We start from the raw sequence: 138105 nt of genomic DNA on the forward strand, positions 1-138105 counted from the left end.
CAGAGCTAACGTGAGGGAAGAGCTGTGTGGAGGGAACCTTGATGTTCTGGGCAGTGTGGGATCCCTAGGCATACACGTGCACCCAGCGGCCATTGCCCCTGACAACAGTCTTCCCAAATAGTACTTCCAAGCCCGATGTGACTTTCAGCCAGAAGGTGGCCGGGTAGGCTCTCTTCCTTGGAGGGAGGAAAAGCAGCCCCAGAGAGAGCATTTTCCTGCCTCCCGCGCGCAGGCAACGTGGGGCTCTTGAGAGGCCTGACCCATAGTGCTGCGAGCAGCTCCTCGCTTCCCGAGACAAGAAAGGCCTAGTCTCGCGAGCTCTCTCTTGCAGAGCAAACGTGACGGAGGAGCTGTGTGGAGGGAGCCTTGATGTTCCCAGGCAGTGTGGGAGGCCTAGCTGTAAACGTAGAGCCAGCGGCCATGGCCCCTGAAAACTGACTTCGCAACTAGCACTTCCCAGCCCAAGGTGACTGTCAGCTTGAAGGCGGCCAAGCAGGCGGTCTTCCTTGGAGGGAGGAAAGGCAGCCCCAGAGATTGGATTTATAGGCCTCGCTCGCACAGCAAGTGTGGGGCTCTGCAGACGCCCATACAAGAGGCCTGCAAACAGGTCCTCACTTCCCGAGCCAGGAAAGGCCTACTTTCGCGAGCTCTCTCCTGCTGAGCAAACGAGACGGAATGGCTGTGTGGAGGGAGCCTTGAAGTTCCCGGGCAGTGTGGGAGGCCTAGCTGTAAACGTGCAGCCAGCGGCACTGGCCCCTGAAAACTGACTTCGCAACTAGCACTTCCCAACCCAAGGTGACTGTCAGCTGGAAGGCGGCCAAGCAGGCGGTCTTCCTTGGACGGAGAAAAGGCAGCCTCAGAGATTGGGTTTTTAGGCCTCCCTCCCACAGCAAGTGTGGGGCTCTGCGGACGCCAGTTCAAGAGGCCTGCAAACAGGTCCTAATTTCCCGAGGCAAGAAAAGCCTAGTTTCGCGATCTCTCTCCTGCAAGGCTAACGTGACGGCAGAGCTGTGTGGAGGGAACCTTGATGTTCTGGGCAGTGTGGGAGCCCTAGGCATACACGTGCACCCAGAGGTCATCGCCCCTGCAAACTGACTTCCCAGGTAGCACTTCCCAGCACAATGTGACTGTCAGCTTGAAGGCGGTAAAGCATGTGGTTTTCCTTGGAGGGAGGAAAGGCAGACCCACAGACAGTGTTTTTAGGCCTCCCTCGCACAGCAAGTGTTGGGCTCTGCAGATGCCAGTACAAGAGGACTGCCAACAGGTCCTCACTTCCCGAGCCAAGAAAGGCCTAGTTTCGTGAGTTCTTTCCTGCAGAGCTAACGTGAGGGAAGAGCCGTGTGGAGAGAACCTTGATGTTCCTGGGCAGTGTGGGAAGCCTAGGTGTAAACGTGCAGCCAGCGGCACTGGCCCCTGAAAACTGACTTCCCAGGTAGCACTTCCCAGCACCATGTGACTGTCAGCTTGAAGGCGGCCGAGCAGGCCGTCTTCCTTGGAGGGAGGAAAGGCACCCCCAAAGACTGGGTTTTTAGGCCTCTCTCACACAGCATGTGTGGGGCTCTGCAGACGCCAGTACAAGAGGCCTGCAAACAGGTCCTCACTTCCCGAGACAAGAAAGGCCTAGTTTCGTGAGTTCTTTCCTGCACAGCTAACATGAGAGAAGAGATGTGTGGAGGGAACCTTGATGTTCTGGGCAGTGTGGGAGCCCTAGGCATACACGTGCACCCTGCGGCCATCGCCCCTGCAAACTGACTTCCCAGGTAGCACTTCCCAGCACAATGTGACTTTCAGCTTGAAGGGGGCCGAGCAGGCTGTCTTCCTTGGAGGGAGGAAAGGCAGCCCCAGAGACTGTGTTTTTAGGCCTCCCTCGCACAGCAAGTGTTGCGCTCTGCAGACGCCAGTTCAAGAGGCCTGCAAACAGGTCCTCACTTCCCGAGACAAGAAAGGCCTAGTTTCGTGAGTTCTTTCCTGCACAGCTAACATGAGAGAAGAGATGTGTGGAGGGAACCTTGATGTTCTGGGCAGTGTGGGAGCCCTAGGCATACACGTGCACCCTGCGGCCATCGCCCCTGCAAACTGACTTCCCAGGTAGCACTTCCCAGCACAATGTGACTGTCAGCTTGAAGGCGGCCGAGCAGGCGGTCTTCCTTGGACGGAGAAAAGGCAGCTCCAGAGATTGGGTTTTTAGGCCTCCCTCGCACAGCAAGTGTTGCGCTCTGCAGACGCCAGTTCAAGAGGCCTGCAAACAGGTCCTCACTTCCCGAGCCAGGAAAGGCCTAGTCTCGCGAGCTTTCTCCTGCAGAGCTAACCTGACGGAAGAGCAGAGTGGAGGGAACCTTGATGTTCTCGGCAGTGTGGGAGCACTAGGCATACACGTGCACCCAGCGGCCATTGCCCCTGAAAACAGTCTTCCCAAATAGCACTTCCAAGCCTGATGTGACTTTTAGCCAGAAGGCGGCCGGGTAGGCTCTCTTCCTTGGAGGGAGGAAAGGCAGCCCCAGAGAGAGCGTTTTCATGCCTCCCGCGCGAAGGAAACGAGGGGCTCTTGAGAGGCCCGACCCATAGTGCTGCGAGCAGGTCCTCGCTTCCCGAGTCAAGAAAGGCGTAGTCTCGCGAGCTCTCTCCTGCAAGGCTAACGTGATGGAAGAGCTGTGTGGAGGGAACCTTGATGTTCTGGGCAGTGTGGGAGCCCTAGGCATACACGTGCACCCAGCGTTCATCGCCCCTGCAAACTGACTTCCCAGGTAGCACTTCCCAGCACAACGTGACTTTCAGCTTGAAGGCGGTAAAGCTGGCGGTTTTCCTTGGAGGGAGGAAAGGCAGACCCACAGACGGTGTTTTTATGCCTCCCTCGCACAGCAAGTGTTGGGCTCTGCAGATGCCAGTACAAGAGGACGGCCAACAGGTCCTCACTTTCCGAGCCAAGAAAGGCCTAGTTTCGTGAGTTCTTTACTGCAGAGCTAACGTGAGGGAAGAGCTGTGTGGAGGGAACCTTGATGTTCTGGGTAGTGTGGCAGCCCTAGGCATACACGTGCATCCAGCGGCCATGGCCCCTGAAAACTGACTTCCCAGGTAGCACTTCCCAGCACAATGTGACTGTCAGCTTGAAGGCGGCCGAGCAGGCTGTCTTCTTTGGAGGAAGGAAAGGCAGCCCCAGAGACTGTGTTTTTATGCATCCCTCGCTCAGCAAGTGTGGGGCTCTGCAGACGCCAGTAGAAGAGGCCCGCAAACAGGTCCTCACTCCCTGAGCCAGGAAAGGCCTAGTCTCGCGAGCTCTCTCCTGCAGAGCTAACGTGAGGGAAGAGCTGTGTGGAGGGAACCTTGATGTTCTGGGCAGTGTGGGATCCCTAGGCATACACGTGCACCCAGCGGCCATTGCCCCTGACAACAGTCTTCCCAAATAGTACTTCCAAGCCCGATGTGACTTTCAGCCAGAAGGTGGCCGGGTAGGCTCTCTTCCTTGGAGGGAGGAAAAGCAGCCCCAGAGAGAGCATTTTCCTGCCTCCCGCGCGCAGGCAACGTGGGGCTCTTGAGAGGCCTGACCCATAGTGCTGCGAGCAGCTCCTCGCTTCCCGAGACAAGAAAGGCCTAGTCTCGCGAGCTCTCTCTTGCAGAGCAAACGTGACGGAGGAGCTGTGTGGAGGGAGCCTTGATGTTCCCAGGCAGTGTGGGAGGCCTAGCTGTAAACGTAGAGCCAGCGGCCATGGCCCCTGAAAACTGACTTCGCAACTAGCACTTCCCAGCCCAAGGTGACTGTCAGCTTGAAGGCGGCCAAGCAGGCGGTCTTCCTTGGAGGGAGGAAAGGCAGCCCCAGAGATTGGATTTATAGGCCTCGCTCGCACAGCAAGTGTGGGGCTCTGCAGACGCCCATACAAGAGGCCTGCAAACAGGTCCTCACTTCCCGAGCCAGGAAAGGCCTACTTTCGCGAGCTCTCTCCTGCTGAGCAAACGAGACGGAATGGCTGTGTGGAGGGAGCCTTGAAGTTCCCGGGCAGTGTGGGAGGCCTAGCTGTAAACGTGCAGCCAGCGGCACTGGCCCCTGAAAACTGACTTCGCAACTAGCACTTCCCAACCCAAGGTGACTGTCAGCTGGAAGGCGGCCAAGCAGGCGGTCTTCCTTGGACGGAGAAAAGGCAGCCTCAGAGATTGGGTTTTTAGGCCTCCCTCCCACAGCAAGTGTGGGGCTCTGCGGACGCCAGTTCAAGAGGCCTGCAAACAGGTCCTAATTTCCCGAGGCAAGAAAAGCCTAGTTTCGCGATCTCTCTCCTGCAAGGCTAACGTGACGGCAGAGCTGTGTGGAGGGAACCTTGATGTTCTGGGCAGTGTGGGAGCCCTAGGCATACACGTGCACCCAGAGGTCATCGCCCCTGCAAACTGACTTCCCAGGTAGCACTTCCCAGCACAATGTGACTGTCAGCTTGAAGGCGGTAAAGCATGTGGTTTTCCTTGGAGGGAGGAAAGGCAGACCCACAGACAGTGTTTTTAGGCCTCCCTCGCACAGCAAGTGTTGGGCTCTGCAGAGGCCAGTACAAGAGGACGGCCAACAGGTCCTCACTTCCCGAGCCAAGAAAGGCCTAGTTTCGTGAGTTCTTTCCTGCAGAGCTAACGTGAGGGAAGAGCCGTGTGGAGAGAACCTTGATGTTCCTGGGCAGTGTGGGAAGCCTAGGTGTAAACGTGCAGCCAGCGGCACTGGCCCCTGAAAACTGACTTCCCAGGTAGCACTTCCCAGCACCATGTGACTGTCAGCTTGAAGGCGGCCGAGCAGGCCGTCTTCCTTGGAGGGAGGAAAGGCACCCCCAAAGACTGGGTTTTTAGGCCTCTCTCACACAGCATGTGTGGGGCTCTGCAGACGCCAGTACAAGAGGCCTGCAAACAGGTCCTCACTTCCCGAGACAAGAAAGGCCTAGTTTCGTGAGTTCTTTCCTGCACAGCTAACATGAGAGAAGAGATGTGTGGAGGGAACCTTGATGTTCTGGGCAGTGTGGGAGCCCTAGGCATACACGTGCACCCTGCGGCCATCGCCCCTGCAAACTGACTTCCCAGGTAGCACTTCCCAGCACAATGTGACTGTCAGCTTGAAGGGGGCCGAGCAGGCGGTCTTCCTTGGAGGGAGGAAAGGCAGCCCCAGAGACTGTGTTTTTAGGCCTCCCTCGCACAGCAAGTGTTGCGCTCTGCAGACGCCAGTTCAAGAGGCCTGCAAACAGGTCCTCACTTCCCGAGCCAGGAAAGGCCTAGTTTCGTGAGTTCTTTCCTGCACAGCTAACATGAGAGAAGAGATGTGTGGAGGGAACCTTGATGTTCTGGGCAGTGTGGGAGCCCTAGGCATACACGTGCACCCTGCGGCCATCGCCCCTGCAAACTGACTTCCCAGGTAGCACTTCCCAGCACAATGTGACTGTCAGCTTGAAGGCGGCCGAGCAGGCGGTCTTCCTTGGACGGAGAAAAGGCAGCTCCAGAGATTGGGTTTTTAGGCCTCCCTCGCACAGCAAGTGTGCGGCTCTGCAGACGCCAGTTCAAGAGGCCTGCAAACAGGTCCTCACTTCCCGAGCCAGGAAAGGCCTAGTCTCGCGAGCTTTCTCCTGCAGAGCTAACCTGACGGAAGAGCAGAGTGGAGGGAACCTTGATGTTCTCGGCAGTGTGGGAGCACTAGGCATACACGTGCACCCAGCGGCCATTGCCCCTGAAAACAGTCTTCCCAAATAGCACTTCCAAGCCTGATGTGACTTTTAGCCAGAAGGCGGCCGGGTAGGCTCTCTTCCTTGGAGGGAGGAAAGGCAGCCCCAGAGAGAGCGTTTTCATGCCTCCCGCGCGAAGGAAACGAGGGGCTCTTGAGAGGCCCGACCCATAGTGCTGCGAGCAGGTCCTCGCTTCCCGAGTCAAGAAAGGCGTAGTCTCGCGAGCTCTCTCCTGCAAGGCTAACGTGATGGAAGAGCTGTGTGGAGGGAACCTTGATGTTCTGGGCAGTGTGGGAGCCCTAGGCATACACGTGCACCCAGCGTTCATCGCCCCTGCAAACTGACTTCCCAGGTAGCACTTCCCAGCACAACGTGACTTTCAGCTTGAAGGCGGTAAAGCTGGCGGTTTTCCTTGGAGGGAGGAAAGGCAGACCCACAGACGGTGTTTTTATGCCTCCCTCGCACAGCAAGTGTTGGGCTCTGCAGATGCCAGTACAAGAGGACGGCCAACAGGTCCTCACTTTCCGAGCCAAGAAAGGCCTAGTTTCGTGAGTTCTTTACTGCAGAGCTAACGTGAGGGAAGAGCTGTGTGGAGGGAACCTTGATGTTCTGGGTAGTGTGGCAGCCCTAGGCATACACGTGCATCCAGCGGCCATGGCCCCTGAAAACTGACTTCCCAGGTAGCACTTCCCAGCACAATGTGACTGTCAGCTTGAAGGCGGCCGAGCAGGCTGTCTTCTTTGGAGGAAGGAAAGGCAGCCCCAGAGACTGTGTTTTTATGCATCCCTCGCTCAGCAAGTGTGGGGCTCTGCAGACGCCAGTAGAAGAGGCCCGCAAACAGGTCCTCACTCCCTGAGCCAGGAAAGGCCTAGTCTCGCGAGCTCTCTCCTGCAGAGCTAACGTGAGGGAAGAGCTGTGTGGAGGGAACCTTGATGTTCTGGGCAGTGTGGGATCCCTAGGCATACACGTGCACCCAGCGGCCATTGCCCCTGACAACAGTCTTCCCAAATAGTACTTCCAAGCCCGATGTGACTTTCAGCCAGAAGGTGGCCGGGTAGGCTCTCTTCCTTGGAGGGAGGAAAAGCAGCCCCAGAGAGAGCATTTTCCTGCCTCCCGCGCGCAGGCAACGTGGGGCTCTTGAGAGGCCTGACCCATAGTGCTGCGAGCAGCTCCTCGCTTCCCGAGACAAGAAAGGCCTAGTCTCGCGAGCTCTCTCTTGCAGAGCAAACGTGACGGAGGAGCTGTGTGGAGGGAGCCTTGATGTTCCCAGGCAGTGTGGGAGGCCTAGCTGTAAACGTAGAGCCAGCGGCCATGGCCCCTGAAAACTGACTTCGCAACTAGCACTTCCCAGCCCAAGGTGACTGTCAGCTTGAAGGCGGCCAAGCAGGCGGTCTTCCTTGGAGGGAGGAAAGGCAGCCCCAGAGATTGGATTTATAGGCCTCGCTCGCACAGCAAGTGTGGGGCTCTGCAGACGCCCATACAAGAGGCCTGCAAACAGGTCCTCACTTCCCGAGCCAGGAAAGGCCTACTTTCGCGAGCTCTCTCCTGCTGAGCAAACGAGACGGAATGGCTGTGTGGAGGGAGCCTTGAAGTTCCCGGGCAGTGTGGGAGGCCTAGCTGTAAATGTGCAGCCAGCGGCACTGGCCCCTGAAAACTGACTTCGCAACTAGCACTTCCCAACCCAAGGTGACTGTCAGCTGGAAGGCGGCCAAGCAGGCGGTCTTCCTTGGACGGAGAAAAGGCAGCCTCAGAGATTGGGTTTTTAGGCCTCCCTCCCACAGCAAGTGTGGGGCTCTGCGGACGCCAGTTCAAGAGGCCTGCAAACAGGTCCTAATTTCCCGAGGCAAGAAAAGCCTAGTTTCGCGATCTCTCTCCTGCAAGGCTAACGTGACGGCAGAGCTGTGTGGAGGGAACCTTGATGTTCTGGGCAGTGTGGGAGCCCTAGGCATACACGTGCACCCAGAGGTCATCGCCCCTGCAAACTGACTTCCCAGGTAGCACTTCCCAGCACAATGTGACTGTCAGCTTGAAGGCGGTAAAGCATGTGGTTTTCCTTGGAGGGAGGAAAGGCAGACCCACAGACAGTGTTTTTAGGCCTCCCTCGCACAGCAAGTGTTGGGCTCTGCAGATGCCAGTACAAGAGGACTGCCAACAGGTCCTCACTTCCCGAGCCAAGAAAGGCCTAGTTTCGTGAGTTCTTTCCTGCAGAGCTAACGTGAGGGAAGAGCCGTGTGGAGAGAACCTTGATGTTCCTGGGCAGTGTGGGAAGCCTAGGTGTAAACGTGCAGCCAGCGGCACTGGCCCCTGAAAACTGACTTCCCAGGTAGCACTTCCCAGCACCATGTGACTGTCAGCTTGAAGGCGGCCGAGCAGGCCGTCTTCCTTGGAGGGAGGAAAGGCACCCCCAAAGACTGGGTTTTTAGGCCTCTCTCACACAGCATGTGTGGGGCTCTGCAGACGCCAGTACAAGAGGCCTGCAAACAGGTCCTCACTTCCCGAGACAAGAAAGGCCTAGTTTCGTGAGTTCTTTCCTGCACAGCTAACATGAGAGAAGAGATGTGTGGAGGGAACCTTGATGTTCTGGGCAGTGTGGGAGCCCTAGGCATACACGTGCACCCTGCGGCCATCGCCCCTGCAAACTGACTTCCCAGGTAGCACTTCCCAGCACAATGTGACTTTCAGCTTGAAGGGGGCCGAGCAGGCTGTCTTCCTTGGAGGGAGGAAAGGCAGCCCCAGAGACTGTGTTTTTAGGCCTCCCTCGCACAGCAAGTGTTGCGCTCTGCAGACGCCAGTTCAAGAGGCCTGCAAACAGGTCCTCACTTCCCGAGACAAGAAAGGCCTAGTTTCGTGAGTTCTTTCCTGCACAGCTAACATGAGAGAAGAGATGTGTGGAGGGAACCTTGATATTCTGGGCAGTGTGGGAGCCCTAGGCATACACGTGCACCCTGCGGCCATCGCCCCTGCAAACTGACTTCCCAGGTAGCACTTCCCAGCACAATGTGACTGTCAGCTTGAAGGCGGCCGAGCAGGCGGTCTTCCTTGGACGGAGAAAAGGCAGCTCCAGAGATTGGGTTTTTAGGCCTCCCTCGCACAGCAAGTGTGCGGCTCTGCAGACTCCAGTTCAAGAGGCCTGCAAACAGGTCCTCACTTCCCGAGCCAGGAAAGGCCTAGTCTCGCGAGCTTTCTCCTGCAGAGCTAACCTGACGGAAGAGCAGAGTGGAGGGAACCTTGATGTTCTCGGCAGTGTGGGAGCACTAGGCATACACGTGCACCCAGCGGCCATTGCCCCTGAAAACAGTCTTCCCAAATAGCACTTCCAAGCCTGATGTGACTTTTAGCCAGAAGGCGGCCGGGTAGGCTCTCTTCCTTGGAGGGAGGAAAGGCAGCCCCAGAGAGAGCGTTTTCATGCCTCCCGCGCGAAGGAAACGAGGGGCTCTTGAGAGGCCCGACCCATAGTGCTGCGAGCAGGTCCTCGCTTCCCGAGTCAAGAAAGGCGTAGTCTCGCGAGCTCTCTCCTGCAAGGCTAACGTGATGGAAGAGCTGTGTGGAGGGAACCTTGATGTTCTGGGCAGTGTGGGAGCCCTAGGCATACACGTGCACCCAGCGTTCATCGCCCCTGCAAACTGACTTCCCAGGTAGCACTTCCCAGCACAACGTGACTTTCAGCTTGAAGGCGGTAAAGCTGGCGGTTTTCCTTGGAGGGAGGAAAGGCAGACCCACAGACGGTGTTTTTATGCCTCCCTCGCACAGCAAGTGTTGGGCTCTGCAGATGCCAGTACAAGAGGACGGCCAACAGGTCCTCACTTTCCGAGCCAAGAAAGGCCTAGTTTCGTGAGTTCTTTACTGCAGAGCTAACGTGAGGGAAGAGCTGTGTGGAGGGAACCTTGATGTTCTGGGTAGTGTGGCAGCCCTAGGCATACACGTGCATCCAGCGGCCATGGCCCCTGAAAACTGACTTCCCAGGTAGCACTTCCCAGCACAATGTGACTGTCAGCTTGAAGGCGGCCGAGCAGGCTGTCTTCTTTGGAGGAAGGAAAGGCAGCCCCAGAGACTGTGTTTTTATGCATCCCTCGCTCAGCAAGTGTGGGGCTCTGCAGACGCCAGTAGAAGAGGCCCGCAAACAGGTCCTCACTCCCTGAGCCAGGAAAGGCCTAGTCTCGCGAGCTCTCTCCTGCAGAGCTAACGTGAGGGAAGAGCTGTGTGGAGGGAACCTTGATGTTCTGGGCAGTGTGGGATCCCTAGGCATACACGTGCACCCAGCGGCCATTGCCCCTGACAACAGTCTTCCCAAATAGTACTTCCAAGCCCGATGTGACTTTCAGCCAGAAGGTGGCCGGGTAGGCTCTCTTCCTTGGAGGGAGGAAAAGCAGCCCCAGAGAGAGCATTTTCCTGCCTCCCGCGCGCAGGCAACGTGGGGCTCTTGAGAGGCCTGACCCATAGTGCTGCGAGCAGCTCCTCGCTTCCCGAGACAAGAAAGGCCTAGTCTCGCGAGCTCTCTCTTGCAGAGCAAACGTGACGGAGGAGCTGTGTGGAGGGAGCCTTGATGTTCCCAGGCAGTGTGGGAGGCCTAGCTGTAAACGTAGAGCCAGCGGCCATGGCCCCTGAAAACTGACTTCGCAACTAGCACTTCCCAGCCCAAGGTGACTGTCAGCTTGAAGGCGGCCAAGCAGGCGGTCTTCCTTGGAGGGAGGAAAGGCAGCCCCAGAGATTGGATTTATAGGCCTCGCTCGCACAGCAAGTGTGGGGCTCTGCAGACGCCCATACAAGAGGCCTGCAAACAGGTCCTCACTTCCCGAGCCAGGAAAGGCCTACTTTCGCGAGCTCTCTCCTGCTGAGCAAACGAGACGGAATGGCTGTGTGGAGGGAGCCTTGATGTTCCCAGGCAGTGTGGGAGGCCTAGCTGTAAACGTAGAGCCAGCGGCCATGGCCCCTGAAAACTGACTTCGCAACTAGCACTTCCCAGCCCAAGGTGACTGTCAGCTTGAAGGCGGCCAAGCAGGCGGTCTTCCTTGGAGGGAGGAAAGGCAGCCCCAGAGATTGGATTTATAGGCCTCGCTCGCACAGCAAGTGTGGGGCTCTGCAGACGCCCATACAAGAGGCCTGCAAACAGGTCCTCACTTCCCGAGCCAGGAAAGGCCTACTTTCGCGAGCTCTCTCCTGCTGAGCAAACGAGACGGAATGGCTGTGTGGAGGGAGCCTTGAAGTTCCCGGGCAGTGTGGGAGGCCTAGCTGTAAACGTGCAGCCAGCGGCACTGGCCCCTGAAAACTGACTTCGCAACTAGCACTTCCCAACCCAAGGTGACTGTCAGCTGGAAGGCGGCCAAGCAGGCGGTCTTCCTTGGACGGAGAAAAGGCAGCCTCAGAGATTGGGTTTTTAGGCCTCCCTCCCACAGCAAGTGTGGGGCTCTGCGGACGCCAGTTCAAGAGGCCTGCAAACAGGTCCTAATTTCCCGAGGCAAGAAAAGCCTAGTTTCGCGATCTCTCTCCTGCAAGGCTAACGTGACGGCAGAGCTGTGTGGAGGGAACCTTGATGTTCTGGGCAGTGTGGGAGCCCTAGGCATACACGTGCACCCAGAGGTCATCGCCCCTGCAAACTGACTTCCCAGGTAGCACTTCCCAGCACAATGTGACTGTCAGCTTGAAGGCGGTAAAGCATGTGGTTTTCCTTGGAGGGAGGAAAGGCAGACCCACAGACAGTGTTTTTAGGTCTCCCTCGCACAGCAAGTGTTGGGCTCTGCAGATGCCAGTACAAGAGGACGGCCAACAGGTCCTCACTTTCCGAGCCAAGAAAGGCCTAGTTTCGTGAGTTCTTTACTGCAGAGCTAACGTGAGGGAAGAGCTGTGTGGAGGGAACCTTGATGTTCTGGGTAGTGTGGCAGCCCTAGGCATACACGTGCATCCAGCGGCCATGGCCCCTGAAAACTGACTTCCCAGGTAGCACTTCCCAGCACAATGTGACTGTCAGCTTGAAGGCGGCCAAGCAGGCGGTCTTCCTTGGAGGGAGGAAAGGCAGCCCCAGAGATTGGATTTATAGGCCTCGCTCGCACAGCAAGTGTGTGGCTCTGCAGACGCCCATACAAGAGGCCTGCAAACAGGTCCTCACTTCCCGAGCCAGGAAAGGCCTACTTTCGCGAGCTCTCTCCTGCTGAGCAAACGAGACGGAATGGCTGTGTGGAGGGAGCCTTGAAGTTCCCGGGCAGTGTGGGAGGCCTAGCTGTAAACGTGCAGCCAGGGGCACTGGCCTCTGAAAACTGACTTCGCAACTAGCACTTCCCAACCCAAGGTGACTGTCAGCTGGAAGGCGGCCAAGCAGGCGGTCTTCCTTGGACGGAGAAAAGGCAGCCTCAGAGATTGGGTTTTTAGGCCTCCCTCCCACAGCAAGTGTGGGGCTCTGCGGACGCCAGTTCAAGAGGCCTGCAAACAGGTCCTAATTTCCCGAGGCAAGAAAAGCCTAGTTTCGCGATCTCTCTCCTGCAAGGCTAACGTGACGGCAGAGCTGTGTGGAGGGAACCTTGATGTTCTGGGCAGTGTGGGAGCCCTAGGCATACACGTGCACCCAGAGGTCATCGCCCTGCAAACTGACTTCCCAGGTAGCACTTCCCAGCACAATGTGACTGTCAGCTTGAAGGCGGTAAAGCATGTGGTTTTCCTTGGAGGGAGGAAAGGCAGACCCACAGACAGTGTTTTTAGGCCTCCCTCGCACAGCAAGTGTTGGGCTCTGCAGATGCCAGTACAAGAGGACTGCCAACAGGTCCTCACTTCCCGAGCCAAGAAAGGCCTAGTTTCGTGAGTTCTTTCCTGCAGAGCTAACGTGAGGGAAGAGCCGTGTGGAGAGAACCTTGATGTTCCTGGGCAGTGTGGGAAGCCTAGGTGTAAACGTGCAGCCAGCGGCACTGGCCCCTGAAAACTGACTTCCCAGGTAGCACTTCCCAGCACCATGTGACTGTCAGCTTGAAGGCGGCCGAGCAGGCCGTCTTCCTTGGAGGGAGGAAAGGCACCCCCAAAGACTGGGTTTTTAGGCCTCTCTCACACAGCATGTGTGGGGCTCTGCAGACGCCAGTACAAGAGGCCTGCAAACAGGTCCTCACTTCCCGAGACAAGAAAGGCCTAGTTTCGTGAGTTCTTTCCTGCACAGCTAACATGAGAGAAGAGATGTGTGGAGGGAACCTTGATGTTCTGGGCAGTGTGGGAGCCCTAGGCATACACGTGCACCCTGCGGCCATCGCCCCTGCAAACTGACTTCCCAGGTAGCACTTCCCAGCACAATGTGACTGTCAGCTTGAAGGGGGCCGAGCAGGCGGTCTTCCTTGGAGGGAGGAAAGGCAGCCCCAGAGACTGTGTTTTTAGGCCTCCCTCGCACAGCAAGTGTTGCGCTCTGCAGACGCCAGTTCAAGAGGCCTGCAAACAGGTCCTCACTTCCCGAGCCAGGAAAGGCCTAGTTTCGTGAGTTCTTTCCTGCACAGCTAACATGAGAGAAGAGATGTGTGGAGGGAACCTTGATGTTCTGGGCAGTGTGGGAGCCCTAGGCATACACGTGCACCCTGCGGCCATCGCCCCTGCAAACTGACTTCCCAGGTAGCACTTCCCAGCACAATGTGACTGTCAGCTTGAAGGCGGCCGAGCAGGCGGTCTTCCTTGGACGGAGAAAAGGCAGCTCCAGAGATTGGGTTTTTAGGCCTCCCTCGCACAGCAAGTGTGCGGCTCTGCAGACGCCAGTTCAAGAGGCCTGCAAACAGGTCCTCACTTCCCGAGCCAGGAAAGGCCTAGTCTCGCGAGCTTTCTCCTGCAGAGCTAACCTGACGGAAGAGCAGAGTGGAGGGAACCTTGATGTTCTCGGCAGTGTGGGAGCACTAGGCATACACGTGCACCCAGCGGCCATTGCCCCTGAAAACAGTCTTCCCAAATAGCACTTCCAAGCCTGATGTGACTTTTAGCCAGAAGGCGGCCGGGTAGGCTCTCTTCCTTGGAGGGAGGAAAGGCAGCCCCAGAGAGAGCGTTTTCATGCCTCCCGCGCGAAGGAAACGAGGGGCTCTTGAGAGGCCCGACCCATAGTGCTGCGAGCAGGTCCTCGCTTCCCGAGTCAAGAAAGGCGTAGTCTCGCGAGCTCTCTCCTGCAAGGCTAACGTGATGGAAGAGCTGTGTGGAGGGAACCTTGATGTTCTGGGCAGTGTGGGAGCCCTAGGCATACACGTGCACCCAGCGTTCATCGCCCCTGCAAACTGACTTCCCAGGTAGCACTTCCCAGCACAACGTGACTTTCAGCTTGAAGGCGGTAAAGCTGGCGGTTTTCCTTGGAGGGAGGAAAGGCAGACCCACAGACGGTGTTTTTATGCCTCCCTCGCACAGCAAGTGTTGGGCTCTGCAGATGCCAGTACAAGAGGACGGCCAACAGGTCCTCACTTTCCGAGCCAAGAAAGGCCTAGTTTCGTGAGTTCTTTACTGCAGAGCTAACGTGAGGGAAGAGCTGTGTGGAGGGAACCTTGATGTTCTGGGTAGTGTGGCAGCCCTAGGCATACACGTGCATCCAGCGGCCATGGCCCCTGAAAACTGACTTCCCAGGTAGCACTTCCCAGCACAATGTGACTGTCAGCTTGAAGGCGGCCGAGCAGGCTGTCTTCTTTGGAGGAAGGAAAGGCAGCCCCAGAGACTGTGTTTTTATGCATCCCTCGCTCAGCAAGTGTGGGGCTCTGCAGACGCCAGTAGAAGAGGCCCGCAAACAGGTCCTCACTCCCTGAGCCAGGAAAGGCCTAGTCTCGCGAGCTCTCTCCTGCAGAGCTAACGTGAGGGAAGAGCTGTGTGGAGGGAACCTTGATGTTCTGGGCAGTGTGGGATCCCTAGGCATACACGTGCACCCAGCGGCCATTGCCCCTGACAACAGTCTTCCCAAATAGTACTTCCAAGCCCGATGTGACTTTCAGCCAGAAGGTGGCCGGGTAGGCTCTCTTCCTTGGAGGGAGGAAAAGCAGCCCCAGAGAGAGCATTTTCCTGCCTCCCGCGCGCAGGCAACGTGGGGCTCTTGAGAGGCCTGACCCATAGTGCTGCGAGCAGCTCCTCGCTTCCCGAGACAAGAAAGGCCTAGTCTCGCGAGCTCTCTCTTGCAGAGCAAACGTGACGGAGGAGCTGTGTGGAGGGAGCCTTGATGTTCCCAGGCAGTGTGGGAGGCCTAGCTGTAAACGTAGAGCCAGCGGCCATGGCCCCTGAAAACTGACTTCGCAACTAGCACTTCCCAGCCCAAGGTGACTGTCAGCTTGAAGGCGGCCAAGCAGGCGGTCTTCCTTGGAGGGAGGAAAGGCAGCCCCAGAGATTGGATTTATAGGCCTCGCTCGCACAGCAAGTGTGGGGCTCTGCAGACGCCCATACAAGAGGCCTGCAAACAGGTCCTCACTTCCCGAGCCAGGAAAGGCCTACTTTCGCGAGCTCTCTCCTGCTGAGCAAACGAGACGGAATGGCTGTGTGGAGGGAGCCATGAAGTTCCCGGGCAGTGTGGGAGGCCTAGCTGTAAACGTGCAGCCAGCGGCACTGGCCCCTGAAAACTGACTTCGCAACTAGCACTTCCCAACCCAAGGTGACTGTCAGCTGGAAGGCGGCCAAGCAGGCGGTCTTCCTTGGACGGAGAAAAGGCAGCCTCAGAGATTGGGTTTTTAGGCCTCCCTCCCACAGCAAGTGTGGGGCTCTGCGGACGCCAGTTCAAGAGGCCTGCAAACAGGTCCTAATTTCCCGAGGCAAGAAAAGCCTAGTTTCGCGATCTCTCTCCTGCAAGGCTAACGTGACGGCAGAGCTGTGTGGAGGGAACCTTGATGTTCTGGGCAGTGTGGGAGCCCTAGGCATACACGTGCACCCAGAGGTCATCGCCCCTGCAAACTGACTTCCCAGGTAGCACTTCCCAGCACAATGTGACTGTCAGCTTGAAGGCGGTAAAGCATGTGGTTTTCCTTGGAGGGAGGAAAGGCAGACCCACAGACAGTGTTTTTAGGCCTCCCTCGCACAGCAAGTGTTGGGCTCTGCAGATGCCAGTACAAGAGGACTGCCAACAGGTCCTCACTTCCCGAGCCAAGAAAGGCCTAGTTTCGTGAGTTCTTTCCTGCAGAGCTAACGTGAGGGAAGAGCCGTGTGGAGAGAACCTTGATGTTCCTGGGCAGTGTGGGAAGCCTAGGTGTAAACGTGCAGCCAGCGGCACTGGCCCCTGAAAACTGACTTCCCAGGTAGCACTTCCCAGCACCATGTGACTGTCAGCTTGAAGGCGGCCGAGCAGGCCGTCTTCCTTGGAGGGAGGAAAGGCACCCCCAAAGACTGGGTTTTTAGGCCTCTCTCACACAGCATGTGTGGGGCTCTGCAGACGCCAGTACAAGAGGCCTGCAAACAGGTCCTCACTTCCCGAGACAAGAAAGGCCTAGTTTCGTGAGTTCTTTCCTGCACAGCTAACATGAGAGAAGAGATGTGTGGAGGGAACCTTGATGTTCTGGGCAGTGTGGGAGCCCTAGGCATACACGTGCACCCTGCGGCCATCGCCCCTGCAAACTGACTTCCCAGGTAGCACTTCCCAGCACAATGTGACTTTCAGCTTGAAGGGGGCCGAGCAGGCTGTCTTCCTTGGAGGGAGGAAAGGCAGCCCCAGAGACTGTGTTTTTAGGCCTCCCTCGCACAGCAAGTGTTGCGCTCTGCAGACGCCAGTTCAAGAGGCCTGCAAACAGGTCCTCACTTCCCGAGACAAGAAAGGCCTAGTTTCGTGAGTTCTTTCCTGCACAGCTAACATGAGAGAAGAGATGTGTGGAGGGAACCTTGATATTCTGGGCAGTGTGGGAGCCCTAGGCATACACGTGCACCCTGCGGCCATCGCCCCTGCAAACTGACTTCCCAGGTAGCACTTCCCAGCACAATGTGACTGTCAGCTTGAAGGCGGCCGAGCAGGCGGTCTTCCTTGGACGGAGAAAAGGCAGCTCCAGAGATTGGGTTTTTAGGCCTCCCTCGCACAGCAAGTGTGCGGCTCTGCAGACTCCAGTTCAAGAGGCCTGCAAACAGGTCCTCACTTCCCGAGCCAGGAAAGGCCTAGTCTCGCGAGCTTTCTCCTGCAGAGCTAACCTGACGGAAGAGCAGAGTGGAGGGAACCTTGATGTTCTCGGCAGTGTGGGAGCACTAGGCATACACGTGCACCCAGCGGCCATTGCCCCTGAAAACAGTCTTCCCAAATAGCACTTCCAAGCCTGATGTGACTTTTAGCCAGAAGGCGGCCGGGTAGGCTCTCTTCCTTGGAGGGAGGAAAGGCAGCCCCAGAGAGAGCGTTTTCATGCCTCCCGCGCGAAGGAAACGAGGGGCTCTTGAGAGGCCCGACCCATAGTGCTGCGAGCAGGTCCTCGCTTCCCGAGTCAAGAAAGGCGTAGTCTCGCGAGCTCTCTCCTGCAAGGCTAACGTGATGGAAGAGCTGTGTGGAGGGAACCTTGATGTTCTGGGCAGTGTGGGAGCCCTAGGCATACACGTGCACCCAGCGTTCATCGCCCCTGCAAACTGACTTCCCAGGTAGCACTTCCCAGCACAACGTGACTTTCAGCTTGAAGGCGGTAAAGCTGGCGGTTTTCCTTGGAGGGAGGAAAGGCAGACCCACAGACGGTGTTTTTATGCCTCCCTCGCACAGCAAGTGTTGGGCTCTGCAGATGCCAGTACAAGAGGACGGCCAACAGGTCCTCACTTTCCGAGCCAAGAAAGGCCTAGTTTCGTGAGTTCTTTACTGCAGAGCTAACGTGAGGGAAGAGCTGTGTGGAGGGAACCTTGATGTTCTGGGTAGTGTGGCAGCCCTAGGCATACACGTGCATCCAGCGGCCATGGCCCCTGAAAACTGACTTCCCAGGTAGCACTTCCCAGCACAATGTGACTGTCAGCTTGAAGGCGGCCGAGCAGGCTGTCTTCTTTGGAGGAAGGAAAGGCAGCCCCAGAGACTGTGTTTTTATGCATCCCTCGCTCAGCAAGTGTGGGGCTCTGCAGACGCCAGTAGAAGAGGCCCGCAAACAGGTCCTCACTCCCTGAGCCAGGAAAGGCCTAGTCTCGCGAGCTCTCTCCTGCAGAGCTAACGTGAGGGAAGAGCTGTGTGGAGGGAACCTTGATGTTCTGGGCAGTGTGGGATCCCTAGGCATACACGTGCACCCAGCGGCCATTGCCCCTGACAACAGTCTTCCCAAATAGTACTTCCAAGCCCGATGTGACTTTCAGCCAGAAGGTGGCCGGGTAGGCTCTCTTCCTTGGAGGGAGGAAAAGCAGCCCCAGAGAGAGCATTTTCCTGCCTCCCGCGCGCAGGCAACGTGGGGCTCTTGAGAGGCCTGACCCATAGTGCTGCGAGCAGCTCCTCGCTTCCCGAGACAAGAAAGGCCTAGTCTCGCGAGCTCTCTCTTGCAGAGCAAACGTGACGGAGGAGCTGTGTGGAGGGAGCCTTGATGTTCCCAGGCAGTGTGGGAGGCCTAGCTGTAAACGTAGAGCCAGCGGCCATGGCCCCTGAAAACTGACTTCGCAACTAGCACTTCCCAGCCCAAGGTGACTGTCAGCTTGAAGGCGGCCAAGCAGGCGGTCTTCCTTGGAGGGAGGAAAGGCAGCCCCAGAGATTGGATTTATAGGCCTCGCTCGCACAGCAAGTGTGGGGCTCTGCAGACGCCCATACAAGAGGCCTGCAAACAGGTCCTCACTTCCCGAGCCAGGAAAGGCCTACTTTCGCGAGCTCTCTCCTGCTGAGCAAACGAGACGGAATGGCTGTGTGGAGGGAGCCTTGAAGTTCCCGGGCAGTGTGGGAGGCCTAGCTGTAAACGTGCAGCCAGCGGCACTGGCCCCTGAAAACTGACTTCGCAACTAGCACTTCCCAACCCAAGGTGACTGTCAGCTGGAAGGCGGCCAAGCAGGCGGTCTTCCTTGGACGGAGAAAAGGCAGCCTCAGAGATTGGGTTTTTAGGCCTCCCTCCCACAGCAAGTGTGGGGCTCTGCGGACGCCAGTTCAAGAGGCCTGCAAACAGGTCCTAATTTCCCGAGGCAAGAAAAGCCTAGTTTCGCGATCTCTCTCCTGCAAGGCTAACGTGACGGCAGAGCTGTGTGGAGGGAACCTTGATGTTCTGGGCAGTGTGGGAGCCCTAGGCATACACGTGCACCCAGAGGTCATCGCCCCTGCAAACTGACTTCCCAGGTAGCACTTCCCAGCACAATGTGACTGTCAGCTTGAAGGCGGTAAAGCATGTGGTTTTCCTTGGAGGGAGGAAAGGCAGACCCACAGACAGTGTTTTTAGGCCTCCCTCGCACAGCAAGTGTTGGGCTCTGCAGAGGCCAGTACAAGAGGACGGCCAACAGGTCCTCACTTCCCGAGCCAAGAAAGGCCTAGTTTCGTGAGTTCTTTCCTGCAGAGCTAACGTGAGGGAAGAGCCGTGTGGAGAGAACCTTGATGTTCCTGGGCAGTGTGGGAAGCCTAGGTGTAAACGTGCAGCCAGCGGCACTGGCCCCTGAAAACTGACTTCCCAGGTAGCACTTCCCAGCACCATGTGACTGTCAGCTTGAAGGCGGCCGAGCAGGCCGTCTTCCTTGGAGGGAGGAAAGGCACCCCCAAAGACTGGGTTTTTAGGCCTCTCTCACACAGCATGTGTGGGGCTCTGCAGACGCCAGTACAAGAGGCCTGCAAACAGGTCCTCACTTCCCGAGACAAGAAAGGCCTAGTTTCGTGAGTTCTTTCCTGCACAGCTAACATGAGAGAAGAGATGTGTGGAGGGAACCTTGATGTTCTGGGCAGTGTGGGAGCCCTAGGCATACACGTGCACCCTGCGGCCATCGCCCCTGCAAACTGACTTCCCAGGTAGCACTTCCCAGCACAATGTGACTGTCAGCTTGAAGGGGGCCGAGCAGGCGGTCTTCCTTGGAGGGAGGAAAGGCAGCCCCAGAGACTGTGTTTTTAGGCCTCCCTCGCACAGCAAGTGTTGCGCTCTGCAGACGCCAGTTCAAGAGGCCTGCAAACAGGTCCTCACTTCCCGAGCCAGGAAAGGCCTAGTTTCGTGAGTTCTTTCCTGCACAGCTAACATGAGAGAAGAGATGTGTGGAGGGAACCTTGATGTTCTGGGCAGTGTGGGAGCCCTAGGCATACACGTGCACCCTGCGGCCATCGCCCCTGCAAACTGACTTCCCAGGTAGCACTTCCCAGCACAATGTGACTGTCAGCTTGAAGGCGGCCGAGCAGGCGGTCTTCCTTGGACGGAGAAAAGGCAGCTCCAGAGATTGGGTTTTTAGGCCTCCCTCGCACAGCAAGTGTGCGGCTCTGCAGACGCCAGTTCAAGAGGCCTGCAAACAGGTCCTCACTTCCCGAGCCAGGAAAGGCCTAGTCTCGCGAGCTTTCTCCTGCAGAGCTAACCTGACGGAAGAGCAGAGTGGAGGGAACCTTGATGTTCTCGGCAGTGTGGGAGCACTAGGCATACACGTGCACCCAGCGGCCATTGCCCCTGAAAACAGTCTTCCCAAATAGCACTTCCAAGCCTGATGTGACTTTTAGCCAGAAGGCGGCCGGGTAGGCTCTCTTCCTTGGAGGGAGGAAAGGCAGCCCCAGAGAGAGCGTTTTCATGCCTCCCGCGCGAAGGAAACGAGGGGCTCTTGAGAGGCCCGACCCATAGTGCTGCGAGCAGGTCCTCGCTTCCCGAGTCAAGAAAGGCGTAGTCTCGCGAGCTCTCTCCTGCAAGGCTAACGTGATGGAAGAGCTGTGTGGAGGGAACCTTGATGTTCTGGGCAGTGTGGGAGCCCTAGGCATACACGTGCACCCAGCGTTCATCGCCCCTGCAAACTGACTTCCCAGGTAGCACTTCCCAGCACAACGTGACTTTCAGCTTGAAGGCGGTAAAGCTGGCGGTTTTCCTTGGAGGGAGGAAAGGCAGACCCACAGACGGTGTTTTTATGCCTCCCTCGCACAGCAAGTGTTGGGCTCTGCAGATGCCAGTACAAGAGGACGGCCAACAGGTCCTCACTTTCCGAGCCAAGAAAGGCCTAGTTTCGTGAGTTCTTTACTGCAGAGCTAACGTGAGGGAAGAGCTGTGTGGAGGGAACCTTGATGTTCTGGGTAGTGTGGCAGCCCTAGGCATACACGTGCATCCAGCGGCCATGGCCCCTGAAAACTGACTTCCCAGGTAGCACTTCCCAGCACAATGTGACTGTCAGCTTGAAGGCGGCCGAGCAGGCTGTCTTCTTTGGAGGAAGGAAAGGCAGCCCCAGAGACTGTGTTTTTATGCATCCCTCGCTCAGCAAGTGTGGGGCTCTGCAGACGCCAGTAGAAGAGGCCCGCAAACAGGTCCTCACTCCCTGAGCCAGGAAAGGCCTAGTCTCGCGAGCTCTCTCCTGCAGAGCTAACGTGAGGGAAGAGCTGTGTGGAGGGAACCTTGATGTTCTGGGCAGTGTGGGATCCCTAGGCATACACGTGCACCCAGCGGCCATTGCCCCTGACAACAGTCTTCCCAAATAGTACTTCCAAGCCCGATGTGACTTTCAGCCAGAAGGTGGCCGGGTAGGCTCTCTTCCTTGGAGGGAGGAAAAGCAGCCCCAGAGAGAGCATTTTCCTGCCTCCCGCGCGCAGGCAACGTGGGGCTCTTGAGAGGCCTGACCCATAGTGCTGCGAGCAGCTCCTCGCTTCCCGAGACAAGAAAGGCCTAGTCTCGCGAGCTCTCTCTTGCAGAGCAAACGTGACGGAGGAGCTGTGTGGAGGGAGCCTTGATGTTCCCAGGCAGTGTGGGAGGCCTAGCTGTAAACGTAGAGCCAGCGGCCATGGCCCCTGAAAACTGACTTCGCAACTAGCACTTCCCAGCCCAAGGTGACTGTCAGCTTGAAGGCGGCCAAGCAGGCGGTCTTCCTTGGAGGGAGGAAAGGCAGCCCCAGAGATTGGATTTATAGGCCTCGCTCGCACAGCAAGTGTGGGGCTCTGCAGACGCCCATACAAGAGGCCTGCAAACAGGTCCTCACTTCCCGAGCCAGGAAAGGCCTACTTTCGCGAGCTCTCTCCTGCTGAGCAAACGAGACGGAATGGCTGTGTGGAGGGAGCCTTGAAGTTCCCGGGCAGTGTGGGAGGCCTAGCTGTAAACGTGCAGCCAGCGGCACTGGCCCCTGAAAACTGACTTCGCAACTAGCACTTCCCAACCCAAGGTGACTGTCAGCTGGAAGGCGGCCAAGCAGGCGGTCTTCCTTGGACGGAGAAAAGGCAGCCTCAGAGATTGGGTTTTTAGGCCTCCCTCCCACAGCAAGTGTGGGGCTCTGCGGACGCCAGTTCAAGAGGCCTGCAAACAGGTCCTAATTTCCCGAGGCAAGAAAAGCCTAGTTTCGCGATCTCTCTCCTGCAAGGCTAACGTGACGGCAGAGCTGTGTGGAGGGAACCTTGATGTTCTGGGCAGTGTGGGAGCCCTAGGCATACACGTGCACCCAGAGGTCATCGCCCCTGCAAACTGACTTCCCAGGTAGCACTTCCCAGCACAATGTGACTGTCAGCTTGAAGGCGGTAAAGCATGTGGTTTTCCTTGGAGGGAGGAAAGGCAGACCCACAGACAGTGTTTTTAGGCCTCCCTCGCACAGCAAGTGTTGGGCTCTGCAGATGCCAGTACAAGAGGACTGCCAACAGGTCCTCACTTCCCGAGCCAAGAAAGGCCTAGTTTCGTGAGTTCTTTCCTGCAGAGCTAACGTGAGGGAAGAGCCGTGTGGAGAGAACCTTGATGTTCCTGGGCAGTGTGGGAAGCCTAGGTGTAAACGTGCAGCCAGCGGCACTGGCCCCTGAAAACTGACTTCCCAGGTAGCACTTCCCAGCACCATGTGACTGTCAGCTTGAAGGCGGCCGAGCAGGCCGTCTTCCTTGGAGGGAGGAAAGGCACCCCCAAAGACTGGGTTTTTAGGCCTCTCTCACACAGCATGTGTGGGGCTCTGCAGACGCCAGTACAAGAGGCCTGCAAACAGGTCCTCACTTCCCGAGACAAGAAAGGCCTAGTTTCGTGAGTTCTTTCCTGCACAGCTAACATGAGAGAAGAGATGTGTGGAGGGAACCTTGATGTTCTGGGCAGTGTGGGAGCCCTAGGCATACACGTGCACCCTGCGGCCATCGCCCCTGCAAACTGACTTCCCAGGTAGCACTTCCCAGCACAATGTGACTTTCAGCTTGAAGGGGGCCGAGCAGGCTGTCTTCCTTGGAGGGAGGAAAGGCAGCCCCAGAGACTGTGTTTTTAGGCCTCCCTCGCACAGCAAGTGTTGCGCTCTGCAGACGCCAGTTCAAGAGGCCTGCAAACAGGTCCTCACTTCCCGAGACAAGAAAGGCCTAGTTTCGTGAGTTCTTTCCTGCACAGCTAACATGAGAGAAGAGATGTGTGGAGGGAACCTTGATATTCTGGGCAGTGTGGGAGCCCTAGGCATACACGTGCACCCTGCGGCCATCGCCCCTGCAAACTGACTTCCCAGGTAGCACTTCCCAGCACAATGTGACTGTCAGCTTGAAGGCGGCCGAGCAGGCGGTCTTCCTTGGACGGAGAAAAGGCAGCTCCAGAGATTGGGTTTTTAGGCCTCCCTCGCACAGCAAGTGTGCGGCTCTGCAGACGCCAGTTCAAGAGGCCTGCAAACAGGTCCTCACTTCCCGAGCCAGGAAAGGCCTAGTCTCGCGAGCTTTCTCCTGCAGAGCTAACCTGACGGAAGAGCAGAGTGGAGGGAACCTTGATGTTCTCGGCAGTGTGGGAGCACTAGGCATACACGTGCACCCAGCGGCCATTGCCCCTGAAAACAGTCTTCCCAAATAGCACTTCCAAGCCTGATGTGACTTTTAGCCAGAAGGCGGCCGGGTAGGCTCTCTTCCTTGGAGGGAGGAAAGGCAGCCCCAGAGAGAGCGTTTTCATGCCTCCCGCGCGAAGGAAACGAGGGGCTCTTGAGAGGCCCGACCCATAGTGCTGCGAGCAGGTCCTCGCTTCCCGAGTCAAGAAAGGCGTAGTCTCGCGAGCTCTCTCCTGCAAGGCTAACGTGATGGAAGAGCTGTGTGGAGGGAACCTTGATGTTCTGGGCAGTGTGGGAGCCCTAGGCATACACGTGCACCCAGCGTTCATCGCCCCTGCAAACTGACTTCCCAGGTAGCACTTCCCAGCACAACGTGACTTTCAGCTTGAAGGCGGTAAAGCTGGCGGTTTTCCTTGGAGGGAGGAAAGGCAGACCCACAGACGGTGTTTTTATGCCTCCCTCGCACAGCAAGTGTTGGGCTCTGCAGATGCCAGTACAAGAGGACGGCCAACAGGTCCTCACTTTCCGAGCCAAGAAAGGCCTAGTTTCGTGAGTTCTTTACTGCAGAGCTAACGTGAGGGAAGAGCTGTGTGGAGGGAACCTTGATGTTCTGGGTAGTGTGGCAGCCCTAGGCATACACGTGCATCCAGCGGCCATGGCCCCTGAAAACTGACTTCCCAGGTAGCACTTCCCAGCACAATGTGACTGTCAGCTTGAAGGCGGCCGAGCAGGCTGTCTTCTTTGGAGGAAGGAAAGGCAGCCCCAGAGACTGTGTTTTTATGCATCCCTCGCTCAGCAAGTGTGGGGCTCTGCAGACGCCAGTAGAAGAGGCCCGCAAACAGGTCCTCACTCCCTGAGCCAGGAAAGGCCTAGTCTCGCGAGCTCTCTCCTGCAGAGCTAACGTGAGGGAAGAGCTGTGTGGAGGGAACCTTGATGTTCTGGGCAGTGTGGGATCCCTAGGCATACACGTGCACCCAGCGGCCATTGCCCCTGACAACAGTCTTCCCAAATAGTACTTCCAAGCCCGATGTGACTTTCAGCCAGAAGGTGGCCAGGTAGGCTCTCTTCCTTGGAGGGAGGAAAAGCAGCCCCAGAGAGAGCATTTTCCTGCCTCCCGCGCGCAGGCAACGTGGGGCTCTTGAGAGGCCTGACCCATAGTGCTGCGAGCAGCTCCTCGCTTCCCGAGACAAGAAAGGCCTAGTCTCGCGAGCTCTCTCTTGCAGAGCAAACGTGACGGAGGAGCTGTGTGGAGGGAGCCTTGATGTTCCCAGGCAGTGTGGGAGGCCTAGCTGTAAACGTAGAGCCAGCGGCCATGGCCCCTGAAAACTGACTTCGCAACTAGCACTTCCCAGCCCAAGGTGACTGTCAGCTTGAAGGCGGCCAAGCAGGCGGTCTTCCTTGGAGGGAGGAAAGGCAGCCCCAGAGATTGGATTTATAGGCCTCGCTCGCACAGCAAGTGTGGGGCTCTGCAGACGCCCATACAAGAGGCCTGCAAACAGGTCCTCACTTCCCGAGCCAGGAAAGGCCTACTTTCGCGAGCTCTCTCCTGCTGAGCAAACGAGACGGAATGGCTGTGTGGAGGGAGCCTTGAAGTTCCCGGGCAGTGTGGGAGGCCTAGCTGTAAACGTGCAGCCAGCGGCACTGGCCCCTGAAAACTGACTTCGCAACTAGCACTTCCCAACCCAAGGTGACTGTCAGCTGGAAGGCGGCCAAGCAGGCGGTCTTCCTTGGACGGAGAAAAGGCAGCCTCAGAGATTGGGTTTTTAGGCCTCCCTCCCACAGCAAGTGTGGGGCTCTGCGGACGCCAGTTCAAGAGGCCTGCAAACAGGTCCTAATTTCCCGAGGCAAGAAAAGCCTAGTTTCGCGATCTCTCTCCTGCAAGGCTAACGTGACGGCAGAGCTGTGTGGAGGGAACCTTGATGTTCTGGGCAGTGTGGGAGCCCTAGGCATACACGTGCACCCAGAGGTCATCGCCCCTGCAAACTGACTTCCCAGGTAGCACTTCCCAGCACAATGTGACTGTCAGCTTGAAGGCGGTAAAGCATGTGGTTTTCCTTGGAGGGAGGAAAGGCAGACCCACAGACAGTGTTTTTAGGCCTCCCTCGCACAGCAAGTGTTGGGCTCTGCAGAGGCCAGTACAAGAGGACTGCCAACAGGTCCTCACTTCCCGAGCCAAGAAAGGCCTAGTTTCGTGAGTTCTTTCCTGCAGAGCTAACGTGAGGGAAGAGCCGTGTGGAGAGAACCTTGATGTTCCTGGGCAGTGTGGGAAGCCTAGGTGTAAACGTGCAGCCAGCGGCACTGGCCCCTGAAAACTGACTTCCCAGGTAGCACTTCCCAGCACAATGTGACTGTCAGCTTGAAGGCGGCCGAGCAGGCTGTCTTCCTTGGAGGGAGGAAAGGCACCCCCAAAGACTGGGTTTTTAGGCCTCTCTCACACAGCATGTGTGGGGCTCTGCAGACGCCAGTACAAGAGGCCTGCAAACAGGTCCTCACTTCCCGAGACAAGAAAGGCCTAGTTTCGTGAGTTCTTTCCTGCACAGCTAACATGAGAGAAGAGATGTGTGGAGGGAACCTTGATGTTCTGGGCAGTGTGGGAGCCCTAGGCATACACGTGCACCCTGCGGCCATCGCCCCTGCAAACTGACTTCCCAGGTAGCACTTCCCAGCACAATGTGACTGTCAGCTTGAAGGGGGCCGAGCAGGCGGTCTTCCTTGGAGGGAGGAAAGGCAGCCCCAGAGACTGTGTTTTTAGGCCTCCCTCGCACAGCAAGTGTTGCGCTCTGCAGACGCCAGTTCAAGAGGCCTGCAAACAGGTCCTCACTTCCCGAGCCAGGAAAGGCCTAGTTTCGTGAGTTCTTTCCTGCACAGCTAACATGAGAGAAGAGATGTGTGGAGGGAACCTTGATGTTCTGGGCAGTGTGGGAGCCCTAGGCATACACGTGCACCCTGCGGCCATCGCCCCTGCAAACTGACTTCCCAGGTAGCACTTCCCAGCACAATGTGACTTTCAGCTTGAAGGGGGCCGAGCAGGCTGTCTTCCTTGGAGGGAGGAAAGGCAGCCCCAGAGACTGTGTTTTTAGGCCTCCCTCGCACAGCAAGTGTTGCGCTCTGCAGACGCCAGTTCAAGAGGCCTGCAAACAGGTCCTCACTTCCCGAGCCAGGAAAGGCCTAGTTTCGTGAGTTCTTTCCTGCACAGCTAACATGAGAGAAGAGATGTGTGGAGGGAACCTTGATGTTCTGGGCAGTGTGGGAGCCCTAGGCATACACGTGCACCCTGCGGCCATCGCCCCTGCAAACTGACTTCCCAGGTAGCACTTCCCAGCACAATGTGACTGTCAGCTTGAAGGCGGCCGAGCAGGCGGTCTTCCTTGGACGGAGAAAAGGCAGCTCCAGAGATTGGGTTTTTAGGCCTCCCTCGCACAGCAAGTGTGCGGCTCTGCAGACGCCAGTTCAAGAGGCCTGCAAACAGGTCCTCACTTCCCGAGCCAGGAAAGGCCTAGTCTCGCGAGCTTTCTCCTGCAGAGCTAACCTGACGGAAGAGCAGAGTGGAGGGAACCTTGATGTTCTCGGCAGTGTGGGAGCACTAGGCATACACGTGCACCCAGCGGCCATTGCCCCTGAAAACAGTCTTCCCAAATAGCACTTCCAAGCCTGATGTGACTTTTAGCCAGAAGGCGGCCGGGTAGGCTCTCTTCCTTGGAGGGAGGAAAGGCAGCCCCAGAGAGAGCGTTTTCATGCCTCCCGCGCGAAGGAAACGAGGGGCTCTTGAGAGGCCCGACCCATAGTGCTGCGAGCAGGTCCTCGCTTCCCGAGTCAAGAAAGGCGTAGTCTCGCGAGCTCTCTCCTGCAAGGCTAACGTGATGGAAGAGCTGTGTGGAGGGAACCTTGATGTTCTGGGCAGTGTGGGAGCCCTAGGCATACACGTGCACCCAGCGTTCATCGCCCCTGCAAACTGACTTCCCAGGTAGCACTTCCCAGCACAACGTGACTTTCAGCTTGAAGGCGGTAAAGCTGGCGGTTTTCCTTGGAGGGAGGAAAGGCAGACCCACAGACGGTGTTTTTATGCCTCCCTCGCACAGCAAGTGTTGGGCTCTGCAGATGCCAGTACAAGAGGACGGCCAACAGGTCCTCACTTTCCGAGCCAAGAAAGGCCTAGTTTCGTGAGTTCTTTACTGCAGAGCTAACGTGAGGGAAGAGCTGTGTGGAGGGAACCTTGATGTTCTGGGTAGTGTGGCAGCCCTAGGCATACACGTGCATCCAGCGGCCATGGCCCCTGAAAACTGACTTCCCAGGTAGCACTTCCCAGCACAATGTGACTGTCAGCTTGAAGGCGGCCGAGCAGGCTGTCTTCTTTGGAGGAAGGAAAGGCAGCCCCAGAGACTGTGTTTTTATGCATCCCTCGCTCAGCAAGTGTGGGGCTCTGCAGACGCCAGTACAAGAGGCCCGCAAACAGGTCCTCACTCCCTGAGCCAGGAAAGGCCTAGTCTCGCGAGCTCTCTCCTGCAGAGCTAACGTGAGGGAAGAGCTGTGTGGAGGGAACCTTGATGTTCTGGGCAGTGTGGGATCCCTAGGCATACACGTGCACCCAGCGGCCATTGCCCCTGACAACAGTCTTCCCAAATAGTACTTCCAAGCCCGATGTGACTTTCAGCCAGAAGGTGGCCGGGTAGGCTCTCTTCCTTGGAGGGAGGAAAAGCAGCCCCAGAGAGAGCATTTTCCTGCCTCCCGCGCGCAGGCAACGTGGGGCTCTTGAGAGGCCTGACCCATAGTGCTGCGAGCAGCTCCTCGCTTCCCGAGACAAGAAAGGCCTAGTCTCGCGAGCTCTCTCTTGCAGAGCAAACGTGACGGAGGAGCTGTGTGGAGGGAGCCTTGATGTTCCCAGGCAGTGTGGGAGGCCTAGCTGTAAACGTAGAGCCAGCGGCCATGGCCCCTGAAAACTGACTTCGCAACTAGCACTTCCCAGCCCAAGGTGACTGTCAGCTTGAAGGCGGCCAAGCAGGCGGTCTTCCTTGGAGGGAGGAAAGGCAGCCCCAGAGATTGGATTTATAGGCCTCGCTCGCACAGCAAGTGTGGGGCTCTGCAGACGCCCATACAAGAGGCCTGCAAACAGGTCCTCACTTCCCGAGCCAGGAAAGGCCTACTTTCGCGAGCTCTCTCCTGCTGAGCAAACGAGACGGAATGGCTGTGTGGAGGGAGCCTTGAAGTTCCCGGGCAGTGTGGGAGGCCTAGCTGTAAACGTGCAGCCAGCGGCACTGGCCCCTGAAAACTGACTTCGCAACTAGCACTTCCCAACCCAAGGTGACTGTCAGCTGGAAGGCGGCCAAGCAGGCGGTCTTCCTTGGACGGAGAAAAGGCAGCCTCAGAGATTGGGTTTTTAGGCCTCCCTCCCACAGCAAGTGTGGGGCTCTGCGGACGCCAGTTCAAGAGGCCTGCAAACAGGTCCTAATTTCCCGAGGCAAGAAAAGCCTAGTTTCGCGATCTCTCTCCTGCAAGGCTAACGTGACGGCAGAGCTGTGTGGAGGGAACCTTGATGTTCTGGGCAGTGTGGAGCCCTAGGCATACACGTGCACCCAGAGGTCATCGCCCCTGCAAACTGACTTCCCAGGTAGCACTTCCCAGCACAATGTGACTGTCAGCTTGAAGGCGGTAAAGCATGTGGTTTTCCTTGGAGGGAGGAAAGGCAGACCCACAGACAGTGTTTTTAGGCCTCCCTCGCACAGCAAGTGTTGGGCTCTGCAGATGCCAGTACAAGAGGACTGCCAACAGGTCCTCACTTCCCGAGCCAAGAAAGGCCTAGTTTCGTGAGTTCTTTCCTGCAGAGCTAACGTGAGGGAAGAGCCGTGTGGAGAGAACCTTGATGTTCCTGGGCAGTGTGGGAAGCCTAGGTGTAAACGTGCAGCCAGCGGCACTGGCCCCTGAAAACTGACTTCCCAGGTAGCACTTCCCAGCACCATGTGACTGTCAGCTTGAAGGCGGCCGAGCAGGCCGTCTTCCTTGGAGGGAGGAAAGGCACCCCCAAAGATTGGGTTTTTAGGCCTCTCTCACACAGCATGTGTGGGGCTCTGCAGACGCCAGTACAAGAGGCCTGCAAACAGGTCCTCACTTCCCGAGACAAGAAAGGCCTAGTTTCGTGAGTTCTTTCCTGCACAGCTAACATGAGAGAAGAGATGTGTGGAGGGAACCTTGATGTTCTGGGCAGTGTGGGAGCCCTAGGCATACACGTGCACCCTGCGGCCATCGCCCCTGCAAACTGACTTCCCAGGTAGCACTTCCCAGCACAATGTGACTTTCAGCTTGAAGGGGGCCGAGCAGGCTGTCTTCCTTGGAGGGAGGAAAGGCAGCCCCAGAGACTGTGTTTTTAGGCCTCCCTCGCACAGCAAGTGTTGCGCTCTGCAGACGCCAGTTCAAGAGGCCTGCAAACAGGTCCTCACTTCCCGAGACAAGAAAGGCCTAGTTTCGTGAGTTCTTTCCTGCACAGCTAACATGAGAGAAGAGATGTGTGGAGGGAACCTTGATGTTCTGGGCAGTGTGGGAGCCCTAGGCATACACGTGCACCCTGCGGCCATCGCCCCTGCAAACTGACTTCCCAGGTAGCACTTCCCAGCACAATGTGACTGTCAGCTTGAAGGCGGCCGAGCAGGCGGTCTTCCTTGGATGGAGAAAAGGCAGCTCCAGAGATTGGGTTTTTAGGCCTCCCTCGCACAGCAAGTGTGCGGCTCTGCAGACGCCAGTTCAAGAGGCCTGCAAACAGGTCCTCACTTCCCGAGCCAGGAAAGGCCTAGTCTCGCGAGCTTTCTCCTGCAGAGCTAACCTGACGGAAGAGCAGAGTGGAGGGAACCTTGATGTTCTCGGCAGTGTGGGAGCACTAGGCATACACGTGCACCCAGCGGCCATTGCCCCTGAAAACAGTCTTCCCAAATAGCACTTCCAAGCCTGATGTGACTTTTAGCCAGAAGGCGGCCGGGTAGGCTCTCTTCCTTGGAGGGAGGAAAGGCAGCCCCAGAGAGAGCGTTTTCATGCCTCCCGCGCGAAGGAAACGAGGGGCTCTTGAGAGGCCCGACCCATAGTGCTGCGAGCAGGTCCTCGCTTCCCGAGTCAAGAAAGGCGTAGTCTCGCGAGCTCTCTCCTGCAAGGCTAACGTGATGGAAGAGCTGTGTGGAGGGAACCTTGATGTTCTGGGCAGTGTGGGAGCCCTAGGCATACACGTGCACCCAGCGTTCATCGCCCCTGCAAACTGACTTCCCAGGTAGCACTTCCCAGCACAACGTGACTTTCAGCTTGAAGGCGGTAAAGCTGGCGGTTTTCCTTGGAGGGAGGAAAGGCAGACCCACAGACGGTGTTTTTATGCCTCCCTCGCACAGCAAGTGTTGGGCTCTGCAGATGCCAGTACAAGAGGACGGCCAACAGGTCCTCACTTTCCGAGCCAAGAAAGGCCTAGTTTCGTGAGTTCTTTACTGCAGAGCTAACGTGAGGGAAGAGCTGTGTGGAGGGAACCTTGATGTTCTGGGTAGTGTGGCAGCCCTAGGCATACACGTGCATCCAGCGGCCATGGCCCCTGAAAACTGACTTCCCAGGTAGCACTTCCCAGCACAATGTGACTGTCAGCTTGAAGGCGGCCGAGCAGGCTGTCTTCTTTGGAGGAAGGAAAGGCAGCCCCAGAGACTGTGTTTTTATGCATCCCTCGCTCAGCAAGTGTGGGGCTCTGCAGACGCCAGTAGAAGAGGCCCGCAAACAGGTCCTCACTCCCTGAGCCAGGAAAGGCCTAGTCTCGCGAGCTCTCTCCTGCAGAGCTAACGTGAGGGAAGAGCTGTGTGGAGGGAACCTTGATGTTCTGGGCAGTGTGGGATCCCTAGGCATACACGTGCACCCAGCGGCCATTGCCCCTGACAACAGTCTTCCCAAATAGTACTTCCAAGCCCGATGTGACTTTCAGCCAGAAGGTGGCCGGGTAGGCTCTCTTCCTTGGAGGGAGGAAAAGCAGCCCCAGAGAGAGCATTTTCCTGCCTCCCGCGCGCAGGCAACGTGGGGCTCTTGAGAGGCCTGACCCATAGTGCTGCGAGCAGCTCCTCGCTTCCCGAGACAAGAAAGGCCTAGTCTCGCGAGCTCTCTCCTGCTGAGCAAACGAGACGGAATGGCTGTGTGGAGGGAGCCTTGAAGTTCCCGGGCAGTGTGGGAGGCCTAGCTGTAAACGTGCAGCCAGCGGCACTGGCCCCTGAAAACTGACTTCGCAACTAGCACTTCCCAACCCAAGGTTACTGTCAGCTGGAAGGCGGCCAAGCAGGCGGTCTTCCTTGGACGGAGAAAAGGCAGCCTCAGAGATTGGGTTTTTAGGCCTCCCTCCCACAGCAAGTGTGGGGCTCTGCGGACGCCAGTTCAAGAGGCCTGCAAACAGGTCCTAATTTCCCGAGGCAAGAAAAGCCTAGTTTCGCGATCTCTCTCCTGCAAGGCTAACGTGACGGCAGAGCTGTGTGGAGGGAACCTTGATGTTCTGGGCAGTGTGGGAGCCCTAGGCATACACGTGCACCCAGAGGTCATCGCCCCTGCAAACTGACTTCCCAGGTAGCACTTCCCAGCACAATGTGACTGTCAGCTTGAAGGCGGTAAAGCATGTGGTTTTCCTTGGAGGGAGGAAAGGCAGACCCACAGACAGTGTTTTTAGGCCTCCCTCGCACAGCAAGTGTTGGGCTCTGCAGAGGCCAGTACAAGAGGACTGCCAACAGGTCCTCACTTCCCGAGCCAAGAAAGGCCTAGTTTCGTGAGTTCTTTCCTGCAGAGCTAACGTGAGGGAAGAGCCGTGTGGAGAGAACCTTGATGTTCCTGGGCAGTGTGGGAAGCCTAGGTGTAAACGTGCAGCCAGCGGCACTGGCCCCTGAAAACTGACTTCCCAGGTAGCACTTCCCAGCACAATGTGACTGTCAGCTTGAAGGCGGCCGAGCAGGCTGTCTTCCTTGGAGGGAGGAAAGGCACCCCCAAAGACTGGGTTTTTAGGCCTCTCTCACACAGCATGTGTGGGGCTCTGCAGACGCCAGTACAAGAGGCCTGCAAACAGGTCCTCACTTCCCGAGACAAGAAAGGCCTAGTTTCGTGAGTTCTTTCCTGCACAGCTAACATGAGAGAAGAGATGTGTGGAGGGAACCTTGATGTTCTGGGCAGTGTGGGAGCCCTAGGCATACACGTGCACCCTGCGGCCATCGCCCCTGCAAACTGACTTCCCAGGTAGCACTTCCCAGCACAATGTGACTGTCAGCTTGAAGGGGGCCGAGCAGGCGGTCTTCCTTGGAGGGAGGAAAGGCAGCCCCAGAGACTGTGTTTTTAGGCCTCCCTCGCACAGCAAGTGTTGCGCTCTGCAGACGCCAGTTCAAGAGGCCTGCAAACAGGTCCTCACTTCCCGAGCCAGGAAAGGCCTAGTTTTGTGAGTTCTTTCCTGCACAGCTAACATGAGAGAAGAGATGTGTGGAGGGAACCTTGATGTTCTGGGCAGTGTGGGAGCCCTAGGCATACACGTGCACCCTGCGGCCATCGCCCCTGCAAACTGACTTCCCAGGTAGCACTTCCCAGCACAATGTGACTTTCAGCTTGAAGGGGGCCGAGCAGGCTGTCTTCCTTGGAGGGAGGAAAGGCAGCCCCAGAGACTGTGTTTTTAGGCCTCCCTCGCACAGCAAGTGTTGCGCTCTGCAGACGCCAGTTCAAGAGGCCTGCAAACAGGTCCTCACTTCCCGAGCCAGGAAAGGCCTAGTTTCGTGAGTTCTTTCCTGCACAGCTAACATGAGAGAAGAGATGTGTGGAGGGAACCTTGATGTTCTGGGCAGTGTGGGAGCCCTAGGCATACACGTGCACCCTGCGGCCATCGCCCCTGCAAACTGACTTCCCAGGTAGCACTTCCCAGCACAATGTGACTGTCAGCTTGAAGGCGGCCGAGCAGGCGGTCTTCCTTGGACGGAGAAAAGGCAGCTCCAGAGATTGGGTTTTTAGGCCTCCCTCGCACAGCAAGTGTGCGGCTCTGCAGACGCCAGTTCAAGAGGCCTGCAAACAGGTCCTCACTTCCCGAGCCAGGAAAGGCCTAGTCTCGCGAGCTTTCTCCTGCAGAGCTAACCTGACGGAAGAGCAGAGTGGAGGGAACCTTGATGTTCTCGGCAGTGTGGGAGCACTAGGCATACACGTGCACCCAGCGGCCATTGCCCCTGAAAACAGTCTTCCCAAATAGCACTTCCAAGCCTGATGTGACTTTTAGCCAGAAGGCGGCCGGGTAGGCTCTCTTCCTTGGAGGGAGGAAAGGCAGCCCCAGAGAGAGCGTTTTCATGCCTCCCGCGCGAAGGAAACGAGGGGCTCTTGAGAGGCCCGACCCATAGTGCTGCGAGCAGGTCCTCGCTTCCCGAGTCAAGAAAGGCGTAGTCTCGCGAGCTCTCTCCTGCAAGGCTAACGTGATGGAAGAGCTGTGTGGAGGGAACCTTGATGTTCTGGGCAGTGTGGGAGCCCTAGGCATACACGTGCACCCAGCGTTCATCGCCCCTGCAAACTGACTTCCCAGGTAGCACTTCCCAGCACAACGTGACTTTCAGCTTGAAGGCGGTAAAGCTGGCGGTTTTCCTTGGAGGGAGGAAAGGCAGACCCACAGACGGTGTTTTTATGCCTCCCTCGCACAGCAAGTGTTGGGCTCTGCAGATGCCAGTACAAGAGGACGGCCAACAGGTCCTCACTTTCCGAGCCAAGAAAGGCCTAGTTTCGTGAGTTCTTTACTGCAGAGCTAACGTGAGGGAAGAGCTGTGTGGAGGGAACCTTGATGTTCTGGGCAGTGTGGGATCCCTAGGCATACACGTGCACCCAGCGGCCATTGCCCCTGACAACAGTCTTCCCAAATAGTACTTCCAAGCCCGATGTGACTTTCAGCCAGAAGGTGGCCGGGTAGGCTCTCTTCCTTGGAGGGAGGAAAAGCAGCCCCAGAGAGAGCATTTTCCTGCCTCCCGCGCGCAGGCAACGTGGGGCTCTTGAGAGGCCTGACCCATAGTGCTGCGAGCAGCTCCTCGCTTCCCGAGACAAGAAAGGCCTAGTCTCGCGAGCTCTCTCTTGCAGAGCAAACGTGACGGAGGAGCTGTGTGGAGGGAGCCTTGATGTTCCCAGGCAGTGTGGGAGGCCTAGCTGTAAACGTAGAGCCAGCGGCCATGGCCCCTGAAAACTGACTTCGCAACTAGCACTTCCCAGCCCAAGGTGACTGTCAGCTTGAAGGCGGCCAAGCAGGCGGTCTTCCTTGGAGGGAGGAAAGGCAGCCCCAGAGATTGGATTTATAGGCCTCGCTCGCACAGCAAGTGTGGGGCTCTGCAGACGCCCATACAAGAGGCCTGCAAACAGGTCCTCACTTCCCGAGCCAGGAAAGGCCTACTTTCGCGAGCTCTCTCCTGCTGAGCAAACGAGACGGAATGGCTGTGTGGAGGGAGCCATGAAGTTCCCGGGCAGTGTGGGAGGCCTAGCTGTAAACGTGCAGCCAGCGGCACTGGCCCCTGAAAACTGACTTCGCAACTAGCACTTCCCAACCCAAGGTGACTGTCAGCTGGAAGGCGGCCAAGCAGGCGGTCTTCCTTGGACGGAGAAAAGGCAGCCTCAGAGATTGGGTTTTTAGGCCTCCCTCCCACAGCAAGTGTGGGGCTCTGCGGACGCCAGTTCAAGAGGCCTGCAAACAGGTCCTAATTTCCCGAGGCAAGAAAAGCCTAGTTTCGCGATCTCTCTCCTGCAAGGCTAACGTGACGGCAGAGCTGTGTGGAGGGAACCTTGATGTTCTGGGCAGTGTGGGAGCCCTAGGCATACACGTGCACCCAGAGGTCATCGCCCCTGCAAACTGACTTCCCAGGTAGCACTTCCCAGCACAATGTGACTGTCAGCTTGAAGGCGGTAAAGCATGTGGTTTTCCTTGGAGGGAGGAAAGGCAGACCCACAGACAGTGTTTTTAGGCCTCCCTCGCACAGCAAGTGTTGGGCTCTGCAGATGCCAGTACAAGAGGACTGCCAACAGGTCCTCACTTCCCGAGCCAAGAAAGGCCTAGTTTCGTGAGTTCTTTCCTGCAGAGCTAACGTGAGGGAAGAGCCGTGTGGAGAGAACCTTGATATTCCTGGGCAGTGTGGGAAGCCTAGGTGTAAACGTGCAGCCAGCGGCACTGGCCCCTGAAAACTGACTTCCCAGGTAGCACTTCCCAGCACCATGTGACTGTCAGCTTGAAGGCGGCCGAGCAGGCCGTCTTCCTTGGAGGGAGGAAAGGCACCCCCAAAGACTGGGTTTTTAGGCCTCTCTCACACAGCATGTGTGGGGCTCTGCAGACGCCAGTACAAGAGGCCTGCAAACAGGTCCTCACTTCCCGAGACAAGAAAGGCCTAGTTTCGTGAGTTCTTTCCTGCACAGCTAACATGAGAGAAGAGATGTGTGGAGGGAACCTTGATGTTCTGGGCAGTGTGGGAGCCCTAGGCATACACGTGCACCCTGCGGCCATCGCCCCTGCAAACTGACTTCCCAGGTAGCACTTCCCAGCACAATGTGACTTTCAGCTTGAAGGGGGCCGAGCAGGCTGTCTTCCTTGGAGGGAGGAAAGGCAGCCCCAGAGACTGTGTTTTTAGGCCTCCCTCGCACAGCAAGTGTTGCGCTCTGCAGACGCCAGTTCAAGAGGCCTGCAAACAGGTCCTCACTTCCCGAGACAAGAAAGGCCTACTTTCGCGAGCTCTCTCCTGCTGAGCAAACGAGACGGAATGGCTGTGTGGAGGGAGCCTTGAAGTTCCCGGGCAGTGTGGGAGGCCTAGCTGTAAACGTGCAGCCAGGGGCACTGGCCTCTGAAAACTGACTTCGCAACTAGCACTTCCCAACCCAAGGTGACTGTCAGCTGGAAGGCGGCCAAGCAGGCGGTCTTCCTTGGACGGAGAAAAGGCAGCCTCAGAGATTGGGTTTTTAGGCCTCCCTCCCACAGCAAGTGTGGGGCTCTGCGGACGCCAGTTCAAGAGGCCTGCAAACAGGTCCTAATTTCCCGAGGCAAGAAAAGCCTAGTTTCGCGATCTCTCTCCTGCAAGGCTAACGTGACGGCAGAGCTGTGTGGAGGGAACCTTGATGTTCTGGGCAGTGTGGGAGCTCTAGGCATACACGTGCACCCAGAGGTCATCGCCCTGCAAACTGACTTCCCAGGTAGCACTTCCCAGCACAATGTGACTGTCAGCTTGAAGGCGGTAAAGCATGTGGTTTTCCTTGGAGGGAGGAAAGGCAGACCCACAGACAGTGTTTTTAGGCCTCCCTCGCACAGCAAGTGTTGGGCTCTGCAGATGCCAGTACAAGAGGACTGCCAACAGGTCCTCACTTCCCGAGCCAAGAAAGGCCTAGTTTCGTGAGTTCTTTCCTGCAGAGCTAACATGAGAGAAGAGATGTGTGGAGGGAACCTTGATGTTCTGGGCAGTGTGGGAGCCCTAGGCATACACGTGCACCCTGCGGCCATCGCCCCTGCAAACTGACTTCCCAGGTAGCACTTCCCAGCATAATGTGACTGTCAGCTTGAAGGCGGCCGAGCAGGCTGTCTTACTTGGAGGGAGGAAAGGCAGCCACAGCGACTGTGTGTTTGAGCATCCCTCGCTCAGCAAGTGTGGGGCTCTGCAGACGCCAGTACAAGAGGCCTGCAAACAGGTCCTCACTTCCCGAGCCTGGAAAGGCCTAGTATCGCGAGCTCTCTCCTGCAGAGCTAACGTGACGCAAGAGCTGTGTGCAGGGAGCCTTGATGTTTCCGGGCAGTGCTGGAAGCCTAGCTGTAAACGTGCAGCCATCGACAATGGCCCCTGCAAACTGACTTCCCAGGTAGCACTTCCCAGCACAATGTGACTTTCAGCTGGAAGGCGGCCGTGCAGGCGGTCTTCCTTGGACGGAGAAAAGGCAGCCCCAGAGATTGGGTTTTTACGCCTCCCTCGCACAGAAAGTGTGGGTCTCTGCAGACGCCAGTTCAAAGGGCTGCAAACAGGTCCTCACTTCCCGAGACAGGAAAGGCCTAGTCTCGCGAGCTCTCTCTTGCAGAGCAAAAGTGACAGAAGAGATGTGTGGAGGGAGCCTTGATGTTCCCAGGCAGTGTGGGAGCACTAGGCATACACGTGCACCCTGCGGCCATTGCCCCTGAAAACAGTCTTCCCAAATAGCACTTCCAAGCCCGATGTGACTTTCAGCCAGAAGGCGGCCGGGTATGCTCTCTTCCTTGGAGGGAGGAAAGGCAGCCCCAGAGAGAGCGTTTTCATGCCTCCCAAGCGCAGGCCACGTGGGGCTCTTGAGAGGCCCCACCCATAGTGCTGCGAGCAGGTCCTTGCTTCCCGAGTCAAGAAAGGCCTAGTCTCGCGAGCTCTCTATTGCAGAGCAAACGTGACGCAAGAGCTGTGTTTAGGGAGCCTTGATGTTCCCTGGCAGTGTGGCAGGCCTAGCTGTAAACGTGCAGCCAGCGGCCATAGCCCCTGAAAACTGACTTCCCAGGTAGCACTTCCCAGCACAATGTGACTGTCAGCTTGAAGGCGGCCGAGCAGGCTGTCTTCCTTGGAGGGAGGAAAGGCAGCCCTAGAGACTGTGTTTTTATGCCTCCCTGGCACAGCAAGCGTGGGGCTCTGCAGACGCCAGTACAAGGGGCCTGCAAACAGGTCCTCACTTCCCGAGCCTGGAAAGGCCTAGTCTCGCGAGCTCTCTCCTGCAGAGCTAACGTGACGGAAGAGCTGTGTGGAGGGAGCCTTGATGTTCCTGGGCAGTGTGGGAAGCCTAGGTGTAAACGTGCAGCCAGCGGCACTGGCCCCTGAAAAGTGACTTCCCAGGTAGCACTTCCCAGCACAATGTGACTGTCAGCTTGAAGGCGGCCGAGCAGGCTGTCTTCCTTGGAGGGAGGAAAGGCACCCCCAAAGACTGGGTTTTTAGGCCTCTCTCGCACAGCAAGTGTGGGGCTCTGCAGACGCCAGTACAAGAGGCCTGCAAACAGGTCCTCACTTCCCGAGCCTGGAAAGGCCTAGTCTCGCGAGCTCTCTCCTGCAGAGCTAACGTGACGGAAGAGCTGTGTGCAGGGAGCCTTGTTGTTTCCGGGCAGTGTTGGAAGCCTAGCTGTAAACGTGCAGCCAGCGGCAATGGCCCCTGCAAACTGACTTCCCAGGTAGCACTTCCCAACACAATGTGACTTTCAGCTTGAAGGGGGCCGAGCAGGCTGTCTTCCTTGGAGGGAGGAAAGGCAGCCCCAGAGACTGTGTTTTTAGGCCTCCCTCGCACAGCAAGTGTGGCGCTCTGCAGACGCCAGTTCAAGAGGCCTGCAAACAGGTCCTCACTTCCCGAGCCAGGAAAGGCCTAGTTTCGTGAGTTCTTTCCTGCACAGCTAACGTGAGAGAAGAGCTGTGTGGAGGGAACCTTGATGTTCTGGGCAGTGTGGGAGCCCTAGGCATACACGTGCACCCTGCGGCCATCGCCCCTGCAAACTGACTTCCCAGGTAGCACTTCCCAGCACAATGTGACTGTCAGCTTGAAGGCGGCCGAGCAGGCGGTCTTCCTTGGACGGAGAAAAGGCAGCTCCAGAGATTGGGTTTTTAGGCCTCCCTCGCACAGCAAGTGTTGCGCTCTGCAGACGCCAGTTCAAGAGGCCTGCAAACAGGTCCTCACTTCCCGAGCCAGGAAAGGCCTAGTCTCGCGAGCTTTCTCCTGCAGAGCTAACCTGACGGAAGAGCAGAGTGGAGGGAACCTTGATGTTCTCGGCAGTGTGGGAGCACTAGGCATACACGTGCACCCAGCGGCCATTGCCCCTGAAAACAGTCTTCCCAAATAGCACTTCCAAGCCTGATGTGACTTTTAGCCAGAAGGCGGCCGGGTAGGCTCTCTTCCTTGGAGGGAGGAAAGGCAGCCCCAGAGAGAGCGTTTTCATGCCTCCCGCGCGAAGGAAACGAGGGGCTCTTGAGAGGCCCGACCCATAGTGCTGCGAGCAGGTCCTCGCTTCCCGAGTCAAGAAAGGCGTAGTCTCGCGAGCTCTCTCCTGCAAGGCTAACGTGATGGAAGAGCTGTGTGGAGGGAACCTTGATGTTCTGGGCAGTGTGGGAGCCCTAGGCATACACGTGCACCCAGCGTTCATCGCCCCTGCAAACTGACTTCCCAGGTAGCACTTCCCAGCACAACGTGACTTTCAGCTTGAAGGCGGTAAAGCTGGCGGTTTTCCTTGGAGGGAGGAAAGGCAGACCCACAGACGGTGTTTTTATGCCTCCCTCGCACAGCAAGTGTTGGGCTCTGCAGATGCCAGTACAAGAGGACGGCCAACAGGTCCTCACTTTCCGAGCCAAGAAAGGCCTAGTTTCGTGAGTTCTTTACTGCAGAGCTAACGTGAGGGAAGAGCTGTGTGGAGGGAACCTTGATGTTCTGGGTAGTGTGGCAGCCCTAGGCATACACGTGCATCCAGCGGCCATGGCCCCTGAAAACTGACTTCCCAGGTAGCACTTCCCAGCACAATGTGACTGTCAGCTTGAAGGCGGCCGAGCAGGCTGTCTTCTTTGGAGGAAGGAAAGGCAGCCCCAGAGACTGTGTTTTTATGCATCCCTCGCTCAGCAAGTGTGGGGCTCTGCAGACGCCAGTAGAAGAGGCCCGCAAACAGGTCCTCACTCCCTGAGCCAGGAAAGGCCTAGTCTCGCGAGCTCTCTCCTGCAGAGCTAACGTGAGGGAAGAGCTGTGTGGAGGGAACCTTGATGTTCTGGGCAGTGTGGGATCCCTAGGCATACACGTGCACCCAGCGGCCATTGCCCCTGACAACAGTCTTCCCAAATAGTACTTCCAAGCCCGATGTGACTTTCAGCCAGAAGGTGGCCGGGTAGGCTCTCTTCCTTGGAGGGAGGAAAAGCAGCCCCAGAGAGAGCATTTTCCTGCCTCCCGCGCGCAGGCAACGTGGGGCTCTTGAGAGGCCTGACCCATAGTGCTGCGAGCAGCTCCTCGCTTCCCGAGACAAGAAAGGCCTAGTCTCGCGAGCTCTCTCTTGCAGAGCAAACGTGACGGAGGAGCTGTGTGGAGGGAGCCTTGATGTTCCCAGGCAGTGTGGGAGGCCTAGCTGTAAACGTAGAGCCAGCGGCCATGGCCCCTGAAAACTGACTTCGCAACTAGCACTTCCCAGCCCAAGGTGACTGTCAGCTTGAAGGCGGCCAAGCAGGCGGTCTTCCTTGGAGGGAGGAAAGGCAGCCCCAGAGATTGGATTTATAGGCCTCGCTCGCACAGCAAGTGTGGGGCTCTGCAGACGCCCATACAAGAGGCCTGCAAACAGGTCCTCACTTCCCGAGCCAGGAAAGGCCTACTTTCGCGAGCTCTCTCCTGCTGAGCAAACGAGACGGAATGGCTGTGTGGAGGGAGCCTTGAAGTTCCCGGGCAGTGTGGGAGGCCTAGCTGTAAACGTGCAGCCAGCGGCACTGGCCCCTGAAAACTGACTTCGCAACTAGCACTTCCCAACCCAAGGTGACTGTCAGCTGGAAGGCGGCCAAGCAGGCGGTCTTCCTTGGACGGAGAAAAGGCAGCCTCAGAGATTGGGTTTTTAGGCCTCCCTCCCACAGCAAGTGTGGGGCTCTGCGGACGCCAGTTCAAGAGGCCTGCAAACAGGTCCTAATTTCCCGAGGCAAGAAAAGCCTAGTTTCGCGATCTCTCTCCTGCAAGGCTAACGTGACGGCAGAGCTGTGTGGAGGGAACCTTGATGTTCTGGGCAGTGTGGGAGCCCTAGGCATACACGTGCACCCAGAGGTCATCGCCCCTGCAAACTGACTTCCCAGGTAGCACTTCCCAGCACAATGTGACTGTCAGCTTGAAGGCGGTAAAGCATGTGGTTTTCCTTGGAGGGAGGAAAGGCAGACCCACAGACAGTGTTTTTAGGCCTCCCTCGCACAGCAAGTGTTGGGCTCTGCAGATGCCAGTACAAGAGGACTGCCAACAGGTCCTCACTTCCCGAGCCAAGAAAGGCCTAGTTTCGTGAGTTCTTTCCTGCAGAGCTAACGTGAGGGAAGAGCCGTGTGGAGAGAACCTTGATGTTCCTGGGCAGTGTGGGAAGCCTAGGTGTAAACGTGCAGCCAGCGGCACTGGCCCCTGAAAACTGACTTCCCAGGTAGCACTTCCCAGCACCATGTGACTGTCAGCTTGAAGGCGGCCGAGCAGGCCGTCTTCCTTGGAGGGAGGAAAGGCACCCCCAAAGACTGGGTTTTTAGGCCTCTCTCACACAGCATGTGTGGGGCTCTGCAGACGCCAGTACAAGAGGCCTGCAAACAGGTCCTCACTTCCCGAGACAAGAAAGGCCTAGTTTCGTGAGTTCTTTCCTGCACAGCTAACATGAGAGAAGAGATGTGTGGAGGGAACCTTGATGTTCTGGGCAGTGTGGGAGCCCTAGGCATACACGTGCACCCTGCGGCCATCGCCCCTGCAAACTGACTTCCCAGGTAGCACTTCCCAGCACAATGTGACTTTCAGCTTGAAGGGGGCCGAGCAGGCTGTCTTCCTTGGAGGGAGGAAAGGCAGCCCCAGAGACTGTGTTTTTAGGCCTCCCTCGCACAGCAAGTGTTGCGCTCTGCAGACGCCAGTTCAAGAGGCCTGCAAACAGGTCCTCACTTCCCGAGACAAGAAAGGCCTAGTTTCGTGAGTTCTTTCCTGCACAGCTAACATGAGAGAAGAGATGTGTGGAGGGAACCTTGATGTTCTGGGCAGTGTGGGAGCCCTAGGCATACACGTGCACCCTGCGGCCATCGCCCCTGCAAACTGACTTCCCAGGTAGCACTTCCCAGCACAATGTGACTGTCGTCTTGAAGGCGGCCGAGCAGGCGGTCTTCCTTGGACGGAGAAAAGGCAGCTCCAGAGATTGGGTTTTTAGGCCTCCCTCGCACAGCAAGTGTTGCGCTCTGCAGACGCCAGTTCAAGAGGCCTGCAAACAGGTCCTCACTTCCCGAGCCAGGAAAGGCCTAGTCTCGCGAGCTTTCTCCTGCAGAGCTAACCTGACGGAAGAGCAGAGTGGAGGGAACCTTGATGTTCTCGGCAGTGTGGGAGCACTAGGCATACACGTGCACCCAGCGGCCATTGCCCCTGAAAACAGTCTTCCCAAATAGCACTTCCAAGCCTGATGTGACTTTTAGCCAGAAGGCGGCCGGGTAGGCTCTCTTCCTTGGAGGGAGGAAAGGCAGCCCCAGAGAGAGCGTTTTCATGCCTCCCGCGCGAAGGAAACGAGGGGCTCTTGAGAGGCCCGACCCATAGTGCTGCGAGCAGGTCCTCGCTTCCCGAGTCAAGAAAGGCGTAGTCTCGCGAGCTCTCTCCTGCAAGGCTAACGTGATGGAAGAGCTGTGTGGAGGGAACCTTGATGTTCTGGGCAGTGTGGGAGCCCTAGGCATACACGTGCACCCAGCGTTCATCGCCCCTGCAAACTGACTTCCCAGGTAGCACTTCCCAGCACAACGTGACTTTCAGCTTGAAGGCGGTAAAGCTGGCGGTTTTCCTTGGAGGGAGGAAAGGCAGACCCACAGACGGTGTTTTTATGCCTCCCTCGCACAGCAAGTGTTGGGCTCTGCAGATGCCAGTACAAGAGGACGGCCAACAGGTCCTCACTTTCCGAGCCAAGAAAGGCCTAGTTTCGTGAGTTCTTTACTGCAGAGCTAACGTGAGGGAAGAGCTGTGTGGAGGGAACCTTGATGTTCTGGGTAGTGTGGCAGCCCTAGGCATACACGTGCATCCAGCGGCCATGGCCCCTGAAAACTGACTTCCCAGGTAGCACTTCCCAGCACAATGTGACTGTCAGCTTGAAGGCGGCCGAGCAGGCTGTCTTCTTTGGAGGAAGGAAAGGCAGCCCCAGAGACTGTGTTTTTATGCATCCCTCGCTCAGCAAGTGTGGGGCTCTGCAGACGCCAGTAGAAGAGGCCCGCAAACAGGTCCTCACTCCCTGAGCCAGGAAAGGCCTAGTCTCGCGAGCTCTCTCCTGCAGAGCTAACGTGAGGGAAGAGCTGTGTGGAGGGAACCTTGATGTTCTGGGCAGTGTGGGATCCCTAGGCATACACGTGCACCCAGCGGCCATTGCCCCTGACAACAGTCTTCCCAAATAGTACTTCCAAGCCCGATGTGACTTTCAGCCAGAAGGTGGCCGGGTAGGCTCTCTTCCTTGGAGGGAGGAAAAGCAGCCCCAGAGAGAGCATTTTCCTGCCTCCCGCGCGCAGGCAACGTGGGGCTCTTGAGAGGCCTGACCCATAGTGCTGCGAGCAGCTCCTCGCTTCCCGAGACAAGAAAGGCCTAGTCTCGCGAGCTCTCTCCTGCTGAGCAAACGAGACGGAATGGCTGTGTGGAGGGAGCCTTGAAGTTCCCGGGCAGTGTGGGAGGCCTAGCTGTAAACGTGCAGCCAGCGGCACTGGCCCCTGAAAACTGACTTCGCAACTAGCACTTCCCAACCCAAGGTTACTGTCAGCTGGAAGGCGGCCAAGCAGGCGGTCTTCCTTGGACGGAGAAAAGGCAGCCTCAGAGATTGGGTTTTTAGGCCTCCCTCCCACAGCAAGTGTGGGGCTCTGCGGACGCCAGTTCAAGAGGCCTGCAAACAGGTCCTAATTTCCCGAGGCAAGAAAAGCCTAGTTTCGCGATCTCTCTCCTGCAAGGCTAACGTGACGGCAGAGCTGTGTGGAGGGAACCTTGATGTTCTGGGCAGTGTGGGAGCCCTAGGCATACACGTGCACCCAGAGGTCATCGCCCCTGCAAACTGACTTCCCAGGTAGCACTTCCCAGCACAATGTGACTGTCAGCTTGAAGGCGGTAAAGCATGTGGTTTTCCTTGGAGGGAGGAAAGGCAGACCCACAGACAGTGTTTTTAGGCCTCCCTCGCACAGCAAGTGTTGGGCTCTGCAGAGGCCAGTACAAGAGGACTGCCAACAGGTCCTCACTTCCCGAGCCAAGAAAGGCCTAGTTTCGTGAGTTCTTTCCTGCAGAGCTAACGTGAGGGAAGAGCCGTGTGGAGAGAACCTTGATGTTCCTGGGCAGTGTGGGAAGCCTAGGTGTAAACGTGCAGCCAGCGGCACTGGCCCCTGAAAACTGACTTCCCAGGTAGCACTTCCCAGCACAATGTGACTGTCAGCTTGAAGGCGGCCGAGCAGGCTGTCTTCCTTGGAGGGAGGAAAGGCACCCCCAAAGACTGGGTTTTTAGGCCTCTCTCACACAGCATGTGTGGGGCTCTGCAGACGCCAGTACAAGAGGCCTGCAAACAGGTCCTCACTTCCCGAGACAAGAAAGGCCTAGTTTCGTGAGTTCTTTCCTGCACAGCTAACATGAGAGAAGAGATGTGTGGAGGGAACCTTGATGTTCTGGGCAGTGTGGGAGCCCTAGGCATACACGTGCACCCTGCGGCCATCGCCCCTGCAAACTGACTTCCCAGGTAGCACTTCCCAGCACAATGTGACTGTCAGCTTGAAGGGGGCCGAGCAGGCGGTCTTCCTTGGAGGGAGGAAAGGCAGCCCCAGAGACTGTGTTTTTAGGCCTCCCTCGCACAGCAAGTGTTGCGCTCTGCAGACGCCAGTTCAAGAGGCCTGCAAACAGGTCCTCACTTCCCGAGCCAGGAAAGGCCTAGTTTTGTGAGTTCTTTCCTGCACAGCTAACATGAGAGAAGAGATGTGTGGAGGGAACCTTGATGTTCTGGGCAGTGTGGGAGCCCTAGGCATACACGTGCACCCTGCGGCCATCGCCCCTGCAAACTGACTTCCCAGGTAGCACTTCCCAGCACAATGTGACTTTCAGCTTGAAGGGGGCCGAGCAGGCTGTCTTCCTTGGAGGGAGGAAAGGCAGCCCCAGAGACTGTGTTTTTAGGCCTCCCTCGCACAGCAAGTGTTGCGCTCTGCAGACGCCAGTTCAAGAGGCCTGCAAACAGGTCCTCACTTCCCGAGCCAGGAAAGGCCTAGTTTCGTGAGTTCTTTCCTGCACAGCTAACATGAGAGAAGAGATGTGTGGAGGGAACCTTGATGTTCTGGGCAGTGTGGGAGCCCTAGGCATACACGTGCACCCTGCGGCCATCGCCCCTGCAAACTGACTTCCCAGGTAGCACTTCCCAGCACAATGTGACTGTCAGCTTGAAGGCGGCCGAGCAGGCGGTCTTCCTTGGACGGAGAAAAGGCAGCTCCAGAGATTGGGTTTTTAGGCCTCCCTCGCACAGCAAGTGTGCGGCTCTGCAGACGCCAGTTCAAGAGGCCTGCAAACAGGTCCTCACTTCCCGAGCCAGGAAAGGCCTAGTCTCGCGAGCTTTCTCCTGCAGAGCTAACCTGACGGAAGAGCAGAGTGGAGGGAACCTTGATGTTCTCGGCAGTGTGGGAGCACTAGGCATACACGTGCACCCAGCGGCCATTGCCCCTGAAAACAGTCTTCCCAAATAGCACTTCCAAGCCTGATGTGACTTTTAGCCAGAAGGCGGCCGGGTAGGCTCTCTTCCTTGGAGGGAGGAAAGGCAGCCCCAGAGAGAGCGTTTTCATGCCTCCCGCGCGAAGGAAACGAGGGGCTCTTGAGAGGCCCGACCCATAGTGCTGCGAGCAGGTCCTCGCTTCCCGAGTCAAGAAAGGCGTAGTCTCGCGAGCTCTCTCCTGCAAGGCTAACGTGATGGAAGAGCTGTGTGGAGGGAACCTTGATGTTCTGGGCAGTGTGGGAGCCCTAGGCATACACGTGCACCCAGCGTTCATCGCCCCTGCAAACTGACTTCCCAGGTAGCACTTCCCAGCACAACGTGACTTTCAGCTTGAAGGCGGTAAAGCTGGCGGTTTTCCTTGGAGGGAGGAAAGGCAGACCCACAGACGGTGTTTTTATGCCTCCCTCGCACAGCAAGTGTTGGGCTCTGCAGATGCCAGTACAAGAGGACGGCCAACAGGTCCTCACTTTCCGAGCCAAGAAAGGCCTAGTTTCGTGAGTTCTTTACTGCAGAGCTAACGTGAGGGAAGAGCTGTGTGGAGGGAACCTTGATGTTCTGGGCAGTGTGGGATCCCTAGGCATACACGTGCACCCAGCGGCCATTGCCCCTGACAACAGTCTTCCCAAATAGTACTTCCAAGCCCGATGTGACTTTCAGCCAGAAGGTGGCCGGGTAGGCTCTCTTCCTTGGAGGGAGGAAAAGCAGCCCCAGAGAGAGCATTTTCCTGCCTCCCGCGCGCAGGCAACGTGGGGCTCTTGAGAGGCCTGACCCATAGTGCTGCGAGCAGCTCCTCGCTTCCCGAGACAAGAAAGGCCTAGTCTCGCGAGCTCTCTCTTGCAGAGCAAACGTGACGGAGGAGCTGTGTGGAGGGAGCCTTGATGTTCCCAGGCAGTGTGGGAGGCCTAGCTGTAAACGTAGAGCCAGCGGCCATGGCCCCTGAAAACTGACTTCGCAACTAGCACTTCCCAGCCCAAGGTGACTGTCAGCTTGAAGGCGGCCAAGCAGGCGGTCTTCCTTGGAGGGAGGAAAGGCAGCCCCAGAGATTGGATTTATAGGCCTCGCTCGCACAGCAAGTGTGGGGCTCTGCAGACGCCCATACAAGAGGCCTGCAAACAGGTCCTCACTTCCCGAGCCAGGAAAGGCCTACTTTCGCGAGCTCTCTCCTGCTGAGCAAACGAGACGGAATGGCTGTGTGGAGGGAGCCATGAAGTTCCCGGGCAGTGTGGGAGGCCTAGCTGTAAACGTGCAGCCAGCGGCACTGGCCCCTGAAAACTGACTTCGCAACTAGCACTTCCCAACCCAAGGTGACTGTCAGCTGGAAGGCGGCCAAGCAGGCGGTCTTCCTTGGACGGAGAAAAGGCAGCCTCAGAGATTGGGTTTTTAGGCCTCCCTCCCACAGCAAGTGTGGGGCTCTGCGGACGCCAGTTCAAGAGGCCTGCAAACAGGTCCTAATTTCCCGAGGCAAGAAAAGCCTAGTTTCGCGATCTCTCTCCTGCAAGGCTAACGTGACGGCAGAGCTGTGTGGAGGGAACCTTGATGTTCTGGGCAGTGTGGGAGCCCTAGGCATACACGTGCACCCAGAGGTCATCGCCCCTGCAAACTGACTTCCCAGGTAGCACTTCCCAGCACAATGTGACTGTCAGCTTGAAGGCGGTAAAGCATGTGGTTTTCCTTGGAGGGAGGAAAGGCAGACCCACAGACAGTGTTTTTAGGCCTCCCTCGCACAGCAAGTGTTGGGCTCTGCAGATGCCAGTACAAGAGGACTGCCAACAGGTCCTCACTTCCCGAGCCAAGAAAGGCCTAGTTTCGTGAGTTCTTTCCTGCAGAGCTAACGTGAGGGAAGAGCCGTGTGGAGAGAACCTTGATATTCCTGGGCAGTGTGGGAAGCCTAGGTGTAAACGTGCAGCCAGCGGCACTGGCCCCTGAAAACTGACTTCCCAGGTAGCACTTCCCAGCACCATGTGACTGTCAGCTTGAAGGCGGCCGAGCAGGCCGTCTTCCTTGGAGGGAGGAAAGGCACCCCCAAAGACTGGGTTTTTAGGCCTCTCTCACACAGCATGTGTGGGGCTCTGCAGACGCCAGTACAAGAGGCCTGCAAACAGGTCCTCACTTCCCGAGACAAGAAAGGCCTAGTTTCGTGAGTTCTTTCCTGCACAGCTAACATGAGAGAAGAGATGTGTGGAGGGAACCTTGATGTTCTGGGCAGTGTGGGAGCCCTAGGCATACACGTGCACCCTGCGGCCATCGCCCCTGCAAACTGACTTCCCAGGTAGCACTTCCCAGCACAATGTGACTTTCAGCTTGAAGGGGGCCGAGCAGGCTGTCTTCCTTGGAGGGAGGAAAGGCAGCCCCAGAGACTGTGTTTTTAGGCCTCCCTCGCACAGCAAGTGTTGCGCTCTGCAGACGCCAGTTCAAGAGGCCTGCAAACAGGTCCTCACTTCCCGAGACAAGAAAGGCCTACTTTCGCGAGCTCTCTCCTGCTGAGCAAACGAGACGGAATGGCTGTGTGGAGGGAGCCTTGAAGTTCCCGGGCAGTGTGGGAGGCCTAGCTGTAAACGTGCAGCCAGGGGCACTGGCCTCTGAAAACTGACTTCGCAACTAGCACTTCCCAACCCAAGGTGACTGTCAGCTGGAAGGCGGCCAAGCAGGCGGTCTTCCTTGGACGGAGAAAAGGCAGCCTCAGAGATTGGGTTTTTAGGCCTCCCTCCCACAGCAAGTGTGGGGCTCTGCGGACGCCAGTTCAAGAGGCCTGCAAACAGGTCCTAATTTCCCGAGGCAAGAAAAGCCTAGTTTCGCGATCTCTCTCCTGCAAGGCTAACGTGACGGCAGAGCTGTGTGGAGGGAACCTTGATGTTCTGGGCAGTGTGGGAGCTCTAGGCATACACGTGCACCCAGAGGTCATCGCCCTGCAAACTGACTTCCCAGGTAGCACTTCCCAGCACAATGTGACTGTCAGCTTGAAGGCGGTAAAGCATGTGGTTTTCCTTGGAGGGAGGAAAGGCAGACCCACAGACAGTGTTTTTAGGCCTCCCTCGCACAGCAAGTGTTGGGCTCTGCAGATGCCAGTACAAGAGGACTGCCAACAGGTCCTCACTTCCCGAGCCAAGAAAGGCCTAGTTTCGTGAGTTCTTTCCTGCAGAGCTAACATGAGAGAAGAGATGTGTGGAGGGAACCTTGATGTTCTGGGCAGTGTGGGAGCCCTAGGCATACACGTGCACCCTGCGGCCATCGCCCCTGCAAACTGACTTCCCAGGTAGCACTTCCCAGCATAATGTGACTGTCAGCTTGAAGGCGGCCGAGCAGGCTGTCTTACTTGGAGGGAGGAAAGGCAGCCACAGCGACTGTGTGTTTGAGCATCCCTCGCTCAGCAAGTGTGGGGCTCTGCAGACGCCAGTACAAGAGGCCTGCAAACAGGTCCTCACTTCCCGAGCCTGGAAAGGCCTAGTATCGCGAGCTCTCTCCTGCAGAGCTAACGTGACGCAAGAGCTGTGTGCAGGGAGCCTTGATGTTTCCGGGCAGTGCTGGAAGCCTAGCTGTAAACGTGCAGCCATCGACAATGGCCCCTGCAAACTGACTTCCCAGGTAGCACTTCCCAGCACAATGTGACTTTCAGCTGGAAGGCGGCCGTGCAGGCGGTCTTCCTTGGACGGAGAAAAGGCAGCCCCAGAGATTGGGTTTTTACGCCTCCCTCGCACAGAAAGTGTGGGTCTCTGCAGACGCCAGTTCAAAGGGCTGCAAACAGGTCCTCACTTCCCGAGACAGGAAAGGCCTAGTCTCGCGAGCTCTCTCTTGCAGAGCAAAAGTGACAGAAGAGATGTGTGGAGGGAGCCTTGATGTTCCCAGGCAGTGTGGGAGCACTAGGCATACACGTGCACCCTGCGGCCATTGCCCCTGAAAACAGTCTTCCCAAATAGCACTTCCAAGCCCGATGTGACTTTCAGCCAGAAGGCGGCCGGGTATGCTCTCTTCCTTGGAGGGAGGAAAGGCAGCCCCAGAGAGAGCGTTTTCATGCCTCCCAAGCGCAGGCCACGTGGGGCTCTTGAGAGGCCCCACCCATAGTGCTGCGAGCAGGTCCTTGCTTCCCGAGTCAAGAAAGGCCTAGTCTCGCGAGCTCTCTATTGCAGAGCAAACGTGACGCAAGAGCTGTGTTTAGGGAGCCTTGATGTTCCCTGGCAGTGTGGCAGGCCTAGCTGTAAACGTGCAGCCAGCGGCCATAGCCCCTGAAAACTGACTTCCCAGGTAGCACTTCCCAGCACAATGTGACTGTCAGCTTGAAGGCGGCCGAGCAGGCTGTCTTCCTTGGAGGGAGGAAAGGCAGCCCTAGAGACTGTGTTTTTATGCCTCCCTGGCACAGCAAGCGTGGGGCTCTGCAGACGCCAGTACAAGGGGCCTGCAAACAGGTCCTCACTTCCCGAGCCTGGAAAGGCCTAGTCTCGCGAGCTCTCTCCTGCAGAGCTAACGTGACGGAAGAGCTGTGTGGAGGGAGCCTTGATGTTCCTGGGCAGTGTGGGAAGCCTAGGTGTAAACGTGCAGCCAGCGGCACTGGCCCCTGAAAAGTGACTTCCCAGGTAGCACTTCCCAGCACAATGTGACTGTCAGCTTGAAGGCGGCCGAGCAGGCTGTCTTCCTTGGAGGGAGGAAAGGCACCCCCAAAGACTGGGTTTTTAGGCCTCTCTCGCACAGCAAGTGTGGGGCTCTGCAGACGCCAGTACAAGAGGCCTGCAAACAGGTCCTCACTTCCCGAGCCTGGAAAGGCCTAGTCTCGCGAGCTCTCTCCTGCAGAGCTAACGTGACGGAAGAGCTGTGTGCAGGGAGCCTTGTTGTTTCCGGGCAGTGTTGGAAGCCTAGCTGTAAACGTGCAGCCAGCGGCAATGGCCCCTGCAAACTGACTTCCCAGGTAGCACTTCCCAACACAATGTGACTTTCAGCTTGAAGGGGGCCGAGCAGGCTGTCTTCCTTGGAGGGAGGAAAGGCAGCCCCAGAGACTGTGTTTTTAGGCCTCCCTCGCACAGCAAGTGTGGCGCTCTGCAGACGCCAGTTCAAGAGGCCTGCAAACAGGTCCTCACTTCCCGAGCCAGGAAAGGCCTAGTTTCGTGAGTTCTTTCCTGCACAGCTAACGTGAGAGAAGAGCTGTGTGGAGGGAACCTTGATGTTCTGGGCAGTGTGGGAGCCCTAGGCATACACGTGCACCCTGCGGCCATCGCCCCTGCAAACTGACTTCCCAGGTAGCACTTCCCAGCACAATGTGACTGTCAGCTTGAAGGCGGCCGAGCAGGCGGTCTTCCTTGGACGGAGAAAAGGCAGCTCCAGAGATTGGGTTTTTAGGCCTCCCTCGCACAGCAAGTGTTGCGCTCTGCAGACGCCAGTTCAAGAGGCCTGCAAACAGGTCCTCACTTCCCGAGCCAGGAAAGGCCTAGTCTCGCGAGCTTTCTCCTGCAGAGCTAACCTGACGGAAGAGCAGAGTGGAGGGAACCTTGATGTTCTCGGCAGTGTGGGAGCACTAGGCATACACGTGCACCCAGCGGCCATTGCCCCTGAAAACAGTCTTCCCAAATAGCACTTCCAAGCCTGATGTGACTTTTAGCCAGAAGGCGGCCGGGTAGGCTCTCTTCCTTGGAGGGAGGAAAGGCAGCCCCAGAGAGAGCGTTTTCATGCCTCCCGCGCGAAGGAAACGAGGGGCTCTTGAGAGGCCCGACCCATAGTGCTGCGAGCAGGTCCTCGCTTCCCGAGTCAAGAAAGGCGTAGTCTCGCGAGCTCTCTCCTGCAAGGCTAACGTGATGGAAGAGCTGTGTGGAGGGAACCTTGATGTTCTGGGCAGTGTGGGAGCCCTAGGCATACACGTGCACCCAGCGTTCATCGCCCCTGCAAACTGACTTCCCAGGTAGCACTTCCCAGCACAACGTGACTTTCAGCTTGAAGGCGGTAAAGCTGGCGGTTTTCCTTGGAGGGAGGAAAGGCAGACCCACAGACGGTGTTTTTATGCCTCCCTCGCACAGCAAGTGTTGGGCTCTGCAGATGCCAGTACAAGAGGACGGCCAACAGGTCCTCACTTTCCGAGCCAAGAAAGGCCTAGTTTCGTGAGTTCTTTACTGCAGAGCTAACGTGAGGGAAGAGCTGTGTGGAGGGAACCTTGATGTTCTGGGTAGTGTGGCAGCCCTAGGCATACACGTGCATCCAGCGGCCATGGCCCCTGAAAACTGACTTCCCAGGTAGCACTTCCCAGCACAATGTGACTGTCAGCTTGAAGGCGGCCGAGCAGGCTGTCTTCTTTGGAGGAAGGAAAGGCAGCCCCAGAGACTGTGTTTTTATGCATCCCTCGCTCAGCAAGTGTGGGGCTCTGCAGACGCCAGTAGAAGAGGCCCGCAAACAGGTCCTCACTCCCTGAGCCAGGAAAGGCCTAGTCTCGCGAGCTCTCTCCTGCAGAGCTAACGTGAGGGAAGAGCTGTGTGGAGGGAACCTTGATGTTCTGGGCAGTGTGGGATCCCTAGGCATACACGTGCACCCAGCGGCCATTGCCCCTGACAACAGTCTTCCCAAATAGTACTTCCAAGCCCGATGTGACTTTCAGCCAGAAGGTGGCCGGGTAGGCTCTCTTCCTTGGAGGGAGGAAAAGCAGCCCCAGAGAGAGCATTTTCCTGCCTCCCGCGCGCAGGCAACGTGGGGCTCTTGAGAGGCCTGACCCATAGTGCTGCGAGCAGCTCCTCGCTTCCCGAGACAAGAAAGGCCTAGTCTCGCGAGCTCTCTCTTGCAGAGCAAACGTGACGGAGGAGCTGTGTGGAGGGAGCCTTGATGTTCCCAGGCAGTGTGGGAGGCCTAGCTGTAAACGTAGAGCCAGCGGCCATGGCCCCTGAAAACTGACTTCGCAACTAGCACTTCCCAGCCCAAGGTGACTGTCAGCTTGAAGGCGGCCAAGCAGGCGGTCTTCCTTGGAGGGAGGAAAGGCAGCCCCAGAGATTGGATTTATAGGCCTCGCTCGCACAGCAAGTGTGGGGCTCTGCAGACGCCCATACAAGAGGCCTGCAAACAGGTCCTCACTTCCCGAGCCAGGAAAGGCCTACTTTCGCGAGCTCTCTCCTGCTGAGCAAACGAGACGGAATGGCTGTGTGGAGGGAGCCTTGAAGTTCCCGGGCAGTGTGGGAGGCCTAGCTGTAAACGTGCAGCCAGCGGCACTGGCCCCTGAAAACTGACTTCGCAACTAGCACTTCCCAACCCAAGGTGACTGTCAGCTGGAAGGCGGCCAAGCAGGCGGTCTTCCTTGGACGGAGAAAAGGCAGCCTCAGAGATTGGGTTTTTAGGCCTCCCTCCCACAGCAAGTGTGGGGCTCTGCGGACGCCAGTTCAAGAGGCCTGCAAACAGGTCCTAATTTCCCGAGGCAAGAAAAGCCTAGTTTCGCGATCTCTCTCCTGCAAGGCTAACGTGACGGCAGAGCTGTGTGGAGGGAACCTTGATGTTCTGGGCAGTGTGGGAGCCCTAGGCATACACGTGCACCCAGAGGTCATCGCCCCTGCAAACTGACTTCCCAGGTAGCACTTCCCAGCACAATGTGACTGTCAGCTTGAAGGCGGTAAAGCATGTGGTTTTCCTTGGAGGGAGGAAAGGCAGACCCACAGACAGTGTTTTTAGGCCTCCCTCGCACAGCAAGTGTTGGGCTCTGCAGATGCCAGTACAAGAGGACTGCCAACAGGTCCTCACTTCCCGAGCCAAGAAAGGCCTAGTTTCGTGAGTTCTTTCCTGCAGAGCTAACGTGAGGGAAGAGCCGTGTGGAGAGAACCTTGATGTTCCTGGGCAGTGTGGGAAGCCTAGGTGTAAACGTGCAGCCAGCGGCACTGGCCCCTGAAAACTGACTTCCCAGGTAGCACTTCCCAGCACCATGTGACTGTCAGCTTGAAGGCGGCCGAGCAGGCCGTCTTCCTTGGAGGGAGGAAAGGCACCCCCAAAGACTGGGTTTTTAGGCCTCTCTCACACAGCATGTGTGGGGCTCTGCAGACGCCAGTACAAGAGGCCTGCAAACAGGTCCTCACTTCCCGAGACAAGAAAGGCCTAGTTTCGTGAGTTCTTTCCTGCACAGCTAACATGAGAGAAGAGATGTGTGGAGGGAACCTTGATGTTCTGGGCAGTGTGGGAGCCCTAGGCATACACGTGCACCCTGCGGCCATCGCCCCTGCAAACTGACTTCCCAGGTAGCACTTCCCAGCACAATGTGACTTTCAGCTTGAAGGGGGCCGAGCAGGCTGTCTTCCTTGGAGGGAGGAAAGGCAGCCCCAGAGACTGTGTTTTTAGGCCTCCCTCGCACAGCAAGTGTTGCGCTCTGCAGACGCCAGTTCAAGAGGCCTGCAAACAGGTCCTCACTTCCCGAGACAAGAAAGGCCTAGTTTCGTGAGTTCTTTCCTGCACAGCTAACATGAGAGAAGAGATGTGTGGAGGGAACCTTGATGTTCTGGGCAGTGTGGGAGCCCTAGGCATACACGTGCACCCTGCGGCCATCGCCCCTGCAAACTGACTTCCCAGGTAGCACTTCCCAGCACAATGTGACTGTCGTCTTGAAGGCGGCCGAGCAGGCGGTCTTCCTTGGACGGAGAAAAGGCAGCTCCAGAGATTGGGTTTTTAGGCCTCCCTCGCACAGCAAGTGTTGCGCTCTGCAGACGCCAGTTCAAGAGGCCTGCAAACAGGTCCTCACTTCCCGAGCCAGGAAAGGCCTAGTCTCGCGAGCTTTCTCCTGCAGAGCTAACCTGACGGAAGAGCAGAGTGGAGGGAACCTTGATGTTCTCGGCAGTGTGGGAGCACTAGGCATACACGTGCACCCAGCGGCCATTGCCCCTGAAAACAGTCTTCCCAAATAGCACTTCCAAGCCTGATGTGACTTTTAGCCAGAAGGCGGCCGGGTAGGCTCTCTTCCTTGGAGGGAGGAAAGGCAGCCCCAGAGAGAGCGTTTTCATGCCTCCCGCGCGAAGGAAACGAGGGGCTCTTGAGAGGCCCGACCCATAGTGCTGCGAGCAGGTCCTCGCTTCCCGAGTCAAGAAAGGCGTAGTCTCGCGAGCTCTCTCCTGCAAGGCTAACGTGATGGAAGAGCTGTGTGGAGGGAACCTTGATGTTCTGGGCAGTGTGGGAGCCCTAGGCATACACGTGCACCCAGCGTTCATCGCCCCTGCAAACTGACTTCCCAGGTAGCACTTCCCAGCACAACGTGACTTTCAGCTTGAAGGCGGTAAAGCTGGCGGTTTTCCTTGGAGGGAGGAAAGGCAGACCCACAGACGGTGTTTTTATGCCTCCCTCGCACAGCAAGTGTTGGGCTCTGCAGATGCCAGTACAAGAGGACGGCCAACAGGTCCTCACTTTCCGAGCCAAGAAAGGCCTAGTTTCGTGAGTTCTTTACTGCAGAGCTAACGTGAGGGAAGAGCTGTGTGGAGGGAACCTTGATGTTCTGGGTAGTGTGGCAGCCCTAGGCATACACGTGCATCCAGCGGCCATGGCCCCTGAAAACTGACTTCCCAGGTAGCACTTCCCAGCACAATGTGACTGTCAGCTTGAAGGCGGCCGAGCAGGCTGTCTTCTTTGGAGGAAGGAAAGGCAGCCCCAGAGACTGTGTTTTTATGCATCCCTCGCTCAGCAAGTGTGGGGCTCTGCAGACGCCAGTAGAAGAGGCCCGCAAACAGGTCCTCACTCCCTGAGCCAGGAAAGGCCTAGTCTCGCGAGCTCTCTCCTGCAGAGCTAACGTGAGGGAAGAGCTGTGTGGAGGGAACCTTGATGTTCTGGGCAGTGTGGGATCCCTAGGCATACACGTGCACCCAGCGGCCATTGCCCCTGACAACAGTCTTCCCAAATAGTACTTCCAAGCCCGATGTGACTTTCAGCCAGAAGGTGGCCGGGTAGGCTCTCTTCCTTGGAGGGAGGAAAAGCAGCCCCAGAGAGAGCATTTTCCTGCCTCCCGCGCGCAGGCAACGTGGGGCTCTTGAGAGGCCTGACCCATAGTGCTGCGAGCAGCTCCTCGCTTCCCGAGACAAGAAAGGCCTAGTCTCGCGAGCTCTCTCTTGCAGAGCAAACGTGACGGAGGAGCTGTGTGGAGGGAGCCTTGATGTTCCCAGGCAGTGTGGGAGGCCTAGCTGTAAACGTAGAGCCAGCGGCCATGGCCCCTGAAAACTGACTTCGCAACTAGCACTTCCCAGCCCAAGGTGACTGTCAGCTTGAAGGCGGCCAAGCAGGCGGTCTTCCTTGGAGGGAGGAAAGGCAGCCCCAGAGATTGGATTTATAGGCCTCGCTCGCACAGCAAGTGTGGGGCTCTGCAGACGCCCATACAAGAGGCCTGCAAACAGGTCCTCACTTCCCGAGCCAGGAAAGGCCTACTTTCGCGAGCTCTCTCCTGCTGAGCAAACGAGACGGAATGGCTGTGTGGAGGGAGCCTTGAAGTTCCCGGGCAGTGTGGGAGGCCTAGCTGTAAACGTGCAGCCAGCGGCACTGGCCCCTGAAAACTGACTTCGCAACTAGCACTTCCCAACCCAAGGTGACTGTCAGCTGGAAGGCGGCCAAGCAGGCGGTCTTCCTTGGACGGAGAAAAGGCAGCCTCAGAGATTGGGTTTTTAGGCCTCCCTCCCACAGCAAGTGTGGGGCTCTGCGGACGCCAGTTCAAGAGGCCTGCAAACAGGTCCTAATTTCCCGAGGCAAGAAAAGCCTAGTTTCGCGATCTCTCTCCTGCAAGGCTAACGTGACGGCAGAGCTGTGTGGAGGGAACCTTGATGTTCTGGGCAGTGTGGGAGCCCTAGGCATACACGTGCACCCAGAGGTCATCGCCCCTGCAAACTGACTTCCCAGGTAGCACTTCCCAGCACAATGTGACTGTCAGCTTGAAGGCGGTAAAGCATGTGGTTTTCCTTGGAGGGAGGAAAGGCAGACCCACAGACAGTGTTTTTAGGCCTCCCTCGCACAGCAAGTGTTGGGCTCTGCAGAGGCCAGTACAAGAGGACGGCCAACAGGTCCTCACTTCCCGAGCCAAGAAAGGCCTAGTTTCGTGAGTTCTTTCCTGCAGAGCTAACGTGAGGGAAGAGCCGTGTGGAGAGAACCTTGATGTTCCTGGGCAGTGTGGGAAGCCTAGGTGTAAACGTGCAGCCAGCGGCACTGGCCCCTGAAAACTGACTTCCCAGGTAGCACTTCCCAGCACCATGTGACTGTCAGCTTGAAGGCGGCCGAGCAGGCCGTCTTCCTTGGAGGGAGGAAAGGCACCCCCAAAGACTGGGTTTTTAGGCCTCTCTCACACAGCATGTGTGGGGCTCTGCAGACGCCAGTACAAGAGGCCTGCAAACAGGTCCTCACTTCCCGAGACAAGAAAGGCCTAGTTTCGTGAGTTCTTTCCTGCACAGCTAACATGAGAGAAGAGATGTGTGGAGGGAACCTTGATGTTCTGGGCAGTGTGGGAGCCCTAGGCATACACGTGCACCCTGCGGCCATCGCCCCTGCAAACTGACTTCCCAGGTAGCACTTCCCAGCACAATGTGACTGTCAGCTTGAAGGGGGCCGAGCAGGCGGTCTTCCTTGGAGGGAGGAAAGGCAGCCCCAGAGACTGTGTTTTTAGGCCTCCCTCGCACAGCAAGTGTTGCGCTCTGCAGACGCCAGTTCAAGAGGCCTGCAAACAGGTCCTCACTTCCCGAGCCAGGAAAGGCCTAGTTTCGTGAGTTCTTTCCTGCACAGCTAACATGAGAGAAGAGATGTGTGGAGGGAACCTTGATGTTCTGGGCAGTGTGGGAGCCCTAGGCATACACGTGCACCCTGCGGCCATCGCCCCTGCAAACTGACTTCCCAGGTAGCACTTCCCAGCACAATGTGACTGTCAGCTTGAAGGCGGCCGAGCAGGCGGTCTTCCTTGGACGGAGAAAAGGCAGCTCCAGAGATTGGGTTTTTAGGCCTCCCTCGCACAGCAAGTGTGCGGCTCTGCAGACGCCAGTTCAAGAGGCCTGCAAACAGGTCCTCACTTCCCGAGCCAGGAAAGGCCTAGTCTCGCGAGCTTTCTCCTGCAGAGCTAACCTGACGGAAGAGCAGAGTGGAGGGAACCTTGATGTTCTCGGCAGTGTGGGAGCACTAGGCATACACGTGCACCCAGCGGCCATTGCCCCTGAAAACAGTCTTCCCAAATAGCACTTCCAAGCCTGATGTGACTTTTAGCCAGAAGGCGGCCGGGTAGGCTCTCTTCCTTGGAGGGAGGAAAGGCAGCCCCAGAGAGAGCGTTTTCATGCCTCCCGCGCGAAGGAAACGAGGGGCTCTTGAGAGGCCCGACCCATAGTGCTGCGAGCAGGTCCTCGCTTCCCGAGTCAAGAAAGGCGTAGTCTCGCGAGCTCTCTCCTGCAAGGCTAACGTGATGGAAGAGCTGTGTGGAGGGAACCTTGATGTTCTGGGCAGTGTGGGAGCCCTAGGCATACACGTGCACCCAGCGTTCATCGCCCCTGCAAACTGACTTCCCAGGTAGCACTTCCCAGCACAACGTGACTTTCAGCTTGAAGGCGGTAAAGCTGGCGGTTTTCCTTGGAGGGAGGAAAGGCAGACCCACAGACGGTGTTTTTATGCCTCCCTCGCACAGCAAGTGTTGGGCTCTGCAGATGCCAGTACAAGAGGACGGCCAACAGGTCCTCACTTTCCGAGCCAAGAAAGGCCTAGTTTCGTGAGTTCTTTACTGCAGAGCTAACGTGAGGGAAGAGCTGTGTGGAGGGAACCTTGATGTTCTGGGTAGTGTGGCAGCCCTAGGCATACACGTGCATCCAGCGGCCATGGCCCCTGAAAACTGACTTCCCAGGTAGCACTTCCCAGCACAATGTGACTGTCAGCTTGAAGGCGGCCGAGCAGGCTGTCTTCTTTGGAGGAAGGAAAGGCAGCCCCAGAGACTGTGTTTTTATGCATCCCTCGCTCAGCAAGTGTGGGGCTCTGCAGACGCCAGTAGAAGAGGCCCGCAAACAGGTCCTCACTCCCTGAGCCAGGAAAGGCCTAGTCTCGCGAGCTCTCTCCTGCAGAGCTAACGTGAGGGAAGAGCTGTGTGGAGGGAACCTTGATGTTCTGGGCAGTGTGGGATCCCTAGGCATACACGTGCACCCAGCGGCCATTGCCCCTGACAACAGTCTTCCCAAATAGTACTTCCAAGCCCGATGTGACTTTCAGCCAGAAGGTGGCCGGGTAGGCTCTCTTCCTTGGAGGGAGGAAAAGCAGCCCCAGAGAGAGCATTTTCCTGCCTCCCGCGCGCAGGCAACGTGGGGCTCTTGAGAGGCCTGACCCATAGTGCTGCGAGCAGCTCCTCGCTTCCCGAGACAAGAAAGGCCTAGTCTCGCGAGCTCTCTCTTGCAGAGCAAACGTGACGGAGGAGCTGTGTGGAGGGAGCCTTGATGTTCCCAGGCAGTGTGGGAGGCCTAGCTGTAAACGTAGAGCCAGCGGCCATGGCCCCTGAAAACTGACTTCGCAACTAGCACTTCCCAGCCCAAGGTGACTGTCAGCTTGAAGGCGGCCAAGCAGGCGGTCTTCCTTGGAGGGAGGAAAGGCAGCCCCAGAGATTGGATTTATAGGCCTCGCTCGCACAGCAAGTGTGGGGCTCTGCAGACGCCCATACAAGAGGCCTGCAAACAGGTCCTCACTTCCCGAGCCAGGAAAGGCCTACTTTCGCGAGCTCTCTCCTGCTGAGCAAACGAGACGGAATGGCTGTGTGGAGGGAGCCATGAAGTTCCCGGGCAGTGTGGGAGGCCTAGCTGTAAACGTGCAGCCAGCGGCACTGGCCCCTGAAAACTGACTTCGCAACTAGCACTTCCCAACCCAAGGTGACTGTCAGCTGGAAGGCGGCCAAGCAGGCGGTCTTCCTTGGACGGAGAAAAGGCAGCCTCAGAGATTGGGTTTTTAGGCCTCCCTCCCACAGCAAGTGTGGGGCTCTGCGGACGCCAGTTCAAGAGGCCTGCAAACAGGTCCTAATTTCCCGAGGCAAGAAAAGCCTAGTTTCGCGATCTCTCTCCTGCAAGGCTAACGTGACGGCAGAGCTGTGTGGAGGGAACCTTGATGTTCTGGGCAGTGTGGGAGCCCTAGGCATACACGTGCACCCAGAGGTCATCGCCCCTGCAAACTGACTTCCCAGGTAGCACTTCCCAGCACAATGTGACTGTCAGCTTGAAGGCGGTAAAGCATGTGGTTTTCCTTGGAGGGAGGAAAGGCAGACCCACAGACAGTGTTTTTAGGCCTCCCTCGCACAGCAAGTGTTGGGCTCTGCAGATGCCAGTACAAGAGGACTGCCAACAGGTCCTCACTTCCCGAGCCAAGAAAGGCCTAGATTCGTGAGTTCTTTCCTGCAGAGCTAACGTGAGGGAAGAGCCGTGTGGAGAGAACCTTGATGTTCCTGGGCAGTGTGGGAAGCCTAGGTGTAAACGTGCAGCCAGCGGCACTGGCCCCTGAAAACTGACTTCCCAGGTAGCACTTCCCAGCACCATGTGACTGTCAGCTTGAAGGCGGCCGAGCAGGCCGTCTTCCTTGGAGGGAGGAAAGGCACCCCCAAAGACTGGGTTTTTAGGCCTCTCTCACACAGCATGTGTGGGGCTCTGCAGACGCCAGTACAAGAGGCCTGCAAACAGGTCCTCACTTCCCGAGACAAGAAAGGCCTAGTTTCGTGAGTTCTTTCCTGCACAGCTAACATGAGAGAAGAGATGTGTGGAGGGAACCTTGATGTTCTGGGCAGTGTGGGAGCCCTAGGCATACACGTGCACCCTGCGGCCATCGCCCCTGCAAACTGACTTCCCAGGTAGCACTTCCCAGCACAATGTGACTTTCAGCTTGAAGGGGGCCGAGCAGGCTGTCTTCCTTGGAGGGAGGAAAGGCAGCCCCAGAGACTGTGTTTTTAGGCCTCCCTCGCACAGCAAGTGTTGCGCTCTGCAGACGCCAGTTCAAGAGGCCTGCAAACAGGTCCTCACTTCCCGAGACAAGAAAGGCCTAGTTTCGTGAGTTCTTTCCTGCACAGCTAACATGAGAGAAGAGATGTGTGGAGGGAACCTTGATATTCTGGGCAGTGTGGGAGCCCTAGGCATACACGTGCACCCTGCGGCCATCGCCCCTGCAAACTGACTTCCCAGGTAGCACTTCCCAGCACAATGTGACTGTCAGCTTGAAGGCGGCCGAGCAGGCGGTCTTCCTTGGACGGAGAAAAGGCAGCTCCAGAGATTGGGTTTTTAGGCCTCCCTCGCACAGCAAGTGTGCGGCTCTGCAGACTCCAGTTCAAGAGGCCTGCAAACAGGTCCTCACTTCCCGAGCCAGGAAAGGCCTAGTCTCGCGAGCTTTCTCCTGCAGAGCTAACCTGACGGAAGAGCAGAGTGGAGGGAACCTTGATGTTCTCGGCAGTGTGGGAGCACTAGGCATACACGTGCACCCAGCGGCCATTGCCCCTGAAAACAGTCTTCCCAAATAGCACTTCCAAGCCTGATGTGACTTTTAGCCAGAAGGCGGCCGGGTAGGCTCTCTTCCTTGGAGGGAGGAAAGGCAGCCCCAGAGAGAGCGTTTTCATGCCTCCCGCGCGAAGGAAACGAGGGGCTCTTGAGAGGCCCGACCCATAGTGCTGCGAGCAGGTCCTCGCTTCCCGAGTCAAGAAAGGCGTAGTCTCGCGAGCTCTCTCCTGCAAGGCTAACGTGATGGAAGAGCTGTGTGGAGGGAACCTTGATGTTCTGGGCAGTGTGGGAGCCCTAGGCATACACGTGCACCCAGCGTTCATCGCCCCTGCAAACTGACTTCCCAGGTAGCACTTCCCAGCACAACGTGACTTTCAGCTTGAAGGCGGTAAAGCTGGCGGTTTTCCTTGGAGGGAGGAAAGGCAGACCCACAGACGGTGTTTTTATGCCTCCCTCGCACAGCAAGTGTTGGGCTCTGCAGATGCCAGTACAAGAGGACGGCCAACAGGTCCTCACTTTCCGAGCCAAGAAAGGCCTAGTTTCGTGAGTTCTTTACTGCAGAGCTAACGTGAGGGAAGAGCTGTGTGGAGGGAACCTTGATGTTCTGGGTAGTGTGGCAGCCCTAGGCATACACGTGCATCCAGCGGCCATGGCCCCTGAAAACTGACTTCCCAGGTAGCACTTCCCAGCACAATGTGACTGTCAGCTTGAAGGCGGCCGAGCAGGCTGTCTTCTTTGGAGGAAGGAAAGGCAGCCCCAGAGACTGTGTTTTTATGCATCCCTCGCTCAGCAAGTGTGGGGCTCTGCAGACGCCAGTAGAAGAGGCCCGCAAACAGGTCCTCACTCCCTGAGCCAGGAAAGGCCTAGTCTCGCGAGCTCTCTCCTGCAGAGCTAACGTGAGGGAAGAGCTGTGTGGAGGGAACCTTGATGTTCTGGGCAGTGTGGGATCCCTAGGCATACACGTGCACCCAGCGGCCATTGCCCCTGACAACAGTCTTCCCAAATAGTACTTCCAAGCCCGATGTGACTTTCAGCCAGAAGGTGGCCGGGTAGGCTCTCTTCCTTGGAGGGAGGAAAAGCAGCCCCAGAGAGAGCATTTTCCTGCCTCCCGCGCGCAGGCAACGTGGGGCTCTTGAGAGGCCTGACCCATAGTGCTGCGAGCAGCTCCTCGCTTCCCGAGACAAGAAAGGCCTAGTCTCGCGAGCTCTCTCTTGCAGAGCAAACGTGACGGAGGAGCTGTGTGGAGGGAGCCTTGATGTTCCCAGGCAGTGTGGGAGGCCTAGCTGTAAACGTAGAGCCAGCGGCCATGGCCCCTGAAAACTGACTTCGCAACTAGCACTTCCCAGCCCAAGGTGACTGTCAGCTTGAAGGCGGCCAAGCAGGCGGTCTTCCTTGGAGGGAGGAAAGGCAGCCCCAGAGATTGGATTTATAGGCCTCGCTCGCACAGCAAGTGTGGGGCTCTGCAGACGCCCATACAAGAGGCCTGCAAACAGGTCCTCACTTCCCGAGCCAGGAAAGGCCTACTTTCGCGAGCTCTCTCCTGCTGAGCAAACGAGACGGAATGGCTGTGTGGAGGGAGCCTTGAAGTTCCCGGGCAGTGTGGGAGGCCTAGCTGTAAACGTGCAGCCAGCGGCACTGGCCCCTGAAAACTGACTTCGCAACTAGCACTTCCCAACCCAAGGTGACTGTCAGCTGGAAGGCGGCCAAGCAGGCGGTCTTCCTTGGACGGAGAAAAGGCAGCCTCAGAGATTGGGTTTTTAGGCCTCCCTCCCACAGCAAGTGTGGGGCTCTGCGGACGCCAGTTCAAGAGGCCTGCAAACAGGTCCTAATTTCCCGAGGCAAGAAAAGCCTAGTTTCGCGATCTCTCTCCTGCAAGGCTAACGTGACGGCAGAGCTGTGTGGAGGGAACCTTGATGTTCTGGGCAGTGTGGGAGCCCTAGGCATACACGTGCACCCAGAGGTCATCGCCCCTGCAAACTGACTTCCCAGGTAGCACTTCCCAGCACAATGTGACTGTCAGCTTGAAGGCGGTAAAGCATGTGGTTTTCCTTGGAGGGAGGAAAGGCAGACCCACAGACAGTGTTTTTAGGCCTCCCTCGCACAGCAAGTGTTGGGCTCTGCAGAGGCCAGTACAAGAGGACTGCCAACAGGTCCTCACTTCCCGAGCCAAGAAAGGCCTAGTTTCGTGAGTTCTTTCCTGCAGAGCTAACGTGAGGGAAGAGCCGTGTGGAGAGAACCTTGATGTTCCTGGGCAGTGTGGGAAGCCTAGGTGTAAACGTGCAGCCAGCGGCACTGGCCCCTGAAAACTGACTTCCCAGGTAGCACTTCCCAGCACAATGTGACTGTCAGCTTGAAGGCGGCCGAGCAGGCTGTCTTCCTTGGAGGGAGGAAAGGCACCCCCAAAGACTGGGTTTTTAGGCCTCTCTCACACAGCATGTGTGGGGCTCTGCAGACGCCAGTACAAGAGGCCTGCAAACAGGTCCTCACTTCCCGAGACAAGAAAGGCCTAGTTTCGTGAGTTCTTTCCTGCACAGCTAACATGAGAGAAGAGATGTGTGGAGGGAACCTTGATGTTCTGGGCAGTGTGGGAGCCCTAGGCATACACGTGCACCCTGCGGCCATCGCCCCTGCAAACTGACTTCCCAGGTAGCACTTCCCAGCACAATGTGACTGTCAGCTTGAAGGGGGCCGAGCAGGCGGTCTTCCTTGGAGGGAGGAAAGGCAGCCCCAGAGACTGTGTTTTTAGGCCTCCCTCGCACAGCAAGTGTTGCGCTCTGCAGACGCCAGTTCAAGAGGCCTGCAAACAGGTCCTCACTTCCCGAGCCAGGAAAGGCCTAGTTTCGTGAGTTCTTTCCTGCACAGCTAACATGAGAGAAGAGATGTGTGGAGGGAACCTTGATGTTCTGGGCAGTGTGGGAGCCCTAGGCATACACGTGCACCCTGCGGCCATCGCCCCTGCAAACTGACTTCCCAGGTAGCACTTCCCAGCACAATGTGACTTTCAGCTTGAAGGGGGCCGAGCAGGCTGTCTTCCTTGGAGGGAGGAAAGGCAGCCCCAGAGACTGTGTTTTTAGGCCTCCCTCGCACAGCAAGTGTTGCGCTCTGCAGACGCCAGTTCAAGAGGCCTGCAAACAGGTCCTCACTTCCCGAGCCAGGAAAGGCCTAGTTTCGTGAGTTCTTTCCTGCACAGCTAACATGAGAGAAGAGATGTGTGGAGGGAACCTTGATGTTCTGGGCAGTGTGGGAGCCCTAGGCATACACGTGCACCCTGCGGCCATCGCCCCTGCAAACTGACTTCCCAGGTAGCACTTCCCAGCACAATGTGACTGTCAGCTTGAAGGCGGCCGAGCAGGCGGTCTTCCTTGGACGGAGAAAAGGCAGCTCCAGAGATTGGGTTTTTAGGCCTCCCTCGCACAGCAAGTGTGCGGCTCTGCAGACGCCAGTTCAAGAGGCCTGCAAACAGGTCCTCACTTCCCGAGCCAGGAAAGGCCTAGTCTCGCGAGCTTTCTCCTGCAGAGCTAACCTGACGGAAGAGCAGAGTGGAGGGAACCTTGATGTTCTCGGCAGTGTGGGAGCACTAGGCATACACGTGCACCCAGCGGCCATTGCCCCTGAAAACAGTCTTCCCAAATAGCACTTCCAAGCCTGATGTGACTTTTAGCCAGAAGGCGGCCGGGTAGGCTCTCTTCCTTGGAGGGAGGAAAGGCAGCCCCAGAGAGAGCGTTTTCATGCCTCCCGCGCGAAGGAAACGAGGGGCTCTTGAGAGGCCCGACCCATAGTGCTGCGAGCAGGTCCTCGCTTCCCGAGTCAAGAAAGGCGTAGTCTCGCGAGCTCTCTCCTGCAAGGCTAACGTGATGGAAGAGCTGTGTGGAGGGAACCTTGATGTTCTGGGCAGTGTGGGAGCCCTAGGCATACACGTGCACCCAGCGTTCATCGCCCCTGCAAACTGACTTCCCAGGTAGCACTTCCCAGCACAACGTGACTTTCAGCTTGAAGGCGGTAAAGCTGGCGGTTTTCCTTGGAGGGAGGAAAGGCAGACCCACAGACGGTGTTTTTATGCCTCCCTCGCACAGCAAGTGTTGGGCTCTGCAGATGCCAGTACAAGAGGACGGCCAACAGGTCCTCACTTTCCGAGCCAAGAAAGGCCTAGTTTCGTGAGTTCTTTACTGCAGAGCTAACGTGAGGGAAGAGCTGTGTGGAGGGAACCTTGATGTTCTGGGTAGTGTGGCAGCCCTAGGCATACACGTGCATCCAGCGGCCATGGCCCCTGAAAACTGACTTCCCAGGTAGCACTTCCCAGCACAATGTGACTGTCAGCTTGAAGGCGGCCGAGCAGGCTGTCTTCTTTGGAGGAAGGAAAGGCAGCCCCAGAGACTGTGTTTTTATGCATCCCTCGCTCAGCAAGTGTGGGGCTCTGCAGACGCCAGTACAAGAGGCCCGCAAACAGGTCCTCACTCCCTGAGCCAGGAAAGGCCTAGTCTCGCGAGCTCTCTCCTGCAGAGCTAACGTGAGGGAAGAGCTGTGTGGAGGGAACCTTGATGTTCTGGGCAGTGTGGGATCCCTAGGCATACACGTGCACCCAGCGGCCATTGCCCCTGACAACAGTCTTCCCAAATAGTACTTCCAAGCCCGATGTGACTTTCAGCCAGAAGGTGGCCGGGTAGGCTCTCTTCCTTGGAGGGAGGAAAAGCAGCCCCAGAGAGAGCATTTTCCTGCCTCCCGCGCGCAGGCAACGTGGGGCTCTTGAGAGGCCTGACCCATAGTGCTGCGAGCAGCTCCTCGCTTCCCGAGACAAGAAAGGCCTAGTCTCGCGAGCTCTCTCTTGCAGAGCAAACGTGACGGAGGAGCTGTGTGGAGGGAGCCTTGATGTTCCCAGGCAGTGTGGGAGGCCTAGCTGTAAACGTAGAGCCAGCGGCCATGGCCCCTGAAAACTGACTTCGCAACTAGCACTTCCCAGCCCAAGGTGACTGTCAGCTTGAAGGCGGCCAAGCAGGCGGTCTTCCTTGGAGGGAGGAAAGGCAGCCCCAGAGATTGGATTTATAGGCCTCGCTCGCACAGCAAGTGTGGGGCTCTGCAGACGCCCATACAAGAGGCCTGCAAACAGGTCCTCACTTCCCGAGCCAGGAAAGGCCTACTTTCGCGAGCTCTCTCCTGCTGAGCAAACGAGACGGAATGGCTGTGTGGAGGGAGCCTTGAAGTTCCCGGGCAGTGTGGGAGGCCTAGCTGTAAACGTGCAGCCAGCGGCACTGGCCCCTGAAAACTGACTTCGCAACTAGCACTTCCCAACCCAAGGTGACTGTCAGCTGGAAGGCGGCCAAGCAGGCGGTCTTCCTTGGACGGAGAAAAGGCAGCCTCAGAGATTGGGTTTTTAGGCCTCCCTCCCACAGCAAGTGTGGGGCTCTGCGGACGCCAGTTCAAGAGGCCTGCAAACAGGTCCTAATTTCCCGAGGCAAGAAAAGCCTAGTTTCGCGATCTCTCTCCTGCAAGGCTAACGTGACGGCAGAGCTGTGTGGAGGGAACCTTGATGTTCTGGGCAGTGTGGGAGCCCTAGGCATACACGTGCACCCAGAGGTCATCGCCCCTGCAAACTGACTTCCCAGGTAGCACTTCCCAGCACAATGTGACTGTCAGCTTGAAGGCGGTAAAGCATGTGGTTTTCCTTGGAGGGAGGAAAGGCAGACCCACAGACAGTGTTTTTAGGCCTCCCTCGCACAGCAAGTGTTGGGCTCTGCAGATGCCAGTACAAGAGGACTGCCAACAGGTCCTCACTTCCCGAGCCAAGAAAGGCCTAGTTTCGTGAGTTCTTTCCTGCAGAGCTAACGTGAGGGAAGAGCCGTGTGGAGAGAACCTTGATGTTCCTGGGCAGTGTGGGAAGCCTAGGTGTAAACGTGCAGCCAGCGGCACTGGCCCCTGAAAACTGACTTCCCAGGTAGCACTTCCCAGCACCATGTGACTGTCAGCTTGAAGGCGGCCGAGCAGGCCGTCTTCCTTGGAGGGAGGAAAGGCACCCCCAAAGACTGGGTTTTTAGGCCTCTCTCACACAGCATGTGTGGGGCTCTGCAGACGCCAGTACAAGAGGCCTGCAAACAGGTCCTCACTTCCCGAGACAAGAAAGGCCTAGTTTCGTGAGTTCTTTCCTGCACAGCTAACATGAGAGAAGAGATGTGTGGAGGGAACCTTGATGTTCTGGGCAGTGTGGGAGCCCTAGGCATACACGTGCACCCTGCGGCCATCGCCCCTGCAAACTGACTTCCCAGGTAGCACTTCCCAGCACAATGTGACTTTCAGCTTGAAGGGGGCCGAGCAGGCTGTCTTCCTTGGAGGGAGGAAAGGCAGCCCCAGAGACTGTGTTTTTAGGCCTCCCTCGCACAGCAAGTGTTGCGCTCTGCAGACGCCAGTTCAAGAGGCCTGCAAACAGGTCCTCACTTCCCGAGACAAGAAAGGCCTAGTTTCGTGAGTTCTTTCCTGCACAGCTAACATGAGAGAAGAGATGTGTGGAGGGAACCTTGATATTCTGGGCAGTGTGGGAGCCCTAGGCATACACGTGCACCCTGCGGCCATCGCCCCTGCAAACTGACTTCCCAGGTAGCACTTCCCAGCACAATGTGACTGTCAGCTTGAAGGCGGCCGAGCAGGCGGTCTTCCTTGGACGGAGAAAAGGCAGCTCCAGAGATTGGGTTTTTAGGCCTCCCTCGCACAGCAAGTGTGCGGCTCTGCAGACTCCAGTTCAAGAGGCCTGCAAACAGGTCCTCACTTCCCGAGCCAGGAAAGGCCTAGTCTCGCGAGCTTTCTCCTGCAGAGCTAACCTGACGGAAGAGCAGAGTGGAGGGAACCTTGATGTTCTCGGCAGTGTGGGAGCACTAGGCATACACGTGCACCCAGCGGCCATTGCCCCTGAAAACAGTCTTCCCAAATAGCACTTCCAAGCCTGATGTGACTTTTAGCCAGAAGGCGGCCGGGTAGGCTCTCTTCCTTGGAGGGAGGAAAGGCAGCCCCAGAGAGAGCGTTTTCATTCCTCCCGCGCGAAGGAAACGAGGGGCTCTTGAGAGGCCCGACCCATAGTGCTGCGAGCAGGTCCTCGCTTCCCGAGTCAAGAAAGGCGTAGTCTCGCGAGCTCTCTCCTGCAAGGCTAACGTGATGGAAGAGCTGTGTGGAGGGAACCTTGATGTTCTGGGCAGTGTGGGAGCCCTAGGCATACACGTGCACCCAGCGTTCATCGCCCCTGCAAACTGACTTCCCAGGTAGCACTTCCCAGCACAACGTGACTTTCAGCTTGAAGGCGGTAAAGCTGGCGGTTTTCCTTGGAGGGAGGAAAGGCAGACCCACAGACGGTGTTTTTATGCCTCCCTCGCACAGCAAGTGTTGGGCTCTGCAGATGCCAGTACAAGAGGACGGCCAACAGGTCCTCACTTTCCGAGCCAAGAAAGGCCTAGTTTCGTGAGTTCTTTACTGCAGAGCTAACGTGAGGGAAGAGCTGTGTGGAGGGAACCTTGATGTTCTGGGTAGTGTGGCAGCCCTAGGCATACACGTGCATCCAGCGGCCATGGCCCCTGAAAACTGACTTCCCAGGTAGCACTTCCCAGCACAATGTGACTGTCAGCTTGAAGGCGGCCGAGCAGGCTGTCTTCTTTGGAGGAAGGAAAGGCAGCCCCAGAGACTGTGTTTTTATGCATCCCTCGCTCAGCAAGTGTGGGGCTCTGCAGACGCCAGTAGAAGAGGCCCGCAAACAGGTCCTCACTCCCTGAGCCAGGAAAGGCCTAGTCTCGCGAGCTCTCTCCTGCAGAGCTAACGTGAGGGAAGAGCTGTGTGGAGGGAACCTTGATGTTCTGGGCAGTGTGGGATCCCTAGGCATACACGTGCACCCAGCGGCCATTGCCCCTGACAACAGTCTTCCCAAATAGTACTTCCAAGCCCGATGTGACTTTCAGCCAGAAGGTGGCCGGGTAGGCTCTCTTCCTTGGAGGGAGGAAAAGCAGCCCCAGAGAGAGCATTTTCCTGCCTCCCGCGCGCAGGCAACGTGGGGCTCTTGAGAGGCCTGACCCATAGTGCTGCGAGCAGCTCCTCGCTTCCCGAGACAAGAAAGGCCTAGTCTCGCGAGCTCTCTCTTGCAGAGCAAACGTGACGGAGGAGCTGTGTGGAGGGAGCCTTGATGTTCCCAGGCAGTGTGGGAGGCCTAGCTGTAAACGTAGAGCCAGCGGCCATGGCCCCTGAAAACTGACTTCGCAACTAGCACTTCCCAGCCCAAGGTGACTGTCAGCTTGAAGGCGGCCAAGCAGGCGGTCTTCCTTGGAGGGAGGAAAGGCAGCCCCAGAGATTGGATTTATAGGCCTCGCTCGCACAGCAAGTGTGGGGCTCTGCAGACGCCCATACAAGAGGCCTGCAAACAGGTCCTCACTTCCCGAGCCAGGAAAGGCCTACTTTCGCGAGCTCTCTCCTGCTGAGCAAACGAGACGGAATGGCTGTGTGGAGGGAGCCATGAAGTTCCCGGGCAGTGTGGGAGGCCTAGCTGTAAACGTGCAGCCAGCGGCACTGGCCCCTGAAAACTGACTTCGCAACTAGCACTTCCCAACCCAAGGTGACTGTCAGCTGGAAGGCGGCCAAGCAGGCGGTCTTCCTTGGACGGAGAAAAGGCAGCCTCAGAGATTGGGTTTTTAGGCCTCCCTCCCACAGCAAGTGTGGGGCTCTGCGGACGCCAGTTCAAGAGGCCTGCAAACAGGTCCTAATTTCCCGAGGCAAGAAAAGCCTAGTTTCGCGATCTCTCTCCTGCAAGGCTAACGTGACGGCAGAGCTGTGTGGAGGGAACCTTGATGTTCTGGGCAGTGTGGGAGCCCTAGGCATACACGTGCACCCAGAGGTCATCGCCCCTGCAAACTGACTTCCCAGGTAGCACTTCCCAGCACAATGTGACTGTCAGCTTGAAGGCGGTAAAGCATGTGGTTTTCCTTGGAGGGAGGAAAGGCAGACCCACAGACAGTGTTTTTAGGCCTCCCTCGCACAGCAAGTGTTGGGCTCTGCAGAGGCCAGTACAAGAGGACTGCCAACAGGTCCTCACTTCCCGAGCCAAGAAAGGCCTAGTTTCGTGAGTTCTTTCCTGCAGAGCTAACGTGAGGGAAGAGCCGTGTGGAGAGAACCTTGATGTTCCTGGGCAGTGTGGGAAGCCTAGGTGTAAACGTGCAGCCAGCGGCACTGGCCCCTGAAAACTGACTTCCCAGGTAGCACTTCCCAGCACAATGTGACTGTCAGCTTGAAGGCGGCCGAGCAGGCTGTCTTCCTTGGAGGGAGGAAAGGCACCCCCAAAGACTGGGTTTTTAGGCCTCTCTCACACAGCATGTGTGGGGCTCTGCAGACGCCAGTACAAGAGGCCTGCAAACAGGTCCTCACTTCCCGAGACAAGAAAGGCCTAGTTTCGTGAGTTCTTTCCTGCACAGCTAACATGAGAGAAGAGATGTGTGGAGGGAACCTTGATGTTCTGGGCAGTGTGGGAGCCCTAGGCATACACGTGCACCCTGCGGCCATCGCCCCTGCAAACTGACTTCCCAGGTAGCACTTCCCAGCACAATGTGACTGTCAGCTTGAAGGGGGCCGAGCAGGCGGTCTTCCTTGGAGGGAGGAAAGGCAGCCCCAGAGACTGTGTTTTTAGGCCTCCCTCGCACAGCAAGTGTTGCGCTCTGCAGACGCCAGTTCAAGAGGCCTGCAAACAGGTCCTCACTTCCCGAGCCAGGAAAGGCCTAGTTTTGTGAGTTCTTTCCTGCACAGCTAACATGAGAGAAGAGATGTGTGGAGGGAACCTTGATGTTCTGGGCAGTGTGGGAGCCCTAGGCATACACGTGCACCCTGCGGCCATCGCCCCTGCAAACTGACTTCCCAGGTAGCACTTCCCAGCACAATGTGACTTTCAGCTTGAAGGGGGCCGAGCAGGCTGTCTTCCTTGGAGGGAGGAAAGGCAGCCCCAGAGACTGTGTTTTTAGGCCTCCCTCGCACAGCAAGTGTTGCGCTCTGCAGACGCCAGTTCAAGAGGCCTGCAAACAGGTCCTCACTTCCCGAGCCAGGAAAGGCCTAGTTTCGTGAGTTCTTTCCTGCACAGCTAACATGAGAGAAGAGATGTGTGGAGGGAACCTTGATGTTCTGGGCAGTGTGGGAGCCCTAGGCATACACGTGCACCCTGCGGCCATCGCCCCTGCAAACTGACTTCCCAGGTAGCACTTCCCAGCACAATGTGACTGTCAGCTTGAAGGCGGCCGAGCAGGCGGTCTTCCTTGGACGGAGAAAAGGCAGCTCCAGAGATTGGGTTTTTAGGCCTCCCTCGCACAGCAAGTGTGCGGCTCTGCAGACGCCAGTTCAAGAGGCCTGCAAACAGGTCCTCACTTCCCGAGCCAGGAAAGGCCTAGTCTCGCGAGCTTTCTCCTGCAGAGCTAACCTGACGGAAGAGCAGAGTGGAGGGAACCTTGATGTTCTCGGCAGTGTGGGAGCACTAGGCATACACGTGCACCCAGCGGCCATTGCCCCTGAAAACAGTCTTCCCAAATAGCACTTCCAAGCCTGATGTGACTTTTAGCCAGAAGGCGGCCGGGTAGGCTCTCTTCCTTGGAGGGAGGAAAGGCAGCCCCAGAGAGAGCGTTTTCATGCCTCCCGCGCGAAGGAAACGAGGGGCTCTTGAGAGGCCCGACCCATAGTGCTGCGAGCAGGTCCTCGCTTCCCGAGTCAAGAAAGGCGTAGTCTCGCGAGCTCTCTCCTGCAAGGCTAACGTGATGGAAGAGCTGTGTGGAGGGAACCTTGATGTTCTGGGCAGTGTGGGAGCCCTAGGCATACACGTGCACCCAGCGTTCATCGCCCCTGCAAACTGACTTCCCAGGTAGCACTTCCCAGCACAACGTGACTTTCAGCTTGAAGGCGGTAAAGCTGGCGGTTTTCCTTGGAGGGAGGAAAGGCAGACCCACAGACGGTGTTTTTATGCCTCCCTCGCACAGCAAGTGTTGGGCTCTGCAGATGCCAGTACAAGAGGACGGCCAACAGGTCCTCACTTTCCGAGCCAAGAAAGGCCTAGTTTCGTGAGTTCTTTACTGCAGAGCTAACGTGAGGGAAGAGCTGTGTGGAGGGAACCTTGATGTTCTGGGTAGTGTGGCAGCCCTAGGCATACACGTGCATCCAGCGGCCATGGCCCCTGAAAACTGACTTCCCAGGTAGCACTTCCCAGCACAATGTGACTGTCAGCTTGAAGGCGGCCGAGCAGGCTGTCTTCTTTGGAGGAAGGAAAGGCAGCCCCAGAGACTGTGTTTTTATGCATCCCTCGCTCAGCAAGTGTGGGGCTCTGCAGACGCCAGTAGAAGAGGCCCGCAAACAGGTCCTCACTCCCTGAGCCAGGAAAGGCCTAGTCTCGCGAGCTCTCTCCTGCAGAGCTAACGTGAGGGAAGAGCTGTGTGGAGGGAACCTTGATGTTCTGGGCAGTGTGGGATCCCTAGGCATACACGTGCACCCAGCGGCCATTGCCCCTGACAACAGTCTTCCCAAATAGTACTTCCAAGCCCGATGTGACTTTCAGCCAGAAGGTGGCCGGGTAGGCTCTCTTCCTTGGAGGGAGGAAAAGCAGCCCCAGAGAGAGCATTTTCCTGCCTCCCGCGCGCAGGCAACGTGGGGCTCTTGAGAGGCCTGACCCATAGTGCTGCGAGCAGCTCCTCGCTTCCCGAGACAAGAAAGGCCTAGTCTCGCGAGCTCTCTCTTGCAGAGCAAACGTGACGGAGGAGCTGTGTGGAGGGAGCCTTGATGTTCCCAGGCAGTGTGGGAGGCCTAGCTGTAAACGTAGAGCCAGCGGCCATGGCCCCTGAAAACTGACTTCGCAACTAGCACTTCCCAGCCCAAGGTGACTGTCAGCTTGAAGGCGGCCAAGCAGGCGGTCTTCCTTGGAGGGAGGAAAGGCAGCCCCAGAGATTGGATTTATAGGCCTCGCTCGCACAGCAAGTGTGGGGCTCTGCAGACGCCCATACAAGAGGCCTGCAAACAGGTCCTCACTTCCCGAGCCAGGAAAGGCCTACTTTCGCGAGCTCTCTCCTGCTGAGCAAACGAGACGGAATGGCTGTGTGGAGGGAGCCATGAAGTTCCCGGGCAGTGTGGGAGGCCTAGCTGTAAACGTGCAGCCAGCGGCACTGGCCCCTGAAAACTGACTTCGCAACTAGCACTTCCCAACCCAAGGTGACTGTCAGCTGGAAGGCGGCCAAGCAGGCGGTCTTCCTTGGACGGAGAAAAGGCAGCCTCAGAGATTGGGTTTTTAGGCCTCCCTCCCACAGCAAGTGTGGGGCTCTGCGGACGCCAGTTCAAGAGGCCTGCAAACAGGTCCTAATTTCCCGAGGCAAGAAAAGCCTAGTTTCGCGATCTCTCTCCTGCAAGGCTAACGTGACGGCAGAGCTGTGTGGAGGGAACCTTGATGTTCTGGGCAGTGTGGGAGCCCTAGGCATACACGTGCACCCAGAGGTCATCGCCCCTGCAAACTGACTTCCCAGGTAGCACTTCCCAGCACAATGTGACTGTCAGCTTGAAGGCGGTAAAGCATGTGGTTTTCCTTGGAGGGAGGAAAGGCAGACCCACAGACAGTGTTTTTAGGCCTCCCTCGCACAGCAAGTGTTGGGCTCTGCAGATGCCAGTACAAGAGGACTGCCAACAGGTCCTCACTTCCCGAGCCAAGAAAGGCCTAGTTTCGTGAGTTCTTTCCTGCAGAGCTAACGTGAGGGAAGAGCCGTGTGGAGAGAACCTTGATGTTCCTGGGCAGTGTGGGAAGCCTAGGTGTAAACGTGCAGCCAGCGGCACTGGCCCCTGAAAACTGACTTCCCAGGTAGCACTTCCCAGCACCATGTGACTGTCAGCTTGAAGGCGGCCGAGCAGGCCGTCTTCCTTGGAGGGAGGAAAGGCACCCCCAAAGACTGGGTTTTTAGGCCTCTCTCACACAGCATGTGTGGGGCTCTGCAGACGCCAGTACAAGAGGCCTGCAAACAGGTCCTCACTTCCCGAGACAAGAAAGGCCTAGTTTCGTGAGTTCTTTCCTGCACAGCTAACATGAGAGAAGAGATGTGTGGAGGGAACCTTGATGTTCTGGGCAGTGTGGGAGCCCTAGGCATACACGTGCACCCTGCGGCCATCGCCCCTGCAAACTGACTTCCCAGGTAGCACTTCCCAGCACAATGTGACTTTCAGCTTGAAGGGGGCCGAGCAGGCTGTCTTCCTTGGAGGGAGGAAAGGCAGCCCCAGAGACTGTGTTTTTAGGCCTCCCTCGCACAGCAAGTGTTGCGCTCTGCAGACGCCAGTTCAAGAGGCCTGCAAACAGGTCCTCACTTCCCGAGACAAGAAAGGCCTAGTTTCGTGAGTTCTTTCCTGCACAGCTAACATGAGAGAAGAGATGTGTGGAGGGAACCTTGATATTCTGGGCAGTGTGGGAGCCCTAGGCATACACGTGCACCCTGCGGCCATCGCCCCTGCAAACTGACTTCCCAGGTAGCACTTCCCAGCACAATGTGACTGTCAGCTTGAAGGCGGCCGAGCAGGCTGTCTTCTTTGGAGGAAGGAAAGGCAGCCCCAGAGACTGTGTTTTTATGCATCCCTCGCTCAGCAAGTGTGGGGCTCTGCAGACGCCAGTAGAAGAGGCCCGCAAACAGGTCCTCACTCCCTGAGCCAGGAAAGGCCTAGTCTCGCGAGCTCTCTCCTGCAGAGCTAACGTGAGGGAAGAGCTGTGTGGAGGGAACCTTGATGTTCTGGGCAGTGTGGGATCCCTAGGCATACACGTGCACCCAGCGGCCATTGCCCCTGACAACAGTCTTCCCAAATAGTACTTCCAAGCCCGATGTGACTTTCAGCCAGAAGGTGGCCGGGTAGGCTCTCTTCCTTGGAGGGAGGAAAAGCAGCCCCAGAGAGAGCATTTTCCTGCCTCCCGCGCGCAGGCAACGTGGGGCTCTTGAGAGGCCTGACCCATAGTGCTGCGAGCAGCTCCTCGCTTCCCGAGACAAGAAAGGCCTAGTCTCGCGAGCTCTCTCTTGCAGAGCAAACGTGACGGAGGAGCTGTGTGGAGGGAGCCTTGATGTTCCCAGGCAGTGTGGGAGGCCTAGCTGTAAACGTAGAGCCAGCGGCCATGGCCCCTGAAAACTGACTTCGCAACTAGCACTTCCCAGCCCAAGGTGACTGTCAGCTTGAAGGCGGCCGAGCAGGCTGTCTTCCTTGGAGGGAGGAAAGGCACCCCCAAAGACTGGGTTTTTAGGCCTCTCTCACAAAGCATGTGTGGGGCTCTGCAGACGCCAGTACAAGAGGCCTGCAAACAGGTCCTCACTTCCCGAGACAAGAAAGGCCTAGTTTCGTGAGTTCTTTCCTGCACAGCTAACATGAGAGAAGAGATGTGTGGAGGGAACCTTGATGTTCTGGGCAGTGTGGGAGCCCTAGGCATACACGTGCTCCCTGCGGCCATCGCCCCTGCAAACTGACTTCCCAGGTAGCACTTCCCAGCACAATGTGACTTTCAGCTTGAAGGGGGCCGAGCAGGCTGTCTTCCTTGGAGGGAGGAAAGGCAGCCCCAGAGACTGTGTTTTTAGGCCTCCCTCGCACAGCAAGTGTTGCGCTCTGCAGACGCCAGTTCAAGAGGCCTGCAAACAGGTCCTCACTTCCCGAGACAAGAAAGGCCTAGTTTCGTGAGTTCTTTCCTGCACAGCTAACATGAGAGAAGAGATGTGTGGAGGGAACCTTGATGTTCTGGGCAGTGTGGGAGCCCTAGGCATACACGTGCACCCTGCGGCCATCGCCCCTGCAAACTGACTTCCCAGGTAGCACTTCCCAGCACAATGTGACTGTCAGCTTGAAGGCGGCCGAGCAGGCGGTCTTCCTTGGACGGAGAAAAGGCAGCTCCAGAGATTGGGTTTTTAGGCCTCCCTCGCACAGCAAGTGTTGCGCTCTGCAGACGCCAGTTCAAGAGGCCTGCAAACAGGTCCTCACTTCCCGAGCCAGGAAAGGCCTAGTCTCGCGAGCTTTCTCCTGCAGAGCTAACCTGACGGAAGAGCAGAGTGGAGGGAACCTTGATGTTCTCGGCAGTGTGGGAGCACTAGGCATACACGTGCACCCAGCGGCCATTGCCCCTGAAAACAGTCTTCCCAAATAGCACTTCCAAGCCTGATGTGACTTTTAGCCAGAAGGCGGCCGGGTAGGCTCTCTTCCTTGGAGGGAGGAAAGGCAGCCCCAGAGAGAGCGTTTTCATGCCTCCCGCGCGAAGGAAACGAGGGGCTCTTGAGAGGCCCGACCCATAGTGCTGCGAGCAGGTCCTCGCTTCCCGAGTCAAGAAAGGCGTAGTCTCGCGAGCTCTCTCCTGCAAGGCTAACGTGATGGAAGAGCTGTGTGGAGGGAACCTTGATGTTCTGGGCAGTGTGGGAGCCCTAGGCATACACGTGCACCCAGCGTTCATCGCCCCTGCAAACTGACTTCCCAGGTAGCACTTCCCAGCACAACGTGACTTTCAGCTTGAAGGCGGTAAAGCTGGCGGTTTTCCTTGGAGGGAGGAAAGGCAGACCCACAGACGGTGTTTTTATGCCTCCCTCGCACAGCAAGTGTTGGGCTCTGCAGATGCCAGTACAAGAGGACGGCCAACAGGTCCTCACTTTCCGAGCCAAGAAAGGCCTAGTTTCGTGAGTTCTTTACTGCAGAGCTAACGTGAGGGAAGAGCTGTGTGGAGGGAACCTTGATGTTCTGGGTAGTGTGGCAGCCCTAGGCATACACGTGCATCCAGCGGCCATGGCCCCTGAAAACTGACTTCCCAGGTAGCACTTCCCAGCACAATGTGACTGTCAGCTTGAAGGCGGCCGAGCAGGCTGTCTTCTTTGGAGGAAGGAAAGGCAGCCCCAGAGACTGTGTTTTTATGCATCCCTCGCTCAGCAAGTGTGGGGCTCTGCAGACGCCAGTAGAAGAGGCCCGCAAACAGGTCCTCACTCCCTGAGCCAGGAAAGGCCTAGTCTCGCGAGCTCTCTCCTGCAGAGCTAACGTGAGGGAAGAGCTGTGTGGAGGGAACCTTGATGTTCTGGGCAGTGTGGGATCCCTAGGCATACACGTGCACCCAGCGGCCATTGCCCCTGACAACAGTCTTCCCAAATAGTACTTCCAAGCCCGATGTGACTTTCAGCCAGAAGGTGGCCGGGTAGGCTCTCTTCCTTGGAGGGAGGAAAAGCAGCCCCAGAGAGAGCATTTTCCTGCCTCCCGCGCGCAGGCAACGTGGGGCTCTTGAGAGGCCTGACCCATAGTGCTGCGAGCAGCTCCTCGCTTCCCGAGACAAGAAAGGCCTAGTCTCGCGAGCTCTCTCCTGCTGAGCAAACGAGACGGAATGGCTGTGTGGAGGGAGCCTTGAAGTTCCCGGGCAGTGTGGGAGGCCTAGCTGTAAACGTGCAGCCAGCGGCACTGGCCCCTGAAAACTGACTTCGCAACTAGCACTTCCCAACCCAAGGTGACTGTCAGCTGGAAGGCGGCCAAGCAGGCGGTCTTCCTTGGACGGAGAAAAGGCAGCCTCAGAGATTGGGTTTTTAGGCCTCCCTCCCACAGCAAGTGTGGGGCTCTGCGGACGCCAGTTCAAGAGGCCTGCAAACAGGTCCTAATTTCCCGAGGCAAGAAAAGCCTAGTTTCGCGATCTCTCTCCTGCAAGGCTAACGTGACGGCAGAGCTGTGTGGAGGGAACCTTGATGTTCTGGGCAGTGTGGGAGCCCTAGGCATACACGTGCACCCAGAGGTCATCGCCCCTGCAAACTGACTTCCCAGGTAGCACTTCCCAGCACAATGTGACTGTCAGCTTGAAGGCGGTAAAGCATGTGGTTTTCCTTGGAGGGAGGAAAGGCAGACCCACAGACAGTGTTTTTAGGCCTCCCTCGCACAGCAAGTGTTGGGCTCTGCAGAGGCCAGTACAAGAGGACTGCCAACAGGTCCTCACTTCCCGAGCCAAGAAAGGCCTAGTTTCGTGAGTTCTTTCCTGCAGAGCTAACGTGAGGGAAGAGCCGTGTGGAGAGAACCTTGATGTTCCTGGGCAGTGTGGGAAGCCTAGGTGTAAACGTGCAGCCAGCGGCACTGGCCCCTGAAAACTGACTTCCCAGGTAGCACTTCCCAGCACAATGTGACTGTCAGCTTGAAGGCGGCCGAGCAGGCTGTCTTCCTTGGAGGGAGGAAAGGCACCCCCAAAGACTGGGTTTTTAGGCCTCTCTCACACAGCATGTGTGGGGCTCTGCAGACGCCAGTACAAGAGGCCTGCAAACAGGTCCTCACTTCCCGAGACAAGAAAGGCCTAGTTTCGTGAGTTCTTTCCTGCACAGCTAACATGAGAGAAGAGATGTGTGGAGGGAACCTTGATGTTCTGGGCAGTGTGGGAGCCCTAGGCATACACGTGCACCCTGCGGCCATCGCCCCTGCAAACTGACTTCCCAGGTAGCACTTCCCAGCACAATGTGACTGTCAGCTTGAAGGGGGCCGAGCAGGCGGTCTTCCTTGGAGGGAGGAAAGGCAGCCCCAGAGACTGTGTTTTTAGGCCTCCCTCGCACAGCAAGTGTTGCGCTCTGCAGACGCCAGTTCAAGAGGCCTGCAAACAGGTCCTCACTTCCCGAGCCAGGAAAGGCCTAGTTTTGTGAGTTCTTTCCTGCACAGCTAACATGAGAGAAGAGATGTGTGGAGGGAACCTTGATGTTCTGGGCAGTGTGGGAGCCCTAGGCATACACGTGCACCCTGCGGCCATCGCCCCTGCAAACTGACTTCCCAGGTAGCACTTCCCAGCACAATGTGACTGTCAGCTTGAAGGGGGCCGAGCAGGCTGTCTTCCTTGGAGGGAGGAAAGGCAGCCCCAGAGACTGTGTTTTTAGGCCTCCCTCGCACAGCAAGTGTTGCGCTCTGCAGACGCCAGTTCAAGAGGCCTGCAAACAGGTCCTCACTTCCCGAGCCAGGAAAGGCCTAGTTTCGTGAGTTCTTTCCTGCACAGCTAACATGAGAGAAGAGATGTGTGGAGGGAACCTTGATGTTCTGGGCAGTGTGGGAGCCCTAGGCATACACGTGCACCCTGCGGCCATCGCCCCTGCAAACTGACTTCCCAGGTAGCACTTCCCAGCACAATGTGACTGTCAGCTTGAAGGCGGCCGAGCAGGCGGTCTTCCTTGGACGGAGAAAAGGCAGCTCCAGAGATTGGGTTTTTAGGCCTCCCTCGCACAGCAAGTGTTGCGCTCTGCAGACGCCAGTTCAAGAGGCCTGCAAACAGGTCCTCACTTCCCGAGCCAGGAAAGGCCTAGTCTCGCGAGCTTTCTCCTGCAGAGCTAACCTGACGGAAGAGCAGAGTGGAGGGAACCTTGATGTTCTCGGCAGTGTGGGAGCACTAGGCATACACGTGCACCCAGCGGCCATTGCCCCTGAAAACAGTCTTCCCAAATAGCACTTCCAAGCCTGATGTGACTTTTAGCCAGAAGGCGGCCGGGTAGGCTCTCTTCCTTGGAGGGAGGAAAGGCAGCCCCAGAGAGAGCGTTTTCATGCCTCCCGCGCGAAGGAAACGAGGGGCTCTTGAGAGGCCCGACCCATAGTGCTGCGAGCAGGTCCTCGCTTCCCGAGTCAAGAAAGGCGTAGTCTCGCGAGCTCTCTCCTGCAAGGCTAACGTGATGGAAGAGCTGTGTGGAGGGAACCTTGATGTTCTGGGCAGTGTGGGAGCCCTAGGCATACACGTGCACCCAGCGTTCATCGCCCCTGCAAACTGACTTCCCAGGTAGCACTTCCCAGCACAACGTGACTTTCAGCTTGAAGGCGGTAAAGCTGGCGGTTTTCCTTGGAGGGAGGAAAGGCAGACCCACAGACGGTGTTTTTATGCCTCCCTCGCACAGCAAGTGTTGGGCTCTGCAGATGCCAGTACAAGAGGACGGCCAACAGGTCCTCACTTTCCGAGCCAAGAAAGGCCTAGTTTCGTGAGTTCTTTACTGCAGAGCTAACGTGAGGGAAGAGCTGTGTGGAGGGAACCTTGATGTTCTGGGTAGTGTGGCAGCCCTAGGCATACACGTGCATCCAGCGGCCATGGCCCCTGAAAACTGACTTCCCAGGTAGCACTTCCCAGCACAATGTGACTGTCAGCTTGAAGGCGGCCGAGCAGGCTGTCTTCTTTGGAGGAAGGAAAGGCAGCCCCAGAGACTGTGTTTTTATGCATCCCTCGCTCAGCAAGTGTGGGGCTCTGCAGACGCCAGTAGAAGAGGCCCGCAAACAGGTCCTCACTCCCTGAGCCAGGAAAGGCCTAGTCTCGCGAGCTCTCTCCTGCAGAGCTAACGTGAGGGAAGAGCTGTGTGGAGGGAACCTTGATGTTCTGGGCAGTGTGGGATCCCTAGGCATACACGTGCACCCAGCGGCCATTGCCCCTGACAACAGTCTTCCCAAATAGTACTTCCAAGCCCGATGTGAATTTCAGCCAGAAGGTGGCCGGGTAGGCTCTCTTCCTTGGAGGGAGGAAAAGCAGCCCCAGAGAGAGCATTTTCCTGCCTCCCGCGCGCAGGCAACGTGGGGCTCTTGAGAGGCCTGACCCATAGTGCTGCGAGCAGCTCCTCGCTTCCCGAGACAAGAAAGGCCTAGTCTCGCGAGCTCTCTCTTGCAGAGCAAACGTGACGGAGGAGCTGTGTGGAGGGAGCCTTGATGTTCCCAGGCAGTGTGGGAGGCCTAGCTGTAAACGTAGAGCCAGCGGCCATGGCCCCTGAAAACTGACTTCGCAACTAGCACTTCCCAGCCCAAGGTGACTGTCAGCTTGAAGGCGGCCAAGCAGGCGGTCTTCCTTGGAGGGAGGAAAGGCAGCCCCAGAGATTGGATTTATAGGCCTCGCTCGCACAGCAAGTGTGGGGCTCTGCAGACGCCCATACAAGAGGCCTGCAAACAGGTCCTCACTTCCCGAGCCAGGAAAGGCCTACTTTCGCGAGCTCTCTCCTGCTGAGCAAACGAGACGGAATGGCTGTGTGGAGGGAGCCTTGAAGTTCCCGGGCAGTGTGGGAGGCCTAGCTGTAAACGTGCAGCCAGCGGCACTGGCCCCTGAAAACTGACTTCGCAACTAGCACTTCCCAACCCAAGGTGACTGTCAGCTGGAAGGCGGCCAAGCAGGCGGTCTTCCTTGGACGGAGAAAAGGCAGCCTCAGAGATTGGGTTTTTAGGCCTCCCTCCCACAGCAAGTGTGGGGCTCTGCGGACGCCAGTTCAAGAGGCCTGCAAACAGGTCCTAATTTCCCGAGGCAAGAAAAGCCTAGTTTCGCGATCTCTCTCCTGCAAGGCTAACGTGACGGCAGAGCTGTGTGGAGGGAACCTTGATGTTCTGGGCAGTGTGGGAGCCCTAGGCATACACGTGCACCCAGAGGTCATCGCCCCTGCAAACTGACTTCCCAGGTAGCACTTCCCAGCACAATGTGACTGTCAGCTTGAAGGCGGTAAAGCATGTGGTTTTCCTTGGAGGGAGGAAAGGCAGACCCACAGACAGTGTTTTTAGGCCTCCCTCGCACAGCAAGTGTTGGGCTCTGCAGAGGCCAGTACAAGAGGACGGCCAACAGGTCCTCACTTCCCGAGCCAAGAAAGGCCTAGTTTCGTGAGTTCTTTCCTGCAGAGCTAACGTGAGGGAAGAGCCGTGTGGAGAGAACCTTGATGTTCCTGGGCAGTGTGGGAAGCCTAGGTGTAAACGTGCAGCCAGCGGCACTGGCCCCTGAAAACTGACTTCCCAGGTAGCACTTCCCAGCACCATGTGACTGTCAGCTTGAAGGCGGCCGAGCAGGCCGTCTTCCTTGGAGGGAGGAAAGGCACCCCCAAAGACTGGGTTTTTAGGCCTCTCTCACACAGCATGTGTGGGGCTCTGCAGACGCCAGTACAAGAGGCCTGCAAACAGGTCCTCACTTCCCGAGACAAGAAAGGCCTAGTTTCGTGAGTTCTTTCCTGCACAGCTAACATGAGAGAAGAGATGTGTGGAGGGAACCTTGATGTTCTGGGCAGTGTGGGAGCCCTAGGCATACACGTGCACCCTGCGGCCATCGCCCCTGCAAACTGACTTCCCAGGTAGCACTTCCCAGCACAATGTGACTGTCAGCTTGAAGGGGGCCGAGCAGGCGGTCTTCCTTGGAGGGAGGAAAGGCAGCCCCAGAGACTGTGTTTTTAGGCCTCCCTCGCACAGCAAGTGTTGCGCTCTGCAGACGCCAGTTCAAGAGGCCTGCAAACAGGTCCTCACTTCCCGAGCCAGGAAAGGCCTAGTTTCGTGAGTTCTTTCCTGCACAGCTAACATGAGAGAAGAGATGTGTGGAGGGAACCTTGATGTTCTGGGCAGTGTGGGAGCCCTAGGCATACACGTGCACCCTGCGGCCATCGCCCCTGCAAACTGACTTCCCAGGTAGCACTTCCCAGCACAATGTGACTGTCAGCTTGAAGGCGGCCGAGCAGGCGGTCTTCCTTGGACGGAGAAAAGGCAGCTCCAGAGATTGGGTTTTTAGGCCTCCCTCGCACAGCAAGTGTGCGGCTCTGCAGACGCCAGTTCAAGAGGCCTGCAAACAGGTCCTCACTTCCCGAGCCAGGAAAGGCCTAGTCTCGCGAGCTTTCTCCTGCAGAGCTAACCTGACGGAAGAGCAGAGTGGAGGGAACCTTGATGTTCTCGGCAGTGTGGGAGCACTAGGCATACACGTGCACCCAGCGGCCATTGCCCCTGAAAACAGTCTTCCCAAATAGCACTTCCAAGCCTGATGTGACTTTTAGCCAGAAGGCGGCCGGGTAGGCTCTCTTCCTTGGAGGGAGGAAAGGCAGCCCCAGAGAGAGCGTTTTCATGCCTCCCGCGCGAAGGAAACGAGGGGCTCTTGAGAGGCCCGACCCATAGTGCTGCGAGCAGGTCCTCGCTTCCCGAGTCAAGAAAGGCGTAGTCTCGCGAGCTCTCTCCTGCAAGGCTAACGTGATGGAAGAGCTGTGTGGAGGGAACCTTGATGTTCTGGGCAGTGTGGGAGCCCTAGGCATACACGTGCACCCAGCGTTCATCGCCCCTGCAAACTGACTTCCCAGGTAGCACTTCCCAGCACAACGTGACTTTCAGCTTGAAGGCGGTAAAGCTGGCGGTTTTCCTTGGAGGGAGGAAAGGCAGACCCACAGACGGTGTTTTTATGCCTCCCTCGCACAGCAAGTGTTGGGCTCTGCAGATGCCAGTACAAGAGGACGGCCAACAGGTCCTCACTTTCCGAGCCAAGAAAGGCCTAGTTTCGTGAGTTCTTTACTGCAGAGCTAACGTGAGGGAAGAGCTGTGTGGAGGGAACCTTGATGTTCTGGGTAGTGTGGCAGCCCTAGGCATACACGTGCATCCAGCGGCCATGGCCCCTGAAAACTGACTTCCCAGGTAGCACTTCCCAGCACAATGTGACTGTCAGCTTGAAGGCGGCCGAGCAGGCTGTCTTCTTTGGAGGAAGGAAAGGCAGCCCCAGAGACTGTGTTTTTATGCATCCCTCGCTCAGCAAGTGTGGGGCTCTGCAGACGCCAGTAGAAGAGGCCCGCAAACAGGTCCTCACTCCCTGAGCCAGGAAAGGCCTAGTCTCGCGAGCTCTCTCCTGCAGAGCTAACGTGAGGGAAGAGCTGTGTGGAGGGAACCTTGATGTTCTGGGCAGTGTGGGATCCCTAGGCATACACGTGCACCCAGCGGCCATTGCCCCTGACAACAGTCTTCCCAAATAGTACTTCCAAGCCCGATGTGACTTTCAGCCAGAAGGTGGCCGGGTAGGCTCTCTTCCTTGGAGGGAGGAAAAGCAGCCCCAGAGAGAGCATTTTCCTGCCTCCCGCGCGCAGGCAACGTGGGGCTCTTGAGAGGCCTGACCCATAGTGCTGCGAGCAGCTCCTCGCTTCCCGAGACAAGAAAGGCCTAGTCTCGCGAGCTCTCTCTTGCAGAGCAAACGTGACGGAGGAGCTGTGTGGAGGGAGCCTTGATGTTCCCAGGCAGTGTGGGAGGCCTAGCTGTAAACGTAGAGCCAGCGGCCATGGCCCCTGAAAACTGACTTCGCAACTAGCACTTCCCAGCCCAAGGTGACTGTCAGCTTGAAGGCGGCCAAGCAGGCGGTCTTCCTTGGAGGGAGGAAAGGCAGCCCCAGAGATTGGATTTATAGGCCTCGCTCGCACAGCAAGTGTGGGGCTCTGCAGACGCCCATACAAGAGGCCTGCAAACAGGTCCTCACTTCCCGAGCCAGGAAAGGCCTACTTTCGCGAGCTCTCTCCTGCTGAGCAAACGAGACGGAATGGCTGTGTGGAGGGAGCCATGAAGTTCCCGGGCAGTGTGGGAGGCCTAGCTGTAAACGTGCAGCCAGCGGCACTGGCCCCTGAAAACTGACTTCGCAACTAGCACTTCCCAACCCAAGGTGACTGTCAGCTGGAAGGCGGCCAAGCAGGCGGTCTTCCTTGGACGGAGAAAAGGCAGCCTCAGAGATTGGGTTTTTAGGCCTCCCTCCCACAGCAAGTGTGGGGCTCTGCGGACGCCAGTTCAAGAGGCCTGCAAACAGGTCCTAATTTCCCGAGGCAAGAAAAGCCTAGTTTCGCGATCTCTCTCCTGCAAGGCTAACGTGACGGCAGAGCTGTGTGGAGGGAACCTTGATGTTCTGGGCAGTGTGGGAGCCCTAGGCATACACGTGCACCCAGAGGTCATCGCCCCTGCAAACTGACTTCCCAGGTAGCACTTCCCAGCACAATGTGACTGTCAGCTTGAAGGCGGTAAAGCATGTGGTTTTCCTTGGAGGGAGGAAAGGCAGACCCACAGACAGTGTTTTTAGGCCTCCCTCGCACAGCAAGTGTTGGGCTCTGCAGATGCCAGTACAAGAGGACTGCCAACAGGTCCTCACTTCCCGAGCCAAGAAAGGCCTAGTTTCGTGAGTTCTTTCCTGCAGAGCTAACGTGAGGGAAGAGCCGTGTGGAGAGAACCTTGATGTTCCTGGGCAGTGTGGGAAGCCTAGGTGTAAACGTGCAGCCAGCGGCACTGGCCCCTGAAAACTGACTTCCCAGGTAGCACTTCCCAGCACCATGTGACTGTCAGCTTGAAGGCGGCCGAGCAGGCCGTCTTCCTTGGAGGGAGGAAAGGCACCCCCAAAGACTGGGTTTTTAGGCCTCTCTCACACAGCATGTGTGGGGCTCTGCAGACGCCAGTACAAGAGGCCTGCAAACAGGTCCTCACTTCCCGAGACAAGAAAGGCCTAGTTTCGTGAGTTCTTTCCTGCACAGCTAACATGAGAGAAGAGATGTGTGGAGGGAACCTTGATGTTCTGGGCAGTGTGGGAGCCCTAGGCATACACGTGCACCCTGCGGCCATCGCCCCTGCAAACTGACTTCCCAGGTAGCACTTCCCAGCACAATGTGACTTTCAGCTTGAAGGGGGCCGAGCAGGCTGTCTTCCTTGGAGGGAGGAAAGGCAGCCCCAGAGACTGTGTTTTTAGGCCTCCCTCGCACAGCAAGTGTTGCGCTCTGCAGACGCCAGTTCAAGAGGCCTGCAAACAGGTCCTCACTTCCCGAGACAAGAAAGGCCTAGTTTCGTGAGTTCTTTCCTGCACAGCTAACATGAGAGAAGAGATGTGTGGAGGGAACCTTGATATTCTGGGCAGTGTGGGAGCCCTAGGCATACACGTGCACCCTGCGGCCATCGCCCCTGCAAACTGACTTCCCAGGTAGCACTTCCCAGCACAATGTGACTGTCAGCTTGAAGGCGGCCGAGCAGGCGGTCTTCCTTGGACGGAGAAAAGGCAGCTCCAGAGATTGGGTTTTTAGGCCTCCCTCGCACAGCAAGTGTGCGGCTCTGCAGACTCCAGTTCAAGAGGCCTGCAAACAGGTCCTCACTTCCCGAGCCAGGAAAGGCCTAGTCTCGCGAGCTTTCTCCTGCAGAGCTAACCTGACGGAAGAGCAGAGTGGAGGGAACCTTGATGTTCTCGGCAGTGTGGGAGCACTAGGCATACACGTGCACCCAGCGGCCATTGCCCCTGAAAACAGTCTTCCCAAATAGCACTTCCAAGCCTGATGTGACTTTTAGCCAGAAGGCGGCCGGGTAGGCTCTCTTCCTTGGAGGGAGGAAAGGCAGCCCCAGAGAGAGCGTTTTCATGCCTCCCGCGCGAAGGAAACGAGGGGCTCTTGAGAGGCCCGACCCATAGTGCTGCGAGCAGGTCCTCGCTTCCCGAGTCAAGAAAGGCGTAGTCTCGCGAGCTCTCTCCTGCAAGGCTAACGTGATGGAAGAGCTGTGTGGAGGGAACCTTGATGTTCTGGGCAGTGTGGGAGCCCTAGGCATACACGTGCACCCAGCGTTCATCGCCCCTGCAAACTGACTTCCCAGGTAGCACTTCCCAGCACAACGTGACTTTCAGCTTGAAGGCGGTAAAGCTGGCGGTTTTCCTTGGAGGGAGGAAAGGCAGACCCACAGACGGTGTTTTTATGCCTCCCTCGCACAGCAAGTGTTGGGCTCTGCAGATGCCAGTACAAGAGGACGGCCAACAGGTCCTCACTTTCCGAGCCAAGAAAGGCCTAGTTTCGTGAGTTCTTTACTGCAGAGCTAACGTGAGGGAAGAGCTGTGTGGAGGGAACCTTGATGTTCTGGGTAGTGTGGCAGCCCTAGGCATACACGTGCATCCAGCGGCCATGGCCCCTGAAAACTGACTTCCCAGGTAGCACTTCCCAGCACAATGTGACTGTCAGCTTGAAGGCGGCCGAGCAGGCTGTCTTCTTTGGAGGAAGGAAAGGCAGCCCCAGAGACTGTGTTTTTATGCATCCCTCGCTCAGCAAGTGTGGGGCTCTGCAGACGCCAGTACAAGAGGCCCGCAAACAGGTCCTCACTCCCTGAGCCAGGAAAGGCCTAGTCTCGCGAGCTCTCTCCTGCAGAGCTAACGTGAGGGAAGAGCTGTGTGGAGGGAACCTTGATGTTCTGGGCAGTGTGGGATCCCTAGGCATACACGTGCACCCAGCGGCCATTGCCCCTGACAACAGTCTTCCCAAATAGTACTTCCAAGCCCGATGTGACTTTCAGCCAGAAGGTGGCCGGGTAGGCTCTCTTCCTTGGAGGGAGGAAAAGCAGCCCCAGAGAGAGCATTTTCCTGCCTCCCGCGCGCAGGCAACGTGGGGCTCTTGAGAGGCCTGACCCATAGTGCTGCGAGCAGCTCCTCGCTTCCCGAGACAAGAAAGGCCTAGTCTCGCGAGCTCTCTCTTGCAGAGCAAACGTGACGGAGGAGCTGTGTGGAGGGAGCCTTGATGTTCCCAGGCAGTGTGGGAGGCCTAGCTGTAAACGTAGAGCCAGCGGCCATGGCCCCTGAAAACTGACTTCGCAACTAGCACTTCCCAGCCCAAGGTGACTGTCAGCTTGAAGGCGGCCAAGCAGGCGGTCTTCCTTGGAGGGAGGAAAGGCAGCCCCAGAGATTGGATTTATAGGCCTCGCTCGCACAGCAAGTGTGGGGCTCTGCAGACGCCCATACAAGAGGCCTGCAAACAGGTCCTCACTTCCCGAGCCAGGAAAGGCCTACTTTCGCGAGCTCTCTCCTGCTGAGCAAACGAGACGGAATGGCTGTGTGGAGGGAGCCTTGAAGTTCCCGGGCAGTGTGGGAGGCCTAGCTGTAAACGTGCAGCCAGCGGCACTGGCCCCTGAAAACTGACTTCGCAACTAGCACTTCCCAACCCAAGGTGACTGTCAGCTGGAAGGCGGCCAAGCAGGCGGTCTTCCTTGGACGGAGAAAAGGCAGCCTCAGAGATTGGGTTTTTAGGCCTCCCTCCCACAGCAAGTGTGGGGCTCTGCGGACGCCAGTTCAAGAGGCCTGCAAACAGGTCCTAATTTCCCGAGGCAAGAAAAGCCTAGTTTCGCGATCTCTCTCCTGCAAGGCTAACGTGACGGCAGAGCTGTGTGGAGGGAACCTTGATGTTCTGGGCAGTGTGGGAGCCCTAGGCATACACGTGCACCCAGAGGTCATCGCCCCTGCAAACTGACTTCCCAGGTAGCACTTCCCAGCACAATGTGACTGTCAGCTTGAAGGCGGTAAAGCATGTGGTTTTCCTTGGAGGGAGGAAAGGCAGACCCACAGACAGTGTTTTTAGGCCTCCCTCGCACAGCAAGTGTTGGGCTCTGCAGATGCCAGTACAAGAGGACGGCCAACAGGTCCTCACTTTCCGAGCCAAGAAAGGCCTAGTTTCGTGAGTTCTTTACTGCAGAGCTAACGTGAGGGAAGAGCTGTGTGGAGGGAACCTTGATGTTCTGGGTAGTGTGGCAGCCCTAGGCATACACGTGCATCCAGCGGCCATGGCCCCTGAAAACTGACTTCCCAGGTAGCACTTCCCAGCACAATGTGACTGTCAGCTTGAAGGCGGCCAAGCAGGCGGTCTTCCTTGGAGGGAGGAAAGGCAGCCCCAGAGATTGGATTTATAGGCCTCGCTCGCACAGCAAGTGTGTGGCTCTGCAGACGCCCATACAAGAGGCCTGCAAACAGGTCCTCACTTCCCGAGCCAGGAAAGGCCTACTTTCGCGAGCTCTCTCCTGCTGAGCAAACGAGACGGAATGGCTGTGTGGAGGGAGCCTTGAAGTTCCCGGGCAGTGTGGGAGGCCTAGCTGTAAACGTGCAGCCAGGGGCACTGGCCTCTGAAAACTGACTTCGCAACTAGCACTTCCCAACCCAAGGTGACTGTCAGCTGGAAGGCGGCCAAGCAGGCGGTCTTCCTTGGACGGAGAAAAGGCAGCCTCAGAGATTGGGTTTTTAGGCCTCCCTCCCACAGCAAGTGTGGGGCTCTGCGGACGCCAGTTCAAGAGGCCTGCAAACAGGTCCTAATTTCCCGAGGCAAGAAAAGCCTAGTTTCGCGATCTCTCTCCTGCAAGGCTAACGTGACGGCAGAGCTGTGTGGAGGGAACCTTGATGTTCTGGGCAGTGTGGGAGCCCTAGGCATACACGTGCACCCAGAGGTCATCGCCCTGCAAACTGACTTCCCAGGTAGCACTTCCCAGCACAATGTGACTGTCAGCTTGAAGGCGGTAAAGCATGTGGTTTTCCTTGGAGGGAGGAAAGGCAGACCCACAGACAGTGTTTTTAGGCCTCCCTCGCACAGCAAGTGTTGGGCTCTGCAGATGCCAGTACAAGAGGACTGCCAACAGGTCCTCACTTCCCGAGCCAAGAAAGGCCTAGTTTCGTGAGTTCTTTCCTGCAGAGCTAACGTGAGGGAAGAGCCGTGTGGAGAGAACCTTGATGTTCCTGGGCAGTGTGGGAAGCCTAGGTGTAAACGTGCAGCCAGCGGCACTGGCCCCTGAAAACTGACTTCCCAGGTAGCACTTCCCAGCACCATGTGACTGTCAGCTTGAAGGCGGCCGAGCAGGCCGTCTTCCTTGGAGGGAGGAAAGGCACCCCCAAAGACTGGGTTTTTAGGCCTCTCTCACACAGCATGTGTGGGGCTCTGCAGACGCCAGTACAAGAGGCCTGCAAACAGGTCCTCACTTCCCGAGACAAGAAAGGCCTAGTTTCGTGAGTTCTTTCCTGCACAGCTAACATGAGAGAAGAGATGTGTGGAGGGAACCTTGATGTTCTGGGCAGTGTGGGAGCCCTAGGCATACACGTGCACCCTGCGGCCATCGCCCCTGCAAACTGACTTCCCAGGTAGCACTTCCCAGCATAATGTGACTGTCAGCTTGAAGGCGGCCGAGCAGGCTGTCTTACTTGGAGGGAGGAAAGGCAGCCACAGCGACTGTGTGTTTGAGCATCCCTCGCTCAGCAAGTGTGGGGCTCTGCAGACGCCAGTACAAGAGGCCTGCAAACAGGTCCTCACTTCCCGAGCCTGGAAAGGCCTAGTATCGCGAGCTCTCTCCTGCAGAGCTAACGTGACGCAAGAGCTGTGTGCAGGGAGCCTTGATGTTTCCGGGCAGTGCTGGAAGCCTAGCTGTAAACGTGCAGCCATCGACAATGGCCCCTGCAAACTGACTTCCCAGGTAGCACTTCCCAGCACAATGTGACTTTCAGCTGGAAGGCGGCCGTGCAGGCGGTCTTCCTTGGACGGAGAAAAGGCAGCCCCAGAGATTGGGTTTTTACGCCTCCCTCGCACAGAAAGTGTGGGTCTCTGCAGACGCCAGTTCAAAGGGCTGCAAACAGGTCCTCACTTCCCGAGACAGGAAAGGCCTAGTCTCGCGAGCTCTCTCTTGCAGAGCAAAAGTGACAGAAGAGATGTGTGGAGGGAGCCTTGATGTTCCCAGGCAGTGTGGGAGCACTAGGCATACACGTGCACCCTGCGGCCATTGCCCCTGAAAACAGTCTTCCCAAATAGCACTTCCAAGCCCGATGTGACTTTCAGCCAGAAGGCGGCCGGGTATGCTCTCTTCCTTGGAGGGAGGAAAGGCAGCCCCAGAGAGAGCGTTTTCATGCCTCCCAAGCGCAGGCCACGTGGGGCTCTTGAGAGGCCCCACCCATAGTGCTGCGAGCAGGTCCTTGCTTCCCGAGTCAAGAAAGGCCTAGTCTCGCGAGCTCTCTATTGCAGAGCAAACGTGACGCAAGAGCTGTGTTTAGGGAGCCTTGATGTTCCCTGGCAGTGTGGCAGGCCTAGCTGTAAACGTGCAGCCAGCGGCCATAGCCCCTGAAAACTGACTTCCCAGGTAGCACTTCCCAGCACAATGTGACTGTCAGCTTGAAGGCGGCCGAGCAGGCTGTCTTCCTTGGAGGGAGGAAAGGCAGCCCTAGAGACTGTGTTTTTATGCCTCCCTGGCACAGCAAGCGTGGGGCTCTGCAGACGCCAGTACAAGGGGCCTGCAAACAGGTCCTCACTTCCCGAGCCTGGAAAGGCCTAGTCTCGCGAGCTCTCTCCTGCAGAGCTAACGTGACGGAAGAGCTGTGTGGAGGGAGCCTTGATGTTCCTGGGCAGTGTGGGAAGCCTAGGTGTAAACGTGCAGCCAGCGGCACTGGCCCCTGAAAAGTGACTTCCCAGGTAGCACTTCCCAGCACAATGTGACTGTCAGCTTGAAGGCGGCCGAGCAGGCTGTCTTCCTTGGAGGGAGGAAAGGCACCCCCAAAGACTGGGTTTTTAGGCCTCTCTCGCACAGCAAGTGTGGGGCTCTGCAGACGCCAGTACAAGAGGCCTGCAAACAGGTCCTCACTTCCCGAGCCTGGAAAGGCCTAGTCTCGCGAGCTCTCTCCTGCAGAGCTAACGTGACGGAAGAGCTGTGTGCAGGGAGCCTTGTTGTTTCCGGGCAGTGTTGGAAGCCTAGCTGTAAACGTGCAGCCAGCGGCAATGGCCCCTGCAAACTGACTTCCCAGGTAGCACTTCCCAACACAATGTGACTTTCAGCTTGAAGGGGGCCGAGCAGGCTGTCTTCCTTGGAGGGAGGAAAGGCAGCCCCAGAGACTGTGTTTTTAGGCCTCCCTCGCACAGCAAGTGTGGCGCTCTGCAGACGCCAGTTCAAGAGGCCTGCAAACAGGTCCTCACTTCCCGAGCCAGGAAAGGCCTAGTTTCGTGAGTTCTTTCCTGCACAGCTAACGTGAGAGAAGAGCTGTGTGGAGGGAACCTTGATGTTCTGGGCAGTGTGGGAGCCCTAGGCATACACGTGCACCCTGCGGCCATCGCCCCTGCAAACTGACTTCCCAGGTAGCACTTCCCAGCACAATGTGACTGTCAGCTTGAAGGCGGCCGAGCAGGCGGTCTTCCTTGGACGGAGAAAAGGCAGCTCCAGAGATTGGGTTTTTAGGCCTCCCTCGCACAGCAAGTGTTGCGCTCTGCAGACGCCAGTTCAAGAGGCCTGCAAACAGGTCCTCACTTCCCGAGCCAGGAAAGGCCTAGTCTCGCGAGCTTTCTCCTGCAGAGCTAACCTGACGGAAGAGCAGAGTGGAGGGAACCTTGATGTTCTCGGCAGTGTGGGAGCACTAGGCATACACGTGCACCCAGCGGCCATTGCCCCTGAAAACAGTCTTCCCAAATAGCACTTCCAAGCCTGATGTGACTTTTAGCCAGAAGGCGGCCGGGTAGGCTCTCTTCCTTGGAGGGAGGAAAGGCAGCCCCAGAGAGAGCGTTTTCATGCCTCCCGCGCGAAGGAAACGAGGGGCTCTTGAGAGGCCCGACCCATAGTGCTGCGAGCAGGTCCTCGCTTCCCGAGTCAAGAAAGGCGTAGTCTCGCGAGCTCTCTCCTGCAAGGCTAACGTGATGGAAGAGCTGTGTGGAGGGAACCTTGATGTTCTGGGCAGTGTGGGAGCCCTAGGCATACACGTGCACCCAGCGTTCATCGCCCCTGCAAACTGACTTCCCAGGTAGCACTTCCCAGCACAACGTGACTTTCAGCTTGAAGGCGGTAAAGCTGGCGGTTTTCCTTGGAGGGAGGAAAGGCAGACCCACAGACGGTGTTTTTATGCCTCCCTCGCACAGCAAGTGTTGGGCTCTGCAGATGCCAGTACAAGAGGACGGCCAACAGGTCCTCACTTTCCGAGCCAAGAAAGGCCTAGTTTCGTGAGTTCTTTACTGCAGAGCTAACGTGAGGGAAGAGCTGTGTGGAGGGAACCTTGATGTTCTGGGTAGTGTGGCAGCCCTAGGCATACACGTGCATCCAGCGGCCATGGCCCCTGAAAACTGACTTCCCAGGTAGCACTTCCCAGCACAATGTGACTGTCAGCTTGAAGGCGGCCGAGCAGGCTGTCTTCTTTGGAGGAAGGAAAGGCAGCCCCAGAGACTGTGTTTTTATGCATCCCTCGCTCAGCAAGTGTGGGGCTCTGCAGACGCCAGTAGAAGAGGCCCGCAAACAGGTCCTCACTCCCTGAGCCAGGAAAGGCCTAGTCTCGCGAGCTCTCTCCTGCAGAGCTAACGTGAGGGAAGAGCTGTGTGGAGGGAACCTTGATGTTCTGGGCAGTGTGGGATCCCTAGGCATACACGTGCACCCAGCGGCCATTGCCCCTGACAACAGTCTTCCCAAATAGTACTTCCAAGCCCGATGTGACTTTCAGCCAGAAGGTGGCCGGGTAGGCTCTCTTCCTTGGAGGGAGGAAAAGCAGCCCCAGAGAGAGCATTTTCCTGCCTCCCGCGCGCAGGCAACGTGGGGCTCTTGAGAGGCCTGACCCATAGTGCTGCGAGCAGCTCCTCGCTTCCCGAGACAAGAAAGGCCTAGTCTCGCGAGCTCTCTCTTGCAGAGCAAACGTGACGGAGGAGCTGTGTGGAGGGAGCCTTGATGTTCCCAGGCAGTGTGGGAGGCCTAGCTGTAAACGTAGAGCCAGCGGCCATGGCCCCTGAAAACTGACTTCGCAACTAGCACTTCCCAGCCCAAGGTGACTGTCAGCTTGAAGGCGGCCAAGCAGGCGGTCTTCCTTGGAGGGAGGAAAGGCAGCCCCAGAGATTGGATTTATAGGCCTCGCTCGCACAGCAAGTGTGGGGCTCTGCAGACGCCCATACAAGAGGCCTGCAAACAGGTCCTCACTTCCCGAGCCAGGAAAGGCCTACTTTCGCGAGCTCTCTCCTGCTGAGCAAACGAGACGGAATGGCTGTGTGGAGGGAGCCTTGAAGTTCCCGGGCAGTGTGGGAGGCCTAGCTGTAAACGTGCAGCCAGCGGCACTGGCCCCTGAAAACTGACTTCGCAACTAGCACTTCCCAACCCAAGGTGACTGTCAGCTGGAAGGCGGCCAAGCAGGCGGTCTTCCTTGGACGGAGAAAAGGCAGCCTCAGAGATTGGGTTTTTAGGCCTCCCTCCCACAGCAAGTGTGGGGCTCTGCGGACGCCAGTTCAAGAGGCCTGCAAACAGGTCCTAATTTCCCGAGGCAAGAAAAGCCTAGTTTCGCGATCTCTCTCCTGCAAGGCTAACGTGACGGCAGAGCTGTGTGGAGGGAACCTTGATGTTCTGGGCAGTGTGGGAGCCCTAGGCATACACGTGCACCCAGAGGTCATCGCCCCTGCAAACTGACTTCCCAGGTAGCACTTCCCAGCACAATGTGACTGTCAGCTTGAAGGCGGTAAAGCATGTGGTTTTCCTTGGAGGGAGGAAAGGCAGACCCACAGACAGTGTTTTTAGGCCTCCCTCGCACAGCAAGTGTTGGGCTCTGCAGATGCCAGTACAAGAGGACTGCCAACAGGTCCTCACTTCCCGAGCCAAGAAAGGCCTAGTTTCGTGAGTTCTTTCCTGCAGAGCTAACGTGAGGGAAGAGCCGTGTGGAGAGAACCTTGATGTTCCTGGGCAGTGTGGGAAGCCTAGGTGTAAACGTGCAGCCAGCGGCACTGGCCCCTGAAAACTGACTTCCCAGGTAGCACTTCCCAGCACCATGTGACTGTCAGCTTGAAGGCGGCCGAGCAGGCCGTCTTCCTTGGAGGGAGGAAAGGCACCCCCAAAGACTGGGTTTTTAGGCCTCTCTCACACAGCATGTGTGGGGCTCTGCAGACGCCAGTACAAGAGGCCTGCAAACAGGTCCTCACTTCCCGAGACAAGAAAGGCCTAGTTTCGTGAGTTCTTTCCTGCACAGCTAACATGAGAGAAGAGATGTGTGGAGGGAACCTTGATGTTCTGGGCAGTGTGGGAGCCCTAGGCATACACGTGCACCCTGCGGCCATCGCCCCTGCAAACTGACTTCCCAGGTAGCACTTCCCAGCACAATGTGACTTTCAGCTTGAAGGGGGCCGAGCAGGCTGTCTTCCTTGGAGGGAGGAAAGGCAGCCCCAGAGACTGTGTTTTTAGGCCTCCCTCGCACAGCAAGTGTTGCGCTCTGCAGACGCCAGTTCAAGAGGCCTGCAAACAGGTCCTCACTTCCCGAGACAAGAAAGGCCTAGTTTCGTGAGTTCTTTCCTGCACAGCTAACATGAGAGAAGAGATGTGTGGAGGGAACCTTGATGTTCTGGGCAGTGTGGGAGCCCTAGGCATACACGTGCACCCTGCGGCCATCGCCCCTGCAAACTGACTTCCCAGGTAGCACTTCCCAGCACAATGTGACTGTCGTCTTGAAGGCGGCCGAGCAGGCGGTCTTCCTTGGACGGAGAAAAGGCAGCTCCAGAGATTGGGTTTTTAGGCCTCCCTCGCACAGCAAGTGTTGCGCTCTGCAGACGCCAGTTCAAGAGGCCTGCAAACAGGTCCTCACTTCCCGAGCCAGGAAAGGCCTAGTCTCGCGAGCTTTCTCCTGCAGAGCTAACCTGACGGAAGAGCAGAGTGGAGGGAACCTTGATGTTCTCGGCAGTGTGGGAGCACTAGGCATACACGTGCACCCAGCGGCCATTGCCCCTGAAAACAGTCTTCCCAAATAGCACTTCCAAGCCTGATGTGACTTTTAGCCAGAAGGCGGCCGGGTAGGCTCTCTTCCTTGGAGGGAGGAAAGGCAGCCCCAGAGAGAGCGTTTTCATGCCTCCCGCGCGAAGGAAACGAGGGGCTCTTGAGAGGCCCGACCCATAGTGCTGCGAGCAGGTCCTCGCTTCCCGAGTCAAGAAAGGCGTAGTCTCGCGAGCTCTCTCCTGCAAGGCTAACGTGATGGAAGAGCTGTGTGGAGGGAACCTTGATGTTCTGGGCAGTGTGGGAGCCCTAGGCATACACGTGCACCCAGCGTTCATCGCCCCTGCAAACTGACTTCCCAGGTAGCACTTCCCAGCACAACGTGACTTTCAGCTTGAAGGCGGTAAAGCTGGCGGTTTTCCTTGGAGGGAGGAAAGGCAGACCCACAGACGGTGTTTTTATGCCTCCCTCGCACAGCAAGTGTTGGGCTCTGCAGATGCCAGTACAAGAGGACGGCCAACAGGTCCTCACTTTCCGAGCCAAGAAAGGCCTAGTTTCGTGAGTTCTTTACTGCAGAGCTAACGTGAGGGAAGAGCTGTGTGGAGGGAACCTTGATGTTCTGGGTAGTGTGGCAGCCCTAGGCATACACGTGCATCCAGCGGCCATGGCCCCTGAAAACTGACTTCCCAGGTAGCACTTCCCAGCACAATGTGACTGTCAGCTTGAAGGCGGCCGAGCAGGCTGTCTTCTTTGGAGGAAGGAAAGGCAGCCCCAGAGACTGTGTTTTTATGCATCCCTCGCTCAGCAAGTGTGGGGCTCTGCAGACGCCAGTAGAAGAGGCCCGCAAACAGGTCCTCACTCCCTGAGCCAGGAAAGGCCTAGTCTCGCGAGCTCTCTCCTGCAGAGCTAACGTGAGGGAAGAGCTGTGTGGAGGGAACCTTGATGTTCTGGGCAGTGTGGGATCCCTAGGCATACACGTGCACCCAGCGGCCATTGCCCCTGACAACAGTCTTCCCAAATAGTACTTCCAAGCCCGATGTGACTTTCAGCCAGAAGGTGGCCGGGTAGGCTCTCTTCCTTGGAGGGAGGAAAAGCAGCCCCAGAGAGAGCATTTTCCTGCCTCCCGCGCGCAGGCAACGTGGGGCTCTTGAGAGGCCTGACCCATAGTGCTGCGAGCAGCTCCTCGCTTCCCGAGACAAGAAAGGCCTAGTCTCGCGAGCTCTCTCTTGCAGAGCAAACGTGACGGAGGAGCTGTGTGGAGGGAGCCTTGATGTTCCCAGGCAGTGTGGGAGGCCTAGCTGTAAACGTAGAGCCAGCGGCCATGGCCCCTGAAAACTGACTTCGCAACTAGCACTTCCCAGCCCAAGGTGACTGTCAGCTTGAAGGCGGCCAAGCAGGCGGTCTTCCTTGGAGGGAGGAAAGGCAGCCCCAGAGATTGGATTTATAGGCCTCGCTCGCACAGCAAGTGTGGGGCTCTGCAGACGCCCATACAAGAGGCCTGCAAACAGGTCCTCACTTCCCGAGCCAGGAAAGGCCTACTTTCGCGAGCTCTCTCCTGCTGAGCAAACGAGACGGAATGGCTGTGTGGAGGGAGCCTTGAAGTTCCCGGGCAGTGTGGGAGGCCTAGCTGTAAACGTGCAGCCAGCGGCACTGGCCCCTGAAAACTGACTTCGCAACTAGCACTTCCCAACCCAAGGTGACTGTCAGCTGGAAGGCGGCCAAGCAGGCGGTCTTCCTTGGACGGAGAAAAGGCAGCCTCAGAGATTGGGTTTTTAGGCCTCCCTCCCACAGCAAGTGTGGGGCTCTGCGGACGCCAGTTCAAGAGGCCTGCAAACAGGTCCTAATTTCCCGAGGCAAGAAAAGCCTAGTTTCGCGATCTCTCTCCTGCAAGGCTAACGTGACGGCAGAGCTGTGTGGAGGGAACCTTGATGTTCTGGGCAGTGTGGGAGCCCTAGGCATACACGTGCACCCAGAGGTCATCGCCCCTGCAAACTGACTTCCCAGGTAGCACTTCCCAGCACAATGTGACTGTCAGCTTGAAGGCGGTAAAGCATGTGGTTTTCCTTGGAGGGAGGAAAGGCAGACCCACAGACAGTGTTTTTAGGCCTCCCTCGCACAGCAAGTGTTGGGCTCTGCAGATGCCAGTACAAGAGGACTGCCAACAGGTCCTCACTTCCCGAGCCAAGAAAGGCCTAGTTTCGTGAGTTCTTTCCTGCAGAGCTAACGTGAGGGAAGAGCCGTGTGGAGAGAACCTTGATGTTCCTGGGCAGTGTGGGAAGCCTAGGTGTAAACGTGCAGCCACCGGCACTGGCCCCTGAAAACTGACTTCCCAGGTAGCACTTCCCAGCACAATGTGACTGTCAGCTTGAAGGCGGCCGAGCAGGCCGTCTTCCTTGGAGGGAGGAAAGGCACCCCCAAAGACTGGGTTTTTAGGCCTCTCTCATACAGCATGTGTGGGGCTCTGCAGACGCCAGTACAAGAGGCCTGCAAACAGGTCCTCACTTCCCGAGACAAGAAAGGCCTAGTTTCGTGAGTTCTTTCCTGCACAGCTAACATGAGAGAAGAGATGTGTGCAGGGAACCTTGATGTTCTGGGCAGTGTGGGAGCCCTAGGCATACACGTGCACCCTGCGGCCATCGCCCCTGCAAACTGACTTCCCAGGTAGCACTTCCCAGCACAATGTGACTGTCAGCTTGAAGGCGGCCGAGCAGGCCGTCTTCCTTGGAGGGAGGAAAGGCAGCCCCAGAGACTGTGTTTTTAGGCCTCCCTCGCACAGCAAGTGTTGCGCTCTGCAGACGCCAGTTCAAGAGGCCTGCAAACAGGTCCTCACTTCCCGAGACAAGAAAGGCCTAGTTTCGTGAGTTCTTTCCTGCACAGCTAACATGAGAGAAGAGATGTGTGGAGGGAACCTTGATGTTCTGGGCAGTGTGGGAGCCCTAGGCATACACGTGCACCCTGCGGCCATCGCCCCTGCAAACTGACTTCCCAGGTAGCACTTCCCAGCACAATGTGACTTTCAGCTTGAAGGGGGCCGAGCAGGCTGTCTTCCTTGGAGGGAGGAAAGGCAGCCCCAGAGACTGTGTTTTTAGGCCTCCCTCGCACAGCAAGTGTTGCGCTCTGCAGACGCCAGTTCAAGAGGCCTGCAAACAGGTCCTCACTTCCCGAGACAAGAAAGGCCTAGTTTCGTGAGTTCTTTCCTGCACAGCTAACATGAGAGAAGAGATGTGTGGAGGGAACCTTGATGTTCTGGGCAGTGTGGGAGCCCTAGGCATACACGTGCACCCTGCGGCCATCGCCCCTGCAAACTGACTTCCCAGGTAGCACTTCCCAGCACAATGTGACTGTCAGCTTGAAGGCGGCCGAGCAGGCGGTCTTCCTTGGACGGAGAAAAGGCAGCTCCAGAGATTGGGTTTTTAGGCCTCCCTCGCACAGCAAGTGTGCGGCTCTGCAGACGCCAGTTCAAGAGGCCTGCAAACAGGTCCTCACTTCCCGAGCCAGGAAAGGCCTAGTCTCGCGAGCTTTCTCCTGCAGAGCTAACCTGACGGAAGAGCAGAGTGGAGGGAACCTTGATGTTCTCGGCAGTGTGGGAGCACTAGGCATACACGTGCACCCAGCGGCCATTGCCCCTGAAAACAGTCTTCCCAAATAGCACTTCCAAGCCTGATGTGACTTTTAGCCAGAAGGCGGCCGGGTAGGCTCTCTTCCTTGGAGGGAGGAAAGGCAGCCCCAGAGAGAGCGTTTTCATGCCTCCCGCGCGAAGGAAACGAGGGGCTCTTGAGAGGCCCGACCCATAGTGCTGCGAGCAGGTCCTCGCTTCCCGAGTCAAGAAAGGCGTAGTCTCGCGAGCTCTCTCCTGCAAGGCTAACGTGATGGAAGAGCTGTGTGGAGGGAACCTTGATGTTCTGGGCAGTGTGGGAGCCCTAGGCATACACGTGCACCCAGCGTTCATCGCCCCTGCAAACTGACTTCCCAGGTAGCACTTCCCAGCACAACGTGACTTTCAGCTTGAAGGCGGTAAAGCTGGCGGTTTTCCTTGGAGGGAGGAAAGGCAGACCCACAGACGGTGTTTTTATGCCTCCCTCGCACAGCAAGTGTTGGGCTCTGCAGATGCCAGTACAAGAGGACGGCCAACAGGTCCTCACTTTCCGAGCCAAGAAAGGCCTAGTTTCGTGAGTTCTTTACTGCAGAGCTAACGTGAGGGAAGAGCTGTGTGGAGGGAACCTTGATGTTCTGGGTAGTGTGGCAGCCCTAGGCATACACGTGCATCCAGCGGCCATGGCCCCTGAAAACTGACTTCCCAGGTAGCACTTCCCAGCACAATGTGACTGTCAGCTTGAAGGCGGCCGAGCAGGCTGTCTTCTTTGGAGGAAGGAAAGGCAGCCCCAGAGACTGTGTTTTTATGCATCCCTCGCTCAGCAAGTGTGGGGCTCTGCAGACGCCAGTACAAGAGGCCCGCAAACAGGTCCTCACTCCCTGAGCCAGGAAAGGCCTAGTCTCGCGAGCTCTCTCCTGCAGAGCTAACGTGAGGGAAGAGCTGTGTGGAGGGAACCTTGATGTTCTGGGCAGTGTGGGATCCCTAGGCATACACGTGCACCCAGCGGCCATTGCCCCTGACAACAGTCTTCCCAAATAGTACTTCCAAGCCCGATGTGACTTTCAGCCAGAAGGTGGCCGGGTAGGCTCTCTTCCTTGGAGGGAGGAAAAGCAGCCCCAGAGAGAGCATTTTCCTGCCTCCCGCGCGCAGGCAACGTGGGGCTCTTGAGAGGCCTGACCCATAGTGCTGCGAGCAGCTCCTCGCTTCCCGAGACAAGAAAGGCCTAGTCTCGCGAGCTCTCTCCTGCTGAGCAAACGAGACGGAATGGCTGTGTGGAGGGAGCCTTGAAGTTCCCGGGCAGTGTGGGAGGCCTAGCTGTAAACGTGCAGCCAGCGGCACTGGCCCCTGAAAACTGACTTCGCAACTAGCACTTCCCAACCCAAGGTGACTGTCAGCTGGAAGGCGGCCAAGCAGGCGGTCTTCCTTGGACGGAGAAAAGGCAGCCTCAGAGATTGGGTTTTTAGGCCTCCCTCCCACAGCAAGTGTGGGGCTCTGCGGACGCCAGTTCAAGAGGCCTGCAAACAGGTCCTAATTTCCCGAGGCAAGAAAAGCCTAGTTTCGCGATCTCTCTCCTGCAAGGCTAACGTGACGGCAGAGCTGTGTGGAGGGAACCTTGATGTTCTGGGCAGTGTGGGAGCCCTAGGCATACACGTGCACCCAGAGGTCATCGCCCCTGCAAACTGACTTCCCAGGTAGCACTTCCCAGCACAATGTGACTGTCAGCTTGAAGGCGGTAAAGCATGTGGTTTTCCTTGGAGGGAGGAAAGGCAGACCCACAGACAGTGTTTTTAGGCCTCCCTCGCACAGCAAGTGTTGGGCTCTGCAGAGGCCAGTACAAGAGGACTGCCAACAGGTCCTCACTTCCCGAGCCAAGAAAGGCCTAGTTTCGTGAGTTCTTTCCTGCAGAGCTAACGTGAGGGAAGAGCCGTGTGGAGAGAACCTTGATGTTCCTGGGCAGTGTGGGAAGCCTAGGTGTAAACGTGCAGCCAGCGGCACTGGCCCCTGAAAACTGACTTCCCAGGTAGCACTTCCCAGCACAATGTGACTGTCAGCTTGAAGGCGGCCGAGCAGGCTGTCTTCCTTGGAGGGAGGAAAGGCACCCCCAAAGACTGGGTTTTTAGGCCTCTCTCACACAGCATGTGTGGGGCTCTGCAGACGCCAGTACAAGAGGCCTGCAAACAGGTCCTCACTTCCCGAGACAAGAAAGGCCTAGTTTCGTGAGTTCTTTCCTGCACAGCTAACATGAGAGAAGAGATGTGTGGAGGGAACCTTGATGTTCTGGGCAGTGTGGGAGCCCTAGGCATACACGTGCACCCTGCGGCCATCGCCCCTGCAAACTGACTTCCCAGGTAGCACTTCCCAGCACAATGTGACTGTCAGCTTGAAGGGGGCCGAGCAGGCGGTCTTCCTTGGAGGGAGGAAAGGCAGCCCCAGAGACTGTGTTTTTAGGCCTCCCTCGCACAGCAAGTGTTGCGCTCTGCAGACGCCAGTTCAAGAGGCCTGCAAACAGGTCCTCACTTCCCGAGCCAGGAAAGGCCTAGTTTTGTGAGTTCTTTCCTGCACAGCTAACATGAGAGAAGAGATGTGTGGAGGGAACCTTGATGTTCTGGGCAGTGTGGGAGCCCTAGGCATACACGTGCACCCTGCGGCCATCGCCCCTGCAAACTGACTTCCCAGGTAGCACTTCCCAGCACAATGTGACTTTCAGCTTGAAGGGGGCCGAGCAGGCTGTCTTCCTTGGAGGGAGGAAAGGCAGCCCCAGAGACTGTGTTTTTAGGCCTCCCTCGCACAGCAAGTGTTGCGCTCTGCAGACGCCAGTTCAAGAGGCCTGCAAACAGGTCCTCACTTCCCGAGCCAGGAAAGGCCTAGTTTCGTGAGTTCTTTCCTGCACAGCTAACATGAGAGAAGAGATGTGTGGAGGGAACCTTGATGTTCTGGGCAGTGTGGGAGCCCTAGGCATACACGTGCACCCTGCGGCCATCGCCCCTGCAAACTGACTTCCCAGGTAGCACTTCCCAGCACAATGTGACTGTCAGCTTGAAGGCGGCCGAGCAGGCGGTCTTCCTTGGACGGAGAAAAGGCAGCTCCAGAGATTGGGTTTTTAGGCCTCCCTCGCACAGCAAGTGTGCGGCTCTGCAGACGCCAGTTCAAGAGGCCTGCAAACAGGTCCTCACTTCCCGAGCCAGGAAAGGCCTAGTCTCGCGAGCTTTCTCCTGCAGAGCTAACCTGACGGAAGAGCAGAGTGGAGGGAACCTTGATGTTCTCGGCAGTGTGGGAGCACTAGGCATACACGTGCACCCAGCGGCCATTGCCCCTGAAAACAGTCTTCCCAAATAGCACTTCCAAGCCTGATGTGACTTTTAGCCAGAAGGCGGCCGGGTAGGCTCTCTTCCTTGGAGGGAGGAAAGGCAGCCCCAGAGAGAGCGTTTTCATGCCTCCCGCGCGAAGGAAACGAGGGGCTCTTGAGAGGCCCGACCCATAGTGCTGCGAGCAGGTCCTCGCTTCCCGAGTCAAGAAAGGCGTAGTCTCGCGAGCTCTCTCCTGCAAGGCTAACGTGATGGAAGAGCTGTGTGGAGGGAACCTTGATGTTCTGGGCAGTGTGGGAGCCCTAGGCATACACGTGCACCCAGCGTTCATCGCCCCTGCAAACTGACTTCCCAGGTAGCACTTCCCAGCACAACGTGACTTTCAGCTTGAAGGCGGTAAAGCTGGCGGTTTTCCTTGGAGGGAGGAAAGGCAGACCCACAGACGGTGTTTTTATGCCTCCCTCGCACAGCAAGTGTTGGGCTCTGCAGATGCCAGTACAAGAGGACGGCCAACAGGTCCTCACTTTCCGAGCCAAGAAAGGCCTAGTTTCGTGAGTTCTTTACTGCAGAGCTAACGTGAGGGAAGAGCTGTGTGGAGGGAACCTTGATGTTCTGGGTAGTGTGGCAGCCCTAGGCATACACGTGCATCCAGCGGCCATGGCCCCTGAAAACTGACTTCCCAGGTAGCACTTCCCAGCACAATGTGACTGTCAGCTTGAAGGCGGCCGAGCAGGCTGTCTTCTTTGGAGGAAGGAAAGGCAGCCCCAGAGACTGTGTTTTTATGCATCCCTCGCTCAGCAAGTGTGGGGCTCTGCAGACGCCAGTAGAAGAGGCCCGCAAACAGGTCCTCACTCCCTGAGCCAGGAAAGGCCTAGTCTCGCGAGCTCTCTCCTGCAGAGCTAACGTGAGGGAAGAGCTGTGTGGAGGGAACCTTGATGTTCTGGGCAGTGTGGGATCCCTAGGCATACACGTGCACCCAGCGGCCATTGCCCCTGACAACAGTCTTCCCAAATAGTACTTCCAAGCCCGATGTGACTTTCAGCCAGAAGGTGGCCGGGTAGGCTCTCTTCCTTGGAGGGAGGAAAAGCAGCCCCAGAGAGAGCATTTTCCTGCCTCCCGCGCGCAGGCAACGTGGGGCTCTTGAGAGGCCTGACCCATAGTGCTGCGAGCAGCTCCTCGCTTCCCGAGACAAGAAAGGCCTAGTCTCGCGAGCTCTCTCTTGCAGAGCAAACGTGACGGAGGAGCTGTGTGGAGGGAGCCTTGATGTTCCCAGGCAGTGTGGGAGGCCTAGCTGTAAACGTAGAGCCAGCGGCCATGGCCCCTGAAAACTGACTTCGCAACTAGCACTTCCCAGCCCAAGGTGACTGTCAGCTTGAAGGCGGCCAAGCAGGCGGTCTTCCTTGGAGGGAGGAAAGGCAGCCCCAGAGATTGGATTTATAGGCCTCGCTCGCACAGCAAGTGTGGGGCTCTGCAGACGCCCATACAAGAGGCCTGCAAACAGGTCCTCACTTCCCGAGCCAGGAAAGGCCTACTTTCGCGAGCTCTCTCCTGCTGAGCAAACGAGACGGAATGGCTGTGTGGAGGGAGCCATGAAGTTCCCGGGCAGTGTGGGAGGCCTAGCTGTAAACGTGCAGCCAGCGGCACTGGCCCCTGAAAACTGACTTCGCAACTAGCACTTCCCAACCCAAGGTGACTGTCAGCTGGAAGGCGGCCAAGCAGGCGGTCTTCCTTGGACGGAGAAAAGGCAGCCTCAGAGATTGGGTTTTTAGGCCTCCCTCCCACAGCAAGTGTGGGGCTCTGCGGACGCCAGTTCAAGAGGCCTGCAAACAGGTCCTAATTTCCCGAGGCAAGAAAAGCCTAGTTTCGCGATCTCTCTCCTGCAAGGCTAACGTGACGGCAGAGCTGTGTGGAGGGAACCTTGATGTTCTGGGCAGTGTGGGAGCCCTAGGCATACACGTGCACCCAGAGGTCATCGCCCCTGCAAACTGACTTCCCAGGTAGCACTTCCCAGCACAATGTGACTGTCAGCTTGAAGGCGGTAAAGCATGTGGTTTTCCTTGGAGGGAGGAAAGGCAGACCCACAGACAGTGTTTTTAGGCCTCCCTCGCACAGCAAGTGTTGGGCTCTGCAGATGCCAGTACAAGAGGACTGCCAACAGGTCCTCACTTCCCGAGCCAAGAAAGGCCTAGTTTCGTGAGTTCTTTCCTGCAGAGCTAACGTGAGGGAAGAGCCGTGTGGAGAGAACCTTGATGTTCCTGGGCAGTGTGGGAAGCCTAGGTGTAAACGTGCAGCCAGCGGCACTGGCCCCTGAAAACTGACTTCCCAGGTAGCACTTCCCAGCACCATGTGACTGTCAGCTTGAAGGCGGCCGAGCAGGCCGTCTTCCTTGGAGGGAGGAAAGGCACCCCCAAAGACTGGGTTTTTAGGCCTCTCTCACACAGCATGTGTGGGGCTCTGCAGACGCCAGTACAAGAGGCCTGCAAACAGGTCCTCACTTCCCGAGACAAGAAAGGCCTAGTTTCGTGAGTTCTTTCCTGCACAGCTAACATGAGAGAAGAGATGTGTGGAGGGAACCTTGATGTTCTGGGCAGTGTGGGAGCCCTAGGCATACACGTGCACCCTGCGGCCATCGCCCCTGCAAACTGACTTCCCAGGTAGCACTTCCCAGCACAATGTGACTTTCAGCTTGAAGGGGGCCGAGCAGGCTGTCTTCCTTGGAGGGAGGAAAGGCAGCCCCAGAGACTGTGTTTTTAGGCCTCCCTCGCACAGCAAGTGTTGCGCTCTGCAGACGCCAGTTCAAGAGGCCTGCAAACAGGTCCTCACTTCCCGAGACAAGAAAGGCCTAGTTTCGTGAGTTCTTTCCTGCACAGCTAACATGAGAGAAGAGATGTGTGGAGGGAACCTTGATATTCTGGGCAGTGTGGGAGCCCTAGGCATACACGTGCACCCTGCGGCCATCGCCCCTGCAAACTGACTTCCCAGGTAGCACTTCCCAGCACAATGTGACTGTCAGCTTGAAGGCGGCCGAGCAGGCGGTCTTCCTTGGACGGAGAAAAGGCAGCTCCAGAGATTGGGTTTTTAGGCCTCCCTCGCACAGCAAGTGTGCGGCTCTGCAGACTCCAGTTCAAGAGGCCTGCAAACAGGTCCTCACTTCCCGAGCCAGGAAAGGCCTAGTCTCGCGAGCTTTCTCCTGCAGAGCTAACCTGACGGAAGAGCAGAGTGGAGGGAACCTTGATGTTCTCGGCAGTGTGGGAGCACTAGGCATACACGTGCACCCAGCGGCCATTGCCCCTGAAAACAGTCTTCCCAAATAGCACTTCCAAGCCTGATGTGACTTTTAGCCAGAAGGCGGCCGGGTAGGCTCTCTTCCTTGGAGGGAGGAAAGGCAGCCCCAGAGAGAGCGTTTTCATGCCTCCCGCGCGAAGGAAACGAGGGGCTCTTGAGAGGCCCGACCCATAGTGCTGCGAGCAGGTCCTCGCTTCCCGAGTCAAGAAAGGCGTAGTCTCGCGAGCTCTCTCCTGCAAGGCTAACGTGATGGAAGAGCTGTGTGGAGGGAACCTTGATGTTCTGGGCAGTGTGGGAGCCCTAGGCATACACGTGCACCCAGCGTTCATCGCCCCTGCAAACTGACTTCCCAGGTAGCACTTCCCAGCACAACGTGACTTTCAGCTTGAAGGCGGTAAAGCTGGCGGTTTTCCTTGGAGGGAGGAAAGGCAGACCCACAGACGGTGTTTTTATGCCTCCCTCGCACAGCAAGTGTTGGGCTCTGCAGATGCCAGTACAAGAGGACGGCCAACAGGTCCTCACTTTCCGAGCCAAGAAAGGCCTAGTTTCGTGAGTTCTTTACTGCAGAGCTAACGTGAGGGAAGAGCTGTGTGGAGGGAACCTTGATGTTCTGGGTAGTGTGGCAGCCCTAGGCATACACGTGCATCCAGCGGCCATGGCCCCTGAAAACTGACTTCCCAGGTAGCACTTCCCAGCACAATGTGACTGTCAGCTTGAAGGCGGCCGAGCAGGCTGTCTTCTTTGGAGGAAGGAAAGGCAGCCCCAGAGACTGTGTTTTTATGCATCCCTCGCTCAGCAAGTGTGGGGCTCTGCAGACGCCAGTAGAAGAGGCCCGCAAACAGGTCCTCACTCCCTGAGCCAGGAAAGGCCTAGTCTCGCGAGCTCTCTCCTGCAGAGCTAACGTGAGGGAAGAGCTGTGTGGAGGGAACCTTGATGTTCTGGGCAGTGTGGGATCCCTAGGCATACACGTGCACCCAGCGGCCATTGCCCCTGACAACAGTCTTCCCAAATAGTACTTCCAAGCCCGATGTGACTTTCAGCCAGAAGGTGGCCGGGTAGGCTCTCTTCCTTGGAGGGAGGAAAAGCAGCCCCAGAGAGAGCATTTTCCTGCCTCCCGCGCGCAGGCAACGTGGGGCTCTTGAGAGGCCTGACCCATAGTGCTGCGAGCAGCTCCTCGCTTCCCGAGACAAGAAAGGCCTAGTCTCGCGAGCTCTCTCTTGCAGAGCAAACGTGACGGAGGAGCTGTGTGGAGGGAGCCTTGATGTTCCCAGGCAGTGTGGGAGGCCTAGCTGTAAACGTAGAGCCAGCGGCCATGGCCCCTGAAAACTGACTTCGCAACTAGCACTTCCCAGCCCAAGGTGACTGTCAGCTTGAAGGCGGCCAAGCAGGCGGTCTTCCTTGGAGGGAGGAAAGGCAGCCCCAGAGATTGGATTTATAGGCCTCGCTCGCACAGCAAGTGTGGGGCTCTGCAGACGCCCATACAAGAGGCCTGCAAACAGGTCCTCACTTCCCGAGCCAGGAAAGGCCTACTTTCGCGAGCTCTCTCCTGCTGAGCAAACGAGACGGAATGGCTGTGTGGAGGGAGCCTTGAAGTTCCCGGGCAGTGTGGGAGGCCTAGCTGTAAACGTGCAGCCAGCGGCACTGGCCCCTGAAAACTGACTTCGCAACTAGCACTTCCCAACCCAAGGTGACTGTCAGCTGGAAGGCGGCCAAGCAGGCGGTCTTCCTTGGACGGAGAAAAGGCAGCCTCAGAGATTGGGTTTTTAGGCCTCCCTCCCACAGCAAGTGTGGGGCTCTGCGGACGCCAGTTCAAGAGGCCTGCAAACAGGTCCTAATTTCCCGAGGCAAGAAAAGCCTAGTTTCGCGATCTCTCTCCTGCAAGGCTAACGTGACGGCAGAGCTGTGTGGAGGGAACCTTGATGTTCTGGGCAGTGTGGGAGCCCTAGGCATACACGTGCACCCAGAGGTCATCGCCCCTGCAAACTGACTTCCCAGGTAGCACTTCCCAGCACAATGTGACTGTCAGCTTGAAGGCGGTAAAGCATGTGGTTTTCCTTGGAGGGAGGAAAGGCAGACCCACAGACAGTGTTTTTAGGCCTCCCTCGCACAGCAAGTGTTGGGCTCTGCAGATGCCAGTACAAGAGGACGGCCAACAGGTCCTCACTTTCCGAGCCAAGAAAGGCCTAGTTTCGTGAGTTCTTTACTGCAGAGCTAACGTGAGGGAAGAGCTGTGTGGAGGGAACCTTGATGTTCTGGGTAGTGTGGCAGCCCTAGGCATACACGTGCATCCAGCGGCCATGGCCCCTGAAAACTGACTTCCCAGGTAGCACTTCCCAGCACAATGTGACTGTCAGCTTGAAGGCGGCCAAGCAGGCGGTCTTCCTTGGAGGGAGGAAAGGCAGCCCCAGAGATTGGATTTATAGGCCTCGCTCGCACAGCAAGTGTGGGGCTCTGCAGACGCCCATACAAGAGGCCTGCAAACAGGTCCTCACTTCCCGAGCCAGGAAAGGCCTACTTTCGCGAGCTCTCTCCTGCTGAGCAAACGAGACGGAATGGCTGTGTGGAGGGAGCCTTGAAGTTCCCGGGCAGTGTGGGAGGCCTAGCTGTAAACGTGCAGCCAGGGGCACTGGCCTCTGAAAACTGACTTCGCAACTAGCACTTCCCAACCCAAGGTGACTGTCAGCTGGAAGGCGGCCAAGCAGGCGGTCTTCCTTGGACGGAGAAAAGGCAGCCTCAGAGATTGGGTTTTTAGGCCTCCCTCCCACAGCAAGTGTGGGGCTCTGCGGACGCCAGTTCAAGAGGCCTGCAAACAGGTCCTAATTTCCCGAGGCAAGAAAAGCCTAGTTTCGCGATCTCTCTCCTGCAAGGCTAACGTGACGGCAGAGCTGTGTGGAGGGAACCTTGATGTTCTGGGCAGTGTGGGAGCCCTAGGCATACACGTGCACCCAGAGGTCATCGCCCTGCAAACTGACTTCCCAGGTAGCACTTCCCAGCACAATGTGACTGTCAGCTTGAAGGCGGTAAAGCATGTGGTTTTCCTTGGAGGGAGGAAAGGCAGACCCACAGACAGTGTTTTTAGGCCTCCCTCGCACAGCAAGTGTTGGGCTCTGCAGATGCCAGTACAAGAGGACTGCCAACAGGTCCTCACTTCCCGAGCCAAGAAAGGCCTAGTTTCGTGAGTTCTTTCCTGCAGAGCTAACGTGAGGGAAGAGCCGTGTGGAGAGAACCTTGATGTTCCTGGGCAGTGTGGGAAGCCTAGGTGTAAACGTGCAGCCAGCGGCACTGGCCCCTGAAAACTGACTTCCCAGGTAGCACTTCCCAGCACCATGTGACTGTCAGCTTGAAGGCGGCCGAGCAGGCCGTCTTCCTTGGAGGGAGGAAAGGCACCCCCAAAGACTGGGTTTTTAGGCCTCTCTCACACAGCATGTGTGGGGCTCTGCAGACGCCAGTACAAGAGGCCTGCAAACAGGTCCTCACTTCCCGAGACAAGAAAGGCCTAGTTTCGTGAGTTCTTTCCTGCACAGCTAACATGAGAGAAGAGATGTGTGGAGGGAACCTTGATGTTCTGGGCAGTGTGGGAGCCCTAGGCATACACGTGCACCCTGCGGCCATCGCCCCTGCAAACTGACTTCCCAGGTAGCACTTCCCAGCATAATGTGACTGTCAGCTTGAAGGCGGCCGAGCAGGCTGTCTTACTTGGAGGGAGGAAAGGCAGCCACAGCGACTGTGTGTTTGAGCATCCCTCGCTCAGCAAGTGTGGGGCTCTGCAGACGCCAGTACAAGAGGCCTGCAAACAGGTCCTCACTTCCCGAGCCTGGAAAGGCCTAGTATCGCGAGCTCTCTCCTGCAGAGCTAACGTGACGCAAGAGCTGTGTGCAGGGAGCCTTGATGTTTCCGGGCAGTGCTGGAAGCCTAGCTGTAAACGTGCAGCCATCGACAATGGCCCCTGCAAACTGACTTCCCAGGTAGCACTTCCCAGCACAATGTGACTTTCAGCTGGAAGGCGGCCGTGCAGGCGGTCTTCCTTGGACGGAGAAAAGGCAGCCCCAGAGATTGGGTTTTTACGCCTCCCTCGCACAGAAAGTGTGGGTCTCTGCAGACGCCAGTTCAAAGGGCTGCAAACAGGTCCTCACTTCCCGAGACAGGAAAGGCCTAGTCTCGCGAGCTCTCTCTTGCAGAGCAAAAGTGACAGAAGAGATGTGTGGAGGGAGCCTTGATGTTCCCAGGCAGTGTGGGAGCACTAGGCATACACGTGCACCCTGCGGCCATTGCCCCTGAAAACAGTCTTCCCAAATAGCACTTCCAAGCCCGATGTGACTTTCAGCCAGAAGGCGGCCGGGTATGCTCTCTTCCTTGGAGGGAGGAAAGGCAGCCCCAGAGAGAGCGTTTTCATGCCTCCCAAGCGCAGGCCACGTGGGGCTCTTGAGAGGCCCCACCCATAGTGCTGCGAGCAGGTCCTTGCTTCCCGAGTCAAGAAAGGCCTAGTCTCGCGAGCTCTCTATTGCAGAGCAAACGTGACGCAAGAGCTGTGTTTAGGGAGCCTTGATGTTCCCTGGCAGTGTGGCAGGCCTAGCTGTAAACGTGCAGCCAGCGGCCATAGCCCCTGAAAACTGACTTCCCAGGTAGCACTTCCCAGCACAATGTGACTGTCAGCTTGAAGGCGGCCGAGCAGGCTGTCTTCCTTGGAGGGAGGAAAGGCAGCCCTAGAGACTGTGTTTTTATGCCTCCCTGGCACAGCAAGCGTGGGGCTCTGCAGACGCCAGTACAAGGGGCCTGCAAACAGGTCCTCACTTCCCGAGCCTGGAAAGGCCTAGTCTCGCGAGCTCTCTCCTGCAGAGCTAACGTGACGGAAGAGCTGTGTGGAGGGAGCCTTGATGTTCCTGGGCAGTGTGGGAAGCCTAGGTGTAAACGTGCAGCCAGCGGCACTGGCCCCTGAAAAGTGACTTCCCAGGTAGCACTTCCCAGCACAATGTGACTGTCAGCTTGAAGGCGGCCGAGCAGGCTGTCTTCCTTGGAGGGAGGAAAGGCACCCCCAAAGACTGGGTTTTTAGGCCTCTCTCGCACAGCAAGTGTGGGGCTCTGCAGACGCCAGTACAAGAGGCCTGCAAACAGGTCCTCACTTCCCGAGCCTGGAAAGGCCTAGTCTCGCGAGCTCTCTCCTGCAGAGCTAACGTGACGGAAGAGCTGTGTGCAGGGAGCCTTGTTGTTTCCGGGCAGTGTTGGAAGCCTAGCTGTAAACGTGCAGCCAGCGGCAATGGCCCCTGCAAACTGACTTCCCAGGTAGCACTTCCCAACACAATGTGACTTTCAGCTTGAAGGGGGCCGAGCAGGCTGTCTTCCTTGGAGGGAGGAAAGGCAGCCCCAGAGACTGTGTTTTTAGGCCTCCCTCGCACAGCAAGTGTTGCGCTCTGCAGACGCCAGTTCAAGAGGCCTGCAAACAGGTCCTCACTTCCCGAGCCAGGAAAGGCCTAGTCTCGCGAGCTTTCTCCTGCAGAGCTAACCTGACGGAAGAGCAGAGTGGAGGGAACCTTGATGTTCTCGGCAGTGTGGGAGCACTAGGCATACACGTGCACCCAGCGGCCATTGCCCCTGAAAACAGTCTTCCCAAATAGCACTTCCAAGCCTGATGTGACTTTTAGCCAGAAGGCGGCCGGGTAGGCTCTCTTCCTTGGAGGGAGGAAAGGCAGCCCCAGAGAGAGCGTTTTCATGCCTCCCGCGCGAAGGAAACGAGGGGCTCTTGAGAGGCCCGACCCATAGTGCTGCGAGCAGGTCCTCGCTTCCCGAGTCAAGAAAGGCGTAGTCTCGCGAGCTCTCTCCTGCAAGGCTAACGTGATGGAAGAGCTGTGTGGAGGGAACCTTGATGTTCTGGGCAGTGTGGGAGCCCTAGGCATACACGTGCACCCAGCGTTCATCGCCCCTGCAAACTGACTTCCCAGGTAGCACTTCCCAGCACAACGTGACTTTCAGCTTGAAGGCGGTAAAGCTGGCGGTTTTCCTTGGAGGGAGGAAAGGCAGACCCACAGACGGTGTTTTTATGCCTCCCTCGCACAGCAAGTGTTGGGCTCTGCAGATGCCAGTACAAGAGGACGGCCAACAGGTCCTCACTTTCCGAGCCAAGAAAGGCCTAGTTTCGTGAGTTCTTTACTGCAGAGCTAACGTGAGGGAAGAGCTGTGTGGAGGGAACCTTGATGTTCTGGGTAGTGTGGCAGCCCTAGGCATACACGTGCATCCAGCGGCCATGGCCCCTGAAAACTGACTTCCCAGGTAGCACTTCCCAGCACAATGTGACTGTCAGCTTGAAGGCGGCCGAGCAGGCTGTCTTCTTTGGAGGAAGGAAAGGCAGCCCCAGAGACTGTGTTTTTATGCATCCCTCGCTCAGCAAGTGTGGGGCTCTGCAGACGCCAGTAGAAGAGGCCCGCAAACAGGTCCTCACTCCCTGAGCCAGGAAAGGCCTAGTCTCGCGAGCTCTCTCCTGCAGAGCTAACGTGAGGGAAGAGCTGTGTGGAGGGAACCTTGATGTTCTGGGCAGTGTGGGATCCCTAGGCATACACGTGCACCCAGCGGCCATTGCCCCTGACAACAGTCTTCCCAAATAGTACTTCCAAGCCCGATGTGACTTTCAGCCAGAAGGTGGCCGGGTAGGCTCTCTTCCTTGGAGGGAGGAAAAGCAGCCCCAGAGAGAGCATTTTCCTGCCTCCCGCGCGCAGGCAACGTGGGGCTCTTGAGAGGCCTGACCCATAGTGCTGCGAGCAGCTCCTCGCTTCCCGAGACAAGAAAGGCCTAGTCTCGCGAGCTCTCTCTTGCAGAGCAAACGTGACGGAGGAGCTGTGTGGAGGGAGCCTTGATGTTCCCAGGCAGTGTGGGAGGCCTAGCTGTAAACGTAGAGCCAGCGGCCATGGCCCCTGAAAACTGACTTCGCAACTAGCACTTCCCAGCCCAAGGTGACTGTCAGCTTGAAGGCGGCCAAGCAGGCGGTCTTCCTTGGAGGGAGGAAAGGCAGCCCCAGAGATTGGATTTATAGGCCTCGCTCGCACAGCAAGTGTGGGGCTCTGCAGACGCCCATACAAGAGGCCTGCAAACAGGTCCTCACTTCCCGAGCCAGGAAAGGCCTACTTTCGCGAGCTCTCTCCTGCTGAGCAAACGAGACGGAATGGCTGTGTGGAGGGAGCCTTGAAGTTCCCGGGCAGTGTGGGAGGCCTAGCTGTAAACGTGCAGCCAGCGGCACTGGCCCCTGAAAACTGACTTCGCAACTAGCACTTCCCAACCCAAGGTGACTGTCAGCTGGAAGGCGGCCAAGCAGGCGGTCTTCCTTGGACGGAGAAAAGGCAGCCTCAGAGATTGGGTTTTTAGGCCTCCCTCCCACAGCAAGTGTGGGGCTCTGCGGACGCCAGTTCAAGAGGCCTGCAAACAGGTCCTAATTTCCCGAGGCAAGAAAAGCCTAGTTTCGCGATCTCTCTCCTGCAAGGCTAACGTGACGGCAGAGCTGTGTGGAGGGAACCTTGATGTTCTGGGCAGTGTGGGAGCCCTAGGCATACACGTGCACCCAGAGGTCATCGCCCCTGCAAACTGACTTCCCAGGTAGCACTTCCCAGCACAATGTGACTGTCAGCTTGAAGGCGGTAAAGCATGTGGTTTTCCTTGGAGGGAGGAAAGGCAGACCCACAGACAGTGTTTTTAGGCCTCCCTCGCACAGCAAGTGTTGGGCTCTGCAGATGCCAGTACAAGAGGACTGCCAACAGGTCCTCACTTCCCGAGCCAAGAAAGGCCTAGTTTCGTGAGTTCTTTCCTGCAGAGCTAACGTGAGGGAAGAGCCGTGTGGAGAGAACCTTGATGTTCCTGGGCAGTGTGGGAAGCCTAGGTGTAAACGTGCAGCCAGCGGCACTGGCCCCTGAAAACTGACTTCCCAGGTAGCACTTCCCAGCACCATGTGACTGTCAGCTTGAAGGCGGCCGAGCAGGCCGTCTTCCTTGGAGGGAGGAAAGGCACCCCCAAAGACTGGGTTTTTAGGCCTCTCTCACACAGCATGTGTGGGGCTCTGCAGACGCCAGTACAAGAGGCCTGCAAACAGGTCCTCACTTCCCGAGACAAGAAAGGCCTAGTTTCGTGAGTTCTTTCCTGCACAGCTAACATGAGAGAAGAGATGTGTGGAGGGAACCTTGATGTTCTGGGCAGTGTGGGAGCCCTAGGCATACACGTGCACCCTGCGGCCATCGCCCCTGCAAACTGACTTCCCAGGTAGCACTTCCCAGCACAATGTGACTTTCAGCTTGAAGGGGGCCGAGCAGGCTGTCTTCCTTGGAGGGAGGAAAGGCAGCCCCAGAGACTGTGTTTTTAGGCCTCCCTCGCACAGCAAGTGTTGCGCTCTGCAGACGCCAGTTCAAGAGGCCTGCAAACAGGTCCTCACTTCCCGAGACAAGAAAGGCCTAGTTTCGTGAGTTCTTTCCTGCACAGCTAACATGAGAGAAGAGCTGTGTGGAGGGAACCTTGATGTTCTGGGCAGTGTGGGAGCCCTAGGCATACACGTGCACCCTGCGGCCATCGCCCCTGCAAACTGACTTCCCAGGTAGCACTTCCCAGCACAATGTGACTGTCGTCTTGAAGGCGGCCGAGCAGGCGGTCTTCCTTGGACGGAGAAAAGGCAGCTCCAGAGATTGGGTTTTTAGGCCTCCCTCGCACAGCAAGTGTTGCGCTCTGCAGACGCCAGTTCAAGAGGCCTGCAAACAGGTCCTCACTTCCCGAGCCAGGAAAGGCCTAGTCTCGCGAGCTTTCTCCTGCAGAGCTAACCTGACGGAAGAGCAGAGTGGAGGGAACCTTGATGTTCTCGGCAGTGTGGGAGCACTAGGCATACACGTGCACCCAGCGGCCATTGCCCCTGAAAACAGTCTTCCCAAATAGCACTTCCAAGCCTGATGTGACTTTTAGCCAGAAGGCGGCCGGGTAGGCTCTCTTCCTTGGAGGGAGGAAAGGCAGCCCCAGAGAGAGCGTTTTCATGCCTCCCGCGCGAAGGAAACGAGGGGCTCTTGAGAGGCCCGACCCATAGTGCTGCGAGCAGGTCCTCGCTTCCCGAGTCAAGAAAGGCGTAGTCTCGCGAGCTCTCTCCTGCAAGGCTAACGTGATGGAAGAGCTGTGTGGAGGGAACCTTGATGTTCTGGGCAGTGTGGGAGCCCTAGGCATACACGTGCACCCAGCGTTCATCGCCCCTGCAAACTGACTTCCCAGGTAGCACTTCCCAGCACAACGTGACTTTCAGCTTGAAGGCGGTAAAGCTGGCGGTTTTCCTTGGAGGGAGGAAAGGCAGACCCACAGACGGTGTTTTTATGCCTCCCTCGCACAGCAAGTGTTGGGCTCTGCAGATGCCAGTACAAGAGGACGGCCAACAGGTCCTCACTTTCCGAGCCAAGAAAGGCCTAGTTTCGTGAGTTCTTTACTGCAGAGCTAACGTGAGGGAAGAGCTGTGTGGAGGGAACCTTGATGTTCTGGGTAGTGTGGCAGCCCTAGGCATACACGTGCATCCAGCGGCCATGGCCCCTGAAAACTGACTTCCCAGGTAGCACTTCCCAGCACAATGTGACTGTCAGCTTGAAGGCGGCCGAGCAGGCTGTCTTCTTTGGAGGAAGGAAAGGCAGCCCCAGAGACTGTGTTTTTATGCATCCCTCGCTCAGCAAGTGTGGGGCTCTGCAGACGCCAGTAGAAGAGGCCCGCAAACAGGTCCTCACTCCCTGAGCCAGGAAAGGCCTAGTCTCGCGAGCTCTCTCCTGCAGAGCTAACGTGAGGGAAGAGCTGTGTGGAGGGAACCTTGATGTTCTGGGCAGTGTGGGATCCCTAGGCATACACGTGCACCCAGCGGCCATTGCCCCTGACAACAGTCTTCCCAAATAGTACTTCCAAGCCCGATGTGACTTTCAGCCAGAAGGTGGCCGGGTAGGCTCTCTTCCTTGGAGGGAGGAAAAGCAGCCCCAGAGAGAGCATTTTCCTGCCTCCCGCGCGCAGGCAACGTGGGGCTCTTGAGAGGCCTGACCCATAGTGCTGCGAGCAGCTCCTCGCTTCCCGAGACAAGAAAGGCCTAGTCTCGCGAGCTCTCTCTTGCAGAGCAAACGTGACGGAGGAGCTGTGTGGAGGGAGCCTTGATGTTCCCAGGCAGTGTGGGAGGCCTAGCTGTAAACGTAGAGCCAGCGGCCATGGCCCCTGAAAACTGACTTCGCAACTAGCACTTCCCAGCCCAAGGTGACTGTCAGCTTGAAGGCGGCCAAGCAGGCGGTCTTCCTTGGAGGGAGGAAAGGCAGCCCCAGAGATTGGATTTATAGGCCTCGCTCGCACAGCAAGTGTGGGGCTCTGCAGACGCCCATACAAGAGGCCTGCAAACAGGTCCTCACTTCCCGAGCCAGGAAAGGCCTACTTTCGCGAGCTCTCTCCTGCTGAGCAAACGAGACGGAATGGCTGTGTGGAGGGAGCCTTGAAGTTCCCGGGCAGTGTGGGAGGCCTAGCTGTAAACGTGCAGCCAGCGGCACTGGCCCCTGAAAACTGACTTCGCAACTAGCACTTCCCAACCCAAGGTGACTGTCAGCTGGAAGGCGGCCAAGCAGGCGGTCTTCCTTGGACGGAGAAAAGGCAGCCTCAGAGATTGGGTTTTTAGGCCTCCCTCCCACAGCAAGTGTGGGGCTCTGCGGACGCCAGTTCAAGAGGCCTGCAAACAGGTCCTAATTTCCCGAGGCAAGAAAAGCCTAGTTTCGCGATCTCTCTCCTGCAAGGCTAACGTGACGGCAGAGCTGTGTGGAGGGAACCTTGATGTTCTGGGCAGTGTGGGAGCCCTAGGCATACACGTGCACCCAGAGGTCATCGCCCCTGCAAACTGACTTCCCAGGTAGCACTTCCCAGCACAATGTGACTGTCAGCTTGAAGGCGGTAAAGCATGTGGTTTTCCTTGGAGGGAGGAAAGGCAGACCCACAGACAGTGTTTTTAGGCCTCCCTCGCACAGCAAGTGTTGGGCTCTGCAGAGGCCAGTACAAGAGGACGGCCAACAGGTCCTCACTTCCCGAGCCAAGAAAGGCCTAGTTTCGTGAGTTCTTTCCTGCAGAGCTAACGTGAGGGAAGAGCCGTGTGGAGAGAACCTTGATGTTCCTGGGCAGTGTGGGAAGCCTAGGTGTAAACGTGCAGCCAGCGGCACTGGCCCCTGAAAACTGACTTCCCAGGTAGCACTTCCCAGCACCATGTGACTGTCAGCTTGAAGGCGGCCGAGCAGGCCGTCTTCCTTGGAGGGAGGAAAGGCACCCCCAAAGACTGGGTTTTTAGGCCTCTCTCACACAGCATGTGTGGGGCTCTGCAGACGCCAGTACAAGAGGCCTGCAAACAGGTCCTCACTTCCCGAGACAAGAAAGGCCTAGTTTCGTGAGTTCTTTCCTGCACAGCTAACATGAGAGAAGAGATGTGTGGAGGGAACCTTGATGTTCTGGGCAGTGTGGGAGCCCTAGGCATACACGTGCACCCTGCGGCCATCGCCCCTGCAAACTGACTTCCCAGGTAGCACTTCCCAGCACAATGTGACTGTCAGCTTGAAGGGGGCCGAGCAGGCGGTCTTCCTTGGAGGGAGGAAAGGCAGCCCCAGAGACTGTGTTTTTAGGCCTCCCTCGCACAGCAAGTGTTGCGCTCTGCAGACGCCAGTTCAAGAGGCCTGCAAACAGGTCCTCACTTCCCGAGCCAGGAAAGGCCTAGTTTCGTGAGTTCTTTCCTGCACAGCTAACATGAGAGAAGAGATGTGTGGAGGGAACCTTGATGTTCTGGGCAGTGTGGGAGCCCTAGGCATACACGTGCACCCTGCGGCCATCGCCCCTGCAAACTGACTTCCCAGGTAGCACTTCCCAGCACAATGTGACTGTCAGCTTGAAGGCGGCCGAGCAGGCGGTCTTCCTTGGACGGAGAAAAGGCAGCTCCAGAGATTGGGTTTTTAGGCCTCCCTCGCACAGCAAGTGTGCGGCTCTGCAGACGCCAGTTCAAGAGGCCTGCAAACAGGTCCTCACTTCCCGAGCCAGGAAAGGCCTAGTCTCGCGAGCTTTCTCCTGCAGAGCTAACCTGACGGAAGAGCAGAGTGGAGGGAACCTTGATGTTCTCGGCAGTGTGGGAGCACTAGGCATACACGTGCACCCAGCGGCCATTGCCCCTGAAAACAGTCTTCCCAAATAGCACTTCCAAGCCTGATGTGACTTTTAGCCAGAAGGCGGCCGGGTAGGCTCTCTTCCTTGGAGGGAGGAAAGGCAGCCCCAGAGAGAGCGTTTTCATGCCTCCCGCGCGAAGGAAACGAGGGGCTCTTGAGAGGCCCGACCCATAGTGCTGCGAGCAGGTCCTCGCTTCCCGAGTCAAGAAAGGCGTAGTCTCGCGAGCTCTCTCCTGCAAGGCTAACGTGATGGAAGAGCTGTGTGGAGGGAACCTTGATGTTCTGGGCAGTGTGGGAGCCCTAGGCATACACGTGCACCCAGCGTTCATCGCCCCTGCAAACTGACTTCCCAGGTAGCACTTCCCAGCACAACGTGACTTTCAGCTTGAAGGCGGTAAAGCTGGCGGTTTTCCTTGGAGGGAGGAAAGGCAGACCCACAGACGGTGTTTTTATGCCTCCCTCGCACAGCAAGTGTTGGGCTCTGCAGATGCCAGTACAAGAGGACGGCCAACAGGTCCTCACTTTCCGAGCCAAGAAAGGCCTAGTTTCGTGAGTTCTTTACTGCAGAGCTAACGTGAGGGAAGAGCTGTGTGGAGGGAACCTTGATGTTCTGGGTAGTGTGGCAGCCCTAGGCATACACGTGCATCCAGCGGCCATGGCCCCTGAAAACTGACTTCCCAGGTAGCACTTCCCAGCACAATGTGACTGTCAGCTTGAAGGCGGCCGAGCAGGCTGTCTTCTTTGGAGGAAGGAAAGGCAGCCCCAGAGACTGTGTTTTTATGCATCCCTCGCTCAGCAAGTGTGGGGCTCTGCAGACGCCAGTAGAAGAGGCCCGCAAACAGGTCCTCACTCCCTGAGCCAGGAAAGGCCTAGTCTCGCGAGCTCTCTCCTGCAGAGCTAACGTGAGGGAAGAGCTGTGTGGAGGGAACCTTGATGTTCTGGGCAGTGTGGGATCCCTAGGCATACACGTGCACCCAGCGGCCATTGCCCCTGACAACAGTCTTCCCAAATAGTACTTCCAAGCCCGATGTGACTTTCAGCCAGAAGGTGGCCGGGTAGGCTCTCTTCCTTGGAGGGAGGAAAAGCAGCCCCAGAGAGAGCATTTTCCTGCCTCCCGCGCGCAGGCAACGTGGGGCTCTTGAGAGGCCTGACCCATAGTGCTGCGAGCAGCTCCTCGCTTCCCGAGACAAGAAAGGCCTAGTCTCGCGAGCTCTCTCTTGCAGAGCAAACGTGACGGAGGAGCTGTGTGGAGGGAGCCTTGATGTTCCCAGGCAGTGTGGGAGGCCTAGCTGTAAACGTAGAGCCAGCGGCCATGGCCCCTGAAAACTGACTTCGCAACTAGCACTTCCCAGCCCAAGGTGACTGTCAGCTTGAAGGCGGCCAAGCAGGCGGTCTTCCTTGGAGGGAGGAAAGGCAGCCCCAGAGATTGGATTTATAGGCCTCGCTCGCACAGCAAGTGTGGGGCTCTGCAGACGCCCATACAAGAGGCCTGCAAACAGGTCCTCACTTCCCGAGCCAGGAAAGGCCTACTTTCGCGAGCTCTCTCCTGCTGAGCAAACGAGACGGAATGGCTGTGTGGAGGGAGCCTTGAAGTTCCCGGGCAGTGTGGGAGGCCTAGCTGTAAACGTGCAGCCAGCGGCACTGGCCCCTGAAAACTGACTTCGCAACTAGCACTTCCCAACCCAAGGTGACTGTCAGCTGGAAGGCGGCCAAGCAGGCGGTCTTCCTTGGACGGAGAAAAGGCAGCCTCAGAGATTGGGTTTTTAGGCCTCCCTCCCACAGCAAGTGTGGGGCTCTGCGGACGCCAGTTCAAGAGGCCTGCAAACAGGTCCTAATTTCCCGAGGCAAGAAAAGCCTAGTTTCGCGATCTCTCTCCTGCAAGGCTAACGTGACGGCAGAGCTGTGTGGAGGGAACCTTGATGTTCTGGGCAGTGTGGGAGCCCTAGGCATACACGTGCACCCAGAGGTCATCGCCCCTGCAAACTGACTTCCCAGGTAGCACTTCCCAGCACAATGTGACTGTCAGCTTGAAGGCGGTAAAGCATGTGGTTTTCCTTGGAGGGAGGAAAGGCAGACCCACAGACAGTGTTTTTAGGCCTCCCTCGCACAGCAAGTGTTGGGCTCTGCAGAGGCCAGTACAAGAGGACGGCCAACAGGTCCTCACTTCCCGAGCCAAGAAAGGCCTAGTTTCGTGAGTTCTTTCCTGCAGAGCTAACGTGAGGGAAGAGCCGTGTGGAGAGAACCTTGATGTTCCTGGGCAGTGTGGGAAGCCTAGGTGTAAACGTGCAGCCAGCGGCACTGGCCCCTGAAAACTGACTTCCCAGGTAGCACTTCCCAGCACCATGTGACTGTCAGCTTGAAGGCGGCCGAGCAGGCCGTCTTCCTTGGAGGGAGGAAAGGCACCCCCAAAGACTGGGTTTTTAGGCCTCTCTCACACAGCATGTGTGGGGCTCTGCAGACGCCAGTACAAGAGGCCTGCAAACAGGTCCTCACTTCCCGAGACAAGAAAGGCCTAGTTTCGTGAGTTCTTTCCTGCACAGCTAACATGAGAGAAGAGATGTGTGGAGGGAACCTTGATGTTCTGGGCAGTGTGGGAGCCCTAGGCATACACGTGCACCCTGCGGCCATCGCCCCTGCAAACTGACTTCCCAGGTAGCACTTCCCAGCACAATGTGACTGTCAGCTTGAAGGGGGCCGAGCAGGCGGTCTTCCTTGGAGGGAGGAAAGGCAGCCCCAGAGACTGTGTTTTTAGGCCTCCCTCGCACAGCAAGTGTTGCGCTCTGCAGACGCCAGTTCAAGAGGCCTGCAAACAGGTCCTCACTTCCCGAGCCAGGAAAGGCCTAGTTTCGTGAGTTCTTTCCTGCACAGCTAACATGAGAGAAGAGATGTGTGGAGGGAACCTTGATGTTCTGGGCAGTGTGGGAGCCCTAGGCATACACGTGCACCCTGCGGCCATCGCCCCTGCAAACTGACTTCCCAGGTAGCACTTCCCAGCACAATGTGACTGTCAGCTTGAAGGCGGCCGAGCAGGCGGTCTTCCTTGGACGGAGAAAAGGCAGCTCCAGAGATTGGGTTTTTAGGCCTCCCTCGCACAGCAAGTGTGCGGCTCTGCAGACGCCAGTTCAAGAGGCCTGCAAACAGGTCCTCACTTCCCGAGCCAGGAAAGGCCTAGTCTCGCGAGCTTTCTCCTGCAGAGCTAACCTGACGGAAGAGCAGAGTGGAGGGAACCTTGATGTTCTCGGCAGTGTGGGAGCACTAGGCATACACGTGCACCCAGCGGCCATTGCCCCTGAAAACAGTCTTCCCAAATAGCACTTCCAAGCCTGATGTGACTTTTAGCCAGAAGGCGGCCGGGTAGGCTCTCTTCCTTGGAGGGAGGAAAGGCAGCCCCAGAGAGAGCGTTTTCATGCCTCCCGCGCGAAGGAAACGAGGGGCTCTTGAGAGGCCCGACCCATAGTGCTGCGAGCAGGTCCTCGCTTCCCGAGTCAAGAAAGGCGTAGTCTCGCGAGCTCTCTCCTGCAAGGCTAACGTGATGGAAGAGCTGTGTGGAGGGAACCTTGATGTTCTGGGCAGTGTGGGAGCCCTAGGCATACACGTGCACCCAGCGTTCATCGCCCCTGCAAACTGACTTCCCAGGTAGCACTTCCCAGCACAACGTGACTTTCAGCTTGAAGGCGGTAAAGCTGGCGGTTTTCCTTGGAGGGAGGAAAGGCAGACCCACAGACGGTGTTTTTATGCCTCCCTCGCACAGCAAGTGTTGGGCTCTGCAGATGCCAGTACAAGAGGACGGCCAACAGGTCCTCACTTTCCGAGCCAAGAAAGGCCTAGTTTCGTGAGTTCTTTACTGCAGAGCTAACGTGAGGGAAGAGCTGTGTGGAGGGAACCTTGATGTTCTGGGTAGTGTGGCAGCCCTAGGCATACACGTGCATCCAGCGGCCATGGCCCCTGAAAACTGACTTCCCAGGTAGCACTTCCCAGCACAATGTGACTGTCAGCTTGAAGGCGGCCGAGCAGGCTGTCTTCTTTGGAGGAAGGAAAGGCAGCCCCAGAGACTGTGTTTTTATGCATCCCTCGCTCAGCAAGTGTGGGGCTCTGCAGACGCCAGTAGAAGAGGCCCGCAAACAGGTCCTCACTCCCTGAGCCAGGAAAGGCCTAGTCTCGCGAGCTCTCTCCTGCAGAGCTAACGTGAGGGAAGAGCTGTGTGGAGGGAACCTTGATGTTCTGGGCAGTGTGGGATCCCTAGGCATACACGTGCACCCAGCGGCCATTGCCCCTGACAACAGTCTTCCCAAATAGTACTTCCAAGCCCGATGTGACTTTCAGCCAGAAGGTGGCCGGGTAGGCTCTCTTCCTTGGAGGGAGGAAAAGCAGCCCCAGAGAGAGCATTTTCCTGCCTCCCGCGCGCAGGCAACGTGGGGCTCTTGAGAGGCCTGACCCATAGTGCTGCGAGCAGCTCCTCGCTTCCCGAGACAAGAAAGGCCTAGTCTCGCGAGCTCTCTCTTGCAGAGCAAACGTGACGGAGGAGCTGTGTGGAGGGAGCCTTGATGTTCCCAGGCAGTGTGGGAGGCCTAGCTGTAAACGTAGAGCCAGCGGCCATGGCCCCTGAAAACTGACTTCGCAACTAGCACTTCCCAGCCCAAGGTGACTGTCAGCTTGAAGGCGGCCAAGCAGGCGGTCTTCCTTGGAGGGAGGAAAGGCAGCCCCAGAGATTGGATTTATAGGCCTCGCTCGCACAGCAAGTGTGGGGCTCTGCAGACGCCCATACAAGAGGCCTGCAAACAGGTCCTCACTTCCCGAGCCAGGAAAGGCCTACTTTCGCGAGCTCTCTCCTGCTGAGCAAACGAGACGGAATGGCTGTGTGGAGGGAGCCATGAAGTTCCCGGGCAGTGTGGGAGGCCTAGCTGTAAACGTGCAGCCAGCGGCACTGGCCCCTGAAAACTGACTTCGCAACTAGCACTTCCCAACCCAAGGTGACTGTCAGCTGGAAGGCGGCCAAGCAGGCGGTCTTCCTTGGACGGAGAAAAGGCAGCCTCAGAGATTGGGTTTTTAGGCCTCCCTCCCACAGCAAGTGTGGGGCTCTGCGGACGCCAGTTCAAGAGGCCTGCAAACAGGTCCTAATTTCCCGAGGCAAGAAAAGCCTAGTTTCGCGATCTCTCTCCTGCAAGGCTAACGTGACGGCAGAGCTGTGTGGAGGGAACCTTGATGTTCTGGGCAGTGTGGGAGCCCTAGGCATACACGTGCACCCAGAGGTCATCGCCCCTGCAAACTGACTTCCCAGGTAGCACTTCCCAGCACAATGTGACTGTCAGCTTGAAGGCGGTAAAGCATGTGGTTTTCCTTGGAGGGAGGAAAGGCAGACCCACAGACAGTGTTTTTAGGCCTCCCTCGCACAGCAAGTGTTGGGCTCTGCAGATGCCAGTACAAGAGGACTGCCAACAGGTCCTCACTTCCCGAGCCAAGAAAGGCCTAGTTTCGTGAGTTCTTTCCTGCAGAGCTAACGTGAGGGAAGAGCCGTGTGGAGAGAACCTTGATGTTCCTGGGCAGTGTGGGAAGCCTAGGTGTAAACGTGCAGCCAGCGGCACTGGCCCCTGAAAACTGACTTCCCAGGTAGCACTTCCCAGCACCATGTGACTGTCAGCTTGAAGGCGGCCGAGCAGGCCGTCTTCCTTGGAGGGAGGAAAGGCACCCCCAAAGACTGGGTTTTTAGGCCTCTCTCACACAGCATGTGTGGGGCTCTGCAGACGCCAGTACAAGAGGCCTGCAAACAGGTCCTCACTTCCCGAGACAAGAAAGGCCTAGTTTCGTGAGTTCTTTCCTGCACAGCTAACATGAGAGAAGAGATGTGTGGAGGGAACCTTGATGTTCTGGGCAGTGTGGGAGCCCTAGGCATACACGTGCACCCTGCGGCCATCGCCCCTGCAAACTGACTTCCCAGGTAGCACTTCCCAGCACAATGTGACTTTCAGCTTGAAGGGGGCCGAGCAGGCTGTCTTCCTTGGAGGGAGGAAAGGCAGCCCCAGAGACTGTGTTTTTAGGCCTCCCTCGCACAGCAAGTGTTGCGCTCTGCAGACGCCAGTTCAAGAGGCCTGCAAACAGGTCCTCACTTCCCGAGACAAGAAAGGCCTAGTTTCGTGAGTTCTTTCCTGCACAGCTAACATGAGAGAAGAGATGTGTGGAGGGAACCTTGATATTCTGGGCAGTGTGGGAGCCCTAGGCATACACGTGCACCCTGCGGCCATCGCCCCTGCAAACTGACTTCCCAGGTAGCACTTCCCAGCACAATGTGACTGTCAGCTTGAAGGCGGCCGAGCAGGCGGTCTTCCTTGGACGGAGAAAAGGCAGCTCCAGAGATTGGGTTTTTAGGCCTCCCTCGCACAGCAAGTGTGCGGCTCTGCAGACTCCAGTTCAAGAGGCCTGCAAACAGGTCCTCACTTCCCGAGCCAGGAAAGGCCTAGTCTCGCGAGCTTTCTCCTGCAGAGCTAACCTGACGGAAGAGCAGAGTGGAGGGAACCTTGATGTTCTCGGCAGTGTGGGAGCACTAGGCATACACGTGCACCCAGCGGCCATTGCCCCTGAAAACAGTCTTCCCAAATAGCACTTCCAAGCCTGATGTGACTTTTAGCCAGAAGGCGGCCGGGTAGGCTCTCTTCCTTGGAGGGAGGAAAGGCAGCCCCAGAGAGAGCGTTTTCATGCCTCCCGCGCGAAGGAAACGAGGGGCTCTTGAGAGGCCCGACCCATAGTGCTGCGAGCAGGTCCTCGCTTCCCGAGTCAAGAAAGGCGTAGTCTCGCGAGCTCTCTCCTGCAAGGCTAACGTGATGGAAGAGCTGTGTGGAGGGAACCTTGATGTTCTGGGCAGTGTGGGAGCCCTAGGCATACACGTGCACCCAGCGTTCATCGCCCCTGCAAACTGACTTCCCAGGTAGCACTTCCCAGCACAACGTGACTTTCAGCTTGAAGGCGGTAAAGCTGGCGGTTTTCCTTGGAGGGAGGAAAGGCAGACCCACAGACGGTGTTTTTATGCCTCCCTCGCACAGCAAGTGTTGGGCTCTGCAGATGCCAGTACAAGAGGACGGCCAACAGGTCCTCACTTTCCGAGCCAAGAAAGGCCTAGTTTCGTGAGTTCTTTACTGCAGAGCTAACGTGAGGGAAGAGCTGTGTGGAGGGAACCTTGATGTTCTGGGTAGTGTGGCAGCCCTAGGCATACACGTGCATCCAGCGGCCATGGCCCCTGAAAACTGACTTCCCAGGTAGCACTTCCCAGCACAATGTGACTGTCAGCTTGAAGGCGGCCGAGCAGGCTGTCTTCTTTGGAGGAAGGAAAGGCAGCCCCAGAGACTGTGTTTTTATGCATCCCTCGCTCAGCAAGTGTGGGGCTCTGCAGACGCCAGTAGAAGAGGCCCGCAAACAGGTCCTCACTCCCTGAGCCAGGAAAGGCCTAGTCTCGCGAGCTCTCTCCTGCAGAGCTAACGTGAGGGAAGAGCTGTGTGGAGGGAACCTTGATGTTCTGGGCAGTGTGGGATCCCTAGGCATACACGTGCACCCAGCGGCCATTGCCCCTGACAACAGTCTTCCCAAATAGTACTTCCAAGCCCGATGTGACTTTCAGCCAGAAGGTGGCCGGGTAGGCTCTCTTCCTTGGAGGGAGGAAAAGCAGCCCCAGAGAGAGCATTTTCCTGCCTCCCGCGCGCAGGCAACGTGGGGCTCTTGAGAGGCCTGACCCATAGTGCTGCGAGCAGCTCCTCGCTTCCCGAGACAAGAAAGGCCTAGTCTCGCGAGCTCTCTCTTGCAGAGCAAACGTGACGGAGGAGCTGTGTGGAGGGAGCCTTGATGTTCCCAGGCAGTGTGGGAGGCCTAGCTGTAAACGTAGAGCCAGCGGCCATGGCCCCTGAAAACTGACTTCGCAACTAGCACTTCCCAGCCCAAGGTGACTGTCAGCTTGAAGGCGGCCAAGCAGGCGGTCTTCCTTGGAGGGAGGAAAGGCAGCCCCAGAGATTGGATTTATAGGCCTCGCTCGCACAGCAAGTGTGGGGCTCTGCAGACGCCCATACAAGAGGCCTGCAAACAGGTCCTCACTTCCCGAGCCAGGAAAGGCCTACTTTCGCGAGCTCTCTCCTGCTGAGCAAACGAGACGGAATGGCTGTGTGGAGGGAGCCTTGAAGTTCCCGGGCAGTGTGGGAGGCCTAGCTGTAAACGTGCAGCCAGCGGCACTGGCCCCTGAAAACTGACTTCGCAACTAGCACTTCCCAACCCAAGGTGACTGTCAGCTGGAAGGCGGCCAAGCAGGCGGTCTTCCTTGGACGGAGAAAAGGCAGCCTCAGAGATTGGGTTTTTAGGCCTCCCTCCCACAGCAAGTGTGGGGCTCTGCGGACGCCAGTTCAAGAGGCCTGCAAACAGGTCCTAATTTCCCGAGGCAAGAAAAGCCTAGTTTCGCGATCTCTCTCCTGCAAGGCTAACGTGACGGCAGAGCTGTGTGGAGGGAACCTTGATGTTCTGGGCAGTGTGGGAGCCCTAGGCATACACGTGCACCCAGAGGTCATCGCCCCTGCAAACTGACTTCCCAGGTAGCACTTCCCAGCACAATGTGACTGTCAGCTTGAAGGCGGTAAAGCATGTGGTTTTCCTTGGAGGGAGGAAAGGCAGACCCACAGACAGTGTTTTTAGGCCTCCCTCGCACAGCAAGTGTTGGGCTCTGCAGAGGCCAGTACAAGAGGACTGCCAACAGGTCCTCACTTCCCGAGCCAAGAAAGGCCTAGTTTCGTGAGTTCTTTCCTGCAGAGCTAACGTGAGGGAAGAGCCGTGTGGAGAGAACCTTGATGTTCCTGGGCAGTGTGGGAAGCCTAGGTGTAAACGCGCAGCCAGCGGCACTGGCCCCTGAAAACTGACTTCCCAGGTAGCACTTCCCAGCACCATGTGACTGTCAGCTTGAAGGCGGCCGAGCAGGCCGTCTTCCTTGGAGGGAGGAAAGGCACCCCCAAAGACTGGGTTTTTAGGCCTCTCTCACACAGCATGTGTGGGGCTCTGCAGACGCCAGTACAAGAGGCCTGCAAACAGGTCCTCACTTCCCGAGACAAGAAAGGCCTAGTTTCGTGAGTTCTTTCCTGCACAGCTAACATGAGAGAAGAGATGTGTGGAGGGAACCTTGATGTTCTGGGCAGTGTGGGAGCCCTAGGCATACACGTGCACCCTGCGGCCATCGCCCCTGCAAACTGACTTCCCAGGTAGCACTTCCCAGCACAATGTGACTGTCAGCTTGAAGGGGGCCGAGCAGGCGGTCTTCCTTGGAGGGAGGAAAGGCAGCCCCAGAGACTGTGTTTTTAGGCCTCCCTCGCACAGCAAGTGTTGCGCTCTGCAGACGCCAGTTCAAGAGGCCTGCAAACAGGTCCTCACTTCCCGAGACAAGAAAGGCCTAGTTTCGTGAGTTCTTTCCTGCACAGCTAACATGAGAGAAGAGATGTGTGGAGGGAACCTTGATATTCTGGGCAGTGTGGGAGCCCTAGGCATACACGTGCACCCTGCGGCCATCGCCCCTGCAAACTGACTTCCCAGGTAGCACTTCCCAGCACAATGTGACTGTCAGCTTGAAGGCGGCCGAGCAGGCGGTCTTCCTTGGACGGAGAAAAGGCAGCTCCAGAGATTGGGTTTTTAGGCCTCCCTCGCACAGCAAGTGTGCGGCTCTGCAGACTCCAGTTCAAGAGGCCTGCAAACAGGTCCTCACTTCCCGAGCCAGGAAAGGCCTAGTCTCGCGAGCTTTCTCCTGCAGAGCTAACCTGACGGAAGAGCAGAGTGGAGGGAACCTTGATGTTCTCGGCAGTGTGGGAGCACTAGGCATACACGTGCACCCAGCGGCCATTGCCCCTGAAAACAGTCTTCCCAAATAGCACTTCCAAGCCTGATGTGACTTTTAGCCAGAAGGCGGCCGGGTAGGCTCTCTTCCTTGGAGGGAGGAAAGGCAGCCCCAGAGAGAGCGTTTTCATGCCTCCCGCGCGAAGGAAACGAGGGGCTCTTGAGAGGCCCGACCCATAGTGCTGCGAGCAGGTCCTCGCTTCCCGAGTCAAGAAAGGCGTAGTCTCGCGAGCTCTCTCCTGCAAGGCTAACGTGATGGAAGAGCTGTGTGGAGGGAACCTTGATGTTCTGGGCAGTGTGGGAGCCCTAGGCATACACGTGCACCCAGCGTTCATCGCCCCTGCAAACTGACTTCCCAGGTAGCACTTCCCAGCACAACGTGACTTTCAGCTTGAAGGCGGTAAAGCTGGCGGTTTTCCTTGGAGGGAGGAAAGGCAGACCCACAGACGGTGTTTTTATGCCTCCCTCGCACAGCAAGTGTTGGGCTCTGCAGATGCCAGTACAAGAGGACGGCCAACAGGTCCTCACTTTCCGAGCCAAGAAAGGCCTAGTTTCGTGAGTTCTTTACTGCAGAGCTAACGTGAGGGAAGAGCTGTGTGGAGGGAACCTTGATGTTCTGGGTAGTGTGGCAGCCCTAGGCATACACGTGCATCCAGCGGCCATGGCCCCTGAAAACTGACTTCCCAGGTAGCACTTCCCAGCACAATGTGACTGTCAGCTTGAAGGCGGCCGAGCAGGCTGTCTTCTTTGGAGGAAGGAAAGGCAGCCCCAGAGACTGTGTTTTTATGCATCCCTCGCTCAGCAAGTGTGGGGCTCTGCAGACGCCAGTAGAAGAGGCCCGCAAACAGGTCCTCACTCCCTGAGCCAGGAAAGGCCTAGTCTCGCGAGCTCTCTCCTGCAGAGCTAACGTGAGGGAAGAGCTGTGTGGAGGGAACCTTGATGTTCTGGGCAGTGTGGGATCCCTAGGCATACACGTGCACCCAGCGGCCATTGCCCCTGACAACAGTCTTCCCAAATAGTACTTCCAAGCCCGATGTGACTTTCAGCCAGAAGGTGGCCGGGTAGGCTCTCTTCCTTGGAGGGAGGAAAAGCAGCCCCAGAGAGAGCATTTTCCTGCCTCCCGCGCGCAGGCAACGTGGGGCTCTTGAGAGGCCTGACCCATAGTGCTGCGAGCAGCTCCTCGCTTCCCGAGACAAGAAAGGCCTAGTCTCGCGAGCTCTCTCTTGCAGAGCAAACGTGACGGAGGAGCTGTGTGGAGGGAGCCTTGATGTTCCCAGGCAGTGTGGGAGGCCTAGCTGTAAACGTAGAGCCAGCGGCCATGGCCCCTGAAAACTGACTTCGCAACTAGCACTTCCCAGCCCAAGGTGACTGTCAGCTTGAAGGCGGCCAAGCAGGCGGTCTTCCTTGGAGGGAGGAAAGGCAGCCCCAGAGATTGGATTTATAGGCCTCGCTCGCACAGCAAGTGTGGGGCTCTGCAGACGCCCATACAAGAGGCCTGCAAACAGGTCCTCACTTCCCGAGCCAGGAAAGGCCTACTTTCGCGAGCTCTCTCCTGCTGAGCAAACGAGACGGAATGGCTGTGTGGAGGGAGCCTTGAAGTTCCCGGGCAGTGTGGGAGGCCTAGCTGTAAACGTGCAGCCAGCGGCACTGGCCCCTGAAAACTGACTTCGCAACTAGCACTTCCCAACCCAAGGTGACTGTCAGCTGGAAGGCGGCCAAGCAGGCGGTCTTCCTTGGACGGAGAAAAGGCAGCCTCAGAGATTGGGTTTTTAGGCCTCCCTCCCACAGCAAGTGTGGGGCTCTGCGGACGCCAGTTCAAGAGGCCTGCAAACAGGTCCTAATTTCCCGAGGCAAGAAAAGCCTAGTTTCGCGATCTCTCTCCTGCAAGGCTAACGTGACGGCAGAGCTGTGTGGAGGGAACCTTGATGTTCTGGGCAGTGTGGGAGCCCTAGGCATACACGTGCACCCAGAGGTCATCGCCCCTGCAAACTGACTTCCCAGGTAGCACTTCCCAGCACAATGTGACTGTCAGCTTGAAGGCGGTAAAGCATGTGGTTTTCCTTGGAGGGAGGAAAGGCAGACCCACAGACAGTGTTTTTAGGCCTCCCTCGCACAGCAAGTGTTGGGCTCTGCAGAGGCCAGTACAAGAGGACTGCCAACAGGTCCTCACTTCCCGAGCCAAGAAAGGCCTAGTTTCGTGAGTTCTTTCCTGCAGAGCTAACGTGAGGGAAGAGCCGTGTGGAGAGAACCTTGATGTTCCTGGGCAGTGTGGGAAGCCTAGGTGTAAACGTGCAGCCAGCGGCACTGGCCCCTGAAAACTGACTTCCCAGGTAGCACTTCCCAGCACAATGTGACTGTCAGCTTGAAGGCGGCCGAGCAGGCTGTCTTCCTTGGAGGGAGGAAAGGCACCCCCAAAGACTGGGTTTTTAGGCCTCTCTCACACAGCATGTGTGGGGCTCTGCAGACGCCAGTACAAGAGGCCTGCAAACAGGTCCTCACTTCCCGAGACAAGAAAGGCCTAGTTTCGTGAGTTCTTTCCTGCACAGCTAACATGAGAGAAGAGATGTGTGGAGGGAACCTTGATGTTCTGGGCAGTGTGGGAGCCCTAGGCATACACGTGCACCCTGCGGCCATCGCCCCTGCAAACTGACTTCCCAGGTAGCACTTCCCAGCACAATGTGACTGTCAGCTTGAAGGGGGCCGAGCAGGCGGTCTTCCTTGGAGGGAGGAAAGGCAGCCCCAGAGACTGTGTTTTTAGGCCTCCCTCGCACAGCAAGTGTTGCGCTCTGCAGACGCCAGTTCAAGAGGCCTGCAAACAGGTCCTCACTTCCCGAGCCAGGAAAGGCCTAGTTTCGTGAGTTCTTTCCTGCACAGCTAACATGAGAGAAGAGATGTGTGGAGGGAACCTTGATGTTCTGGGCAGTGTGGGAGCCCTAGGCATACACGTGCACCCTGCGGCCATCGCCCCTGCAAACTGACTTCCCAGGTAGCACTTCCCAGCACAATGTGACTTTCAGCTTGAAGGGGGCCGAGCAGGCTGTCTTCCTTGGAGGGAGGAAAGGCAGCCCCAGAGACTGTGTTTTTAGGCCTCCCTCGCACAGCAAGTGTTGCGCTCTGCAGACGCCAGTTCAAGAGGCCTGCAAACAGGTCCTCACTTCCCGAGCCAGGAAAGGCCTAGTTTCGTGAGTTCTTTCCTGCACAGCTAACATGAGAGAAGAGATGTGTGGAGGGAACCTTGATGTTCTGGGCAGTGTGGGAGCCCTAGGCATACACGTGCACCCTGCGGCCATCGCCCCTGCAAACTGACTTCCCAGGTAGCACTTCCCAGCACAATGTGACTGTCAGCTTGAAGGCGGCCGAGCAGGCGGTCTTCCTTGGACGGAGAAAAGGCAGCTCCAGAGATTGGGTTTTTAGGCCTCCCTCGCACAGCAAGTGTGCGGCTCTGCAGACGCCAGTTCAAGAGGCCTGCAAACAGGTCCTCACTTCCCGAGCCAGGAAAGGCCTAGTCTCGCGAGCTTTCTCCTGCAGAGCTAACCTGACGGAAGAGCAGAGTGGAGGGAACCTTGATGTTCTCGGCAGTGTGGGAGCACTAGGCATACACGTGCACCCAGCGGCCATTGCCCCTGAAAACAGTCTTCCCAAATAGCACTTCCAAGCCTGATGTGACTTTTAGCCAGAAGGCGGCCGGGTAGGCTCTCTTCCTTGGAGGGAGGAAAGGCAGCCCCAGAGAGAGCGTTTTCATGCCTCCCGCGCGAAGGAAACGAGGGGCTCTTGAGAGGCCCGACCCATAGTGCTGCGAGCAGGTCCTCGCTTCCCGAGTCAAGAAAGGCGTAGTCTCGCGAGCTCTCTCCTGCAAGGCTAACGTGATGGAAGAGCTGTGTGGAGGGAACCTTGATGTTCTGGGCAGTGTGGGAGCCCTAGGCATACACGTGCACCCAGCGTTCATCGCCCCTGCAAACTGACTTCCCAGGTAGCACTTCCCAGCACAACGTGACTTTCAGCTTGAAGGCGGTAAAGCTGGCGGTTTTCCTTGGAGGGAGGAAAGGCAGACCCACAGACGGTGTTTTTATGCCTCCCTCGCACAGCAAGTGTTGGGCTCTGCAGATGCCAGTACAAGAGGACGGCCAACAGGTCCTCACTTTCCGAGCCAAGAAAGGCCTAGTTTCGTGAGTTCTTTACTGCAGAGCTAACGTGAGGGAAGAGCTGTGTGGAGGGAACCTTGATGTTCTGGGTAGTGTGGCAGCCCTAGGCATACACGTGCATCCAGCGGCCATGGCCCCTGAAAACTGACTTCCCAGGTAGCACTTCCCAGCACAATGTGACTGTCAGCTTGAAGGCGGCCGAGCAGGCTGTCTTCTTTGGAGGAAGGAAAGGCAGCCCCAGAGACTGTGTTTTTATGCATCCCTCGCTCAGCAAGTGTGGGGCTCTGCAGACGCCAGTAGAAGAGGCCCGCAAACAGGTCCTCACTCCCTGAGCCAGGAAAGGCCTAGTCTCGCGAGCTCTCTCCTGCAGAGCTAACGTGAGGGAAGAGCTGTGTGGAGGGAACCTTGATGTTCTGGGCAGTGTGGGATCCCTAGGCATACACGTGCACCCAGCGGCCATTGCCCCTGACAACAGTCTTCCCAAATAGTACTTCCAAGCCCGATGTGACTTTCAGCCAGAAGGTGGCCGGGTAGGCTCTCTTCCTTGGAGGGAGGAAAAGCAGCCCCAGAGAGAGCATTTTCCTGCCTCCCGCGCGCAGGCAACGTGGGGCTCTTGAGAGGCCTGACCCATAGTGCTGCGAGCAGCTCCTCGCTTCCCGAGACAAGAAAGGCCTAGTCTCGCGAGCTCTCTCTTGCAGAGCAAACGTGACGGAGGAGCTGTGTGGAGGGAGCCTTGATGTTCCCAGGCAGTGTGGGAGGCCTAGCTGTAAACGTAGAGCCAGCGGCCATGGCCCCTGAAAACTGACTTCGCAACTAGCACTTCCCAGCCCAAGGTGACTGTCAGCTTGAAGGCGGCCAAGCAGGCGGTCTTCCTTGGAGGGAGGAAAGGCAGCCCCAGAGATTGGATTTATAGGCCTCGCTCGCACAGCAAGTGTGGGGCTCTGCAGACGCCCATACAAGAGGCCTGCAAACAGGTCCTCACTTCCCGAGCCAGGAAAGGCCTACTTTCGCGAGCTCTCTCCTGCTGAGCAAACGAGACGGAATGGCTGTGTGGAGGGAGCCTTGAAGTTCCCGGGCAGTGTGGGAGGCCTAGCTGTAAACGTGCAGCCAGCGGCACTGGCCCCTGAAAACTGACTTCGCAACTAGCACTTCCCAACCCAAGGTGACTGTCAGCTGGAAGGCGGCCAAGCAGGCGGTCTTCCTTGGACGGAGAAAAGGCAGCCTCAGAGATTGGGTTTTTAGGCCTCCCTCCCACAGCAAGTGTGGGGCTCTGCGGACGCCAGTTCAAGAGGCCTGCAAACAGGTCCTAATTTCCCGAGGCAAGAAAAGCCTAGTTTCGCGATCTCTCTCCTGCAAGGCTAACGTGACGGCAGAGCTGTGTGGAGGGAACCTTGATGTTCTGGGCAGTGTGGGAGCCCTAGGCATACACGTGCACCCAGAGGTCATCGCCCCTGCAAACTGACTTCCCAGGTAGCACTTCCCAGCACAATGTGACTGTCAGCTTGAAGGCGGTAAAGCATGTGGTTTTCCTTGGAGGGAGGAAAGGCAGACCCACAGACAGTGTTTTTAGGCCTCCCTCGCACAGCAAGTGTTGGGCTCTGCAGATGCCAGTACAAGAGGACTGCCAACAGGTCCTCACTTTCCGAGCCAAGAAAGGCCTAGTTTCGTGAGTTCTTTACTGCAGAGCTAACGTGAGGGAAGAGCTGTGTGGAGGGAACCTTGATGTTCTGGGTAGTGTGGCAGCCCTAGGCATACACGTGCATCCAGCGGCCATGGCCCCTGAAAACTGACTTCCCAGGTAGCACTTCCCAGCACAATGTGACTGTCAGCTTGAAGGCGGCCAAGCAGGCGGTCTTCCTTGGAGGGAGGAAAGGCAGCCCCAGAGATTGGATTTATAGGCCTCGCTCGCACAGCAAGTGTGGGGCTCTGCAGACGCCCATACAAGAGGCCTGCAAACAGGTCCTCACTTCCCGAGCCAGGAAAGGCCTACTTTCGCGAGCTCTCTCCTGCTGAGCAAACGAGACGGAATGGCTGTGTGGAGGGAGCCTTGAAGTTCCCGGGCAGTGTGGGAGGCCTAGCTGTAAACGTGCAGCCAGGGGCACTGGCCTCTGAAAACTGACTTCGCAACTAGCACTTCCCAACCCAAGGTGACTGTCAGCTGGAAGGCGGCCAAGCAGGCGGTCTTCCTTGGACGGAGAAAAGGCAGCCTCAGAGATTGGGTTTTTAGGCCTCCCTCCCACAGCAAGTGTGGGGCTCTGCGGACGCCAGTTCAAGAGGCCTGCAAACAGGTCCTAATTTCCCGAGGCAAGAAAAGCCTAGTTTCGCGATCTCTCTCCTGCAAGGCTAACGTGACGGCAGAGCTGTGTGGAGGGAACCTTGATGTTCTGGGCAGTGTGGGAGCCCTAGGCATACACGTGCACCCAGAGGTCATCGCCCTGCAAACTGACTTCCCAGGTAGCACTTCCCAGCACAATGTGACTGTCAGCTTGAAGGCGGTAAAGCATGTGGTTTTCCTTGGAGGGAGGAAAGGCAGACCCACAGACAGTGTTTTTAGGCCTCCCTCGCACAGCAAGTGTTGGGCTCTGCAGATGCCAGTACAAGAGGACTGCCAACAGGTCCTCACTTCCCGAGCCAAGAAAGGCCTAGTTTCGTGAGTTCTTTCCTGCAGAGCTAACGTGAGGGAAGAGCCGTGTGGAGAGAACCTTGATGTTCCTGGGCAGTGTGGGAAGCCTAGGTGTAAACGTGCAGCCAGCGGCACTGGCCCCTGAAAACTGACTTCCCAGGTAGCACTTCCCAGCACCATGTGACTGTCAGCTTGAAGGCGGCCGAGCAGGCCGTCTTCCTTGGAGGGAGGAAAGGCACCCCCAAAGACTGGGTTTTTAGGCCTCTCTCACACAGCATGTGTGGGGCTCTGCAGACGCCAGTACAAGAGGCCTGCAAACAGGTCCTCACTTCCCGAGACAAGAAAGGCCTAGTTTCGTGAGTTCTTTCCTGCACAGCTAACATGAGAGAAGAGATGTGTGGAGGGAACCTTGATGTTCTGGGCAGTGTGGGAGCCCTAGGCATACACGTGCACCCTGCGGCCATCGCCCCTGCAAACTGACTTCCCAGGTAGCACTTCCCAGCATAATGTGACTGTCAGCTTGAAGGCGGCCGAGCAGGCTGTCTTACTTGGAGGGAGGAAAGGCAGCCACAGCGACTGTGTGTTTGAGCATCCCTCGCTCAGCAAGTGTGGGGCTCTGCAGACGCCAGTACAAGAGGCCTGCAAACAGGTCCTCACTTCCCGAGCCTGGAAAGGCCTAGTATCGCGAGCTCTCTCCTGCAGAGCTAACGTGACGCAAGAGCTGTGTGCAAGGAGCCTTGATGTTTCCGGGCAGTGCTGGAAGCCTAGCTGTAAACGTGCAGCCATCGACAATGGCCCCTGCAAACTGACTTCCCAGGTAGCACTTCCCAGCACAATGTGACTTTCAGCTGGAAGGCGGCCGTGCAGGCGGTCTTCCTTGGACGGAGAAAAGGCAGCCCCAGAGATTGGGTTTTTACGCCTCCCTCGCACAGAAAGTGTGGGTCTCTGCAGACGCCAGTTCAAAGGGCTGCAAACAGGTCCTCACTTCCCGAGACAGGAAAGGCCTAGTCTCGCGAGCTCTCTCTTGCAGAGCAAAAGTGACAGAAGAGATGTGTGGAGGGAGCCTTGATGTTCCCAGGCAGTGTGGGAGCACTAGGCATACACGTGCACCCTGCGGCCATTGCCCCTGAAAACAGTCTTCCCAAATAGCACTTCCAAGCCCGATGTGACTTTCAGCCAGAAGGCGGCCGGGTATGCTCTCTTCCTTGGAGGGAGGAAAGGCAGCCCCAGAGAGAGCGTTTTCATGCCTCCCAAGCGCAGGCCACGTGGGTCTCTTGAGAGGCCCCACCCATAGTGCTGCGAGCAGGTCCTTGCTTCCCGAGTCAAGAAAGGCCTAGTCTCGCGAGCTCTCTATTGCAGAGCAAACGTGACGCAAGAGCTGTGTTTAGGGAGCCTTGATGTTCCCTGGCAGTGTGGCAGGCCTAGCTGTAAACGTGCAGCCAGCGGCCATAGCCCCTGAAAACTGACTTCCCAGGTAGCACTTCCCAACACAATGTGACTGTCAGCTTGAAGGCGGCCGAGCAGGCTGTCTTCCTTGGAGGGAGGAAAGGCAGCCCTAGAGACTGTGTTTTTATGCCTCCCTGGCACAGCAAGCGTGGGGCTCTGCAGACGCCAGTACAAGGGGCCTGCAAACAGGTCCTCACTTCCCGAGCCTGGAAAGGCCTAGTCTCGCGAGCTCTCTCCTGCAGAGCTAACGTGACGGAAGAGCTGTGTGGAGGGAGCCTTGATGTTCCTGGGCAGTGTGGGAAGCCTAGGTGTAAACGTGCAGCCAGCGGCACTGGCCCCTGAAAAGTGACTTCCCAGGTAGCACTTCCCAGCACAATGTGACTGTCAGCTTGAAGGCGGCCGAGCAGGCTGTCTTCCTTGGAGGGAGGAAAGGCACCCCCAAAGACTGGGTTTTTAGGCCTCTCTCGCACAGCAAGTGTGGGGCTCTGCAGACGCCAGTACAAGAGGCCTGCAAACAGGTCCTCACTTCCCGAGCCTGGAAAGGCCTAGTCTCGCGAGCTCTCTCCTGCAGAGCTAACGTGACGGAAGAGCTGTGTGCAGGGAGCCTTGTTGTTTCCGGGCAGTGTTGGAAGCCTAGCTGTAAACGTGCAGCCAGCGGCAATGGCCCCTGCAAACTGACTTCCCAGGTAGCACTTCCCAACACAATGTGACTTTCAGCTTGAAGGGGGCCGAGCAGGCTGTCTTCCTTGGAGGGAGGAAAGGCAGCCCCAGAGACTGTGTTTTTAGGCCTCCCTCGCACAGCAAGTGTGGCGCTCTGCAGACGCCAGTTCAAGAGGCCTGCAAACAGGTCCTCACTTCCCGAGCCAGGAAAGGCCTAGTTTCGTGAGTTCTTTCCTGCACAGCTAACGTGAGAGAAGAGCTGTGTGGAGGGAACCTTGATGTTCTGGGCAGTGTGGGAGCCCTAGGCATACACGTGCACCCAGCGTTCATCGCCCCTGCAAACTGACTTCCCAGGTAGCACTTCCCAGCACAACGTGACTTTCAGCTTGAAGGCGGTAAAGCAGGCGGTTTTCCTTGGAGGGAGGAAAGGCAGACCCACAGACGGTGTTTTTATGCCTCCCTCGCCCAGCAAGTGTTGGGCTCTGCAGATGCCAGTACAAGAGGCCTGCAAACAGGTCCTCACTTCCCGAGCCAGGAAAGGCCTAGTTTCGTGAGTTCTTTCCTGCACAGCTAACGTGAGAGAAGAGCTGTGTGGAGGGAACCTTGATGTTCTGGGCAGTGTGGGAGCCCTAGGCACACAGGTGCACCCAGCGGCCATCGCCCCTGCACACTGACTTCCCAGGTAGCACTTCCCAGCACAATGTGACTTTCAGCTGGAAGGCGGCCGAGCAGGCGGTCTTCCTTGGACGGAGAAAAGGCAGCCTCAGAGATTGGGTTTTTAGGCCTCCCTCCCACAGCAAGTGTGGGGCTCTGCGGACGCCAGTTCAAGAGGCCTGCAAACAGGTCCTAATTTCCCGAGGCAAGAAAAGCCTAGTTTCGCGATCTCTCTCCTGCAAGGCTAACGTGACGGCAGAGCTGTGTGGAGGGAACCTTGATGTTCTGGGCAGTGTGGGAGCCCTAGGCATACACGTGCACCCAGAGGTCATCGCCCTGCAAACTGACTTCCCAGGTAGCACTTCCCAGCACAATGTGACTGTCAGCTTGAAGGCGGTAAAGCATGTGGTTTTCCTTGGAGGGAGGAAAGGCAGACCCACAGACAGTGTTTTTAGGCCTCCCTCGCACAGCAAGTGTTGGGCTCTGCAGATGCCAGTACAAGAGGACTGCCAACAGGTCCTCACTTCCCGAGCCAAGAAAGGCCTAGTTTCGTGAGTTCTTTCCTGCAGAGCTAACGTGAGGGAAGAGCCGTGTGGAGAGAACCTTGATGTTCCTGGGCAGTGTGGGAAGCCTAGGTGTAAACGTGCAGCCAGCGGCACTGGCCCCTGAAAACTGACTTCCCAGGTAGCACTTCCCAGCACCATGTGACTGTCAGCTTGAAGGCGGCCGAGCAGGCCGTCTTCCTTGGAGGGAGGAAAGGCACCCCCAAAGACTGGGTTTTTAGGCCTCTCTCACACAGCATGTGTGGGGCTCTGCAGACGCCAGTACAAGAGGCCTGCAAACAGGTCCTCACTTCCCGAGACAAGAAAGGCCTAGTTTCGTGAGTTCTTTCCTGCACAGCTAACATGAGAGAAGAGATGTGTGGAGGGAACCTTGATGTTCTGGGCAGTGTGGGAGCCCTAGGCATACACGTGCACCCTGCGGCCATCGCCCCTGCAAACTGACTTCCCAGGTAGCACTTCCCAGCATAATGTGACTGTCAGCTTGAAGGCGGCCGAGCAGGCTGTCTTACTTGGAGGGAGGAAAGGCAGCCACAGCGACTGTGTGTTTGA

This window comes from Giraffa tippelskirchi, chromosome 8 (genome assembly GCF_054371585.1).
Source record: "Giraffa tippelskirchi isolate mGirTip1 chromosome 8, T2T-mGirTip1v1.2.pri, whole genome shotgun sequence".
In the NCBI taxonomy this organism is placed as follows: Eukaryota; Metazoa; Chordata; class Mammalia; order Artiodactyla; family Giraffidae; genus Giraffa; species Giraffa tippelskirchi.